This window comes from Prionailurus bengalensis, chromosome E3 (assembly GCF_016509475.1).
Source record: "Prionailurus bengalensis isolate Pbe53 chromosome E3, Fcat_Pben_1.1_paternal_pri, whole genome shotgun sequence".
In the NCBI taxonomy this organism is placed as follows: Eukaryota; Metazoa; Chordata; class Mammalia; order Carnivora; family Felidae; genus Prionailurus; species Prionailurus bengalensis.
Genome location: NC_057357.1, coordinates 18,555,648 through 18,696,935, shown reverse-complemented (window position 1 = coordinate 18,696,935; position 141,288 = coordinate 18,555,648). Strand labels below are relative to the sequence as shown.

Below are 141,288 nucleotides of genomic sequence, written 5' to 3'. Positions count from 1 at the left end.
GAAGACCTCACCAAAGTGATGGAGAGACTACAGACGTTTGGGAGAAGACTGGACCTGGTGAGGGAATGAGTACGCAAACCCTGAGCAGGAAGTGTGTGGAACAGTGTGCGGGAGGGCAGGGTGGCTGCTGGGAAGTGTGGCTGCCAGCGGGAGGGGAGGTGTGGGCAGCAGCCGGCGGGCAGGTAGTACAGGGCCTGGGAGGCTGTGGTCAGGAGTTTGGATTCCTCCTGAAGGTGAGGGAAGCCACCGAGTGGTTTCGTTCCACTCTTTTTTTTTTTTTTTTTTTTTTTTAACGTTTATTTATTTTTGAGACAGAGAGAGACAGAGCATGAACGGGGGAGGGGCAGAGAGAGGGAGACACAGAATCGGAAACAGGCTCCAGGCTCTGAGCCATCAGCCCAGAGCCCGACGTGGGGCTCGAACTCACTGACCGCGAGATCGTGACCTGGCTGAAGTCGGACGCTTAACCAACTGTGCCACCCAGGCGCCCCTCGTTCCACTCTTAAAAGTGGAGAATGGACAGGGTGGGGAATGAGGGTGTGTGGAGGGGAAGGGGGAGGGGGAGCCCACCTCAGGAGGCAGGAACAGTGTGAGCTCTCATACCCCCCAACCCTTGTCTCAAGGGGCCCCTGCTCAGAGCACTATTTCCTCTCTCAGACAAAGCCTCTTAAATCCTGGTGCAAATTCACACCCCAGGGGGGAGAATCTGCCCCTTGACTCCCATCACTGATTTTTCAAAAAGTATTTCCAAATGATAGCAGATCTCTTTCCTGTTAAGAAAAAAATATTCTCTGTGTCCTCATTTACGCCTTGGGTAGATGGTGGTTTCATTTGAACAAAGGGTTTTACCACAAAAGCAAATGTGAACAGTGCTTTTCTGTTCACCCTTCATGGTTCCCGTGAAGAAAGTAAAGTCTTGAGAGAGAAGTGACCTCACTAAGCTGCAGAGAGGGTCCCTCCACTCCCTGCTGTAGAGGCCACTTGTAGGCAAACAGGCTTGGGTGACAGGAGGTAGAAAAGGGCCACAATGATGGGATGCAAGCTGGTGTAGCCACTCCGGAAAAAGTATGGAGGCTCCTCAAAAAATTAAAAATAGAAGTACCCTACGACCCAGCAACTGCACTACTAGGTGTTTATCCACTGTTTCGTGTGCTGTTTCGAAGGGACACTTGCAGCCCCATGTTTATAGCAGCACCATCGACAATAGCCAAAGTATGGAAAGAGCCCAAATGTCCATTGATGGATGAATGGATAAAGATGTGGTGTATATATATATATATACAACGGAGTATCACTCGGCAATCAAAAAAGAATGAAATCTTGCCATTTGCAGCTACGTGGATGGAACTGGAGGGTATTATGCTAAGCGAAATTAGAGAAAGACAAAAATCATATGACTTTGCTCATACGAGGATATTAAAACACAAAACAGATGAACACAAGGGAAGGGAAGCAAAAATAATATAAAAACAGGGAGGCGGACAAAACAGAAGAGACTTTAAAATGGAGAACAAACAGAGGGTTACTGGTGGGAGTGTGGGAGGGGGGATGGGCTACATGGGTAAGGGGCACTAAGGAATCTACTCCTGAAATCATTGTTGCACCATAGGCTAAATAATTTGGATGTAAATTTAAGAACATAAAATTAAAAAAATAATAAAGTAAAAAACTCTTAAAAAAAAAAAAAGAAAAAAGAAAAGGGCCACGGCGACCCCCTGGCTGAATACAGACAGGCCCATGGGTCGGGGGCACCTCCATGCATCAGTTATAGGCTCTAACTGACCAATGGGCTGCTTACAACCAGGCACAGTCACCACCAAAGGGGAGAATTCTATATATCCCCATAAGTCCTCACCTTCCCCCTTCCAAAATAGTCCCCCATCCCCCACACTGCCTCTTCTCAGACAGCCTCTCCTCTGCAACCTTGCTGTGTATTCCATAAGCTTCTATCTCCTTTGTTCTGCCTCAGGTGAATTCTTTCACGGCCCAAGCCCCCAGCCTCCACCAGGTGGTCACTGCACATTTGGGGGCCCCCATCTGATCGGGACACCACACCTTGCCTCCTGTCCCTCGTAACCCACATGCCAGTCCCTACACTAGCCAGCTGTTTGCTCCTGCCACTCTGGCTGCCTAAATGTTCTCCTGTCCTGCTCACCTGCCCATCTTCTACCCTTAAGACATTCAGCCCCTCCCCCTCCCCCCACTACCCCCTGCACGCACCACCCCCTGCACTCCTCCCTAGGGCTTCTATCATAGGGGTCTCCCTCCAGCCCCTCCACTTCAGACAGAATTCCTTTTTCTGGCCTCCAACTGTGTTTGCTACCTCCCCAGCTCAGCTCTGATTACCCTGCGCTGTAATTTATCTGTGTACACAGAAGCCTTCTCCACCAAACCCCAAGCCCATTCTAAGGCGGAAGGCCTGTCTTGTCCAGCTCTGAATTCCAGGCTCCTGCTTCCCATCTGGCACATTACAGGTGCCCCATAAATGACCGTCACATGCCTTGTCTGCGGTGAGAATTCCATTAAATACTCCTCCTTTGTCTTTTCAGGCCAGTGTCTCTCTTCTGGCAGGCTTGAATTTGGGTTTTCTTGTTTCTTATTTCTGAACCTTCTGGTGAAACCCTGTTCGGTAGCATACTGTACCTAAAGACAGAATTGTGGGTTGAGGTCCTCCATTCCAACACTCATTAGCCATGTGAATTTTAAAAAGTCACTAGGGTGCCTGGGTGGCTTGGTTGGTTAAGCATCTGTTTTCGATTCAGGCCATAATCTCACAGTTCGAGCCCCATGTCGGGCTCTGTGCTGACAGATCGGAGCCTGGAGCCTGCTTCGGATTCTGTGTCTCCCTCTCTTTCTCTGCCCCTCCCTCACTTGTGTGGGCTCTCTCTCCCAAACTCTCATAAATACATAAATAAGCGCTAAAAAATAAAAAGTCACTATTTCTTAGAGCCTGTATTTCTGCATTTGGAACATGAGAAGCAAATGGTCTCGAGATCAACCAAAATCCTCAAGGACAGAGTTCTTCAGACTGTGGGTCTTAACTCACTAGTGGACCATGAAATCACTTTAACAGCTCAAAAACAACGTATTTTTTTAAGTTTATTTTCTTTAGTAAGCTCTCTACCCAACGTGGGGCTCGAACCCACAAGCCCTACAACAAGAATCTCATGCTTTCCCACCTGAGCCACCCAGGTGCCCCCAAACCAACATATTTTAGAATGAAATAGAGAAAGTAAGAGCATCGCATGTAACAAGGCTAAATACTATTTCCTGAGGTAGCGTTTCAGTCAAATACTCTATCCTACGCGTAACTGGCTCACAGTATAAAATGTTCTTTTCTATTGTGACCTGCTCTTAAAAAAAAAATCCTTGAGAAAAATAACTCTACCTCTATCAAAGGGTACGATTTTTTATATGTCAACACAGTTCAAAACTGCCAGGCCAGAAATGGGTTGGGACACCTTTAGGGTAATAATTAGAGCAGCTCCTGAGGTCCAGACTCAGGTATGGAAGAATATGTTGATAATCTTTTTATTTTATTTTATTTTTTTGACATGGAATTGACACGTAACATTACATTAGTTTCAGGGATTACCACATGCTGTTTCGACATATGTATATATTGCGAAATGCGTTTCGTAAAGTCAGAAACCTATAGCAACCTGCCAAGAATTCATGCATAGAATGGTGCCTTAGTAAGAGACGTGTCTTTAAATTTTTTTTAATGTTTATTCATTTTTGAGAGAGAGAGACAGAGGGTGAGCAGGGACGGGGAGGGGCAGAGAGAGAGAGAATCCAAAGCAGGCTCCAGGCTCTGAGTAGTCAGCACAGAACCCAATGTGGGGCTCTAACTCGCTGACCACCAGGTCATGACCTGAGCCAAAGTCGGATTCTTAACCGACTGAGTCACCAGGAACCCCAGCAGGAGACATGTCGTAAAGCTTGGTTCATGCCCTGCCTCCATGATCCTCGAACTTCAGTTTGTTCATCTGTGATAGGAGATAATGAGTCTAACCAATTTGTGTCAAGCCCCTGACACAGCTCTGGCACACATAATACTGAGTAAACATTTATTTTTTTCTCTCTTCATTCTCAAAAAATATGGTCTTTCTTTTTCATTTTCAGATAAGGTTGATGAGGGAGCATGGGCTTTCTTTCTCGTTTGCAGTTAGCTTTATTTTTATGGTTTAGCTTAGTTCAGATCCTGGAGAGCTTTGTATATGCATCATACAACTTGACACAAGAATTTTTTTAATGTTTATTTCTTTATTTTTGAGAGAGAGAGAGAGAGAGAGAGAGAGAGAGAGAGAGAGAGAGAACGAGTGGAGGAGGGGCAGAGAGAGAGGGTTCCACAGAATCCAAAGCACGCTCCAGGCTCTGAGCTGTGAGCACAGAGCCCAATGTGGAGCTTGAACCCATGAACTGTGAGATCATTACCTGAGCCGAAGTCAGCCGCTTAACCAGCTGAGCCACCTGGGTGCCTTGGGAACCTGGTTTTAATTTCTGTTTATTGAGCTATGATTACATGGTAGCTTTTTTTTAGCCTTTGTGTGTGGTTGTTGTTTTTTTTGAGATCTGATTGTTAAGTAATCTCTAATCCTACATGGGGCTCAACCTCACAACCCGGAGATCAGAGTCACATGCTGTACAGACTGAGCCAGCCAGGTGCCCCTAACCTCTATCATTTTTGCCTTCAGCCTCCACATCTCTTACCGCAAGGCTTGATCAATTGTAATGCAACTGCAAAAGTTGCTTTGTTTATTTTTTCCTTTGTTTCCTCTATTTGTTTTCCTCCTCACAAAGAGCATTCTCCAGAACATAACACAATATAACATCAAATATTGATATAACAGTATCAAATGGGAATGAGGTGAGGTCATTCCACCAGGACACAGTCATTCTTGCTTTGTGTCAGGAACAATTCAGCTGAAAGTATGAGCCGATTTCATTTCCTTCATATATGACTGAGGCTCCAACAGTCACCTGCTCTTGCACTTGGCACGTTCTACAAGCACAGGAAGACAGACGCAGGTTGGAGTGTTTGAGAGGCGCACAGACGGGGCAGGACTCAGAAGCTGGGTCCCTGGGGAAAGTTATATCACTTCTCTCTGCTTCTGTTCTCATCTGAAAACACACACATACACAAACAAAAAGGCAATAATTTTGCCTACCTCCTCAGGTTGCTGTGGTTGTGATGTACTTAACAGAAGTAAAGTTCCAGAACACTGCCTGATGCAAGGCGAGCTCTGAGGAAGTTCTTCTGTTTCTCATCGTCTAAGGAGAGGCTCCATCCTGGCCAGGTATGTTGTGGAGGAGATAAAGCTTAACATTTTCTTGAGACCACCCATCTCCACCAGAATCAGACTAAGAACCTTCGTACGGGCAGGCCCATTTCGTGTAGGAATTGGGAAAAGATGTGGCAGCCCCTTGGGCCCTCCTTTCTCCTGGGAACATCTGGTGGGCAGCCATGTATCACAGGGTGTGGGGTCAGATGCTGGCTACAGAAAGCCTCAGTATAGAATGGACCTCAGTGACTTTCCAAGTGGCATCATGGCAGAGAAAAGGGACCCATGTGCCATTCACAAGTGGCCATGTGGGAAGTTGCCCCTACACATACTTAGCTTCCTTGAGATCGTTCTGGTCCCCTTACCTTCTTTTTTTACTTATTCATTTTTTAAGTTTATTTATTTATTTTGAGAGAGAGAGAGAGAGGGAAAACAAGTGGGGAGGGGCAGAGAGAGAGAATTCCAAGCAGTCTTCACACTGTCAGTGAGGAGCCTGATGCAGGGCTCAAACTCACGAACTGTGAGATCACGACCTGAGCCAAAGTCAGACGCTCAAGCGACTAAGCCACCCAGGCACCCCAGGTCCCTTGATCTTCTGATGGGGCCTGTGAGCTTTGGCTGCAGAGAAGTGTTAAGGTATACAAGTGGCTAGATTGGACAGGGACGATCTAAGCACAAGTGAAGGAAGGCATCCCAAGCAGGCTCCATGTTGTTGTCATGACGCCCAATACGGGGTTCATGAACCATGAGATCATGACCTGAGCCAAAATCAAGAGTTGGATGCCTAACCAACTGAGCCACCCAGGCACCCTCCAAAAATGTTAAGCTATTTTTTTAAGTGATAAGAGATAGTTAAGAATCAAAACATCTCATTTTGATTCTAGATCATGTCAGATCTTCCTGGTTTTAATAATGTTTACCCTTCTATTGTTTTGTTTAAATTTTAAATTAAAATTTTATTTTAGTAGGTTCCACACCCAGCATGAGGCTTGAACTCACAACCCTGAGATTAAGAGTCACAGGCTCTACCGACTAGGCCAGCCAGATGCCCTGAGTGTTTTTTTTTTTTTTGAAGAATGACTAATTAATTTTTTTTTTAATGTTTTATTTATTTTTGAGACAGAGAGAGACAGAGCATGAACGGGGGAGGGACAGAGAGAGAGGGAGACACAGAATCGGAAGCAGGCTCCAGGCTCTGAGCCATCAGCCCAGAGCCCGACGCGGGGCTCGAACTCACGGACCGCGAGATCGTGACCTGGCTGAAGTCGGACGCTTAACCGACTGCGCCACCCAGGCGCCCCGAAGAATGACTAATTAAAACAGAATATACATAATATTCAGATTTTACTTATTTATTAATTTATTTAGATGTAACATTTTTTATTGTTGTAAATACATGTAAAGAAATTTATTATATTAACCTTTTTTAAAACTTTATATATATTTTGAGAGAGAGAGTGTGTGCACGGGCAAGCAAGCAATTGGGGGAGGGGAGAGAGGGAGGGAGGCAGAGAATCTCAAGTAAGCCCCACCCTCAGTGGGGAGCAGGACTTGGGGCTTGAACCCCCAAAACAGGAGATCATAACCTGAGCCGAATCAAGAGTCAGAAACTCAACTGACTGAGCCACCCAGGCACTCTTCTTTTGTTTTTTTTTTTAAGATTTTATTTTATTTGTTAATTTTTTTGGAGAATTTTGTAATGTTTATTTACTTCTGAGAGACAGAGAAAGACAGAGCACAAGCAGGGGAGGGGTAGAGAGAGAGGGAGACACAGAATCTGAAGCAGGCTCCATGCTCCAAGCTGTCAGCACAGAGCTCAACATGGGGCTCAAACCTATGAACGATATGATTTGAGCCGAAGTCGGACGCTTAACCAACTGAGCCACCCAGGTGTCCCGAGCTCTTTTAAACAAACTTGAATACGTGCCCAGGAAGTCTCCTGAAGTGGATATGGAGGATCCCTCCTTGCCTTGGCCTTTGGTGGTGTGAGTTGTGGCAGCCTGCTCCCAAATGGTCTTAAACTAGGGTTTCCTCACCTTCACAGTATTGACATCTGACCCAGGTAATGCTTGGTGGGGGAGACTTTCCTGCATGCTGTAGGATATTTCACAGCCTCTCTGGTCTCTATTCACTAACCCCATAGATGTTACAACCAAAGATGTCTCCAAACATCGCCAAGTGTCACCTGTGTGAGGTCAAGCTCCGCGTTGGGCTCCATCCTTGGCATGAAGGCTACTTATGTTAAAAAAGAAAAAAGAAAAAGCTAATCAAAGGAAGGTATGAGATGAAAAGTTTAAAAATCTCTCAGGATGTAGAACAAAATGACAACGAAATGGAAAATATGAAAGAAAAGTTAAGAGATGGAGGGCCAATCCATTCCATATTAATCTAACAGAAGTTCCAGAGAGCACCAAGAAAATGGAGGAGAGGAGATAATCAAAGATTCTATTTGACTGAGAAAAAAACATTTCAAGCAGAGAAAACAGGTCTGTAAAGTGGCTCTCACCTGGCTGCACCCTGGATCACCTGAGAGCTCTTAGAAACACACACACCAAGATCCCTGCTTCTCCTCAAGGTGGAGTCACAGGGACCAGTTTTACCTTCCCGCCAGAAACCGCCACCACCACTGCAACAAAACCAGACAAAACACACGATACAACGGTTTTCAAAACAGTGGACACCAAGCAATGAAAGGCAGTAACATGCCTCGCAATCCCAGAGAGAAAGGAAAACAAGTGAGATTTGTCCTTTGAGGACACCAGGGCGAGAGCCATCTCTGCAGGCAGCTGTGCTCAGGGCCTTTTCGCACCAGCCCGACTAGCAATGTGACAAAGTGGAGGGCAGAGTGTTCAGGAAGGGTTTCACTTAGTAGTGGGGAATAATCAGCCCCAAGCTGAGCACTACTATGCACCTGCCTAACAAATCACACAGATTACCAAAGTATCTGGCACTCGGCAAGGTAAAATTCACAACGCTGGCCAAACAACCACAGATTATGCATGATGCAGAATGAGGAGAATCATCAGTCAATTGAAACCAACCCAGCACTTATACAAACGCTAGAGGGAGCAGAAAAGGACATTAAACAGCTATTATAATGGTATTCCATATGTTTTAAAAAGTTAAATAGAGACATGGACATATAAGAAAGAAACGAAAATTCCAATGTCAAGGACACTTGGCTGGCTCAGTCGGTGGAGCACACAACTCTTGCTCTCGGGGTTGTGAGTTTGAGCCCCACGTTGGGTGTCGAGATTACTTAAAAAAGTAAAATCTTAAAAAAATACAGAAAATTACAGTGTCAGAGATGAAAACTACACTGAATGGAATCAACAGTAGATGAGACATCGCAGAAGAAAAGATTAGTGAAGCTGAAGGCATAGCCACAGAAATTATCCAAATGAAACACACAGAGAAAGGAAGTTTTTGTTTTGTTTTGTTTTGTTTTTAATTTGTTTTTTCAACGTTTATTTATTTTTGGGACAGAGACAGAGCATGAACGGGGGAGGGGCAGAGAGAGAGGGAGACACAGAATCAGAAACAGGATCCAGGCTCTGAGCCATCAGCCCAGAGCCCGACGCGGGGCTCGAACTCACGGACCGCGAGATCATGACCTGGCTGAAGTCGGACGCTTAACCAACTGCGCCACCCAGGCGCCCCTTGTTTTGTTGTTTTTAATGTAAATCCGAAGATTTCAGGAGTAGATACCTTAATGACCCTTACCCATTTAGCCCATGTCCCCTCCCACCACCCTTCCAGTAACCCTCTGTTCTCCATATTTAAGAGTCTCATGTTTTGTTCCCCTACCTGTTCTTATGTTATTTTTGCTTCCCTTCCCTTATGTTCATCTGTTCTGGGTCTTAAAGTCCTCATATGAGTGAAGTCATATGATATTTGTCTTTCTCTGACTAATTTCGCTTAGCATAATAACCCTCTAGTTCCATCTATGTAGTTGCAGATGGCAAGATTTCATTCTTTTTGATTGCTGAGGAATAATCCATTGTATATATATACCACATTCATCCATCCATGGACATTTGGTGTCTTTCCATGGTTTGGCTATTGTCGATAGTGCTGCTATAAACATCGGGGTGCATGTGTCCCTTCAAAACAGCATGCCTGTATCCCTTGGATAAATACCTAGTAGTGCAATTGCTGGGTTGTAGGGTAGTTCTATGTTTAGTTTTTTGAGGAACCTTCATACTGTTTCCAGTGTGTCTGCACCAGCTTGCATTCCCACCAGCAATGCAAAAGAGTTCCTCTTTCTCTGCATCCTCGCCATCATCTGTTGTTGCCAGAATTTTTAATGTTAGCCATTCTGACAGGTGTAAGGTGGTATCTCATTGTGTTTTTGATTTGTATTTCCCTGATGATGAGTGATGTGGAGCATTTTGTCATGTGTCTGTTAGCTGTCTGGATGTCTTCTTTGGAGAAGTGTCTATTCATGTCTTTTGCCCATTTCTTCACTGGATTACTTGTTTTTTGGGTGTTGAGTTTGATAAGTTCTTTATAGATTTTGGATACTAACCCTTTATCGGCTTTGTCGTTTGCAAACATCTTCTCCCATTTGTCGGTTGCCTTTTAGTTTTGCTGATTGTTTCCTTCGCCGTGCAGAAGCTTTTTATTTTGATGAGGTCCCAATAGTTCATTTTTGCTTTTGTTTCCTTTGCCTCTGGAGACGTGTTGAATAAGAAGTTGCTGCGGCCAAGATCAAAGAAGTTTTTGCCTGCTTTCTCCTTGAGGATTTTGATGGCTTCCTGTCTTACATTTAGGTCTTTCATCCATTTTGAGTTTGTTTTTGTGTATGGTGTAAGAAAGTGGTCCAGGTTCTTTTTTCTGCGTGTTGCTGTCCAGTTTTCCCAGCACCACTTGCTAGAGAGACTGTCTTTATTCCATTGGATATTCTTTCCTGCTTTGTCAAAGATTAGTTGGCCATACATTTGTGGGTCCATGTCTGGGTTCTCTATTCTGTTCCATTGATCTGAGTGTCTGTTCTTGTGCCAGTACCATACTGTCTTTATGATTACAGCTTTGTAGTATAGCTTGAAGTCCGGGATTGTAATACCTCCTGCTTTGGTTTTCTTTTTCCAGATTGCTTTGGCTATTCGGGGTCTTTTCTGGTTCCATACAAGTTTAGGATTGTTTGTTCTAGCTCTGTGAAGAATGCTGGTGTTATTTTGATAGGGATTGCATTGAATATGTAGATTGCTTTGGGTAGTATCAACATTTTAACAATATTTGTTCTTCCTATTCAGGAGCTTGGAATCTTTTTCCATTTTTTGTGTCTTCTTCAATTTCTTTCATAAGCTTTCTATAATTTTCAGTGTATAGTTTTTTCACCTCTTTGGTTAGACTTATTCCTAGGTATTTTATGGCTTTTGGTGCAATTATAAATGGGATTGTTTCCTTGATTTATTTTTCTGTTGCTTCATTGTTGGTGTATAGGAATGCAACTGATTTCTGTGCATTGACTTTCTATCCTGCAACTTTGCTGAATTCATGAATCAGTTCCAGCAGTTTTTAGGTGGAATCTTTTGGGTTTTCCATATAGAGTATCATATCATGTGTGAAGAGTGAAAGTTTGACTACCTCCTTGCTGATTTGGATGCCTTTTATTCCTTTGTGTTGCCTGATTGCTGAAGCTAGGACTTCCAATACTATGTTAAATAACAGTGGTGAGAGTGGACATCCCTGTCATGTTCCTGACCTTAGAGGGGGAAAGCTCTCAGTTTTTCCCCATTGAGGATGATATTAGTGGTGGGTCTTTCATGTATGGCTTTTATGATCTTCTATCCCTACTTTCTTGACGGTTTTATCAAGAAAAGATGCTGTATTTTTTCAAATGCTTTCTCTGCATCTATTGAGAGGATCATGTGGTTCTTGTCCTTTATTTTATTGATGTGATGCATCACATTAATTGTTTTGTGGATACTGAACCAGCCCTGCATCCCAGGTACAAATCCCACTTGGTTGTGGTGAATAATTCTCTTAATGTATTGTTGGATCTGGTTGGCTAGTATCTTGTTGAGGATTTTTTCATCCATGTTCATCAGGGAAATTGGTCTGTAGCTCTCCTTTTTAGTGGGGTCTTTGGTTTTGGAAGCAAGGTAGTGCTGGCTTCATAGAAAGAGTTTGGAAGTTGTCCTTCCATTTCTATCTTTTTGGAACAGCTTCAAGAGAATAGGTCTTAACTCTTCTTTAAATGTTTGGTAGAATTCCCCTGGAAAGCCATCTGGCCCTGGACTCTTGTGTTTTGGGACATTTTTGATTTCTAATTCCGTTTTTTTTTTTCTGGTCATGAGTCTGTTCAAATTTCTATTTCTTCCTGTTTCAGTTTTGGTAGTGTATATGTTTCTAGGAATTTGTCCATTTCTTCCAGGTTTCCCATTTTATTGGTATATCATTGTTCATAATATTCTCTTATTATTGTTTTTATTTCTGCTGTGTTGGTTGTGATCTCTCCTCTTTCATTCTTGATTTTATTTATTTGGGTCCTTTCCTTTTTCTTTTTGATCCAACTGCTAGTGGTTTATCAATTTTTTTAATTCTTTCAAAGAACTAGCTTCTGGTTTCATTGATTGGTTCTACTGGGTTTTTTGTTTTGGTTTGTTTTTTGTTTTGGTTTCGATAGCATTTATTTCTGCTCTAATCTTTATTATTTCCTGTCTTCTGCTGGTTGTGGTTTTTATTTGCTGTTCTTTTTCCAGCTCCTTAAGGTGCAAGGTTAGGTTGTGTATCTGAGATCTTTCTTCCTTCTTTAGGAAAGCCTGGATATACTTTCTCTTATGACCACCTTTCCTCCATCCCAGAGGTTTTGGGTTGTGGTGTTATCATTTTCATTGGCTTCCATGAAATTTTAATTTCTTCTTTAATTCCTTGCTTAGCCCATTCATCCTTTAGTAGGATATTGTTTAGTCTCCAAGTATTTGTAACCCTTCCACATGCTTTCTTGTGGTTGATTTCGAGTTACATAACGTTGTGGCCTGAAAATATGCACAGTATGATCTCGATATTTTTGTACTTGTTGAGGGCTGATTTGTGTCCCAGCATGTGGTCTATTCTGGAGAACGTTCCATGTGCACTGGAGAAGAATGTATATTCCACTGCTTTAGGATGAAATGTTCTGAATATATCTGTTATATCCATCTGGTCCAGTGTGTCATTCAAAGCTATTGTTTCCTGGTTGATTTTTTGATTAGGTGATCTGTCCATTGCTGTGAGTGGGGTGAGAAGTCTCCTACTATTATGGTATTGCAATCAATGAGGCCCTTTATGTTTGTGATTAATTGATTTATATATTTGTGTGCTCACACATTTGGCACATAAATGTTTACAATTGTTAGGTCTTCTTGGTGGATAGACCCCTTATGTATGATATAATGCCCTTCTTCATCTGTTGATACAGTCTTTATTTTAAAGTCTAGATTGTCTGATATAAGTATGGCTACTCCAGCTTTCTTTTGTTGACCGTTAGCATGATACATGGTTCTCCATCCCCTTAGTTTCAATCTGAAGGTATCTTTAGGTCTAAAGTGGGTCTCTTGTAAGCAGCATATAGATGGATCTTGTTTTCTTAATCCATTCTGTTACCCTGTGTCTTTTGATTGGAGCATTTAGTCCATTGACATTTAGAGTGAGTACTGAAAGATATGAATTTATTGCCATTATGTTGTTTGTGGAGTTGGAGTGTCTGCTGGTGTTCTCTGGTCCTTTCTAGTCCTTGTTGCTTTTGGCCTTTATTTATTTATTTGTGTTTTTTGTTTCATCTTTTCTCCCCTCAGAGAGTCCCCCTTAAAATTTCTTGCAGGGCTGGTTTAGTGGTCACAAACTCCTTTAATTTTTGTTTGTCTGGGAAACTTTTTGTGTCTCCTTCTATTTTGAATGACAGCCTTGCTGGATAAAGAATTCTTGGGTGCATATTTTTCCAATTCAGCACATTGACTATATCCTGCCACTCCTTTCTGGCCTGCCAGGTTTCTGTGGATAGGTCTGCTGCAAACCTGATCTGTCTTCCCTTGTAGGTTAGGGACTCTTTTTCCCTTGCTGCTTTCATGATTCTCTCCTTGTCGGAGTATTTTGTGAATTTGACTCTGATATGCCTTGTTGATGGTCGGTTTTGTTGAATCTAATGGGGGCCTCTGTGCTTCCTGGATTTTTATGTCTGTGTCTTTCCCCAGGTTAGGAAAGTTTCCCGCTATGATTTCCTCACATAACCCTTCTACCCCTATTTCTCTCCCTTCCTCTTCTGAGACCCCTATGATTCTGATGTTGTTCCTTTTTAATGAGTCACTGATTTCTCTAATTCTTAAATCGTGCCCTTTTCCCTTAATCTCCCTCTTTTTTTCTGCTTCATTATTCTCCATAAGTTTGTCCTCTATATCACAGATTCTCTGTTCTGTCTCATCCATCCTTGCTGCTGTGGCCTCCATTCGAGATCACATCTCAGTTATAGCATTTTTTATTTCATCCTGACTAGATTTTACTTCTTTTATCTTCCCAGAAAGGGATTCTAATCTATTTTCAACTCCAGCTAGTATTCTTATTATTATGATTCTAAATTCTGGTTCAGACATCTTGCTTGTTTCTGTGTTGGATAAGTCCTTGGCTGTCGTTTCTTCCTGCTCTTTCTTTTGGGTTGAATTCCTTCGTTTCATCATTTTGAAGGGAGAAAAAGAATGAATGAGGTAAAAAAATAAAATTTTAAAAATACTAAAATTAAAATATATTAAACTTAAAAAATTAAAAACGAAGACACACACACACACACACACACACACACAATCGAATAAATGATCCAAGATCCTAGGTGTGTTTTGGTCAGGGCATTGAAAGGGGCTTGATAGATTAGAGAAAAAAGGGGAAAGGAAAAAAAAAAAGGAAATCATTTGAAAATTTGAAAAAATGAATACACTGGAGTAGACTAAAATGAAATGATGGAAGTAAAATAGAATTAGAAAAAAATACAGAAAATTAAAAAATATAGTAGAAAAATAAAGAAAAATATCTTAGTAAAAATTGAAAATAAATGATTTTTATTTTTTTCTGTATTCAAGAAAAAGAAACGAAAAAGAGAATAAAGAAGAAAGGGAAAAAAAGAAAGAAAATTGAACAGATGCAATGGTGAGCAGACTGAAATAGGACTGAAATTATTCGTTTCTCCTAGTAGTCAAACTATGAAGCACTTTATAGTCCATAAACTAAGCAGGCGGAGATTCTTCTGTTCCTGAAGAGTGAGGTTGGCCCAGTTGGGCGGAACTTAGTGTAATGGCTCCGTTCTCCAGTAGATGGCACTGCTTAGCTTGCTGGGGTGGACAGTTGTGGCGCTTGTAGGTGTATATGCGCATGCACGGGAGTGGTGAAAATGGCGTCACCCAGCCACCCATTCTCTAGTATCAGAACTCTGTTCTCCCTGATCAGCAATCACACACCCGTCCTTTGTATTCGGCTTCCATCCACTCCCCGCTTTTATGCAGTTCGTGACCAAGCCCTAGGCAGCACCACTCTCCTGAGTTTTGTCTCTGATGCGGCTGTTTTTCTGGCCCCTTACTTCTGAGGGTCTCGGGCTTTGACCCGTTCTGCCCTCTGTGGAGGGTCTCACAGAGCAATGGCCTGGTGCCAGCCACACCTAGGAATGTTTGAGAGACCGTGCTGCTGCTGATGCCCAGAGACTGCGGCCGGGTGCCAGCCTGCCCCAGAAAAAGTTCACACGATAGTGTAGCAGCAGCATTTCAGGGACTATGGAAAATCACAACACGTGTCTGGCACCAGGCTTTACCCCCAACGACCCTGCTCCAGTACCAGTGAATGTGGTTGTTCTCCGGGGTCCACTGGGGCCTTGCCTTTGGGGAACCACACAGGTGTCCTCCCAGCAGGGGAACCGCCTCTCCCATGTGGCCTGAAGAACCCCGGACTCCACTCTGCTCTTGGAGATTCGCCCTTCCCACCAGAGCACCGCCACGTATCAGGTGCGGAGTTTCAGCCTCTGCACTCCCCCTGTTTGTAGAGTCTTAATGGAATTTAAACCCTCTCCTTTCTCCTTCTCCTTTTTTAGTTCATTCCCTGTGGCTGTTTACACTTTTCCACTTTTTCTCCAGCTGCTTTTGAGGGGGGTACTTTTCACCTCCTCCCCCCACCCCCACGCCTCCATCCTCTCTCCACACACAAAAGTGGGTCCCTACCCTCCTTGGCTTCTCTACCTTCCAGTTCATCTCTCTGTGCTGCGTGCCTGCTGAATTCTGTGGTTCAGGTTGTGCACATTGTTGTGTTAAGCCTCAGGTCAGTTTTCTAGGTGTGCAGGATGGTTTAGTGTTGGCCTGGCTGTATTTCATGGATGCGAGACACACAAAAAACTTCCATGCTGTTCTGCCATCTTGGCTCCTCCCCACCATAGGTCCGAAAGGAAGTTTTTTTAATGAAAAATGCATCAGTGTACTGTGGGATGACGTCAAGTGGCCTAGTGTGTGAATGATTGGAGTTGAAGGAGAGGAGAGACAGAGAGATGGAAAAATATTTTAAGAACTAATGGCTGAATAATTTCCAAGCTTGATGAAAATTATAAACCTACAGGTACAAGAAGCTCAACAAATCTCACCCACAAGAATCTCCACCGAGGCACTCCATAATCAAATTGCCCAAAGGGGCACCTGGCTGGCTTCATCAGTAAATCACGCATCTCTTGGGCTCGGGGTTGTGAGTTCAAGACCGAAGCCCCACACTGAGTATGGAGATTATTTAAAAACTAAAATCTTTAGGGGCACCTGGGTGGGTGGCTCAGTTGGTTAAGTTCCAACTTTGGCTCAGGTCATGATGTCACAGTTCATGAGTTCAAGCCCCAAGTCCAGCTCCATGCTGATGGTGAGGAATCTGCTTGGGATTGTCTCTCTCCTCCTCTCTCTGCCCTTTCCCTGTGTTCTCTCTCTCTCTCAACAGTAAGTAACCTTTAAAATAAACAAAAGTAAATCTTTAACGGGGTTAAGATGGTTAAGTGTCCAACTCAGTGGTTAAGCATCCAACTCCTGATCTTAGCTCGGATCTTGATCTTGGGGTCATGAGTTCGAGCTTTATGTTGGCTCCGTGGTGGGTGTGAAGCTTACTTAAAATAAATAAATAAGTAAATAAAATTTTAAAAAAAAAGCAAAGCCCAAATTCATAGATCCTGAGAACAGATTGGTGAGTGAAAGGGGTCAAAAGGTCCAAAGTAGAGTCGTAAAATAAATAAGTCCTGAGGATGTAATGTACCGTGTGGTGCCTATGGCTAACAATATTGTAATCTATACTGGAAAGTTGCTAAGATAGTAGATCTTAAAAGTTGTCATCACAAGAAAAGAAAACTGTGACTAGGTGTGAAGACGGATGTTAACTAGACTTCTTGTGGTAATCATTGTGCAATATACACAGATATCAAATCATCACATTATACATTTCAACTAATATAATGTTGTATGTCAATTACATCTCAATTCAAAAAAAGTGAAGGCAAAAAAGAGACATTTTCAGATTTACAAATGCTGAACCAGAAGACCCACACCCAATGAAATTGTAAAATGACATATTTTGAGCAGCAGAAAAATAATCCTAGAAGGAATCTGTATTCACAAAAGGAATGAGGAGCATCAGAAGTAGTAGAAATTGTAGGGGCGCCTGGGTGGCTCAGTCAGTTAGGCGTCCAACTCTTGGTTCCAGCTCAGGTCATGATCTCACGGCTCGTCAGTTTGAGCCCACATCAGGCTCCATGCTCACAGCACAGAGCCTGCCTGAGATTCTCTCTCTCCCTCTCTCTCTCTGCCCCTCCTCTGCTCTTTCTGTCTCTCAAAATAAATAAACTTAGATATAGGGGCACTTGGCTGGCTCAGTCAGTAGACCACGTGACTCTTGATCTCTGGGTTGTGAGACCGAGCCACACGTTGGATATGGAGATTATATAAAAATTTAAAAATTAAAAAAAATAGTAGACATATGGATATATATGTGTATATATATAAACATATATATACATTATACATATATATGTATATATATATATATGTATGACTTATTTTCTTATTATTTAAGTACCTTTCAAAGATGATTGATTTTTTTCAAAAAAAAGAATAGTATACTGTGGAGGTTAAAATACATATAAAAGTTAAATACATCACAATGATAGCATAGAGGCCAGGAGAGGTGAAATGGAAGTCTACAGTTGCAAGGTTTTTATACTATGTATGATGTGGTGTAATGCTTCTCAGAAGCAGACTGAGAGAGGTTAAAGTTGAATGCTATAAACCCTAAAGCAACTACACACACACACTGAAAGAGGTATAGCTCATAAGTCAACAAAGGAGAAAAAAAAAGCATAAAAAAATACCTCCAACAACAGGCATAAGAAGGGACTCCTGGGTGGCTCAGTCAATTAAGCGTCTGACTTCAGCTCAGGTCATGCTCTCAAGTTCATGAGTTCAAGCCCCATGTCTGGCTCTGTGCTGACAGCTCAGAGCCTGAAGCCCACTTAGGGTTCTGTCTCCCTCACTCTACTCCTCCCCAACTCACGCTTGCTAGTGTGTGCACTCTCTCTCTGTCTCTCTCTCTCTCAAAATAAACATAAAATATTTAAATAAATAAATAACCTTAAAGCGGTGCCTGGGTGGCCCCTTCGGTTAAGCATCCAAATTCAGCTCAGGTCATGATGTTGCGGTTCACGAGTTCAAGCCCTGAGTGGGCTCTGTGGTGACAGCTGGAGCCTGCTTCGGATTCTGTCTTTCTCTTTCTCTCTCTCTCTGCTGCTCCTCCTCCTGTGCTCTTCCTTTCTCCCTCTCTCACAAAAATAAAGCATTTAAATAAATAAATAGAAATGAAATCTTAAAAGAAAAAAACTCTTTATGTATATATGTACGTATGTCTCCTGCTGGTTTTCCTCTGGAAGAATGTGACTCATACAACAGGCAGGTTTACTTATGCAACCGAACAAGTCAAGGTTGGGTATTAATTCCCTCAAGGTTTGCTCCATACCCACTCCCTCTACAAACTAACCTGTACCTTCACTCATCTTCATTTTCTTCTTTCTTAAGGTTTCCTGCCCCAACAGCTATGTAAAACATCCTCCCCAATCTCCTGCGAGACCTCATTCCATCAGTTCCCTCCTCTTTCCTGAATCCTCAGCCTCTTCCTCCCTCTGACTCCTTCTTTGTCATATAAACATGCTCATGTCTCCCCTGTCTAGGAAAAAAACCCAATCTCTCTTTCCTTACATCCCCCATAACTGTGACTAGCCTATTTTCTGGCTTTCTGGAGCCAGACATCTTGGAATATTCAAGTCTTGCTGCCTGTATTTCCTCATTTCCCATTCATTCCTTAGCCAACTGCAGCCTGGTTTCAGCTTCCCCCAATCCCCCGAAGCTCTTTTGGGATTATTCGTGACCTTCTGATTGCCAAAGGCAAAGAATCTCAAGTCGTTCTTTTTCTTGCTTAGATGGCAGTAACAGCTCCATGAAATTTCTCTCTTGCCCCTGAGTGCGTTCCCTCCCCGGCCCCTCCCGTCTCTTTTCTCTAACCAATTCCTCTTTGGTATTCTCCAATCCTCTGACGCCAGCCTTCTTCTCATTTTATATGCCCACAGCTTTCCCACGTGACTTCTTCCACATATCCATCACTGGAAGTCCATTGTCTCTGTGCTTGTGACTCCTGAATCTAAGGCTTACCTGAAAGCTGTATCCACGCCTTTATTGCTAAATAGTCCTCTGTGTAATGTTGGGTCTCCATCAGGATGTGCCACAGATATGTCAAAATGCAACAGGTCCTTGGGGCAGCTGTCTGGCTCAGTCAGTTAAGCGTCTGACTCTTGATTTCGGCTCGGGTCATGATCTCAGGTTTGTGAGATCGAGCCTTGCATAAAGCTCTGCACTAGTGGCACGGACCCTGCTTGGGATTCTCTCTCTCTCGCTTCCCTGCTACTGCGCTCTCTTGCTCTCTTTCTCTCTCTTCCTCCCTCTCAAAATAAATAAGTATTATTTAAAAATGCAACAGGTCCAAAAGCTAATTTATTCTCCTGTAGTCCTCATCTTAGAGAGGATCTCTCTCTTCCCAGTTGCCCATACTAGACATGATAGTTTTCTAGACTCTCCTCTTTCATTCATCCTCATGTGTTCTTTTATCAAGTTTTTCTGAGTCTTCAAATCTCTCAAATCTCTCAAATTCCTCCCTCTTTTTTTTTCATCACATCACTGCCTTTGTTCAAACATCCATCATTTCTGATCTAGACCTAGTCTCTTAACTATTATTTCATCCTGCTTCACCATCAATCCATTTTCCCCACTTATACCAGAAAAGATGATTTTTGTATAAATCTTATCAATCCCCTGGGTGAAATCTTGGCTCAGTGGCTTCTTGTAGCCCATAAAATAAAGTTTCAACAGTTTAGCATGACATGCATGGTCCCTGCCTTTCCATGAGACTTCGTCTGTACCCAGTTGAACTTTGCATTTTAACGGTACAATTGTCTTTGTAATGTGTTTATATTTCTGCATAGGCTGTGGCCTGAGCCCAGTACTGTGCCCCTATCACACACGCACATGGGTACGCTCACACACACACACACACACACACCCCTTCCTTCACCAAGTCTTCCCTTTGACTAGAGGAAAAGAAATCTTCAGTGGTCTTTGTATTCCCAAGCACCTAGCAGAGAGCATTTGATAAACGTATGATAAGCTCAATTTAGCAATTTTAGAACTTTATAAGGAAAGGAAAATTTTCTTTACATAAAATCTTTTACAAAAGCCTAATATGTCAACTACACAAAAGCTGGGAATCCCATGACTTCGTCCTCTTCTGCGGCAGCTGCCTGTCAGGTGCCAGCGACTTCACTGGCTCAGGGTGAGACCCACTGGTGCAAAGCTGATCCTGAAGTTGACCAGGTATCTGATGTGTCAGATTCAGCTGCACAAGGGTACAAAGTCCTTACACGTGCTACCACGTGGATGAACCTTGAAAATACACTAAATGGGAGAAGCCAGACACAAAAGACCACACTGCTGTACGATTCCATCTACATGAAATGCCCGGAACAGGGAAATCCATAGAGACAGAAAGTAGATGGGTGGTTACGAGGGGCTGGGGGAGAGGAATGGGGAGCGACTGCTTAATGGGGATGGGATTTCTTTCTGAGCTGATGACGAAATTCTGGCATTAGCGGTGATAGTTGCACAATCTGTGAATGTACTAAAAACGTCAGAAATGGCACGCTTTAAAAGGTCGAATATTGGGGCACCCGGATGGCTCAGTCGGTGAAGTGGCTGACTCTGGATTTCAGCTGAGGTCATGATCTCACAGTTTGTGAGATCGAGCCCCGCTTTGTGCTCCGCACTGAGTGTGGAGGCTGCTTGGGATTCTCTCTGTCTCTGTCTCTCTTCTCTTTGCCCTTCCGCTGCTCATGCTCTCTCTCAAATAAACTTAAATAAATAAATAAATAAATGGGTGAATTTTATGTACTTTATATCTCAAAACAAATTATTCTGACATGATACTCCATCCCATGGAATTCTTTGAGAGAAATAAAGGAATTGTTCTAAAAACTCTCTAGGCATGAGTTTGTTTCTGTAATGTTAATATTTCTTCCTCAAATTACATGTAAACAATTGTTATCTTTGTCTCATTGGGAAGAGATGTGACTCTGGCATTCCCCATGATGTGAATAAATCTTTGGGGAGCAATGAGTGACTTCCCTCACCCCCAACCACCACCACCAAACAGCAAAAACAAAACACTGTGGTAATTTAGAACTGGGCACTAGCGTCCCAAGAATTATTTCCAAAGCAACTTTATATCCTTGCTGAATCTATCCAGCCACTCTGTTGCTTCCCCTGAATGGTAACCAACCCCGACGTTCATGGAAACCCACCATGGACATCTATCCCTCTTGGAATGTCCATTTTTGAGGATGGTATTGGCAGAGTAGAAGCTGTTGAGGAGGTAGCGGCTTCCTAGGGAAAGAAGCCCAATTCTGAGCGAGCTGAGCTAAGCAGGGAGCATCAGTGCTTATGGGCAAAGGTGGGGAGGAACCAGGCTGGAGGAAGAGACAGATTTCTTGACACAAACGTGGGCCAAGCTCGGGAGTCAGGTGGATTCTGAGAAAGCACGAAAGAAAATGGCCCAGGCCACCCAGAGACAGCAAGTGGGTTAATGGCAAGAGAGCCAGGTGACAGCCTTTTGGTGGGGAGACACTATCTCAAGGGAGACATGGTCTAGAGAGTTGGACATCTGGGGTTTGGGCAGTAAGCTAGGCCGCACTCTCAGGCTTGGAACCCCAGTTTGGATAAACTAGTGTCAGGAGCTATCCTTGAAAAAAAAGAGTTGGAGCAAGTCAGAATCTTTCCTCTTCTCGATAAACTATGAAGAAAAGCCCAAGACATTACACCTCTCTCTCACCCTCCCACTCTTCACCAGAAAGACGTCCAACAGATAGCCAGAAAGGAGATTCACACATCCACAGCCAGAGTCAGGAGGCGGGTCCCAGCTGCACACACCCACATACACTCCAGCGTCAGCCATGTCCTTTTATTATTATTTTTATTGAACCCTGTATGTGGGGTTGGTGGTAAGGTAGTTCTCACAGCCCCACTGCAGTGCCTGGCCCAGGGCAAGGCTGCGGTTCAGCAACTGCCACAGTCGCTGGGATAGACGTCCCAGTGCAGGCCGATGGCATTGATGAGGGCACCAGATCGGCCGCTGATGAAGCGTAGCACGGTGTTGGGGTACAAGGGGACAGCATTGAAACTCGTGCCTGTGTCTTTCCCAAAAGGCAGGTACCGGCCCTTGTCAGTCACGAAGACGAGCTTCCTCAGGTAGTACTTGTACTTGCCAGACACCTGGATCACTGACTCCCCGGGGTGCAGGAAAATCTCCTCCAGGTCTCCCTGGGTGCCACCCACATAGTCGCTCCACACCTTGCCATAGCGCACCTGGAGGCTGGGTGGGGGGTGGTGAGGGAGGGAAGACTGAGCAGGGTGACTGGAATTCAGGACTTCCTGGCCTACAAGCCGAGAGACCTGCAAACTGGTGGCAGAGATGACAGGTCCCCTGCCAGTCCCAAGGTGTGTGAGGGATGAGGGAGCCCTTGAGGTCCTACTCTGAAATTCAACTCCTTTTGCCGACAGGCTCAGAGAGGATAAGTAGCTTGGCTGGAGCCCCCCAGACAGTGGTAGATCTTCAGTTTGAAATCTAGGTTCCGGCTGTGCCCCCAACCCCTACGTGAAAGAAGCAGATGGGCCTTTCTGGACGGCTTTCATGAGGGAAGAGACTCTGTTGCTCCAGGATCAGAAGGATACATGTTTTGGGGAGAGGTGTCAGCCAAGATGGAGGATGCCTGAGGGGACCTACACCTCAGGTGGGGCCAAAGTAGCCAGCTTCCCAGCGCCTCAGTGGCTGTGCTACAGATTCGCCTGAGGACATGCACGCTGGGGGCTATAGGGCTGTAGCAGCACCAGCCTCAGACCCCAGCCTCCTGATACCTTTCACATCCCAAGTTGTCCCTGGGACTTGTTGACTGAAACAGATGTGACCCAAAGTGACTGAGAACTTTCCAGTGTGGTAAGATCAGAGAAGATCCCCAAACCACAGACACACAAAGAATCTTACCCTACGATGTAGTATCTGTTGACCCGGACGCGGATGGCGGTGATGGGGCCCTCCAGCTGGTAACCAGAATGGGAGAATCGACGGCCTCCACCACCTCCATACTCTCCATTGAAGGAGGAGGACCTAGCCTGAACTGGAGGGGACAGTAGGCGTCAGAAGGAGAAATCTCAAGACCTCCAGTCCCTCCTCACCACTCCTACACCTCCGACAACTCGACGCCCACCACCCCAAGCCAGCCCCTGCGAGCCTTGGCTACGGGCAGTGCAAGAAGCTGTCTTCCCATAATGCTAGTACTGAGCTCCCGGTCTCTCACTTACTGGCATTGGCTGAGGTTGATGCGCAGACAAGGGCAAGAAGAGCAATGGTCAACATTCTGGGGCTGGAAGGGAAAGAAAGGAGAACGTCAAGGTTCATTCACCCTGTTTCCTTTGGACTTCATTTACCCAGGCTTCCCTGGGTTAGACTTCCAGTTGAGACTCGGCCCTCTTTGTCCCTCAACTCAAACCTAACTGACCCAGTATTGGGCTCAGAAAGGATTGCCCCTAGTCTCTAGTCCTGCTCCTGGCAGGTACGGTGTCCTTAACCCCTCTGTCCTCCCTGGTCTCGAGGTAGCCGACCCCCTTGTTCCATCCTGAGTCAGAAGGTCAGTCCTAAGCCTCTGTCTTGACCAACCCATGTAAGTCCCGATCCCTCCTGGCACAAAGCAGGAAAAGAGTTTCAAAGAAGTGGAGGCCATCTCCAAACCATAGAGATGGTTGAGTTTACCAAACCAGGATTCTGAGCAAAACCTAACTGCAACCTGCCTGTGATACATGGGCCCGGCTTGGGGGATATCCGGGGCAGAGTTTAAATTCCTAGCTTTAACCAGGTCTCCAATCAGAAGGAAAGGAGCATTTTAGGGGTGCGTCTTTGTGTCACCCGGGCAGTAAGGGTGATTATAGACGAGACTGCCAATACCAGAATCGGAGCAGTTGAGAAACTGCACAACGAGTTTGGACCACAGCTCAAGATATCAGATTCCAGATGCCTGGTCTATTTGTCATAATTCTTTCTCCACTAACACAAATCTGGCTGTATCGATACTCCGAGCATTCCAGGTGTCTCCAGTCCTTCCTCTGAGACCCAAATATCTTTGCACCTCCCTCAGATGCCCCAGGTAGCTGCCACACAGGTCTCCCCTGCCGCTCACTCCAGGCAGGCTGCTGTCCACCGCCGTTTGAATTCCCCCCTAACTCAAATCCAGCCATCCCTTTCACCCCTTAGCCCAGGCCTCTGTCACCCCTCACCTGGCAGTTCCAGGTGCAAAGTAACCACCTGGAAACTTCCAGATCTTTTATACCAGGTCCAAGCCCTCTGCCTGCTCTTTATTGTGTGAACCTTACCACCTAAGCAAACATGATCACCCTCTTAGGGTCAGTTGTCAGGCAGGGTCTGGAATATCTTATCCTGCCTCTCCCCTCAAGAGTTACAAGTATCAGGGTGGGGTCCACTCTAGGCCAAGGCCCCGGTCTCAGGATGGGCAGAACAAACTTGAGAAAAGGTCACCAACTGAAGGGCCAGAAACTTTGGGTGGGCAAAGTTTCTAATTGCTTCTGGGTGTAGTCTAAGGTTGCCACCCCCCTATTTGATTGTTCTGCAGGTGCTCCTACTTGCAATCTGTCATCTTTCAGGATAAACATTGTCCTCACTGTCCTGCATTTGAAATCTAGACTGTCTGGGGAAGGGATTATGGCGCCCAACACCCTGTATTTAGGAGCGCCTACTATTTTCCAGACATTTTTTTCCTTCTCTTACCTGTTATTTTTATATGAAAAAAAAAATCCAAACATATAGAAAAATTGAAGGAATTGGACAGGGGTGCCTGGGTGGCTTAGTCTGTTAAGCGTCTCACTTCAGCCTAGGTCATGATCTTGCCGTTCCAGAGTTCAAGCCCCACGTCGGTCTCTGTGCTGACAGTTCAGAGCCTGGAGCCTGTTTCAGATTCTGTGTCTCCCCCTTCTCTCTGCCACTTCCCCATTCACACTCTATCTGTCTCTCTCAAAAATAAACATTAAAAAAGTTTTTTTAAAAAAGAAAAGATTGTACAGTGAACACTCATATACACACCACGTAGATTCTACAATGGTTAATATTTTGCCCTACTGGCCTTCCCCCCTCCCCCCATCTATTCATCCTCAATCTGCCAGACTGTTTACAAAATTTTTCTGAGAAGGGTAACATGTTGCTGCAGGTGGACACTGAACACCTGTCGATGTCCCTCCTGGCAGACAGGCAGTCAGGCCAATAAGCATGTGGGACGCTGAGGAAGTAATGGTAGATGGATCCTCCCTTGAGGGCATTTCTGGGCTCCAGGCCCTTGGGGCTCCTGAGACATGGCTGAATCTTCTGGGGGATAAAGCCCACACGGGGAAACAGCTCCTTCCCATAGGCCTTAGATTCATGTCATAGATTTCTTCTCTTCTGAGGCCCTTCTCTTCCACAGAAGTCTCTAGGATGGACTCCTTGAGTCCTACTTCTTGACTCCTCTAGGATTGGCTCTTTGACCCTCTGAGTCAGTGGGCCCTCCCAAGCAGAGAGATGGATGGAGCCCAGGGAAGAGCTGGAGTCATTAGCCTTGGTGATTAATGACTAGTAGCTGGACACATAGAGTATCCACCCTTCATAGACCATCTAGGACTGAGGACTCCTCCCAGAAAAGCCAGGGAGCTTCAACCTAAGGAGACAGAAATAGGACAGGGCTCTTGGTCTGGAGATTCTGAGAGTAAAGATGGCAGCCAGAGTTGTATTGTTTGATCTCTCTGCTTCAAGTTCAAAACAAGCATGTCCTGGTGAGATAACTTCTCCCTCATTCCAGCTGTTTTGTTCTGTCTGTCTTGTCCTCTCTGGTTTTCTTTCTTTCCTACTTCTCTCTTTCCGTTTGTCTTGATCTTTCCCCATCATCTCCTGCTCTAAGGATTGTTCTTTGTATTCACTGTCTCCATCCCTTTTTCCTTCTGCCTCTTCTCTTTGTCTCTTCTCCTCCAAGCTCTCTCTCTAAATCTTTCCTCTGTCTTCTCTCACTATTGTCTGTCTTTCCTCTTCCTTATGAGGAGTATATCCCACAGGATGGAACCAAACACTGGATACCAAAGATGGCAGCTCAGGGGCATCCAGGTGACTAAGTTGGTTAAGAATTGGACCAATAGTGATCTCACCACTCGTGGGTTCGAAAGCTGCATCGGGCTCTGTGCTGATGGCTCAGAGCCTGGAGCCTGCTTCAGATTCTGTTTCCCCCCCCCCCCCGCCCCTCCCCCGCTCATTCTCTCTCTCTCTCTCTCTCTCTCTCTCTCTCTCTCAAACATAAATAAAAGATTAAGAAAAAAAAGATGGTAGCCCAGAGAGGTCTGCAGTGAATGCCTTAGGAGAATACCCTCATATTTCCATACATGACACATCTGGGACCCTCAGGGGGAGACCACCACACTTGTCATAGGTTCACTCTGATGCACCGGCCCCACCTATGCAGAGAGTCAGAGTCTCCCCGATGCCCATAGACTGGTCCCTGGTTCCCCCCAGCAGGTCCTCCATCCCCTTTCCAGAGTGTAAAGAGAGAACTTTATTCCAGTAGGAGGGGTCTCAGGGCTCATCGCCTGTGGGTCCCAGAGACCAGCTAGACCACTGTGCAGCTAATGTTGGTATGCCATCAGGTCCAGTTCCATTGCTCCCGTTTGAACTTGTCACATTTTACCTATGTGTCCCCTGGGGGCCGACCTTCCCCAGTCCTACAGGCAGTGAAGGTCATCCCTGCCCAGTCCCAAGGCTGCAAAGTCCAAAACCTCCCCAAGCTTTCTGCTATGGCAGGGCAGCTGACACTCATTCTCTCGCTGTCTTCTCTGCCCCTTGGCAAAGCGACTCACTCAGCACATTTATGCAGCATCTGCATGTTGGAGGCACCATTTTAGATGCTGGAAAGACAACCACAGAGGAAGTCAAATCATAGTGCTGGAGCTTTCGCTGCAGGGTGGGGGGTCGGACAATTGAACAACTCGTTCCCATGGGCTAGGCCAGGAGGAAAAGAGGCAGAGTGATCGAGGAGAAGGGCTGGGAAAGCTGTTCCTCTGCCTGGGAGGCCCCTCTCTCCTCGGGTAACATTTGTGAAGACCTCACCGAAGTGATGGACAGACTACAGACATTTGGGAGAAGACTGGACCTGGTGAGGGAATGAGTACGCAAACCCTGAGCAGGAAGTGTGCGGAACAGTGTGCGGGGAGGGCAGGGTGGCTGCTGGGAAGTGTGGCTGCCAGCGGGAGGGGAGGTGTGGGTAGCAGGCGGTGGGCAGGTAGTTCAGGGCCTGGGAGGCTGTGGTCAGGAGTTTGGATTCCTCCTGAAGGTGAGGGGAGCCACCGAGTGGTTTTGTTCCGCTTTTAAAAGTGGAGAATGGACAGGGTGGGGAATGAAGGTGTGTGGAGGGGAAGGGGGAGGGGGAGCCCACCTCAGGAGGCAGGAACAGTGTGAGCTCTCATACCCCCCAACCCTTGTCTCAAGGGGCCCCTGCTCAGAGCACTATTTCCTCTCTCAGACAAAGCCTCTTAAATCCTGGTGCAAATTCACACCCCAGGGGGGAGAATCTGCCCCTTGACTCCCATCACTGATTTTTCAAAAAGTATTTCCAAATGATAGCAGATCTCTTTCCTGTTAAGAAAAAAATATTCTCTGTGTCCTCATTTACGCCTTGGGTAGATGGTGGTTTCATTTGAACAAAGGGTTTTACCACAAAAGCAAATGTGAACAGTGCTTTTCTGTTCACCCTTCATGGTTCCCGTGAAGAAAGTAAAGTCTTGAGAGAGAAGTGACCTCACTAAGCTGCAGAGAGGGTCCCTCCACTCCCTGCTGTAGAGGCCACTTGTAGGCAAACAGGCTTGGGTGACAGGAGGTAGAAAAGGGCCACAATGATGGGATGCAAGCTGGTGTAGCCACTCCGGAAAAAGTATGGAGGCTCCTCAAAAAACTAAAAATAGAAGTACCCTACGACCCAGCAACTGCACTACTAGGTGTTTATCCACTGTTTCGTGTGCTGTTTCGAAGGGACACTTGCAGCCCCATGTTTATAGCAGCACCATCGACAATAGCCAAAGTATGGAAAGAGCCCAAATGTCCATTGATGGATGAATGGATAAAGATGTGGTGTATATATATATATACAACGGAGTATCACTCGGCAATCAAAAAAGAATGAAATCTTGCCATTTGCAGCTACGTGGATGGAACTGGAGGGTATTATGCTAAGCGAAATTAGAGAAAGACAAAAATCATATGACTTTGCTCATACGAGGATATTAAAACACAAAACAGATGAACACAAGGGAAGGGAAGCAAAAATAATATAAAAACAGGGAGGCGGACAAAACAGAAGAGACTTTAAAATGGAGAACAAACAGAGGGTTACTGGTGGGAGTGTGGGAGGGGGGATGGGCTACATGGGTAAGGGGCACTAAGGAATCTACTCCTGAAATCATTGTTGCACCATAGGCTAAATAATTTGGATGTAAATTTAAGAACATAAAATTAAAAAAATAATAAAGTAAAAAACTCTTAAAAAAAAAAAAAGAAAAAAGAAAAGGGCCACGGCGACCCCCTGGCTGAATACAGACAGGCCCATGGGTCGGGGGCACCTCCATGCATCAGTTATAGGCTCTAACTGACCAATGGGCTGCTTACAACCAGGCACAGTCACCACCAAAGGGGAGAATTCTATATATCCCCATAAGTCCTCACCTTCCCCCTTCCAAAATAGTCCCCCATCCCCCACACTGCCTCTTCTCAGACAGCCTCTCCTCTGCAACCTTGCTGTGTATTCCATAAGCTTCTATCTCCTTTGTTCTGCCTCAGGTGAATTCTTTCACGGCCCAAGCCCCCAGCCTCCACCAGGTGGTCACTGCACATTTGGGGGCCCCCATCTGATCGGGACACCACACCTTGCCTCCTGTCCCTCGTAACCCACATGCCAGTCCCTACACTAGCCAGCTGTTTGCTCCTGCCACTCTGGCTGCCTAAATGTTCTCCTGTCCTGCTCACCTGCCCATCTTCTACCCTTAAGACATTCAGCCCCTCCCCCTCCCCCCACTACCCCCTGCACGCACCACCCCCTGCACTCCTCCCTAGGGCTTCTATCATAGGGGTCTCCCTCCAGCCCCTCCACTTCAGACAGAATTCCTTTTTCTGGCCTCCAACTGTGTTTGCTACCTCCCCAGCTCAGCTCTGATTACCCTGCGCTGTAATTTATCTGTGTACACAGAAGCCTTCTCCACCAAACCCCAAGCCCATTCTAAGGCGGAAGGCCTGTCTTGTCCAGCTCTGAATTCCAGGCTCCTGCTTCCCATCTGGCACATTACAGGTGCCCCATAAATGACCGTCACATGCCTTGTCTGCGGTGAGAATTCCATTAAATACTCCTCCTTTGTCTTTTCAGGCCAGTGTCTCTCTTCTGGCAGGCTTGAATTTGGGTTTTCTTGTTTCTTATTTCTGAACCTTCTGGTGAAACCCTGTTCGGTAGCATACTGTACCTAAAGACAGAATTGTGGGTTGAGGTCCTCCATTCCAACACTCATTAGCCATGTGAATTTTAAAAAGTCACTAGGGTGCCTGGGTGGCTTGGTTGGTTAAGCATCTGTTTTCGATTCAGGCCATAATCTCACAGTTCGAGCCCCATGTCGGGCTCTGTGCTGACAGATCGGAGCCTGGAGCCTGCTTCGGATTCTGTGTCTCCCTCTCTTTCTCTGCCCCTCCCTCACTTGTGTGGGCTCTCTCTCCCAAACTCTCATAAATACATAAATAAGTGCTAAAAAATAAAAAGTCACTATTTCTTAGAGCCTGTATTTCTGCATTTGGAACATGAGAAGCAAATGGTCTCGAGATCAACCAAAATCCTCAAGGACAGAGTTCTTCAGACTGTGGGTCTTAACTCACTAGTGGACCATGAAATCACTTTAACAGCTCAAAAACAACGTATTTTTTTAAGTTTATTTTCTTTAGTAAGCTCTCTACCCAACGTGGGGCTCGAACCCACAAGCCCTACAACAAGAATCTCATGCTTTCCCACCTGAGCCACCCAGGTGCCCCCAAACCAACATATTTTAGAATGAAATAGAGAAAGTAAGAGCATCGCATGTAACAAGGCTAAATACTATTTCCTGAGGTAGCGTTTCAGTCAAATACTCTATCCTACGCGTAACTGGCTCACAGTATAAAATGTTCTTTTCTATTGTGAACTGCTCTTAAAAAAAAAATCCTTGAGAAAAATAAACTCTACCTCTATCAAAGGGTACGATTTTTTATATGTCAACACAGTTCAAAACTGCCAGGCCAGAAATGGGTTGGGACACCTTTAGGGTAATAATTAGAGCAGCTCCTGAGACCCAGACTCAAGTATGGAAGAATATGTTGATAATCTTTTTATTTTATTTTATTTTTTGACATGGAATTGACACGTAACATTATATTAGTTTCAGGGATTACAACATGCTGATTCGACATATGTATATATTGCGAAATGTGTTAATCATTTCTCAATGTTTTTTTTTTTTTTAATTTATTTTTGGGACAGAGAGAGACAGAGCATGAACAGGGAGGGGCAGAGAGAGAGGGAGACACAGAATCGGAAACAGGCTCCAGGCTCTGAGCCATCAGCCCAGAGCCTGACGCGGGGCTCGAACTCACGGACCGCGAGATCGTGACCTGGCTGAAGTCGGACGCTTAACCGACTGCGCCACCCAGGCGCCCCTGTTTATCATTTCTTAAAGTCAGAAACCTATAGCAACCTGCCAAGAATTCATGCATAGAATGGTGCCTTAGTAAGAGACATGTCTTTAAATTTTTTTTAATGTTTATTCATTTTTGAGAGAGAGAGACAGAGGGTGAGCAGGGACGGGGAGGGGCAGAGAGAGAGAGAATCCAAAGCAGGCTCCAGGCTCTGAGCAGTCAGCACAGAGCCCGATGTAGGGCTCTAACTCACTGACCACCAGGTCATGACCTCAGCCAAAGTCGGACGCTTAACTGACTGAGCCACCCAGGAACCCCCAGCAAGAGACATGTCGTAAAGCTTGGTTCATGCCCTGCCTCCATGATCCTCGAACTTCAGTTTGTTCATCTGTGATAGGAGATAATGAGTCTAACCAATTTGTGTCAAGCCCCTGACACAGCTCTGGCACACATAATACTGAGTTAACATTTATTTTTTTCTCTCTTCAATTCTCAAAAAATATGGTCTTTCTTTTTCATTTCTTTCAGATAAGGTTGATGAGGGAGCATGGGCTTTCTTTCTCATTTACAGTTAGCTTTATTTTTATGGTTTAGCTTAGTTCAGATCCTGGAGAGCTTTGTATATGCATCATACAACTTGACACAAGAATTTTTTTAATGTTTATTTCTTTATTTTTGAGAGAGAGAGAGAGAGAGAGAGAGAGAACGAGTGGAGGAGGGGCAGAGAGAGAGGGTTCCACAGAATCCAAAGCACGCTCCAGGCTCTGAGCTGTGAGCACAGAGCCCAATGTGGAGCTTGAACCCATGAACTGTGAGATCATTACCTGAGCCGAAGTCAGCCGCTTAACCAGCTGAGCCACCTGGGTGCCTTGGGAACCTGGTTTTAATTTCTGTTTATTGAGCTATGATTACATGGTAGCTTTTTTTTAGCCTTTGTGTGTGGTTGTTGTTTTTTTTGAGATCTGATTGTTAAGTAATCTCTAATCCTACATGGGGCTCAACCTCACAACCCGGAGATCAGAGTCACATGCTGTACAGACTGAGCCAGCCAGGTGCCCCTAACCTCTATCATTTTTGCCTTCAGCCTCCACATCTCTTACCGCAAGGCTTGATCAATTGTAATGCAACTGCAAAAGTTGCTTTGTTTATTTTTTCCTTTGTTTCCTCTATTTGTTTTCCTCCTCACAAAGAGCATTCTCCAGAACATAACACAATATAACATCAAATATTGATATAACAGTATCAAATGGGAATGAGGTGAGGTCATTCCACCAGGACACAGTCATTCTTGCTTTGTGTCAGGAACAATTCAGCTGAAAGTATGAGCCGATTTCATTTCCTTCATATATGACTGAGGCTCCAACAGTCACCTGCTCTTGCACTTGGCACGTTCTACAAGCACAGGAAGACAGACGCAGGTTGGAGTGTTTGAGAGGCGCACAGACGGGGCAGGACTCAGAAGCTGGGTCCCTGGGGAAAGTTATATCACTTCTCTCTGCTTCTGTTCTCATCTGAAAACACACACATACACAAACAAAAAGGCAATAATTTTGCCTACCTCCTCAGGTTGCTGTGGTTGTGATGTACTTAACAGAAGTAAAGTTCCAGAACACTGCCTGATGCAAGGCGAGCTCTGAGGAAGTTCTTCTGTTTCTCATCGTCTAAGGAGAGGCTCCATCCTGGCCAGGTATGTTGTGGAGGAGATAAAGCTTAACATTTTCTTGAGACCACCCATCTCCACCAGAATCAGACTAAGAACCTTCGTACGGGCAGGCCCATTTCGTGTAGGAATTGGGAAAAGATGTGGCAGCCCCTTGGGCCCTCCTTTCTCCTGGGAACATCTGGTGGGCAGCCATGTATCACAGGGTGTGGGGTCAGATGCTGGCTACAGAAAGCCTCAGTATAGAATGGACCTCAGTGACTTTCCAAGTGGCATCATGGCAGAGAAAAGGGACCCATGTGCCATTCACAAGTGGCCATGTGGGAAGTTGCCCCTACACATACTTAGCTTCCTTGAGATCGTTCTGGTCCCCTTACCTTCTTTTTTTACTTATTCATTTTTTAAGTTTATTTATTTATTTTGAGAGAGAGAGAGAGAGGGAAAACAAGTGGGGAGGGGCAGAGAGAGAGAATTCCAAGCAGTCTTCACACTGTCAGTGAGGAGCCTGATGCAGGGCTCAAACTCACGAACTGTGAGATCACGACCTGAGCCAAAGTCAGACGCTCAAGCGACTAAGCCACCCAGGCACCCCAGGTCCCTTGATCTTCTGATGGGGCCTGTGAGCTTTGGCTGCAGAGAAGTGTTAAGGTATACAAGTGGCTAGATTGGACAGGGACGATCTAAGCACAAGTGAAGGAAGGCATCCCAAGCAGGCTCCATGTTGTTGTCATGACGCCCAATACGGGGTTCATGAACCATGAGATCATGACCTGAGCCAAAATCAAGAGTTGGATGCCTAACCAACTGAGCCACCCAGGCACCCTCCAAAAATGTTAAGCTATTTTTTTAAGTGATAAGAGATAGTTAAGAATCAAAACATCTCATTTTGATTCTAGATCATGTCAGATCTTCCTGGTTTTAATAATGTTTACCCTTCTATTGTTTTGTTTAAATTTTAAATTAAAATTTTATTTTAGTAGGTTCCACACCCAGCATGAGGCTTGAACTCACAACCCTGAGATTAAGAGTCACAGGCTCTACCGACTAGGCCAGCCAGATGCCCTGAGTGTTTTTTTTTTTTTTGAAGAATGACTAATTAATTTTTTTTTTAATGTTTTATTTATTTTTGAGACAGAGAGAGACAGAGCATGAACGGGGGAGGGACAGAGAGAGAGGGAGACACAGAATCGGAAGCAGGCTCCAGGCTCTGAGCCATCAGCCCAGAGCCCGACGCGGGGCTCGAACTCACGGACCGCGAGATCGTGACCTGGCTGAAGTCGGACGCTTAACCGACTGTGCCACCCAGGCGCCCCGAAGAATGACTAATTAAAACAGAATATACATAATATTCAGATTTTACTTATTTATTAATTTATTTAGATGTAACATTTTTTATTGTTGTAAATACATGTAAAGAAATTTATTATATTAACCTTTTTTAAAACTTTATATATATTTTGAGAGAGAGAGTGTGTGCACGGGCAAGCAAGCAATTGGGGGAGGGGAGAGAGGGAGGGAGGCAGAGAATCTCAAGTAAGCCCCACCCTCAGTGGGGAGCAGGACTTGGGGCTTGAACCCCCAAAACAGGAGATCATAACCTGAGCCGAATCAAGAGTCAGAAACTCAACTGACTGAGCCACCCAGGCACTCTTCTTCTTCTTTTTTTTTTTTTTTTTAAGATTTTATTTTATTTATTTGTTAATTTTTTTGGAGAATTTTGTAATGTTTATTTACTTCTGAGAGACAGAGAAAGACAGAGCACAAGCAGGGGAGGGGTAGAGAGAGAGGGAGACACAGAATCTGAAGCAGGCTCCATGCTCCAAGCTGTCAGCACAGAGCCCAACATGGGGCTCAAACCTATGAACGATATCATGATTTGAGCCGAAGTCGGACGCTTAACCAACTGAGCCACCCAGGTGCCCCGAGCTCTTTTAAACAAACTTGAATACGTGCCCAGGAAGTCTCCTGAAGTGGGTATGGAGGATCCCTCCTTGCCTTGGCCTTTGGTGGTGTGAGTTGTGGCAGCCTGCTCCCAAATGGTCTTAAACTAGGGTTTCCTCACCTTCACAGTATTGACATCTGACCCAGGTAATGCTTGGTGGGGGAGACTTTCCTGCATGCTGTAGGATATTTCACAGCCTCTCTGGTCTCTATTCACTAACCCCATAGATGTTACAACCAAAGATGTCTCCAAACATCGCCAAGTGTCACCTGTGTGAGGTCAAGCTCCGCGTTGGGCTCCATCCTTGGCATGAAGGCTACTTATGTTAAAAAAGAAAAAAGAAAAAGCTAATCAAAGGAAGGTATGAGATGAAAAGTTTAAAAATCTCTCAGGATGTAGAACAAAATGACAACGAAATGGAAAATATGAAAGAAAAGTTAAGAGATGGAGGGCCAATCCATTCCATATTAATCTAACAGAAGTTCCAGAGAGCACCAAGAAAATGGAGGAGAGGAGATAATCAAAGATTCTATTTGACTGAGAAAAAAACATTTCAAGCAGAGAAAACAGGTCTGTAAAGTGGCTCTCACCTGGCTGCACCCTGGATCACCTGAGAGCTCTTAGAAACACACACACCAAGATCCCTGCTTCTCCTCAAGGTGGAGTCACAGGGACCAGTTTTACCTTCCCGCCAGAAACCGCCACCACCACTGCAACAAAACCAGACAAAACACACGATACAACGGTTTTCAAAACAGTGGACACCAAGCAATGAAAGGCAGTAACATGCCTCGCAATCCCAGAGAGAAAGGAAAACAAGTGAGATTTGTCCTTTGAGGACACCAGGGCGAGAGCCATCTCTGCAGGCAGCTGTGCTCAGGGCCTTTTCGCACCAGCCCGACTAGCAATGTGACAAAGTGGAGGGCAGAGTGTTCAGGAAGGGTTTCACTTAGTAGTGGGGAATAATCAGCCCCAAGCTGAGCACTACTATGCACCTGCCTAACAAATCACACAGATTACCAAAGTATCTGGCACTCGGCAAGGTAAAACTCACAACGCTGGCCAATCAGCCACAGATTATGCATGATGCAGAATGAGGAGAATCATCAGTCAATTGAAACCAACCCAGCACTTATACAAACGCTAGAGGGAGCAGAAAAGGACATTAAACAGCTACTATAATGATATTCCATATGTTTTTAAAAAGTTAAATAGAGACATGGACATATAAGAAAGAAACGAAAATTCCAATGTCAAGGACACTTGGCTGGCTCAGTCTGTAGAGCACACAACTCTTGCTCTTGGGGTTGTGAGTTTGAGCCCCACGTTGGGTGTCGAGATTACTTAAAAAAGTAAAATCTTAAAAAAATACAGAAAATTACAGTGTCAGAGATGAAAACTACACTGAATGGAATCAACAGTAGATGAGACATCGCAGAAGAAAAGATTAGTGAAGCTGAAGGCATAGCCACAGAAATTATCCAAATGAAACACACAGAGAAAGGAAGTTTTTGTTTTGTTTTGTTGTTTTTAATGTACATCCGAAGATTTCAGGAGCAGATACCTTAATGACCCTTACCCATTTAGCCCATGTCCCCTCCCACCACCCTTCCAGTAACCCTCTGTTCTCCATATTTAAGAGTCTCATGTTTTGTTCCCCTACCTGTTCTTATGTTATTTTTGCTTCCCTTCCCTTATGTTCATCTGTTCTGGGTCTTAAAGTCCTCATATGAGTGAAGTCATATGATATTTGTCTTTCTCTGACTAATTTCGCTTAGCATAATAACCCTCTAGTTCCATCTATGTAGTTGCAGATGGCAAGATTTCATTCTTTTTGATTGCTGAGGAATAATCCATTGTATATATATACCACATCCATCCATCCATGGACATTTGGTGTCTTTCCATGGTTTGGCTATTGTCGATAGTGCTGCTATAAACATCAGGGTGCGTGTGTCCCTTCAAAACAGCATCCCTGTATCCCTTGGATAAATACCTAGTAGTGCAATTGCTGGGTTGTAGGGTTCTATTTTTAGTTTTTTGAGGAAAAAAACCTCCATACTGTTTTCCAGTGTGTCTGCACCAGCTTGCATTCCCACCAGCAATGCAAAAGAGTTCCTCTTTCTCTGCATCCTCGCCATCATCTGTTGTTGCCAGAATTTTTAATGTTAGCCATTCTGACAGGTGTAAGGTGGTATCTCATTGTGTTTTTGATTTGTATTTCCCTGATGATGAGTGATGTGGAGCATTTTGTCATGTGTCTGTTAGCCGTCTGGATGTCTTCTTTGGAGAAGTGTCTATTCATGTCTTTTGCCCATTTCTTCACTGGATTACTTGTTTTTTGGGTGTTGAGTTTGATAAGTTCTTTATAGATTTTGGATACTAACCCTTTATCGGCTTTGTCGTTTGCAAACATCTTCTCCCATTTGTCGGTTGCCTTTTAGTTTTGCTGATTGTTTCCTTCGCCGTGCAGAAGCTTTTTATTTTGATGAGGTCCCAATAGTTCATTTTTGCTTTTGTTTCCTTTGCCTCTGGAGACGTGTTGAATAAGAAGTTGCTGCGGCCAAGATCAAAGAAGTTTTTGCCTGCTTTCTCCTCGAGGATTTTGATGGCTTCCTGTCTTACATTTAGGTCTTTCATCCATTTTGAGTTTGTTTTTGTGTATGGTGTAAGAAAGAAAGTGGTCCAGGTTCTTTTTTTCTGTCCAGTTTTCCCAGCACCACTTGCTAGAGAGACTGTCTTTATTCCATTGGATATTCTTTCCTGCTTTGTCAAAGATTAGTTGGCCATACGTTTGTGGGTCCATGTCTGGGTTCTCTATTCTGTTCCATTGATCTGAGTGTCTGTTCTTGTGCCAGTACCATACTGTCTTTATGATTACAGCTTTGTAGTATAGCTTGAAGTCCGGGATTGTAATACCTCCTGCTTTGGTTTTCTTTTTCCAGATTGCTTTGGCTATTCGGGGTCTTTTCTGGTTCCATACAAGTTTAGGATTGTTTGTTCTAGCTCTGTGAAGAATGCTGGTGTTATTTTGATAGGGATTGCATTGAATATGTAGATTGCTTTGGGTAGTATCAACATTTTAACAATATTTGTTCTTCCTATTCAGGAGCTTGGAATCTTTTTCCATTTTTTGTGTCTTCTTCAATTTCTTTCATAAGCTTTCTATAATTTTCAGTGTATAGTTTTTTCACCTCTTTGGTTAGACTTATTCCTAGGTATTTTATGGCTTTTGGTGCAATTATAAATGGGATTGTTTCCTTGATTTATTTTTCTGTTGCTTCATTGTTGGTGTATAGGAATGCAACTGATTTCTGTGCATTGACTTTCTATCCTGCAACTTTGCTGAATTCATGAATCAGTTCCAGCAGTTTTTAGGTGGAATCTTTTGGGTTTTCCATATAGAGTATCATATCATGTGTGAAGAGTGAAAGTTTGACTACCTCCTTGCTGATTTGGATGCCTTTTATTCCTTTGTGTTGCCTGATTGCTGAAGCTAGGACTTCCAATACTATGTTAAATAACAGTGGTGAGAGTGGACATCCCTGTCATGTTCCTGACCTTAGAGGGGGAAAGCTCTCAGTTTTTCCCCATTGAGGATGATATTAGTGGTGGGTCTTTCATGTATGGCTTTTATGATCTTCTATCCCTACTTTCTTGACGGTTTTATCAAGAAAAGATGCTGTATTTTTTCAAATGCTTTCTCTGCATCTATTGAGAGGATCATGTGGTTCTTGTCCTTTATTTTATTGATGTGATGCATCACATTAATTGTTTTGTGGATACTGAACCAGCCCTGCATCCCAGGTACAAATCCCACTTGGTTGTGGTGAATAATTCTCTTAATGTATTGTTGGATCTGGTTGGCTAGTATCTTGTTGAGGATTTTTTCATCCATGTTCATCAGGGAAATTGGTCTGTAGCTCTCCTTTTTAGTGGGGTCTTTGGTTTTGGAAGCAAGGTAGTGCTGGCTTCATAGAAAGAGTTTGGAAGTTGTCCTTCCATTTCTATCTTTTTGGAACAGCTTCAAGAGAATAGGTCTTAACTCTTCTTTAAATGTTTGGTAGAATTCCCCTGGAAAGCCATCTGGCCCTGGACTCTTGTGTTTTGGGACATTTTTGATTTCTAATTCCGTTTTTTTTTTTCTGGTCATGAGTCTGTTCAAATTTCTATTTCTTCCTGTTTCAGTTTTGGTAGTGTATATGTTTCTAGGAATTTGTCCATTTCTTCCAGGTTTCCCATTTTATTGGTATATCATTGTTCATAATATTCTCTTATTATTGTTTTTATTTCTGCTGTGTTGGTTGTGATCTCTCCTCTTTCATTCTTGATTTTATTTATTTGGGTCCTTTCCTTTTTCTTTTTGATCCAACTGCTAGTGGTTTATCAATTTTTTAAATTCTTTCAAAGAACCAGCTTCTGGTTTCATTGATCGGTTCTACTGGGTTTTTTGTTTTGTTTTTTGTTTTAGTTTCAATAGCATTTATTTCTGCTCTAATCTTTATTATTTCCTGTCTTCTTCTGGTTGTGGTTTTTATTTGCTGTTCTTTTTCCAGCTCCTTAAGGTGCAAGGTTAGGTTGTGTATCTGAGATCTTTCTTCCTTCTTTAGGAAAGCCTGGATATACTTTCTCTTATGACCACCTTTCCTCCATCCCAGAGGTTTTGGGTTGTGGTGTTATCATTTTCATTGGCTTCCATGAAATTTTAATTTCTTCTTTAACTTCTTGCTTAGCCCATTCATCCTTTAGTAGGATATTGTTTAGTCTCCAAGTATTTGTTACCCTTCCACATGTTTTCTTGTGGTTGATTTCGAGTTTCATAGAGTTGTGGCCTGAAAATATGCACAGTATGATCTCGATATTTTTGTACTTGTTGAGGGCTGATTTGTGTCCCAGCATGTGGTCTATTCTGGAGAACGTTCCATGTGCACTGGAGAAGAATGTATATTCCACTGCTTTAGGATGAAATGTTCTGAATATATCTGTTATATCCATCTGGTCCAGTGTGTCATTCAAAGCTATTGTTTCCTGGTTGATTTTTTGATTAGGTGATCTGTCCATTGCTGTGAGTGGGGTGAGAAGTCTCCTACTATTATGGTATTGCAATCAATGAGGCCCTTTATGTTTGTGATTAATTGATTTATATATTTGTGTGCTCACACATTTGGCACATAAATGTTTACAATTGTTAGGTCTTCTTGGTGGATAGACCCCTTATGTATGATATAATGCCCTTCTTCATCTGTTGATACAGTCTTTATTTTAAAGTCTAGATTGTCTGATATAAGTATGGCTACTCCAGCTTTCTTTTGTTGACCGTTAGCATGATACATGGTTCTCCATCCCCTTAGTTTCAATCTGAAGGTATCTTTAGGTCTAAAGTGGGTCTCTTGTAAGCAGCATATAGATGGATCTTGTTTTCTTAATCCATTCTGTTACCCTGTGTCTTTTGATTGGAGCATTTAGTCCATTGACATTTAGAGTGAGTACTGAAAGATATGAATTTATTGCCATTATGTTGTTTGTGGAGTTGGAGTGTCTGCTGGTGTTCTCTGGTCCTTTCTAGTCCTTGTTGCTTTTGGCCTTTATTTATTTATTTGTGTTTTTTGTTTCATCTTTTCTCCCCTCAGAGAGTCCCCCTTAAAATTTCTTGCAGGGCTGGTTTAGTGGTCACAAACTCCTTTAATTTTTGTTTGTCTGGGAAACTTTTTGTGTCTCCTTCTATTTTGAATGACAGCCTTGCTGGATAAAGAATTCTTGGGTGCATATTTTTCCAATTCAGCACATTGACTATATCCTGCCACTCCTTTCTGGCCTGCCAGGTTTCTGTGGATAGGTCTGCTGCAAACCTGATCTGTCTTCCCTTGTAGGTTAGGGACTCTTTTTCCCTTGCTGCTTTCATGATTCTCTCCTTGTCGGAGTATTTTGTGAATTTGACTCTGATATGCCTTGTTGATGGTCGGTTTTGTTGAATCTAATGGGGGCCTCTGTGCTTCCTGGATTTTTATGTCTGTGTCTTTCCCCAGGTTAGGAAAGTTTCCCGCTATGATTTCCTCACATAACCCTTCTACCCCTATTTCTCTCCCTTCCTCTTCTGAGACCCCTATGATTCTGATGTTGTTCCTTTTTAATGAGTCACTGATTTCTCTAATTCTTAAATCGTGCCCTTTTCCCTTAATCTCCCTCTTTTTTTCTGCTTCATTATTCTCCATAAGTTTGTCCTCTATATCACGGATTCTCTGTTCTGTCTCATCCATCCTTGCTGCTGTGGCCTCCATTCGAGATCACATCTCAGTTATAGCATTTTTTATTTCATCCTGACTAGATTTTACTTCTTTTATCTTCCCAGAAAGGGATTCTAATCTATTTTCAACTCCAGCTAGTATTCTTATTATTATGATTCTAAATTCTGGTTCAGACATCTTGCTTGTTTCTGTGTTGGATAAGTCCTTGGCTGTCGTTTCTTCCTGCTCTTTCTTTTGGGTTGAATTCCTTCGTTTCATCATTTTGAAGGGAGAAAAAGAATGAATGAGGTAAAAAAATAAAATTTTAAAAATACTAAAATTAAAATATATTAAACTTAAAAAATTAAAAACGAAGACACACACACACACACACACACACACAAAATCGAATAAATGATCCAAGATCCTAGGTGTGTTTTGGTCAGGGCATTGAAAGGGGCTTGATAGATTAGAGAAAAAAGGGGAAAGGAAAAAAAAAAAGGAAATCATTTGAAAATTTGAAAAAATGAATACACTGAGGTAGACTAAAATGAAATGATGGAAGTAAAATAGAATTAGAAAAAAATACAGAAAATTAAAAAATATAGTAGAAAAACAAAGAAAAATATCTTAGTAAAAATTGAAAATAAATGATTTTTATTTTTTTCTGTATTCAAGAAAAAGAAACGAAAAAGAGAATAAAGAAGAAAGGGAAAAAAAGAAAGAAAATTGAACAGATGCAATGGTGAGCAGACTGAAATAGGACTGAAATTATTTCGTTTTCTCCTAGTAGTCAAACTATGAAGCACTTTATAGTCCATAAACTAAGCAGGCGGAGAGTCTTCTGTTCCTGAAGAGCGAGGTTGGCCCAGTTGGGCGGAACTTAGTGTAATGGCTCCATTCTCCAGTAGATGGCACTGCTTAGCTTGCTGGGTGGACAGTTGTGGCGCTTGTAGGTGTATATGCACATGGGCGGGAGTGGTGAAAATGGCGTCACCCAGTCACCCAGTCTCTAGTATCAGAACTCTGTTCTCCCTGATCAGCAATCACACACCCGTCCTTTGTATTCGGCTTCCATCCACTCCCCGCTTTTATGCAGTTCGTGACCAAGCCCCAGGCAGCACCTCCCTCCTGAGTTTTGTCTCTGATGTGGCTGTTTTTCCCGGCCCCTTACTTCTGAGGGACTCGGGCTTTGACCCGTTCTGCCCTCTGTGGAGGGCCTCACCGAACAATGGCCTGGTGCCGGCTGCACTCAGGAACGTTTGAGAGACTGTGCTGCTGCCGATGCCCAGAGACTGTGGCCGGGTGCCAGCCTGCCCCAGAAAAAGTTCACACGATAGTGTAGCAGCAGCATTTCAGGGACTATGGAAAATCACAACACGTGTCTGGCACCAGGCTTTACCCCCAATGATCCTGCTCCAGTACCTGCGAATGTGGTTGTTTTCCCGGGTCCACTGGGGCCTTGCCTTTGGGGAACCACACAGGTGTCCTCCCAGCAGGGGAACCGCCTCTCCCGCGTGGCCTGAAGAACCCCGGACCCCACTCTGCTCCTGGGGATTTGCCCTTCCCACCAGAGCACCGCCAGGTATTAGCTGCGGAGTTTCAGCCTCTGCACTCCCTCTGTTTGTAGAGTCTTAATGGAGTTTAAACCCTCTCCTTTCTCCTTCTCCTTTTTTAGTTCATTCCCTGAGGCTGTTTACACTTTTCCACTTTTTCTCCAGCTGCTTTTGAGGGAGGTACTTTTCACCTCCTCCCCCCACCCCCACGTCTCCATCCTCTCTCCACACACAAAAGTGGGTCCCTACCCTCCTTGGCTTCTCTACCTTCCAGTTCATCTCTCTGTGCTGCGTGCCTGCTGAATTCTGTGGTTCAGGTTGTGCACATTGTTGTGTTAAGCCTCAGGTCAGTTTTCTAGGTGTGCAGGATGGTTTAGTGTTGGCCTGGCTGTATTTCATGGATGCGAGACACACAAAAAACTTCCATGCTGTTCTGCCATCTTGGCTCCTCCCCACCATAGGTCCGAAAGGAAGTTTTTTTAATGAAAAATGCATCAGTGTACTGTGGGATGACGTCAAGTGGCCTAGTGTGTGAATGATTGGAGTTGAAGGAGAGGAGAGACAGAGAGATGGAAAAATATTTTAAGAACTAATGGCTGAATAATTTCCAAGCTTGATGAAAATTATAAACATACAGATACAAGAAGCTCAACAAATCTCACCCACAAGAATCTCCACCGAGGCACTCCCAAAGGGGCACCTGGCTGGCTTCATCAGTAAATCATGCACCTCTTGGGCTTGGGGTTGTGAGTTCAAGACCGAAGCCCCACATTGAGTATGGAGATTATTTAAAAACTAAAATCTTTAGTGGCGCCTGGGTGGGTGGCTCAGTTGGTTAAGTTCCAACTTTGGCTCAGGTCATGATGTCACAGTTCATGAGTTCAAGCCCCAAGTCCAGCTCCATGCTGATGGTGAGGAGCCTGCTTGGGATTGTCTCTCTCTCTCCTCCTCTCTCTGCCCTTTCCCTATGTTCTCTCTCTCTCAACAGTAAGTAACCTTTAAAATAAACAAAAGTAAATCTTTAACGGGGTTAAGATGGTTAAGTGTCCAACTCAGTGGTTAAGCATCCAACTCCTGATCTTAGCTCGGATCTTGATCTTGGGGTCGTGAGTTCAAGTTTTATGTGGGCTCCGTGGTGGGCGTGAAGCTTACTTAAAATAAATAAATAAGTAAATAAAATTTAAAAAAAAAAAGCAAAGCCCAAATTCATAGATCCTAAGAACAGATAGGTGAGTGAAAGGGGTCAAAAGGTCCAAAGTAGAGTCGTAAAATAAATAAGTCCTGAGGATGTAATGTACCGTGTGGTGCCTATGGTTAACAATATTGTAATCTATACTGGAAAGTTGCTAAGATAGTAGATCTTAAAAGTTGTCATCACAAGAAAAGAAAACTGTGACTAGGTGTGAAGACGGATGTTAACTAGACTTCTTGTGGTAATCATTGTGCAATATACACAGATATCAAATCATCACATTATACATTTCAACTAATATAATGTTGTATGTCAATTACATCTCAATTCAAAAAAAGTGAAGGCAAAAAAGAGACATTTTCAGATTTACAAATGCTGAACCAGAAGACCCACACCCAATGAAATTGTAAAATGACATATTTTGAGCAGCAGAAAAATAATCCTAGAAGGAATCTGTATTCACAAAAGGAATGAGGAGCATCAGAAGTAGTAGAAATTGTAGGGGCGCCTGGGTGGCTCAGTCAGTTAGGCGTCCAACTCTTGGTTCCAGCTCAGGTCATGATCTCACGGCTCGTCAGTTTGAGCCCACATCAGGCTCCATGCTCACAGCACAGAGCCTGCCTGAGATTCTCTCTCTCCCTCTCTCTCTCTGCCCCTCCTCTGCTCTTTCTGTCTCTCAAAATAAATAAACTTAGATATAGGGGCACTTGGCTGGCTCAGTCAGTAGACCACGTGACTCTTGATCTCTGGGTTGTGAGACCGAGCCACACGTTGGATATGGAGATTATATAAAAATTTAAAAATTAAAAAAAATAGTAGACATATGGATATATATGTGTATATATATAAACATATATATACATTATACATATATATGTATATATATATATGTATGACTTATTTTCTTATTATTTAAGTACCTTTCAAAGATGATTGATTTTTTTCAAAAAAAAGAATAGTATACTGTGGAGGTTAAAATACATATAAAAGTTAAATACATCACAATGATAGCATAGAGGCCAGGAGAGGTGAAATGGAAGTCTACAGTTGCAAGGTTTTTATACTATGTATGATGTGGTGTAATGCTTCTCAGAAGCAGACTGAGAGAGGTTAAAGTTGAATGCTATAAACCCTAAAGCAACTACACACACACACACTGAAAGAGGTATAGCTCATAAGTCAACAAAGGAGAAAAAAAAAGCATAAAAAAATACCTCCAACAACAGGCATAAGAAGGGACGCCTGGGTGGCTCAGTCAATTAAGCGTCTGACTTCAGCTCAGGTCATGCTCTCAAGTTCATGAGTTCAAGCCCCATGTCTGGCTCTGTGCTGACAGCTCAGAGCCTGAAGCCCACTTAGGGTTCTGTCTCCCTCACTCTACTCCTCCCCAACTCACGCTTGCTAGTGTGTGCACTCTCTCTCTGTCTCTCTCTCTCTCAAAATAAACATAAAATATTTAAATAAATAAATAACCTTAAAGCGGTGCCTGGGTGGCCCCTTCGGTTAAGCATCCAAATTCAGCTCAGGTCATGATGTTGCGGTTCACGAGTTCAAGCCCTGAGTGGGCTCTGTGGTGACAGCTGGAGCCTGCTTCGGATTCTGTCTTTCTCTTTCTCTCTCTCTCTCTGCTGCTCCTCCTCCTGTGCTCTTCCTTTCTCCCTCTCTCACAAAAATAAAGCATTTAAATAAATAAAATGAAATGAAATCTTAAAAGAAAAAAACTCTTTATGTATATATGTACGTATGTCTCCTGCTGGTTTTCCTCTGGAAGAATGTGACTCATACAACAGGCAGGTTTACTTATGCAACCGAACAAGTCAAGGTTGGGTATTAATTCCCTCAAGGTTTGCTCCATACCCACTCCCTCTACAAACTAACCTGTACCTTCACTCATCTTCATTTTCTTCTTTCTTAAGGTTTCCTGCCCCAACAGCTATGTAAAACATCCTCCCCAATCTCCTGCGAGACCTCATTCCATCAGTTCCCTCCTCTTTCCTGAATCCTCAGCCTCTTCCTCCCTCTGACTCCTTCTTCGTCATATAAACATGCTCATGTCTCCCCTGTCTAGGAAAAAAACCCAATCTCTCTTTCCTTACATCCCCCATAACTGTGACTAGCCTATTTTTTGGCTTTCTGGAGCCAGACATCTTGAAATATTCAAGTCTTGCTGCCTGTATTTCCTCATTTCCCATTCATTCCTTAGCCAACTGCAGCCTGGTTTCAGCTTCCCCCAATGCCCCGAAGCTCTTTCAGGATTATTCGTGACCTTCTGATTGCCAAAGGCAAAGAATCTCAAGTCGTTCTTTTTCTTGCTTAGATGGCAGTAACCTGAGCCAAGATCAAGAGTAGATACCCCACCAACTGAGCCACCCACGTGCCCCCCCCCCAGTTTTTTTATTTTTTAATTTTTTGTTATTATTTTAAGTAGGCTTCACATCCAGCATGGAGCCCAAATGTGAGGCTTGAAGTCACAACCCTGAGATCGAGACCTGATCTGAGATCAAGAATCAGATGCTTAACTGACTGAGCCACCCAGGCGTCCGCCCCGCCCCCCAAATTTTTTTTAAGTAAGGGTTACTATTTGGACGCCTGGGTGGCTCAGTCAGTTGAGCATCTGACTCTTGATTTCGGCTCAGGTCATGATCCCAGGGTCATGGGATCGAGCCCTGCGTTCAGGGTCTGCACCGAGCATGGAGTCTGCTTATGCTTCACTCTCTCTCCTGCCCCTTTCCCTAGCTCACGTGCGCTTTCTCTCTCTCTCTAAAATAATTAAAATAAGTAATATAAAAGAGTAACAATTGATAAAGTAAATAAGATATAGGGATATAATATACAGTATAGGGAATATCGTTAATAATATTGTAACAACTTTATATGGTGACAGATGGTGATCATTTCATAATGTATATAAATATTGAATCACTGTGTTGTATACCTGAAACTAATACAATATTGTATGTCAATTATTCTTCCATAAAAAAAAATTTTTAAGCTAACTCTGAGGTGATGGATGTGTTAATGAACTTGATTGTGGGAGTTCTTTCACAAGGTATCAAATCATCACGTCGTACACCTTAAACATTACAATTTTATTTGCCATTTATACTTCAATAAAACTGGAAAAAAATTTTCTAAAGAAAATTAAGTTACTACGAGTGTAAATTTTGATGATAAATTAATTTACAAGGAAGAAAAGGCAAAACTGGGGTTTCCCTTAGGAAAAGTAAATTCTGCCTCTGGACTGCGGCACCCGCTCCTGCCCAGGAGTTTCCAGACTGTCAGCCTGCCTTACAGACGTCACATTGGCCTCACCCGCCTCCACGGTTGAGGAGGCGATCCCTTGCAGTAAATCTCTTCATGTATAGGGGCACCTGGCTAGTTCAGTCACTAGAGCAGGCAACTCTTGATCTTGGGGTGGTGAGTTCAAGCTCCACACTGGGGGTAGAGATGACTTAAAAATAAAATCTTAAGGGCACCTGGGTGGCTCAGTCGCTAAGTGTACAACTTCTGCTCAGGTCACGATCTCGCGGTTCATGAGTTCAAGCCCCAAGTCCCGCTCTGTGCTGACAGCTCAGAGCCTGCAGCCTGATATGGATTCTGTCTCCCTCTTTCTGCCCCACCCCTTTCAAAATAAATAAGTGTTAAAAATGTAAATAAATAAATAAAAATAAAATCTTAAAGGGGACCCTGGGTGGCTCAGTTGGTTAAGCGTCCGACTTCAGCTCACGTCATGATGTTGCGGTTCACAAGTTCAAGCCCTGAGTGGGCTCTGTGCTGACAGCTGGAGCCTGCTTCGGATTCTGTCTTCCTCTCTCTCTCTCTCTCTCTGCCCCTCCTCCTCTTGTGCTCTTTCTCCTTCTCTCACAAAAATAAAGCATTTAAATAAATAAAAATATAAAAAAAAACTCTTTATGTATATATGTACGTATGTCTCCTGCTGGTTTTCCTCTGGAAGAATGTGACTCATACAACAGGCAGGTTTACTTATGCAACCGAACAAGTCAAGGTTGGATATTAATTCCCTCAAGGTTTGCTCCATACCCACTCCCTCTACAAACTAACCTGTACCTTCACTCATCTTCATTTTCTTCTTTCTTAAGGTTTCCTGCCCCAACAGCTACGTAACACATCCTCCCCAATCTCCTGCGAGACCTTGTTCCATCAGTTCCCTCCTCTTTCCTGAATCCTCAGCCTCTTCCTCCCTCTGACTCCTTCTTTGTCATATAAACATGCTCATGTCTCCCCTGTCTAGGAAAAAAACCCAATCTCTCTTTCCTTACATCCCCCATAACTGTGACTAGCCTATTTTCTGGCTTTCTGGAGCCAGACATCTTGGAATATTCAAGTCTTGCTGCCTGTATTTCCTCATTTCCCATTCATTCCTTAGCCAACTGCAGCCTGGTTTCAGCTTCCCCCAATCCCCCGAAGCTCTTTCGGGATTATTCGTGACCTTCTGATTGCCAAAGGCAAAGAATCTCAAGTCGTTCTTTTTCTTGCTTAGATGGCAGTAACAGCTCCATGAAATTTCTCTCTTGCCCCTGAGTGCGTTCCCTCCCCGGCCCCTCCCGTCTCTTTTCTCTAACCAATTCCTCTTTGGTATTCTCCAATCCTCTGACGCCAGCCTTCTTCTCATTTTATATGCCCACAGCTTTCCCACGTGACTTCTTCCACATATCCATCACTGGAAGTCCATTGTCTCTGTGCTTGTGACTCCTGAATCTAAGGCTTACCTGAAAGCTGTATCCACGCCTTTATTGCTAAATAGTCCTCTGTGTAATGTTGGGTCTCCATCAGGATGTGCCACAGATATGTCAAAATGCAACAGGTCCTTGGGGCAGCTGTCTGGCTCAGTTAAGCGTCTGACTCTTGATTTCGGCTCGGGTCATGATCTCAGGTTTGTGAGATCGAGCCTTGCATAAAGCTCTGCACTAGTGGCACGGACCCTGCTTGGATATCTCTCTCTCTGTCTCTTGCTGACCCGCTGCTGCACTCTCTTGCTCTCTTTCTCTCTCTTCCTCCCTCTCAAAATAAATAAGTATTATTTAAAAATGCAACAGGTCCAAAAGCTAATTTATTCTCCTGTAGTCCTCATCTTAGAGAGGATCTCTCTCTTCCCAGTTGCCCATACTAGACATGATAGTTTTCTAGACTCTCCTCTTTCATTCATCCTCATGTGTTCTTTTATCAAGTTTTTCTGAGTCTTCAAATCTCTCAAATCTCTCAAATTCCTCCCTATCTTTTTTTCATCACATCACTGCCTTTGTTCAAACATCCATCATTTCTGATCTAGACCTAGTCTCTTAACTATTATCTCATCCTGCTTCACCATCAATCCATTTTCCCCACTTATACAAGGAAAGATGATTTTCGTATAAATCTTATCAATCCCCTGGGTGAAATCTTGGTTCAGTGGCTTCTTGTAGCCCATAAAATAAAGTTTCAACAGTTTAGCATGACATGCATGGTCCCTGCCTTTCCATGAGACTTCGTCTGTACCCAGTTAAACTTTGCATTTTAACGGTACAATTGTTGTAATGTGTTCATATTTCTGCATAGGCTGTGGCCTGAGCCCAGTACTGTGCCCCTATCACACACGCACATGCGTACGCTCACACACACACACACACACACGCCCCTTCCTTCACCAAGTCTTCCCTTTGACTAGAGGAAAAGAAATCTTCAGTGGTCTTTGTATTCCCAAGCACCTAGCAGAGAGCATTTGATAAACGTATGATTAGCTCAATTTAGCAATTTTAGAACTTTATAAGGAAAGGAAAATTTTCTTTACATAAAATCTTTTACAAAAGCCTAATATGTCAACTACACAAAAGCCGGGAATCCCATGACTTCGTCCTCTTCTGCGGCAGCTGCCTGTCAGGTGCCAGCGACTTCACTGGCTCAGGGTGAGACCCGCTGGTGCAAAGCTGATCCTGAAGTTGACCAGGTATCTGATGTGTCAGATTCAGCCGCACAAGGGGACGAAGTCCTGACACGTGCTACCACGTGGATGAACCTTGAAAATACGCTAAATGGGAGAAGCCAGACACAAAAGACCACACTACTGGACGATTCCATCTACATGAAATGCCCGGAACAGGGAAATCCATAGAGACAGAAAGTAGATGGGTGGTTACGAGGGGCTGGGGGAGAGGAATGGGGAGCGACTGCTTAATGGGGATGGGATTTCTTTCTGAGCTGATGACGAAATTCTGGCATTAGCGGTGATAGTTGCACAATCTGTGAATGTACTAAAAACGTCAGAAATGGCACGCTTTAAAAGGTCGAATATTGTGGCACCCGGATGGCTCAGTCGGTGAAGTGGCTGACTCTGGATTTCAGCTGAGGTCATGATCTCACGGTTTGTGAGATCGAGCCCCACTTTGTGCTCCGCACTGAGTGTGGAGGCTGCTTGGGATTCTCTCTGTCTCTGTCTCTCTTCTCTTTGCCCCTCCGCTGCTCATGCTCTCTCTTAAATAAACTTAAATAAATAAATAAATAAATGGGTGGATTTTATGTACTTTATATCTCAAAACAAATTATTCTGACATGATACTCCATCCCATGGAATTCTTTGAGAGAAATAAAGGAATTGTTCTAAAAACTCTCTAGGCATGAGTTTGTTTCTGTAATGTTAATATTTCTTCCTCAAATTACATGTAAACAATTGTTATCTTTGTCTCATTGGGAAGAGATGTGACTCTGGCATTCCCCATGATGTGAATAAATCTTTGGGGAGCAATGAGTGACTTCCCTCACCCCCAACCACCACCACCAAACAGCAAAAACAAAACACTGTGGTAATTTTAGGACTGGGCACTAGAGTCCCAAGAATTATTTCCAAAGCAACTTTATATCCTTGCTGAATCTATCCAGCCACTCTGTTGCTTCCCCTGAATGGTAACCAACCCCGACGTTCATGGAAACCCACCATGGACATCTATCCCTCTTGGAATGCCCATTTTTGAGGATGGTATTGGCAGAGTAGAAGCTGTTGAGGAGGTAGCGGCTTCCTGGGGAAAGAAGCCCAAATCTGAGCGAGCTGAGCTAAGCAGGGAGCATTAGTGCTTATGGGCAAAGGTGGGGAGGAACCAGGCTGGAGGAAGAGACAGATTTCTTGACACAAACGTGGGCCAAGCTTCGGGAGTCAGGTGGATTCTGAGAAAGCACGAAAGAAAATGGCCCAGGCCACCCAGAGACAGCAAGTGGGTTAATGGCAAGAGAGCCAGGTGACAGCCTTTTGGTGGGGAGACACTATCTCAAGGGAGACATGGTCTAGAGAGTTGGACATCTGGGGTTTGGGCAGTAAGCTAGGCCGCACTCTCAGGCTTGGAACCCCAGTTTGGATAAACTAGTGTCAGGAGCTATCCTTGAAAAAAAAGAGTTGGAGCAAGTCAGAATCTTTCCTCTTCTCAATAAACTATGAAGAAAAGCCCAAGACATTACACCTCTCTCTCTCCCTCCCACTCTTCACCAGAAAGACGTCCAACAGATAGCCAGAAAGGAGATTCACACATCCACAGCCAGAGTCAGGAGGCGGGTCCCAGCTGCACACACCCACATACACTCTAGCGTCAGCCATGTCCTTTTATTATTATTTTTATTGAACCCTGTAGGTGGGGTTGGTGGTAAGGTAGTTCTCACAGCCCCACTGCAGTGCCCGGCCCAGGGCAAGGCTGTGGTTCAGCAACTGCCACAGTCGCTGGGATAGACATCCCAGTGCAGGCCGATGGCATTGATGAGGGCACCAGATCGGCCGCTGATGAAGCGTAGCACGGTGTTGGGGTACAAGGGGACAGCATTGAAACTCGTGCCTGTGTCTTTCCCAAAAGGCAGGTACCGGCCCTTGTCAGTCACGAAGACGAGCTTCCTCAGGTAGTACTTGTACTTGCCAGACACCTGGATCACTGACTCCCCGGGGTGCAGGAAAATCTCCTCCAGGTCTCCCTGGGTGCCACCCACATAGTCGCTCCACACCTTGCCATAGCGCACCTGGAGGCTGGGTGGGGGGTGGTGAGGGAGGGAAGACTGAGTAGGGTGACTGGAATTCAGGACCTCTTGGCCTACAAGCCGAGAGACCTGCAAACTGGTGGCAGAGATGACAGGTCCCCTGCCAGTCCCAAGGTGTGTGAGGGATGAGGGAGCCCTTGATGTCCCACTGTAAACTTCAACTCCTTTTGCCGACAGATAGGCTCAGAGAGGAAAAGTAACTTGGCCGGAGCCCCCCAGACAGTGGTAGATCTTCAGTTTGAAATCTAGGTTCCTGCTGTGCCCCCAACCCCTACGTGAAAGAAGCAGATGGGCCTTTCTGGATGGCTTTCATGAGGGAAGAGACTCTGTTGCTCCAGGATCAGAAGGATACATGTTTTGGGGAGAGGCGTCATCCAAGATGGAGGATGCCCAAGGGGACCTACACCTCAGGTGGGGCCAAAGTAGCCAGCTTCCCAGCGCCTCAGTGGCTGTGCTACAGATTTGCCCAAGACGTGCACGCTGGGGGCTGTAGGGCTGTAGCAGCACCAGCCTCAGACCCCAGCCTCCTGATACCTTTCACATCCCAAGTTATCCCTGGGACTTGTTGACTGAAACAGATGTGACCCAAAGTGACTGAGAACTTTCCAGTGTGGTAAGATCGGAGAGGATCCCCAAACCACAGACACACAAAGAATCTTACCCTACGATGTAGTATCTGTTGACCCGGATACGGATGGCAGTGATGGGACCCTCCAGCTGGTAACCAGAATGGGAGAATCGCTCACCTCCACCGCCTCCATACTCTCCATTGTAGGAGGAGGACCTAGCCTGAACTGGAGGGGACAGTAGGCGTCAGAAGGAGAGATCTCAAGAGCTCCAGTCCCTCCTCACCACTCCTACACCTCCCACAACTCGATGCCCACCACCCCAAGCCAGCCCCTGTGAGCCTTGGCCACTGGCAGAGCAGGAAGCTGTCTTCCCATGACGCTAATACTGGTCTTCTGGCCTCTCACTTACTGGCATTGGCTGAGGCTGATGCACAGACAAGGGCAAGAAGAGCAATGGTCAACATTCTGGGGCTGGAGGGGAAAGAAAGGAGCATGTCAAGGTTCATTCACCCTGTTTTCATTGGACTTCATTTACCCAGGCTTCCCTGGGTTAGATCTCCAACTGAGACTTGGCCCTCTTTGTCCCTCAACTCAGACCTAACTGACCCAGTATTGGGCTCAGAAAGGATTGCCCCTAGTCTCTAGTCCTGCTCCTGGCAGGTACGGTGTCCTTAACCCCTCTGTCCTCCCTGGTCTCGAGGAAGACGGCCCCTTGTTCCATCCTGAGTCAGAAGATCAATTCTAAGCCTCTGTCTGGACCAACCCGTGTAAGTCCTGGTCCCTCCTGGCACAAAGCAGGAAAAGAGTTTCAAAGAAGTGGAGGCCATCTCCAAACCATAGAGATGGTTGAGTTTACCAAACCAGGATTCTGAGCAAAACCTAACTGCAACCTGCCTGTGATACACGGGCCTGGCTTGGGGTATATCCGGGGCAGAGTTTAAATTCCTAGCTTCAGCCAGGTCTCAAATCAGAAGGAAAGGAGCATTTTAGGGGTGCGTCTTTGTGTCACCCGGGCAGTGAGGGTGATTATAGATGAGACCGCCAATACCAGCATCGGAACAGTTGAGAAACTGCACGAGTTTGGACCACAGCTCAAGATATCAGATTCCAGATGCCTGGTCTATTTGTCATAATTCTTTCTCCACTAACACAAATCTGGCTGTATCGATACCCCGAGCATCCCAGGTATCTCCAGTCTTTCCTCTGAGACCCAGATATCTCTGCACCTCCCTCAGACGCCCCAGGTACCTGCCACACAGGTCTCCCCTGCCACTCACTCCAGGCAGTCCAGCTCTGCTTGAATTTCCCCCTAACTCAAATCTTAGCTCAGGCCTCTGTCACCCCTCACCTGGCAGTTCCAGGTGCAAAGTAACCCCCCTGAGACTTCCAGATCTTTTATATCAGGTCCAAGCCCTCCCCCTGCTCTTTATCGTGTGAACTTCACCTCCTGAGCAAACATGATCAGCCTCGTGGGGTCAGTTGTCAGAGTGGTGTCCTCTCTGGGCCAAGGCCCAGGTATCAGGATGGACAGAATAAACTTGAGGAAACAGTCACCAACGGAAGAGCCAGCAGCTTTGGGTGGCCAAAGTTACTAATTTCTTCTGGGTGTAGTCTAAGGTTGTCGCCCCCCTATTTGGGTGTTCTACCTGTGCTCCTACCTGCAATCTGTCATCTTTCAGGAGAAACATTGTCCTCATTGTCCTACATTTGAAATCTAAACTCTCATGGGAAGGGATGATACACCCTATGCCCTGTACTTAGGAGTGTCTACTATTTTCCATACAATTTTTTTCTTCCTCTTTCCTGTTATTTTATATGAAAAAAATCCAAACATAGAGAAAAATTGAAAGAAATGTACAGTGAACACTCATATGCACACCACATAGATTCTACCATGGTTAATATTTTGCCGTACTTGGCTTTTTTTCCCCCATCTATCCATCCTCAATCTGCCAGACTGTTTACAAAACTTTTCTGAGAAGGGTAATGTGTTGCTGCAGGTGGACAACTAACACCTGTCGATCTCCCTCCTGAGAGACAGGCAGTCAGGCCAATAGGCATGTGGGACGCTGAGGAAGTAACGGTACACGGTTCCTCCCTTGGGGGAAGTTCTGGTCTCAAGGCCCTCAGGGCTCCTGGGAGCCATGGCTGAATCTTCTGGGGGATAAAGCCCACACGGGGCAACAGCTCCTTCCCATAGGTTAGCTTGATGTCATAGATTTCTTCTCTTCTGAGGCTCTTCTCTTCCACCCAAGTCTCTAGGATGGACTCCTGAGTCCTACTTCTTGACTCCTCTAGGATTGGCTCTTTGAGTCAGCAGGCCCTCCCAAGCAGAGAGATGGGTGGAGCCCAGGGAAGAGCTGGAGTCATTAGCCTTGGTGATTAATGACTAGTAGCTGGACAAACAGAATATCCACCCCTCATAGACCATCTAGGACTGAGGACTCCTCCCAGGAAAGCCAGGGAGCCCCAACCTAAGGAGCCGGAAATAGGACAGGGCTCTTGGCCTGGAGATTCTGGGAGCAAGGAGGGCAGCCAGGGTTGCATTGTCTGATCTCTGCTTCAAGTTCAAAACAAGCAAGTCCTGGTGAGATTACTTCCTCATTCCAGCTGTTTTGTTCTGTCTCTCTTGTTCTCTCTGGTTTTCTTTCTTTCCTACTTCTCTCTTTCTGTTTGTCTTGATCTTTCCCCATCATCTCCTACTCTAAGGGTTGTTCTTTGTATTCACTGTCTCCATACCTTTTTCCTTTTGCCTCTTCTCTCTGTCTCTTCTCCTCCCCCAAGCTCTCTCTCTAATTCTCTCCTCTGTCTCCTCTTACTACTGTCTTTCGTCTTCCTTATGAGGAGTATATCCCACAGGATGGAACCAAACACTGGATATCAAAGATGGCAGCTCAGGGGCGCCCAGATGGTTCAGGTGGTTGAGCATCTGACTTCATCGGCTGAGTTCATGATCTCACCGCTCGTGTGGTCAAGCCCCGCATCGGGCTTTGTGCTGACAGTTCAGAGCCTGGAGCCTGCTTTGGATTCTGTATCTCCCTTTCTGTTTCTCTGCCATCCCCCACTTGTATGCATGCTGTCTCTCTCAAAAATAAATATTTTTAAAAAACAGAAGTCACTATTTCTTTGAGTCTATATTTCTGCATTTGGAACATGAGAAGTTAAAGGACTCAAGATCAACCAAAATCCTCAAGGACAGTGCTTTTTATTTGTTTTTAAAAAATTTTTTTTAATGTTTATTTATTTTTGAGACAGGGAGAGACAGCATGAATGGGGGAGGGTCAGAGAGAGAGGGAGACACAGAATCCGAAACAGGCTCCAGGCTCCGAGCCATCAGCACAGAGCTCGAACTCACGGACCGTGAGATCATGACCTGAGCCGAAGTCGGATGCCTAACCGACTGAGCCACCCAGGTGCCCCAGGACAGTGCTTTTTAAACTGTAGGTCTTAACTCACTAGTGGACCACAAAATCATTTTAACGACTCAAGACCAACATATTTTTTAAGTTTATTTTTTTTTTTTGGTAATCTCTATACCCAACGTGGGGCTCGAACCTATGACCCCTAGAACAGCCAGGTGCCCCAAGACTAACATTTTTTTTTTAATTTGAAAGAGTTAGTCGGGGAGAGGGGTAGAGGGGAGAGAGAGAATCTTAAGCAAGCTCCATGCTTAGCGCAAAGACAGACTCGGGGCTTAATCCCACAACCCTGAGATCATGACCTGAGCCAAAACCAAATCGGATGCTCAACCGAGCCACCCAGGTGCCCCAAGACCAACACATTTGAAAAGTGAAATAGAGAAAGTAAGAGCATCACATGTAACAAGACTAAATACTATTTCCTAAAATACTGTTTCAGTCAAATACTCTATACTGCATGTACTGACTCACAATATAAAAGTTTCTTCCCTATTCTGAACTGCTGTTAAAAAAAAAAATCCTTGAAAAAAAACCTACCTCTCTCAAAGGGTAAGATTTTTATTTTTTTAATGTTTATTTATTTTTGAAAGAGAGGGAGAGAGAGAGAGAGAGAGAGAGTGTGTGTGTGTGTGTGTGTGTGTGTGTATGAGTGGGGGAGGGGCAGAGAGCGAGGGGGACACAGAATCCGAAGCAGGCTCCAGGCTGTGAACAGTCAGCACAGAGCCCAACACGGGGTTCAAACTCACTGACCACCAGGTCATGATCTGAGCCAAAGTCAGACACTTAACCGACTGAGCCACCCAGGAACCCCAGCTAGAGACTTGTCTTAAAGCTTGGTTCGTGCCCTTCCTCCATGATCCTCGAACTTCAGTTTGTTCATCTGCGATAGGAGATAATGAGTCTAACCAATTTGTGTCAAGCCCCTGGCACAGATCTAGCACACATAAGTACTGAGTAAATGTTTATTTTTTTCTCTCTCTTCAATTCTCACAAAATATGGTCTTTCTTTTTCATTTCTTTCAGATAAAGTTGATGAGGGCAGGCCTTGTCTTTCTCATCTGCAGTTAGCTTTATTTTTATGGTTTAGCTTAGTTCAGATCCTGGAGATCTTTGTCAAATGCATCATACAACTTGACACAAGAATTTTTTTAATGTTTATTTCTTTATTTTTGAGAGAGAGAGAGAGAGAACGAGTGTAGGAGGGGCAGAGAGAGAGGGAGACAGAGAATCAGAAGCAGGCTCCGCTCTATCAGCACAGAGTCTGATTTGGGCTCGAATTCACAAACTGTGAGATCATGACCTGCTCCAAAGTCAGACACTTAACCGACTGAGCAACCCAGGCGCCCCCTTGCAAAAAGAATTTTTTTAAGTTTATGCTTTTTTTTTTTTTTTTTTTTTAGTAATCTCCATACCCATCATGGGGCTTGAACTCCCGACCCTGAGATTAAGAGTCACATGCTTGTCCTACTGGGCCGGCCAAGCACCCCTCAAAGAAAGATATTTGTGTAGGTTGATTTGGACAATTAAAGTTAAAGTCACTTGGAAACCTGTTATATATATATATATATATGTGTGTGTGTGTGTATATATATATATACACATATTGTTGTTTATTTTTAAGACAGACGCGGGGTGGAGTGTTTGAGAGGTGCACAGACAGGGCTGGACTCAGAAGCTGGGTGCCTGGGGCAAGGTATTTCACTTCTCTCTGCTTCTGTTCTCGTCTGAAAACACACACACAAACAAAAAGGCGATAATTTTGCCTACCTCCTCAGGTTGCTGTGGTTATGATATAGTTAATGGACGTAAAGTTCCAGAACACTGCCTGATGCCAAGGAAGTTCTCTGTTTCTCATCGTCTAAGGAGTGGCTCCATCCTGTGGAAATAAGAAAATCATAAAATTCCTAAATACCCCTCATGTTTTTGTTGTAAACCTAAATCACATTTTCCTAGCCTTCCATACATTTGCTAACATCGTGAGGTTTGGTTTTCCGCCCCCGCCCCCCAATTGAATATATTGCAGGCAAACTAAAGGTGTGTGTCCGCCTGAGGCCAGACGTGCTGATTTCAGTACTTCTCAACTCTGGCCTTATCATATCAAGGTTATGAGGATGTCACGTGTCTTCTCTGGTATCATCACCTCATCATGTCTACGCATCTTATAAAAGAGTAAGGGCAAAATGGTCAAGTAACCGGAGACCACTGATACACAGGCCAAGGTAGCTTGAACTGAACATCAAAAGCACCTACTGAGGGCCCTGGGAAAGTGGAAATGAAGTGTCCTGCCCCAGAGGGGCTCACACTCTCCTGAAGGGCAAACCTAATCAAGCTGGTCTTTAGAGTGCAGGGAAGGAGCATAGCTGGATGCATAGGGATTCAGTCAAACCCAGAGGAGGGGACAAGGATCCTGGCTGTGGCCAGGAAGTGTGGTCACAGATGCCAGAATTGCACAGTGAAAAGAGAGAAGCGGGCTGAGGCCTGGCTTTGCCGCTTTCCCCTGGCAAGTTAAAGTCTCTGAATCTCAGTTTCCTCATTGCAAAAGGAAGGATAAGATCCACTTCAAGGGTTGCTTTACAGGATTAAATGAGACATAGCAATGTGCTCAGGGGTGCTTGGCTGGCTCAGTTGGTGAAGCATCTGACTCTTGATCTCTGGGTTTGTGACTTCGAGCCTGATGTTGGGTATAGAGATTACTTAATAAGGAAAGAAAAGAAAAGAGAGAGAAGAGAAGAAAAGAGAAGAGAAGAGGGGTTAGTAAATTGCTAGGCACATAGAAGCGCCTTGGCCAGGAGCAGTAGCTTAGGAGGAATAGAGACATTGGAACAAAGTAGGAAGATCAGCACAGAGGACGAAGTAAGTGGGCTACACCATCTTTCACTGAGGGAAGAAAGTACCAGGGCAGACAGGGCCCACAGGACTGGAGGAAGCCAGTGAGAATCCCCAGGCAAGCCATGAACAGAACCAAGAGTGAGCATGGCCAACCCCACTCTCAGAGGCTGAGAATGAACAAGGCAGAGAGCTCCTGCCTGAAGGCCTCAGCTTTCTGCACAAGAGAGAGAAAGTGTATCCGCGCTGATGGTTAAAGTCGAGGTTGGGCAAAGCTAGTAGGGAAGGGAGAGAGAGAGAGAGAGAGCGTTGCCCAGATCCACATGACAGCATGACTGAGGGACCAGGTGGAGGTGGGGGCACTACATGTGGTCAGTTGTGTGATTTTCTCCAATGTGGCTCACCAACCTGTTAACAGGACAAAAGGAAAGTAGTTGTACTGGTTCCAGGCAGAAGCTTTATGAGGAAGGTGTGTGTGTGGGGGGAGGGGACAAGGCTGGCAAATGCCAGGAAGAGAGTGGTTGGAACAATACAGCACAAAGTCAAGGTTATAGAGGAAGTGGAGTGAGATTGGGTAGGGCTGGTCAGGAGGGGACTCCAGGATGTGGGCTCCAGGAAAAGAAGTATAATGGGATGGACCAGCAAGTGGAGTGGGAGAAGAGGGAGGGAGGCTCAGAGCCCGGGGGAATCTGATGGTTGGTATAGAACAATCTTGAGTGGTAACAAGATTTCAGGTGGGTGAACAGATGTGAAAGGACAGATCCTTTAGGGCCTTTCAAAGATGAGCAACAATGCTAGACCAAGATGGAAGGGGACAGAAGTGCTGAATGCCTACTTTAAGAGGTGCTTTATATAAACTACCTAATATTACCCTCCAACAACCCTTCAAGTTGGGAATTCATGAAAAAATGGAAATCGAATAGATTGCCAAGGGTCTCAACAACTGTGGAGCCAGGAACCTCAGATTTAATCCCAGGGCTGCCTGGTTCCAAAGCCCAGATTCTTTCCACCTTCCCCGATTTCCCCACACAGGTGGCACTTGGGACCTTTCTAATTCATTCTTATCATTTTTTAAAGTTTATTTATTTAAATTATCTCTAATACCCAACGTGGGGCTTGAACTCACGACCCTGAGATCAAGACTTGCATGTTCCTCTGACTGAGCCAGCCAGGCACCCCCAATCTTATCATTTTTCACAGCTCTCAAGGTTGGAATCTCTGACTCTTGGGATCCTGAGCAGCCGGTAGGTGCCACCCAGCAGGCCCTGAGCAGTGATAAAAAGCTCCTGAGCTCAGCCCTGTGTTTATCCCCTGTCTGGCAGCAAGATAGCTCCGGGTGAGGGCTGGGACTCTCAGCAGGGTGGACCCCACTGCAGAGGGGGTGAGGGTGAAGGGAAGAACAACCGGAAGTGCCTGGACCTTTCTGTTGAAACTCTGAAGGTGTTTCTTATGACTGACCTGCTCAGTAAGTCATTCATTCAGCAGCAGGAGGTTGGAGATGGTCATATCTGGGTTCCAATTCAGCTCTGGGACTTGAGTTGTGTGACTTTGGATGACAACAACCAACTTTCTCAGTTGACCCAGAATTAAAGTGTTTTCTGGGATGTGGAACTTCAAGTGCTAAAACCAGGATGGTCCCGGGTGCCTGGCTGGTTCATCAGTAGACCATGTGGCTCTCGATCTTGGGGTCATGAGTTCAAGCCCCACGTTGGGCATAGAGCTTACATTTTAAAATGAATGAATGAATGAATAAAAATAAGGATGGCCCCAGGCACAATGGGAATGGTTGGTCACCCCGGTTGGGCTGCTCAATCCTCCTAAGTCTCAGTTTCCAAGTATAAAATGTGGTCATAGGCCGTCTGCTTCTCTGCTCCTCACCACCTGGTGTTGTGCCTTTCAGAGAACACAAGAGCAGAGAACACGATTTAATTCCGTCTGGCCAGGAGATGTTGGCTGACAGGTTGGCTGTATGCTCCTTCATCCACTGAAGCCGCTGAAGCCTCCTTCTGAAGTGCAAAGCAACTTTTTTTAATGTCTATTTTTGAGAGAGACAGAGTGTGAGCAGGGGAGGGGCAGAGAGAGAGGGAGACACAGAATCTGGAGCAGGCTCCAGGCTCTGAGCTGTCAGCACAGAGCCCAACATGGGGCTCAAACTCACAGAACACAAGATCATGACCTGAGCTGAAGTCAGACACTTAATCCACTGAGCCACCCACGCGCCCCTGCAAAGCAACGTTTTACTGACATTCTGCTTGGAGACCTCAGACTGTAGCTCATGTTGTGACACGGACCCCAAGTCATGAGCTCCTCTACTTGCCCCTCCTCCCCTACCGTTCCTGGCTACTCCCTCTTGTCGCCAGGGAAGCGTGGCAAGATCCGAGCACACCATGCTCCGCAGGCAGGGGTGAGACAAGGGTTGGGTGTGCGTGGATGAAGGCAGCTTGAAACACAAAACCTAGAACTCTGGTCACAGTATCATTGCATAAGAAGAGGTCTTTAGGCTTCAGCCAGGACGGGTGGCGTGAGCATGGAAGGACCACAGCCATCTTCTTGAAGGGTTGTCTTCCCTCATGCCTGTTGACGGTCGATTCTCCTCTTGCCTGAGGTTGGTGGCCTCCACACGTTTCCTAGAAGCCAAGTGCACGGTGGACCCAACACGGTGCAGGAAGAAGTTGTGGAACCGTTGCTGCTGTCGGAGGGTGGGCCCGGAGCAGAGAGTAAGGAGAGGTGGATGAACTCAGCAGTTGTAAATTTGGTCACCCACACTTCCTCAAAAAGGTGAACACAGTGTTGCCATCCGACTGTGAGGTCTGACTCCCAGCTATAGACCCAAGAGAAACTGAAAACATATCCACACAAAAACCTATACATGACTGTTCACAGCAGCATTACTTGCAATAACCAAGAAGCAGAAACAATCCACGTGTCCCTCGACTGATGGATGGATAAAAATGTAGTATAGCCATACACTAAAATATTCAGCTTTTGTACAAAAAAAAGAATGAAGTACTGGGGCGCCTGGGTGGCTCAGCTGGTTGAACGCCTGGCTCATGGCTTCAGCTCGGGTCATGATCTCATGGTTTGTGGGATCGAGGCCCGTGTCTGGCTCTGTGCTGACAGTGTGGAGCCTGCTTGGGATTCTCTCTCTCCTCTCTCTTTGTATCTCCCCCAACAGTCTCTCTCTCAACATAAATAAACATTAAAAAAAAAAAAAAGGAAGAATGAGGTACTGATTCTTAAGCATGGATGAACCCTGAAAACATTATGTGAAGTGAAAGCTGCCAGGCACAAAACGCTGCAGGTTATGTGATTTCATTTATATGAAATGTCCAGAAGAGGCAAATGCATAGACACAGAAAACAGACAGTTGTTGGGGCACCTGGTGGCTCAGTCAGTTGAGCATCCAACGTCAGCTCGGGTCACGATCTGGTGGCTCACGGGTTGGAGACCCACATCCAGCTTTGCGCTGACAGCGTGAAGCCTGCTTTGGATTCTCTGTCTCCCTCTCTCTCTGCCCCTTGCCTGCTCCGTCTCTCTCTTTCTCTTTCTCTCTCTCTTTCAAAAATAAACACTTAGAAATATTTTGAAAAAAGAAAACAGTGTTGCCAAGGTCTGGGGGAGGAGGGAATGGGGAGTGACCACTAATGGGTACAGGGTTTCTTTCTGGGGTGATGAAAATGTCCTGAAATTAGATAGTGGTAATGGTTGTGCAATCTTATGAATATATTAAAACCCACTACTACTGTACTGGGTGAACTTCATAGCATGTGAAGTTCAATAGAAATAATAATAAACGAAGTTTGGCCACTGAGTCCTGTGCATGTAGAAAGTACAGCAATGGAGTGATGCCTTTGGGCTCCTGTTGATACCCTTTGGCATTGGCATGGGGTGTTAGGAGATGGGTGGGTTTGGATGGGGATGAGTCTCCCGCACCCAGGCTACAAGTGGATCCTCCAATTGGATCACCAGTGGTTAACTGCCTATGGAGGTAGTAAAACTCTTGTGATGAATGGGGCTGTGACAGCCAAGTATGTTGTGGAGGGGATGAAGCTTAACATTTTCTTGAGACCACCCATCTCCACCAGAATCAGACTAAGAACCTTCATACGGGCAGGCCCATTTCGTGTAGGAATTGGGAAAAGATGTGGCAGCCCCTTGGGCCCTCCTTTCTCCTGGGAACATCTGGTGGGCAGCCATGTATCACAGGGTGTGGGGTCAGATGCTGGCTACAGAAAGCCTCAGTATAGAATGGACCTCAGTGACTTTCCAAGTGGCATCATGGCAGAGAAAAGGGACCCATGTGCCATTCACAAGTGGCCATGTGGGAAGTCGCCCCTACACATACTTAGCTTCCTTGAGATCGTTCTGGTCCCCTTACCTTCTTTTTTTACTTATTCGTTTTTTAAGTTTATTTATTTATTTTGAGGGAGAGTGAGAGAGAGAGAGAGAGAGGGAGAGGGAAAACAAGTGGTGGAGGGGCAGAGAGAGAGAATTCCAAGCAGTCTCCACACTGTCAGTGAGGAGCCCGATGCGGGGCTCAAACTCACGAACTGTGAGATCACGACCTGAGCCAAAGTCAGATGCTCAAGCGACTAAGCCACCCAGGTACCCCAGGTCCCTTTATCTTCTGATGGGGCCTGTGAGCTTTGGCTGCAGAGAACTGTTAAGGTATACTGGTGGCTAGATTGGACAGGGGGATCTAAGCAGAAGTGAAGGAAGGAATCCCAAGCAGGCTCCGCTTGTTGGCACAAAGCCCAATACGGGGCTCATGAACCATGAGATTATGACCTGAGCCAAAATCAAGAGTTGGATGCCTAACCAACTGAGCCACCCAGGCACCCTCCAAAAATGTTAAGCTATTTTTTAAGTGGTAAGAGATAGTTAAGAATCAAAAACATCCCATTTGGATTCCACATCATGTCGGATCTTCCTGGTTTTAATAATGTTTACCCTTCTAGTGTTTTGTTTTGTTTAAATTTTAAATTTAAATTCTATTTTAGTAGGTTCCACCCCCAGCATAAGGCTTGAACTCACAACCCTGAGATTAAGAGTCACATGCTCTACCGACTGAGCCAGCCAGGTGCCCTTAGTGCTTTGTTTTTTTAAGGGATCACTAATTAAAACAGAACATACATAATTTTCAGATTTTATTTACTTATTTATTTAGACTTAAAATTTTTTATTGTTGTAAATACATGTAACAAAATTTATTATATTAACCTTTTTTTAACTTTATTTATATATTTTGAGAGAGACAGTGTGTGCAAGCAAGTGGGGGAGGGGAGAGGGAGAGGGAGAGAGAGAATCCCAAGCTTGGGGCTTGAACCCATGAACCAGGAGATCATGACCTGAGCCGAATCAAGAGCCAGATGCTTTACCGAATGAGCCACCCAGGTGTTCCCTCAACCTTTTTTTTTTTAAGTTTATTTTTTTAGTAATCTCCACACTCGACGTGGGGCTTGAACTCATGACCCCAAGGTCAAAAGTAACATGCTCTTCCGACTGAGTCAGGCAGGCGCCCCAATCTTAACCATTTTTTGTGTCCATCTCAGTGGTATCAAGTTCAGGTTTTATTTTTTATTTTATTTTATTTTTTAATGCTTATTTATTTTTGAGAGAGAGAGAGTAGGGGAGGGACAGAGAGAGAGAGGGGGGACACAGAATCTGAAACAGGCTCCAGGCTCCGAGCTGTCAGCATAGAGCCCAATGTGGGGCTCAAACCCACAAACCGTGAGATCATGACCTGAGTTGAAGTTGGATGCTCAACCGACGAAGCCACCCAGGCGCCCCAAGTTCCAGTTTTATTTTAAGGCTTATGATCTCATCGGATTATAATCACATCAGGTTTCGGCATATGTCATAAAGCCAGGAGCCTCGGGACTCTCCATTTCCACCTACCCCCATCCCATGCCACATTTTGTGCTCCTTCTGGCCCTTTCCTCAAAACCACCGGAACAGACCAATGTGAGTCAGGCTGCCCTTGTGACCATCTTGTAAGACACTAACATTGCAACATATTTTTGTAGCATTTCTCATGAAATGGCTGTCATTTTGCAAAAGCAAATATTAATACCTGGTAAGGATTGTGTTCAGGTTGCTTGCCAGACCAGGAATTTATACCTATGCTTCTCCGGTCCCTCCCGTATACATGGGTTGTGTGACTTGGGGCACAACGTCGCCCGTGTGCGGGGCCTGCTTGTCATCTGTCAGCGAGCGAGTGGAACTAGACAATCTCCGAAGGGAGCCGAGTGGCTGAACAACACTCCCTCCTCACTCCTTGCTCCCAGGTTCCTCCGAGCCTCACCCCAGGAGAAGGGAGGCCGGAGGGCAAATGTTCAGGGTCTTGGAGACAGAATTCTCCCAAGAGGCCTACTTTGTTGGTGCCCACCTCACAGATGGCTTCCAACCAAAACTGAGGCTAACTGGCCTAAAGACGAAGAGATGCATATTCATGAAAAGTATGGGGAAGGCTGGGTCAAGCAGGAGGGGGCTGGATGGCAGGGGCGGGTTCGGAGGGGTGCAGTGGGCAGGCCAGGGCCAGGGCCACCCCTCGAGATCAGGCAGAGCGAGGGGCCTGGGGCCTGGTTATGGGGTGAGACTGAGTTCAACACAACCACTGCCCATTCCGGCCCCACCTCTCGCCAGGAAACGCCTCCCCACCACATTGACCACATCCCCCCAGGTTGCCTTGGAAACACTCCCCAGGGGCAAGAGGAGTTGGGGCACTGTTGCCCAGCAACAGGTGGTGCCCTCCCTTCCGGCCTCATCTGAGGCAACTGCCTGACACCCTGCACAAGGAGGAGTGCTCTGAAGGGAGAGGCAGGAGCCCTGGGGCCGCCCTGAGTTAAGGTGAGGCGTGGTGAGGGCCCCTGCAGGTGGCGGACCTGGGGGGCAGAGAGAAGCAGGCAGAGTCAAACAAGGGAGGCACGTTTGGCTAGGCCCGGGGCCAGAGCCGGAGAGGAGAGGCGGGGACAGGTGCAGAGGTGGCGCCGGGACCTGGCAGGACAGCAAGCTCAGTGGAACCTGCAGAGAGCAAGACCAAATCCAAGGAGAGTCGTGAGGGCCCAGGAGCACCCAAGGTGCCAGCCAAGCGGTGGGAGGGGGCGCACAGGCAGGGTGGGAGTCGGGAGGGGAGCTTCTCGTTTCTGCACCCACCACTTCCTCTGAGGCCCAAGCAAGACGTGGGGGGAGCCTAGACAGCAGGAAAGAATCTCTGGGGGCCCTTACAGTTTTGTCTGAGGCACCCCGGGGTCTGGGCGGCAGGAGTAGGGGTGGGGGACAGGGCGTCTGGAAGCAGGTTCAGGAGCCAGAGCAGGAGGGCCGGCTGCCGACCAAGGTGGGATCCTGGCTCTCCAACCTTCTGCCTATCTCTCGCCGTTCTGGGCCCTCTTTGTTCCTCTGTCTGCCGGGGTCTGTTTCCCAGGCCGGATGCGGAGCCGCTCGGGCCTCTGTCTCTCCCCTCATTCTTGTTTGGACACACGCTGCCTCTCTCTTCCTATAGGTTGTGCTGACCTTGTCTCATGTGCTTCCTCTCCTGACCCCTGTCTCTTCAGATGCCCTCAACTCCAGAGCAGCCCTCTGGGCATGTGGAGGGACTCCCTGAGTCGGAGCTGGTTACATGGCCCCCGCTGCCCTGTGGGCCCTGCATCCCCATCATGCTGGCCCTGGCCTCCCTCGCCGCCCTCTTCCTCGTAACGACAGCTGTGTTGGCCGAACGCCTCTTCCGCCGCTCTCTGCACCCAGACCCTAGCAACCGTGCACCCACCCTGGTCTGGCGCCCCGGAGGAGAACTGTGGATCGAGCCCAGGGGCACCCCCCGAGAGCGCTCAGAAGACTGGTATGGCTCTGCGGTCCCCTTGCTGATGGATGGGGCCCCAGACCCTCCCATCTCTGGAGGCACCTTGGAGGCCCGAGCCACAGCCCCACCTGCCCCTATAGCCCCACTCTCCCCTCCCAGCTCCTTGGGCCTCCAGAGCCCACCCAGGGCCCCAGTCCGCAGCACCTTCTGGGGGCCCCAGGCCTTGGAGGAGAGGCCCTATGCTCCGGGCCTGGTGAGCTGGGCTGAGCCTGAACAGAGGCCAGAGGCCAGCATGCACCTGGGGAGCCCCCAGACCCGGAGGCAGCGGCTAGGGAGCTCTGATCTGGAGTGGGGCCTCCAACCTCGGGTCACCCTGGAGCAGATCTCTGCTTTCTGGAGGCGTGAAGGTCGGACCAGCGTGGGGTTCTGATTCCCTAGGGCCTGGAGGACTGGCCTCTCCAAGACACTGAGGAAGCCCTTACCTCAGAGGGTCTCTCTGAGGCCTTAAGACCCTGAGGCTCCAGCGTAAGAGCCCAAGTTCATACTTGGGCCCACAGGGAAGAACACCCCTCCCAAGGCCTTTTACATCTGGATTTCAATTCCCTGGATCTGGGGCTGGGCAGGCACCGCATGGACAGAGCCTGTGCTGCAGGGGAAGCCCAGAAGTATCTCTCTGGCTGCCCAGGGTCGCGGCACAGACAATTGGAGGTGGGGCCGACTACGGGCCAGAAGTCGCCAAAATCATGTTCTAGATTAAGAAAGATCTCAAGCTACCAAACAGGTAGGAAATAGGATCGTCACAGAAGCTTCCACCTTCACTGTGCACCTAAGATGCCAACATCGGCGTGCAGGGGTCCTGTGGCTGCCGAACAGACTGAATGTAGATGACCAGGGTCAGTCCTGCTAGCAGGAGAGGACAGGAAGCCAGCCTCCCAGAGCCACGGATCATGCCTCCAGGAAAACACAGACAGAGGTCAAGGCCAGGCAAAGGAGCGTCTTATTACATCCCAACTGTAGCTTTGACCCCCAACTTGCCACAGGAAACTTGGGCAGCCAAATTGGAGAGGCCCCTCCTTGCCTCCAGCTAGGACCTCGAGTCAAGGGAGGTCAGGAGGCAGCCGTCCCATTAAGGTTGAACATGGCAGCCCGCTGACTCTGACCCCTCCGGGGTGAGGGAGGCCCGCCGAAGCGATCGGAGTTTGATCCAATGTGGAAAGGAACACTGTCCCTGGGGAAGAGCAGCTCCCGGTGTGCGGCCTCTGGCCATCCTCCCTCCCAGCTTGCTGGATCAATCCAGACAGATTTGCCCCATGACAGGCTTATTTATAATGCCTTACCCGGTAGAAATGGAGCCCAGAGATGTCCTTGATTCCGCAGCCATCTGTATCAGCTGGCCGCCCCCTGGGAGGGGAGCCAGGAGCTGGGGAGAGGAAAAGGAGCTGCACTCCCGGCACGGGGAGGGAAGGGGGGCCCGATTTCCCAAACTTCAGTCACGAATGTTAGGATTTTTGCCTTATCACTTTACCACCTGTACTATTATTTACTTCATATTTTTCCTTAAGATGATTTCCTATTTGCTGAATAAATTGATTTTAGAAGGAACATTTTTTTGTATCACTTCTGCAAATGGAAAACCAGTTATCACGTGCCATAAATAGAAAGTAAAACATGAAAATAAATACAAGGTTAAACAAAGATATTACGTTCTAAGCAGATATTGTTCCCTCCCTGCTAGTAGCATTCATTGACCCAGGGGTCTGCTCTTTTTTTTTTTTTTTTTTTAATTTCTTAATGTTTATTTATTTTTGAGACAGAGACAGAGACAGAGGGTGAGTGGGGGAGGGACCGAGAGAGAGGGAAACACAGAGTCCAAAGCAGCCTGCAGGCTCTAAGCTGTCAGCACAGAGCTCGATGTGGGGATCGAACTCACAACTGTGAGATCATGACCTGAGCCAAAGTTGGATGCTCCACTGACTGAGCCACCCACGTGCCCCATGTTGTTTCTATGTTAAAAGAAAAGAGAATTGATGGGTCAGCAAGTGTTAAGAAAGTGTTAGACATTCGAGTACCATCCTGAGACATTCCCCCCGGCAGTACTGAGACAGACTGAGAGTTCTGCACGGGGAGCAGCCACCCTGCGCTATTTGATGGCCAGGAACCTCCCAAGTTCACATGCAGGAAATGCTGCTGGGCAGGGAGCTGTAGTCAGCTCTTCCTTCCTGCTCAGGAGGGCCTGGACCTCCCGCTCGCTCTTTGGGTGCCAGAAGTCAAAGTAACACCGGAGCACCGTCTCTGAGCCAGGCCCTGGGGATGGAGGAGTCAGCCCGGCCCCGGCTCGCAAGGAGCTCAGACTCTCTGGTGACAGGAGCAGGGGTGGAAGGAGGTGCCATGAGATAGGGATACATAACTGACACAAGATAGAGATCAGAGCCCCCCTCCCATCTCGGTCACTCAGGAGCTGGATAAGGCTGTCACTTCTCATTGTCGCCATCAGCTGACGGGACTGGGTTGTGGGGACTCTGCCCACAGGAGCAAACATACAGCCCACCAGGGAAACAAAACAGACATACAGTGTTCAGAGCTTAGATGCTGGCCTGCCAAGCGCTCGGCAGAGGCAGGGCTCCGGCTCTCCATCTGGCTTTGCCGCCCACTCGCTCGGAGACTTCAGAAAAGTGATTTTTACGTTGCTGGGACTCACATTCTTTTTCTGTACGAGAAAGTCGAAAGGTGAACAGGATGCCCTACGGGAACTTTTCTAGCTGTGACCTCTAAGGATGCTATAAAATGAAAAAGGGGTGGGGTGCCTGAGTGGCTCAGTCGATTAAGTCCGACTTCGGCTCAGGTCATGATCTCGAGGTTTGTGAGTCACGATCAGGTTCTTGGGTTCGAACCCTGCATCAGGCTCTCTGCTGTCGGCTGAGAACCTGCTTCAGATCCTCTGTCTCCCTCTCTCTGATCCTCCCCCACCCTCTGTCTCTCTGTCTCCCTCTCAAAAACAAATAAACTTAAAAAAAAAAAAATGAGAGAGGGGTGTGTGCCCACACTGCTGAATGTGATCTTCCTGATGTGGAGCCCAGAGTCCCCGTCCATTCCCAAACCCAGACCAGGGGCCACATGTTACTAGCAGCCCCCAAAAATGAACAGATGACTGAGGCGTGGATTAACAGAGGAGTTAGTTTTACCCTTTCTCCTTTCTGTTGTTGTTTTTAAGTTTATTTATTTATTTTTTTTTTGAGAACGAGAGAGCGCTTGTGCACAAGCGGGGGAGGGGCAGAGAGAAGGAGAGACAGAATCCCAAGCAGGCTCTGCGCCATCAGAGCCTGATTTGGGGCTCAAACTCACGACCGGTGGGATAAGGACCCGAGCCGAGATCAAGAGTCTGACGCTTAATTACTGAGCCCCCCAGGAGCCCCACTGCTTTCTCTGTTTTAAACCTCTCTGCCGCTTATTTTTAACACCTGTTAATTACTTTCGCGCATTGAGTCCTTCTTTCAAGTCTTCCGGTGCTTAAAATATACTCACTGTACCGTCCTTTGCTTGATGGTTCCGTTGTCTGGAGCTCGAGGGTACTTACTCTCATCCATGACAGATGGTTTCCTCTTGTGCTTTCTAGTTTGGGGCTGTGAACTCAGAGTCAGCAGGGCCTTACCTATGCTTCAAAGGTATTATGAACCCTGAGCTATGTTATTTGTTCATTTTATCAGGGCTGACGATTCAATTTATCATTTTATGCAGATGGTGATCCAGGTAAGGACAAGCCACTGGTAATGGATTCTCAGGAGAGATTTTCTATTGCCATCAGATCTCGGTGAACCAGATGGTTCTTTTATACTGGCTAAGCTGATGGAAATGGAAAGATTTTTTTTTTTCTAGTCTACTCTTTTGGTTTTTTAAAGTTTACTCATTTATTTTGAGAGGGAGAGCGCAGGTGAGGGAGGGGCGGAGAGAGAAGGAGAGAGAGAGGATCCCGAGCAGGCTCCTCAATGCCAGCGCAGAGCCTGATTCAGGGCTCGAACCCACCAACCGTGGGAGCCAGAGTCACAACCTGAGCCAGAGTTGAACATGCTCAACCGACTGGGCCACCCAACTGCTCCATTTCTAGTCTGTTCTTTCACTGAAGGTGTCTCCCTTTAAGGGGTTGAGCTTTAAATTAAGGTCTCGGTTTTCAATGCCCCAACGAGGCCAGGCCTCATCTCCAATCTCCAGGTGGGTATAAAACCCAATCCCCTGCATTGCCAAGATCTGCACAACCACACAGCCCCCTCACAGCTCTGGTTTTCAATTTCCTCTTTGTGGGCGGGGATTCCCCTTACTAAACGCAGTTATGCATTTTAAAGGATGTTTACTTGATTTTATGCTGAATTTCTAAACGCGTCAAGGTGGGCATGTGTTTGTCAGGTTATACCGTTCACAATGTCACAAAGCCCAGACTATTTCCTCTGTGAACAACTTCAAATCTCTTCCACCATAAAACAACCAACCAATCCAGCCTCTCATTCTCCATCCTTCACCACACGTTGCCTCCCACCTCCCGCACAGTCGAACTTTCAGAAAGAGCTGTCTGTCCTAACTGCCTACATTTTCTCCTCTCCGGAGTGCCTGCGCCCTGCTGCAGGCTCCCACCTGCTTCCAGCACTCTAGAGAGGCCGCTTTCACCAAAATCACGGCCTGCATATTTCAATGAAAGGGCACTGGATACGCTCCCGTCGGCAGCGTTAGACATTTTGATGCTTTCCTTGACACATTTTCTTCGCTTGGCTTCTGTGACTCCACACACAATCTGATCTCCCTTCCCTCCCTCTGGCCATCTTCTCTGGATATTTGTGGTCTGTGTTCTTCAGAGGTCAGCCCTGGACTGCTTTTGATGTCTGACACACTTCCCCTGGGCAATCTGTCTCATACTTGAGAGTCCCTGACTCTCCACCTCCAACAGCGGCAGATACGGTCCATGTTCTGCCATTATTCCCAACTCCTAGTAACAGCGGTGGAGAGACAGAACGATCAACTAAAGGATTATCTTAGAACAACTCCACAGCTAACCCTGGGTACAGAGTCAGTATTCATCCCCAGGATAAAACCAAAAAGAAAGAGGGACACCTGGGTGGCTCAGTTGGTTAAATGTTGGACTTCAGCTCGGGTCATGATCTTGCGGTTTGTGAGTTTGAGCCCCACATCGCGCTCATAGGTGACCAAGTGGACCAGGGGACAGAGGCGGGTAGGGATCATATGCCTGTCTGTAGGACAGCAGCCACTAGGCTCTACTAATCATGTCTGTCTTGATTTTCCAGCAGAAGCTAGAATCCAGATTTTTAGGTGAAAATCAAGCAAAATGTTGGTCACTTTATATAGATATAGATTTAGATGTAGATATAGATATAGACAGATCAGGGTTTCTTGTTCCCCTTCCCCCCACCCAGGTGACACTTGGCGTGTCTGGAGACATTTTTGGCTGTAACATCGAGGGGGATACTACCGGTACCTAGCGGATAGAGACCAAAGAGGCTGCTGAATATCCCACAGCATGCAGGAAAGTCTCCCCCCACCAAGAATTATCTGGGTCAAAAGTCAATACTGTGAAGGTGGGGAACCCCCTGATTTAAGACCATCTGGGAACAGGCTGCCACGCCTCATACCACCAAAGCCAAAAGGAGCAAGGCTGTGGGCCACGTGTGATTCATGACCCATCAGCTGGAGATCACTTTTTAAAATTTTTTTAAATTTCTTCTTTCTATAGAGAAAGAGAGCACATTGGTGGGGAAGAAGGGCAGAGGGAGAGAGGGAGACTCTTGAGCAGGCTCCATGCTCAGTGTGGAGCCCAGCATGGGGCTGGGCTTGAGGTTGTGAGTTCAAGCTTTATGTTGGGCTCCGTGCAGGGCATAAAGCCTACTTAAGAAGAAGAAGAAGAAGAAGAAGAAGAAGAAGAAGAAGAAGAAGAAGAAGGCAAAGCCCAAATTCATAGGTCCAGAGAACAGATTGGTTTTGGCAGAGGTGGGGTGTGGGGGGCAGGCAAAGTGGGTGAAGGGGGTCAAAGATACAAACTCACAGTCACAAAATAAATAAGTCCTGATGATGTAATGTACCACGTGGTGCCTATAGTTAACAATACTGTAATCTATGCTGGAAAGTTGCTAAGAGAGTAGATCTTAAAAGTTCTCATCACAAGAAAAGAAAACTGTGACTAGGTGTGGGGATGGATGTTAACTAGACTTCTTGTGGTAATCATTTTGCAATATACACAGATATCGAATCATCACATTATACACTTCAACTAATATAATGTTCTATGTCCATTACATCTCAATTCAAAAAAAAAGTGAAGGCAAAAAAGAGACATTTTCAGATTTACAAAAGCTGAACCAGAAGACCCACACCCAATGCAATTGTAAAATGACATCCTTTGAGCAGCAGAAAAATAATCCTAGAGGAAATATGGATTGACAAAAGGAATGAGAAGCATCAGAAATAGTAGAAATTGTAGGGGCGCCTGAGTGGCTCAGTTGGTTAGGCGCCCAACTCTTGGTTTCAGCTCAGGTCATGATCTCACAGTTTGTGAGTTCAAGCCCTGCCTCAGGTCCCTGCTCACAGCACAAAGCCTGCCTGGTATTCTCTCTCTCCCTCTCTCTCTCTCTGCCCCTCCTCCACTCTCTCTGTCTCTCAAAATAAATAAACTTAGATGTAGGGGCATCTGGTTGGCTCAGTCAGTAGACCATGAGACTCTGGATCTCTGGGTTGTGAGATCAAGCCCTACATTGGATATAGAGATTACATAAAATTGTTTTTTAATCTTAAAAAAAGTAAATAGTAGACATATGGATACACACACACACACGCACGCACATATATGACTTATTTTCTTATTATTTAAGTGCCTTTCAAGGATAATTGATTTTCTCAACAAAAAGAATAGTATATTGTGGGGGGTTGAATATATATAAAAGTTAAATACACGACAATGATAGCATAAAGGCCAAGAGGGGAGAAATGGAAGTCTACAGTTGTAAGGTTTTTATAATATATATGATGTGGTGTATGCCCATCAAAAGCAGACTGATGAATGTTAAAGATGAATGCTATAAACCCTAAAGCAAACACACACACACACACACACACACACACACACACACAAGCAAAGAGTTATAGCTCAACAAAGGAGGGGGAAAAAACATTTTAAAAAATACCTCCAACAAAAAGCACAAGAAGGGACACCTGGGTGGCTCAGTCGGTTAAGCATCTGACTTCGGGTTGGGTCATGATCTCACAGTTCATGAGTTCAAGCCCTGCGTCGGGCTCTGTGCTAACAGTTCAGAACCTGGAGCCTGCTTTGGATTCTGTGTCTCCCTCTGTCTCTGCCCCACCCCTGCTTGCTCTCGGTCCCTGTCTTTCTTGAAAAGAAACATTAAAAACATGTTTTAAAGGCAGCCAAAGAGGAAAAGGGGAACAAAGAACAAATAAAAAACAAGTAGCAAGACGATAGATTCAATTCTAACCATATCAATGATTACATTAAACATAAATAGTCCAGGCTAGATTGGAAAGGACGCCACTTTACACCCACTAGGGTGGCTAGAACAAAAAAGACAGATAACAAGAAGTGTTGGTGAGGATGTGGAGAAATTGGAACTCTTGTACATTGCTAGTGGGTATGTAAAATAATGGCCCAACAGCTTTGGAAAGCAGTTTGACAAGTGCCTGAAAAAGTTAAACATTGGGGTGCCCAGGTGGCTCGGTTGGTCAAGCGTTGGACACTTGATCTCAGCTCGGGTCTTCATGTCAGGGTCGTGAATTCAGTCCTTCATGCTGGGCATGGAGCCTACTTAAAACAACAACAGCAACAACGACAAAGTTAAACACGATCCAGAAATTCTCTGGGTGTATATACCCAAGAGAAATTGAAAACATAAGTTTACACGCACAAAAAACCTGCCCATGAATCTTCACAGCAGCATTATTCATAGTAGCCAAAAAAGTGGAAGCAAGACATATGTGCATCGATGGTGAATGAATAAACAAAATGTGGTCTACTCACAAAATGAAATACTATTCAGCCACAAAAGGAAATGAACTACTGATGTGTGCTACAATGTGCATGAACCTTGGAAATATGCCAGGTGAAATAAGTCAGACACAAAGGGCCATATACTGTATGATTCTATTTACGTGAAATGTCCAGAAGAGGAAAATCCATAGAGACAGAAAGTAGAATAAAGGTTGCCAGTGGATGACGGAATGGGGAATGGGTATTATATAGTGGAAATTATACAGCGGGGATGGTTCCACAACTCCATAAATATACTAAACACCACTGGATGGAACATTTTGAAAGGGTGAATTTTATGGGATCAAATTACATTCTCAATTTTCAAAAGTTAATACATCAAGAAGACGGGATTAGATCTGTTATTTAAAGTTGTATGGAGCCTCTGAGTGGCTTAGTCATTTGAACGTCCAACTCTTGGTTTGGGCTCACGTCATTGTCTCACGGTTTGTGGGTTTGAGCCTCGCGTTGGGCTCTGCGCTGACAGGGTGGAGCCTGCTTGAAATTCTCTCTCTCCTCCCCCCTCTTTCCCTGTCCCTCCCCTGCTTTCATGTGCGCACACTCTCTCTTTCTCTAAAAATAAGTGAACTTCAGAGGCACCTGGGTGGCTCAGTCGGTTGGGTGACCAACTCTTGATTTCAGCTCGTCATGATTTAATGGTTCATGAGTTTGAGCCCCACACCGGGCTCTGTGCTGACAGTGGGAACCTGCTTGGGATTCTCTCTTTCCCTCTATCTCTCTCTCTGTCCCTCCCATGAGTGCTCCTTCTCTCTCTCAAAGTAAATAAACTTAAAAAAAAAAAAAACTTTACAAAGGGGTACTTGGGTGGCTCAGTCAGGTAAGCATCCGACTTCAGCTCAGGTCATGATCTCTCAGTTCGAGGGTTCGAGCCCCACGTCAGGCTCCGTGTTGACAGCTCACAGCCTGGAGCCTGCTTCGGATTCTGTGTCTCCCTCTCTCTCTGCCCCTCCCCTGCTTATACTTTGTCTCTCCCCCTCTCTCAAAAATAAATAAACATAAACATTTTTTTAAAAATAGCAAAACTAACAAAAATAAAGAAAAGTGTGTACAAGCTAAATTCTTTCTCCTTCACACAAGGAGTCCATAGAGCTTTAAAAACTATAAAGGATCATCTGTACAATTCAAGAGAGCCACCAGAAGAATTAAAAACTTCTTAAAAGTGGTTCTCTCCAGGGAATGGGAGTGCATAGAGACTTTCACTTCTTCATTTTATACCGTGGTAACTGAATTAATTAACAAATGAAAAATAAAGGTGAGGATAAATTAACTGTTGGTTCTCCTTTAATTATTGTATGCAGAGCTTCCCTGAGTTGTTGCCACAGACAGGTCATGGAAAACAGTTTTCTTGCACCTTCTCTGTCTTCCCCCATATACTTTTCATTCATTAGAATTCATTAGATTGGAATTAAAAAAAAATTCAAGTCTTGGTTTAACCCCCCAAATCATCCGTCTATTTGGGTAGTTACTTTACCACAAATACAAAACTGTGTCCAGTACAATCCTTTACCTAAAAAACTGCCAAATCTCAATAAATTCCCCTTCCGGCTCGCAACGTTCGAGAAAACAAAGCAAATCGTGCAAAAACTAAAAATGACATAGTTTGGGTTCTCGGTGAGATTACAGTTAAGGGGCTTTTATTGTTGTTTGTTCATATGGGAAGAACGATTTTTATCCAGCCTTTAGGAAATCAGCATTGTCCTTCACATACCGGTATATTATTCGAACAAAACTGCTCTCCTTTGGCTAAAAAGCAACCAGATATCAAGAAGCAAGTGGCTTGTGGGGTAGCTCTTTGTTGGTACTGTCTAAGGCTTTGGAATCCCTCAGCTGAATTGCTGGGAGAGAGGAAAAGAGGTTACCCGGCAACCCACCAAATAGAGATATGTTTGAGGATCTCTGCTTCTGATCATTTTCCAGGAGCACTATACTGGATTCCAGTGGTCTAAACAGCGCTACATACCTGAAATGAAGAAAGCCCTCATCATCTGGCATAAATCTGAGGTGTACAGGGATCAATGGAGACGTTATTCACAGCCTTACGGTCAGATTCCCTTCAGTACTTTGTAGATTGGTTTTACAAGCTGAGCTACTTAGGGCCTCAGAAAGCAGGTCTTAAAATGTTGCCAAGTAACTGCCAAAATGATCTATTACTCGGGAAGTGATTGGAACAGAGTCCACAGGTACTGAAATATTTATGGAATTTTGCCTACTACATTGTCTTGAAGGGCTGGCGATAAATTAATATATGTGTCCACACCGCATAATGCCACAGTGGGATCTTTTAAAGATCCGAAGTTGAATTGCTTTCAGATACGGTTTGGTTTGCTAATAATGTCCTGCCGTTTTTAAATGCCTTCAGTTTTTAACTGGCCTTGGCACGCTAAAACTCATGCCCACTGAGTTCACTGACTCTGTCAGCCTGGTGTGACCTCTTTGCCTTCCCCGGCCCCGGCCCCCGCTGGACTCGATGCCCCAGTTGGCGGGTGGAGGGCTGGGAACAGGGACGAGGACATGGAAGCAGGGTGGATGGGTTGGTGAGTGAATAACACTTGGGTAACCTCTGGAGTCCACAGGGCCTTATAAAATCGCTGAGAGACCTTGAGCGGTTGGATGGAGATGTGGTCAGGGGAGTAAGCTGGGGAAGTGGGTGGAAGAAGGAACTGTGGCACACCTCTCCTCCGTTTCCATCCTTGAGCAGCTGCACTGTGTATTCATAGCCTCCTTGGCGGGTATCTTTGGAGCCCAGAAAGGAAGATGGAAGCAGAGAAAGGAAAGGTGGTGTGATCGCAGTGCCCTCTGGTGGTCAAGAGGGGACTCGACATGTGGTATTCTTAGGTACAAATATTTTCATTGTCTAGTCTCCACCTCACCCCCCACCCCACCCCCCCCCCCTGCCGCGTCCCCCCCCCTCCCGCACCCCCCTGATAGAATATAAACTCCACAAGGATAGGGATTTTTGTCTGTTTACTCATTGTTGTCCATCCACCGTCTCGAATTGTGCCTGGTACCACAGTAGGTGTTGAATACATATTTATTGAATGAGTGGCTGACGGATTTCAAACCCGGCTCCGCCACTTTATTGATGTACGACCCTGAGCAGCTCTCTTAACTTCATAAATCCTCAGCTTCCTCACGGGTAAAATAGAGACGCTCACCCCCACCCCTCACGAGCACTGAGGGAAAGAGACCCACCTACCCGGGCTGAGCAAGGCGCTCAGGCAATGGGTGTTCCCGCCCACCCACCAGCCAGCGTTGATGGTGCAATATATGCTGACTGCAGCACCCGATTTGATGGGCACACTCGCCATGATGAGCATGGGTCTTACTGGGCATGGGCAGCTTGGGAGAAATCATCCAAACCCAATCCCAGGCTGGCCAGGCAAGAAGGAAGTGTACCCGATAGGGTGATATCAGGTGAGGTGTGAGATTTCTCTCCTCCCAATCCTGCCCCCCCCTCCCAGCTCCTTCCACCCCACCCCCCAACTCCCACAGCCACACCCAACTCTTCCTACTGCCACGAACCCATGGGGCTCCATCTGCCCTCTGAGACTTTGCGCATGCTGTTCCCTCTGACCGCAGTCCCTTCTCTCCACCCACATTGCCACAACCCACATTCAGAGCTCTGAGGGGCTGCATCGGCCTCCTCCTGGGCTCCTTGCAGTCACTGCAGCCCCCTCGAACGCATCTTTGTGCCACGGACTCGGTCTAAACTGCAAATATGCTTATCTCACTTTCCAGCTTCGGTCTGATTGTTCTCGGGACAGAGTCCAAGTCCTCTGACCTACCATCTCGTGGTCTGGACCCAGCCCAGCTCCTAGCCATCTCGCCTCTCTTGATCCCATCTTCAAATCTTCCACCAAACAATCCAAGTCATTTCCCACCTCTGAGCCTTTGCCCTTGCCCTCCCCTCTGCCTGGAAATCCACTCCCTGGCAAGGAAGGCATGTGTTGTTTTTGCCTGCTCAGGATCCATTTCCTTTTCCTCTGGTAATGGAATCCTCTCTCAGCTCTCTGATCTGGAGGTGCCTGTAGGGCTGACCCATTTCTGCCTTCAAGGCAGCCTGAGACTCAGCCTGGTAGATTTCTTTTTTCTGTCTTAATTGGGATTTGGTGGGTGCCGTTGGCCGCCGCCCACTCAGCTTTGTCTTATTCCAGCTTCTCCCAAGTATTTTATCAGCTTAGGTCCCGGAGGCTTTGAGTTTGAGATTCCTGGTACATTTCTCCCTTCTGCCTCTGTCAGGCACTGATTCCCTCCTGGACCCCAAGTGTTTTGCCTTCCCATTCCCAGCGCATCCAGGAATCCTGACTTCCTTATTTTGATACTCAGAAGTGCCCCCCCATCCCCCCAGTTCTATTGGTGTTCAGTTATGCCTCTCCGGGTCTGGGGATCTGAGGCTCAGAGATCTAAATTCTTCCAGAGCCGGGAAGTCTGCCTAGCCGAGCATGACTGTTTTCCCTGGAGAAAGGACAGGAGGACCCAGGGGTGGCAGTGTGTATTAAAGAGAACAGGTGCGGCCCCAGGTGGCACGACTGGGCTGTGTCCTGTGAGAATGGTCCCTTCAGACCAGGGCATCACCAAAGGCAGCAGCTTACCACTTCCGCCCGGCATCTTTGCTAGATTATTCTCCACTCTGTGCTCTCAGCCTGGCCACAGCAGGCGCTCAGTGCATAATTAGTGTGTGAATGATGGTCTTGGCTTGTCTGGGGCTTTCACATCTGAGACGAGCTCATTGTTTTCTTGATCTGCTCCCTTCCCAGCAAGGGGTCTCCAGCACTGACAGGGGGGAAGGGGTAGGTTACCTCCCTCAAGGCAGACTGGGACCCCCCCAGGCTTTCCCTGGGGAAGGGGCTTTGTGGACAAGCTGTTTTTCTCTCCTCCTGGCAAAGGGCAGAGAAGACAGTGGGTTCTAGGAGGGAAGAGGTGGCTCCAGAAGGGAGCCCTTCTGGAAAGTCACCTCAGGAGCCACTTTGCCCTGAGGGACCCCTCATGTCCTTTCCTGCCCGAAGGGTTAGAGAGAGGCGAGCTCCCCAGGCTTGAAGTGAGGGTACAGTAGCCAAACAAGTGAGTGATACCTCAGGTGTGTGAGTGTGTTTGGGAAGCCGGATTTAGATCCTCTGCTTAGACCCCTGAGTCTTGACTTAGCAGGAAAAGTTGATGTCTGAACATGGACTTCCACCTGCCCCATCCCTCCTCCCTCAGGTGACCTCTGCTCTGGCCCCAGCTGCCCACCTTCCTTTCCCAGCTGATGATAGCGCTATGGGACCAGAACCTAAAAGGCCCTCGGCACCCAATGGCGACGCACATCTAGGTTGGAAACCCTGGAAGTGAATGGTCAGGTTCTCACCTCCTCCAAGGAGGTGGTAACAGGAGTCAGAGGAGAGAGGGAACATACTGAATACCCAGTACAACACGGGCATCAACCCAGTGGAATGTTCTAGCTGACTACCAGACCTGATGCCATATACCCTCAAATATAAACTGCCATTGACCTTAAAACACACACGCTATTACTGGAAAAGAGACTTGTCAATTACACTTCGACCAATGTTTTCTTATCATGTAGCAGTTCTTTCTGGTATTTGCTAAAAGAGCTGTCTGGGACTTATTTCAAACATAGATTGTTATCATGTTTTATCTACAAGCTGCATGCTAGGGCCATGATGCATGGCTATGTGATTACTGATGCCTAGCTGATGGTGACCACTAGACGCCATTGGTTAAAGACGCACTTTGACGCGGCAGAAGGTAGTATGTGAAAAAAGGCCTATCTCAGAATCGACGGACTATGGGAATTTCTAAGAGTTACTGAACACTTCTCATGTGTTAATTATCACCCAAAGAAATCCAAAAGGTTGATCATTTATCAGACCCATTTCACAGATGAGCAGAGGTGAAATCAGCCCCTCCACCCCCACATAGGCAGAGCCAGACGTCAGCCCAGGCTAACGCCCGGAGAGTCCTGTACTGCAGACTCGAGGGGCCCAAGAAACTGTGATTCCCCTGCCAGGGGCGCCCTCTTTGGCTTTAGGTCCGGTAGGCGTGGCACACTGGAGTGGCGCCTTCAGCAAATAGCTTGAGGGAGAAATCCAGGGCCGGGGCAGCCTGGGTCAGCATCCCCAGGGAGATGATGTCAATGTGGGGCCCGCAGAACTGAGGCAGGTTGGCCAGGGTGATGCCCCCGCTGGCCTCCACACCCACACTCGGGAAGCGGGCCTTCAGCGCAGCGGCCGTGGCGTGCAGTTCCTGCGGGACACCAACACAAGCCGGGGGGGGGGGGGGGGGGGGGCTGAGAGCGCGGGACGGCAGCCCCTTCCCGGGAAGCAGACCCCACCTTACCTCGGGCTTGAAGTTGTCCAGTAGGACGAGGTCTGCGCCTGCCTCGGCCGCCTCCACAGCCTCCCGCAGACTGCCCACCTCGACCTCCACCTTCAGGGCGAAGTCTGCCACCTGCCGGGCGCCTCGAACCGCCTGTCAGGCAGAGGGGGCAGAGGGGACGGGAGAGTGAGGGCGAGGAGAGGGGCACTTGACATGGGGCACAGTGAGCTGGGCCTGGCGTTGGAAGGGCCCCGAGGGGATAACAAGCTTGGGTTCATGAGAACGTCTGGCATCAGGATGGCTTCTTTTACATGGGGGTGGGGGGGGAGGGACCGCGTGAGGGGTCTAGCAGACCCCCCCCCCAACCCCCCAGGGCGTGGTCGGGGAGTCTCAGGTAGAGGGGAAGGGCTGCGGCGGGGGAGGTGGGAGCGGGGCCGGGCAGGGGCCCGGCCGGACACGCACCTTTCCCACACCACCGGCTGCCAGGACGTGGTTGTCCTTCACCATCACCAACCCTCCCAGGTCGTATCGGTGGGCGGCGGCCCCGCCCACCAGGAGCCCGTACTTCTCCACCAGCCGGAAGCCTGGCGTGGTCTTCCTCGTGCCCGCCACGTGCCCGGCCCAGCCGGCCCCCCGCGCGGCCTCCACTGCCGCGGCCGCGGCGCTGGCCACCCCGCTGCATCGGGCCAGCGTGTTCAAGGCCACCCGCTCCCCCAGCAGCAGGCAGTGGGCGGGGCCCCGGACCTCGGCCACCTGGGCCACGGGCGCCAGCTTGGAGCCCTCGGGGAGGAGCCAGGAGACCTGGCAGTTGACTTGGGCGAAGATGGCATCGAAGAAAGGCCTCCCGGCCAGTACCCCGGCGGACTTGGCCCACAGCGCCGCCTGCGCGGGGGCTGCCCCCGTCACCAAGGCTGCGTGGTTGGGACCTGGGCAGTCTTCTCGGAGCCAGCTGTCTGCCAGGGCGGCCAGAGTGGCGGGGGGCAGCAGCAGCGCCAGGCCTGGGAAGGAAAGACAGAGAACAGGTTATGCTTTGGCCCCCTCTCCCGTAGTCAGGGGTGGTTGTCAAAACATGTAAGGACCAGTGGGGCGCCTGGCTGGCTCGGTCCAGGGAGCCTGTGGCTCTTGATCTCCCCGTTTCCAGTTGGAGCCCAGTGCTAGGTGTAGAGATTACTTAAAAATAAAACCTTAGGGGGGGAAAGAACTTTTAACAACCAGCTACATTGGGGACTAGCCAATCAGGACGAAGATGTGGGGGTCCTGGAAGAGGGGTTTGTGGGCAGGACAAGGTTGTCCCATTAAGGAAATAAAAATACAGGGCACCTAGTTAAATTTCTGACAAACATCAAGTTTGTTTTTAAATTTTTTTTAATTTTTTTACTTTTAATGTTTATTTATTTTTGAGAGAGAGAGAGACAGAGTGTGAGCGGTTGGGGGGGGGGGCACAGAATCCAAAGCAAGCTCCAGGCTCTGAGCTGTCAGTACAGAGCCCGATGCAGGGCTTGAACCCACGAACCGTGAGATCATGGCCTGAGCCGAAGTCGGACACTTAACTGACTGAGCCACCCAGGTGCCCCTGTTTTTAACTTTTAAAAAAAATTTTTGAGAGAGAAAGACAGAGAGTGAGCAGGGGAGGGGCAGAGAGAGGGGGAGTCACAGAATCCAGAGCAGGCTCCAGGCTCTGAGCTGTCAGGAGAGAACCCCATGCAGGGCTCGAACCCACGAACCATGAGATCATGAACCTGAGCCCAAGTTGCGCACTTAACCAACTAAGCCACCCAGGTGCCCCCCTTTTTTTAGTATAAATATATCCTACGTGATATTTAGAACATACTTACACTTGAAATTTATCTGATTATCTGAAATTCAAGTTTAACTGAGTGGCCTGTATTTTATGTGTCAAACCTAGTGCTAGATCAACAGCTATTTATCAACTGAAAGAGAAGGCACCTAAAAGTCACCAGCAGCCTTTCCAGTCTGCCTGGCATAGGAGGATTAGTTGTGAGTGGAAGCTTCCAGCAGAATGTGTGTGCTCCACAGCACCAAGGGTTTTCCAGCTGGAAGCTCGGCTTTTTACAGATGTGGAGATTGGGGAGAGGCAGGTCGGCTGAGGTCACACAGCAAATTGGTGGCAGGGTCAGACCAACCGGGCCCCTCTGCCTTTGCTCTCTTGCTTGTAGACTCCTCCCACGGCTTATGTTTCCACAAACTGTCCTCTCTCTAGAAATGGGGGCGGTACAAGGAGGAAGGTGCAGGGGAAAATTGCGTTTGAGCCCTTGCTCTATGAGGCACAGCTTCAGGAGTGTGGGTGAGTCCTTTCCCTGCAAAAAAAAGAGTTGCGGACAAGGTGGTAGTTCCCGCCAGCGTGTAGCCGCTAACGGGCCCCTCATGTCTGTTGAATGAGTGGGTGACGGCAGAGGCCGAGCTCAGACACGGTGCGACATCGCCATCTGTCGGCCAGGAGGAGACCTGAAGCCTCCTGTGCTCGAGCCAAGGACAGAACTCGTGGCCCCTCTGGGGGAGGGGGGAGAAGGCTGGATAGCACGTTGCAGGGTTTTGTTTTGCTTCCTCATTTTGCTCCAAGTCGAAGACCAGACATTCTGGTTTGCTCTACTCTCAGAATAAGGCCCTTCTTGCCCAGCCTTTCTCCCTCAACGCCAAGCACCCAATCTGCACGCCGCGCCCCCCACCCCCTACCCTCACTCTCAGTGATTGCACCTGACCCTTCTGTCCCACACTCTGCCCCATGTGGCTTCCATTCCTCCCTCAGAACCGTCTGTGCCCTGGCGGGTGCTGGGAGCCGACAGTAAAACCGACAAAGACATGGTTCCCATCTCCACCGTTCACCGTCCAGCCCGCGGACGTAGGACAGAGAGGCGGAAGCTCCCACTCCATCCATACCAGATGCAGTGGTGTTTGCTTTTTAAAGTGAATCTGAATCCATCACCCGGTGAGTATATGGTAAACAAGCTGTGAGACTCCCCTGCAGGGTAATTCTCCTGGGCAACAAAGAAAGGAACCGAGCACACTCACACACACACACACACACACACACACACACACACGACAGGGACACGTTTCCAATGTATTCTAAGTAAAGGAGTCAGATTCTAAAGGCTACATGGTATTTGAGTTCATCCACATGACATTCTGGAAAAGGCAAAAACCACAGCAAGAGAACAGACTGGTGGTTTCCTGGGGGGGGGGGGAGGGGCGGGCCACAAAGGAGCAGCCCCCCTGGGAGGGCGGGGGGGGGGTTGGATAGGACTGAACTATATTTTGTCTCTGACGGTGGCTGCACCACTGATGCGTTTGCCAAGACTCATAGAACTAAGCATAAAACTCTCTGTAATGATACCTCATTAAACCTGACTTGAGGACAATAAAAAAGTACGTCACTCTCCTGCTTAGATCCCCGCTTTCGTTGTGTCAGTTCCAGCTGACCCTTCTCTCCGTTGTTTTCATTGAGTCTTTTTTTTTAATGTTTATTTTTTATTTTGGACAGAGAGAGAGAGAGAGAGAGAGCATGAGCAGGGGAGGGGTAGAGAGAGAGGGAGACACAGAATCCAAAGCAGGCTCCAGGCTCCGAGCCATCAGCACAGAGCCCAACGCGGGACTCGAACTCACAGACCGCGAGATCGTGACCTGAGCCGAAGTCGGACGCTTAACCAACTGAGCCACCCAGGCGCCCCCGTTTTCATTTACTTTTTTGACAAGTCCTTATTGAACACCTGCTCTGCGCCAAGGAGTAATTTCTGGGTGACAGAATGGGCAGCTCTTCCTCTTAGCTTTTGGGCCTCAGCCTATGTTGTTCCAAGCCTGTGCCTCTGCCTGGAAGTCCCTTCCCTTCTTCCCCTCACCCCAAACTCCTCCTCCACCTCTACACCTCTTTCAGGTCTTCTCTGGGGCATCAGTTCCTCGGCAGGGGCGCTCGCACACCTCCTAAATCAGGCCACATGCGCAGTCGACTCCTTGTTCTTCATCCACGCTCTACTGTTGTCTCTCTAGGGACAAAAGTGTGTCCATCCAGAGAGTTCTCTGCTCTGTCTCAAGTGCCTAACACACCAAACCATACAAATGTGCCGCTTTTACAGGTCAAAGATGGTCACGTATTGGCGATTTCATGTTATTTAGCTTCACACTAGGTGTTCAATGATATTCATCCAAGTAGAGAGGCCGCCCAGTTCGAGGAACCAGACTGGGGCCATAAGGCCTGCGTTCCAATACTGCCCCAGCCGCCTCCAGCTGAGTTATCTTGGGCAAGTGACTGAACATCTCCAGGGCCTCAAGGGTGCCTCCTTTGTGACAGGGATAACAAAAATAATCGCCTCACAGGGTTGTATGGAAATTAAGTGGGTTAATATTTGCAAAGCCCTCGGGAACACTGGCACATAGCAGATGTGTTTGCCAAAGGGTGGCTGAACATTTACCAAGGGTCGTGGGAGCAAAGACGAAGAAATGACTAAGTGTCCAGGAGGAAGGGGGAGGTGGTTTTAGTGGCCTTGAAGGATGAGTAATGTTTTCCAGGCAGAGTTACAAGGTAGGGAGGGGGTGGGGAGACATTTCAGGCTGAAAAAGCAGGTGTTCAAGGCTCAAAAGTAAGAAAAGAGAGAAAGTTTGTAAGGGAGGACTTCGGGGAAGAAAAGGGATGGCCAGAGTGAAGAAGGACTGAATTATTTAGCTCAGCAATTTGGACAGAACTTAGGGGCCATCACGGAATTTTAAGCCAGAGAATTACTATTTTTTTTAAGGTTTCATTTTTAAGTAATCTCTACACCCATCATGGGGCCCGAACTCACAACCCTGAGATCAAGAGTCACATGCTCCGAGCGGCACCTGGGTGGCTCAGTCGGTTAAGTGTCTGACTTCAGCTCATGTCATGATCTCACTGTCCGTGAGTTCGAGCCCCTCGCTCTCTGCCCCTCCCCCACTCACACTCTGTCTCTCAAAAATGAAGAAACATTAAAAAAAAATTAAGGACGGGCTAGGTGGCTCAGTCGGTTGAGCGTCTGAGCGGCTCAGGTCATGATCTCGCGGTTGACGAGTTCAAGCCCCACATCGGGCTCTGTGCTGACAGTTCAGAACCTGGAGCCTGCTTTGGATTCGATGTCTCCCTCTCTCTCTGCGCCTCCCCGCTCATGCTCTGTCTCTGTCTCAAAAATAAATATAAACATTAAAAAAAAATTTTTTTTTTAATTAGAGAGTCGCATGCTCTAGCAACTGAGCCAGACAGGTGCCCCAAGCAAGAAAATTATAGAATTATGATTTTGTTCTAGAAGAGTAACTTCATCCACCAACTGGAGACCGGTTGGGAGGCAAAAGGAGGCTGAGGCGATTGGCCAGACAAAAAAAGAGACGAAGCCCTGAACTTGGGCAGGAACCACAGGAATAGCAAACAGGGGCAGACGTGAAAGCTGTAGGAGCCACCGGAGTTAGCAGCTCATGAGATGCAGAAGCCTGGGGTTTCTGCCGTGAGTAGCTGAAAACTGACATAAGGAGAAGTTCAGGGTGGAGGATGGGGACAGCAGAAACCAGCAGCCCGCGTGCCCGCCGTGGGCACCGCACTTCTCTCAGGCTCCGAAACCCACCACAGGGAATTATTACCATTTTACAAGTACAGACGCTGGATGTCAAGGAGCGTCCTGCATCGTGCCCTGGTGCCACAGCGTATAAATAAGCAGCAGAGCTGGGGGGAAAGAGCGGCTTCGGCTTTGCAGATGTTAAGGTTGCGCTGCCAGCAGGAAAACGTGCGTGGCCGTGTCCTGATGGTGGGGCCTGGAGTTCGGAGAGACACTGGGTGAGGAACGGGGATGTTGGAGCCACCAGCAGACATGGGTGATGACTAAGCATAGCGATGCGTAAGATCATCAGGTCAGGTAAGAAGAGGAGGGCTCTGGGAAGCACCAGTATTTAAAAAGAGAAGTGGCACCGGGAGGGAGTGGGCGTCTGGAGCCGAGGGTTTCAAGAAGTAGGATGTGAGCAGAAGCAAATAGAAGGAAGGCTGCAGATGGGCATAAGACTTAGCAGCTGGGAGGCCATTGCCAGAGCAGTCTTAGCACTGGGTATTGGGGGCAGAAGCCACATGGTCATGGTCAAGGAGTACATGGGAGGAGAGGAAGTGGTGGCGGTGGGTGTGACCACTCTACTTGGCAGAAGCTGAGAGAGCAGGGGGCCCTGCTCCCCGGGGAGCTTTTCAGACAGTCTGCTGCTCAGCCCCAGCCCAGACCAACCGAATCAGAATCTTTCTAGGTGGGTCCCAGGCATCCAAGTTTTGGAAGAGCTTCCCCTGTGACTCAGATGCACACAAGGGCTAAGAACCCATGCTCCAAGGCACCTGACTGGATTGGTCAGTAGAACAAGTGAGCCTGGATCTTGGGGTCATGAGTTTGAGCCCCATGTTGGGTGTAGAGATTATTTAAAAAAAAAAAAAAAAGAAAAGGAAAAAAAAGAACCTATGCTCACTTGTGCTCACACAAGTCCACACCTCCTGCCTTCATTTATATGAAATGTCCAGAAAAGGCAAATCAAAGAGACAGACATCAGAATAGTGGTTGTCGGGGGTTGGGAATGAACTCTAAATGGCATAGGGTTGGAAGGATAGCAATGACCTGTGGGCACGGGTGCCTGGGTGGCTCAGTCAGTGAAGCATCTGACTCTTAAGCATCTGACTTGATCTCAGGGTCGTGAGTTCAAGCCCCACATTGGGCTCCGTGCTGGCTGGGGAGCCTACTTAAAAAAAAAAAAAGAGGCAGGCAACACCTTGCACCCCAGTGAACTCTGGGCACTGAAAATCAGGAAGAAAGACAACTAGATACTGGGGGTTCCTGACGGGAGAGCACATCACCACCCAGCAATACTCTTGCCCAAATAGCCAACCCAGAGTAAGATCAGACTTCTAGATGCAACCACCAATTTACAAGAAAACCAGAGGACAAAGGAACGTGTTAAACTCTACCATGGGAATACAGCCAGCAAAATTCAGACCATAGGAAACTCTACCAGAGGACAGTCTAATTTTTCCAACAAATACAGTGCAAGAAAAAGAAAAGGTTAAAAGAATCTTAAAACAGGAGTGCCTGGCCGGCTCAGTCAGTAGAGCATTGATCTCGGGGTCGTGAGCTTGAGCCTTATGTTGGGTGTAGAGATTACTTAAAACTAAAATCTGTAAGGGCACCTGTGTGGCTCAGTCGGTTAAGTGTCTGACTCTTGGTTTGGGCTCAGGTCATGATCTCATGATTTGTGGGATCGAGCCCCTGACAGCGTGGAGCCTGCTTGGGATTCTCTCTCTCCTCTCTCTCTCTGCCCCTCCCCCTGCTCACGTGCTGGCAAACAAAATTCTCTCTCAAAATAAACATTTTTAGGGGTGCCCGGGTGGTTCAGTCAGTTGAGCGTCTGACTTCAGCTCAGGTCATGATCTCACAGCTTGTGAGTTCGAGCCCCACGTCGGGCTCTGTGCTGACAGCTCAGAGCCTGGAGTCTGCTTCGGATTCTGTGTCTCCCTCTCTCTCTGCCCCTAACCCACTCACATTCTGTCTCTGTCTCTCTCAAAAATAAATAAACATTAAGAAAAATTTAAAAAAATAAACATTTTTAAAAACCAAAATAAAATGTAAAAGTTTTTTAAAGAATCTTAAAACACATGCCAATCAATTGCAACTTACGGATCTTATTTGGATCCTAATTCCAACAAAGTGAAACCAAATTAGAGCATTAATGAGACAACAGAAAATTTGGACACCAACTGGATGTTTGATAACATTAAGGACTTTTTTTTTTTTAAGTTTATTTGTTTTCAAAGAGACAGAGAGCACAAGCTGGGGAGAGGGGCAGGGAGAGAGGGACAGAGAATCCCAAGCGGGACTTGACCCCACAAACCACGAGATCATGGCCTGAGCTGAAATCAAGAGTCTGATGCTGAACCAACTGAGCCACCCAGGCGCCCCACATTAAGGATCTTTTTTTTTAACTTCGTTGTAAAGAAAAGTTAGTTGTGATAATTGTATTGTGGTTGCAATAAAAAGAAACATCCTTATGTTTTCTTAGAAAATACACGTCAAGATGTTCATGTATGAAAAGACTGGAGAGCCGGCTTTACTTTAAGGTAACCCTGAAAGGTAGAAAGTAGAAATGGTGTGGCTAGAGCTGGGCTGGCCAAAAGTTGGTGGTTGTTGAGGCTTGCATGATGGGTACATGAGGGTTCATCATCTTTTTCTGTTTATTTTTGTTTGAAAAATCTTTATAATGAAAAAAGTTAGGAAGGTAAGAAGGAAGGAAGGAAAAAAGAAAGAGAGAGGAAGGGAAAAAAGAAAGAGAGAGAAAGGGGAAGAGAGGACCGTCATTTGACATCGGGTCAAGGAAAGTTGTGGGTTGTTTTGTTTTGTTTTGTTTTGTTTTGAAGTGGGCTTCACGCCCAGCACAGACCCCAATGTCCGACTTGATTGAACTCACAAACGTGAGATCAGGACTTGAGCTTGATCGAGAGCTGGATGCTTAACCAACGGAGCCACCCAGGCGCCCCAAGGAAAGTTTTTTTAGGATGGGTAAGGCAGTCCTGCTCAACCTTGGCTGCACAATGGAATCATCTGGGGAGCTCTGCAAAATGCTGATGCCTTGGCTGCCCTCCCCCCACCCCAAGATTCTAACTGCAATGTGGTAACATAATTTCAATTTGTAGTAGAGCTGAGAGCTTCATAAGTGCAGGAAAAGAATCATCTCTACCATGGGTCAGTGCCTACAGGCCTGGCACGTTGTCACAAATCCTACCCCCAGTTCCTCAAGCTCGAGCTCACTCATATTTACAGGTGGAGATCTGAGACTCAGAAATGTAGAGGAAACTACCTACAGAGCAGAGCCAGGAAATGATAAAGCAGGACAATGACCAGGGTGGACCCAGGTCTCCCCTCTCCAGGCCGGGTGCTTTGGGAACCCCACGAAGCCTCCACCAGCAGGGGTTACTCTCTCGGAGCCTTTGAGATCCATCGTTCGGCGTGCGAATCGCTGAGTGAGAATGTTACAGGCTCCGTGTTCCGTTTGTGAAAAATAAACAAATACCTCTGGTTTGCTTCAGCCTCCCCACCCCATGCATTTCCAACAAAAGGGATTCCTGAGGGAAGCAGCTGTTACTGAAAGGAACTTCAGAGAAGGGAGAGCTGTTGTGGCAACGGCCAGAGGAGACCTTGCCTAGAAACTGCCACCCAGAGGGCGGCTGTCACGCCCTGTCCCGCCTTCTATCCTTGCGGTTGTCCTAGGTAAAAGTCCTCTCAAGGTGCCCAGACTTCAAAGATCATAGTTTTATCCTGTGGGATGTAACTTAGATCTCTTCATTGGCTGTCCAGAATTTCATTAAAATTGGCATCTCGGGGCACCTGGGTGGCTCAGTAGGTTAAGCGTCTGACTTTGGCTCAGGTCATGATCTCGTGGTTCCATGACTCCAATTCCCACATCGGGCTCTCTGCTGTCAACGTGGAGGCTGCCTAGGATCCTGTCTCCTTCGCTCTGCCCTTCCCCCGCTCAAGCATGGGCTCTCTCTCGCTCTCAAAAATAAGTAAACATTAAAAAATTGGGGCGCCTGGGTGGCGCAGTCGGTTAAGCGTCCGACTTCAGCCAGGTCACCATCTCGCGGTCCGTGAGTTCGAGCCCCGCGTCAGGCTCTGGGCTGATGGCTCAGAGCCTGGAACCTGTTTCCGATTCTGTGTCTCCCTCTCTCTCTGCCCCTCCCCCGTTCATGCTCTGTCTCTCTCTGTCCCAAAAACAAATAAATGTTGAAAAAAAATAAAATAAAAAAAATATAAAAAAAAAAATTAATGGGAACGCAAGCTGGTGCAGCCACTCTGGAAAACAGTATGGAGGTTCCTCAAAAAACTAAAAATAGAACTACCCTACGACCCAGCAATTGCACTACTAGGCATTTATCCAAGGGATACAGGTGTGCTGTTTTGAAGGGACACATGCACCCCCATGTTTATAGCAGCACCATCGACAACAGCCAAAGGATGGAAAGAGCCCAAATGGCCATCGATGGATGAATGGATAAAGATGATGTGGTATATATATACAACGGAGTATTACTCGGCAATCAAAAAGAATGAAATCTTGCCATTTGCAACTGATCTCACATGATCTCAGTGGATGGAACTGGAGGGTATTGTGCTAAGTGAAATTAGTCAGAGAAAGACAAACATCATATGACTTCACTCATGGGAGGACTTTAAGAGACAAAACAGATGAACATAAGGGAAGGGAAACAAAAATAATATAAAAACAGGGAGGCGGACAGAACAGAAGAGACTCATAAATATGGAGAACAAACTGAGGGTTACTGGAGGGGTTGTGGGAAGGGGGATGGGCTAAATGGGTAAGGGGCACTAAGGAATCTACTCCTGAAACCATTGTTGCACTATATGCTAGCTAATCTGGATGTAAATTTAAAATTAAAAATAAATACATAAGTACATAAATACATAAAATTTAAAAAAATTGGCATCCCTGTTCCTGAGGGGATGCAAAGCATCATGGCATATTTCTTGCCTGCACTTCCTTCCTCCCTCCCTTCCTACTTCCTTCCTTCCTTTCTCCCTCCCTTCCTTCCTTCCTGAAATTTTATTTATCTAAGTGATCTCTACACCCAACATGGGGCTCGAACTCATGACAAGAGTCGTGTACTCTTCCGACTGAGCCAGCCAGGCATCCCTCTTGCACCTTTTTTCTTTACAAATCATGTAAAAAGATACAGATAAAGTGATGACCCTGGCAGAATATATGAAGATTTTTCCCCATGGGCACTTTTGCTGTTCTTGTCTGGACGGTGGACTGATTCTTACTGTGCTTCTGTGTGGCCCTAACTGGATGGTGGCTCCTGGCCGTGAGGGACGAGGCCAAAATGAGAACTTCCACACCTTCCCCTTTCCTTCGGTCGTTTAACTTGCTCCTGTGAACACACCCAAGATGAGTGTAACAAGTGTGTTCTTATTTTTGCGTGTGACGATGTGGACTGTGTCGGCAGCTATGGAGGTGGTATGTGTTCCACCTAAACCCAAGTCAGGGGACTCCTGGGTGGCTCAGTCGGTTAAGCGCCCAACTCTTGATTTCGGCTCAGGTCATGATCTCACGGTTCGTGGGTTCAAGCCCTGGGTCGGGCTCTGTGATGACAGCACAGAGCCTGCTTGACATTCTCTGTCTCTCCTTCTCTCTCTGCCCCTCCCCTGCTCTGTCTCTCTCAAAATAAATAAATACTACAAAAAAAAAAAAAAAAGGATGGGGGTGCCTAGCTGGCTCAGTCGGTGAAGCACACAACTCTTGATCTCGAGGTTGTGAGTTTGAGCCCCATGTTGGGGGTAAAAATTACTTAAATAAAATAAAACAACAGCTAACACTTTCACAGTCCTTCTGAAGCACTGTGCCAAGCATCTTACATGTATATATAGACATATTCAATCCTCATAATGACCCTTTGAGATAGGTCCCATTATTTCCTCCATTTTATAGTTGCGGAAACTGAGGCACTGAAGGGGCAAGTAGCACCCAAAGTTCACAAATTTCACACAGCTGGGAATGGGGAGTCAGGATCATAAACTCAGGCAGGATGGCTCCAGAGTCCCCTCACTTACCCCACCTCACCACACACTGCCATAATCTAGCACAAAATTATATTTTGAAATTGCCATATGTTTATTACGTCAACATTCAGAGCTCTGCAAACCACGCCCATGGCTCCAGGGCTCTTCCCTACTGACCTCGGAACACCCTGGATCAGGGCGTCAGAAACACCAGGGGGGGGGGGGGGGGGGGGGGCGGCGCCTGGGTGGCTCAGTCGGTTAAGTATCAACTCTTGGTTTCGGTTTAGGTCATGATCTCATGGTTCCTGAGATCAAGTCTCGAGTTGGATTCCAGGCTGACAGTGTGGCACCTGCTTGGGATTCTCTCTTTCCTTCTCTCTCTCTCCCCATCCCCAATACACGCGCGCGTGCATGCGTGCGTGCGTGCACGTGAGTGTGCTCTCTCTCTCTCTCTCTCTCTCTCTGTCTCTCAAAATAAAATAACAAAAAAGAAACACCTGGGTTGGAATCTTACTCTGCCACCTACAGGCTGAGCGACCTGAGGCAATCTACTAACTTCTCTGAGGGTCAGTTTCATGCAGAAATCACAGGTTTTCCGGAGGCGAAGATCCGCCCACAAGAACATGCCCCTCGAAGGACCTCCTGCCCCCGTCCCCGGAAGAGGAGGAGAGGAAGCCCAAGAAGCAGCGCCTGGCGCAGAGCCCCAACTCCTACTTCACGGGCGTGAAGTGCCCAGGATGCTACAAAATCACGACCATGTTCAGCCACGTGCAGACCGTGGTGCTGTCTGGGGGCTGCTCCACCGTCCTGTGCCAGCCGACAGAAGGACAAGCAAGGCTCACGGAAGGATGCTCCTTCAGATGGAAGCAGCACTAAAAGCCCCGAGTCAACATGAGTGGGGAACTATCCCAACAAACAGATTTAGGATTAAAAAAAAAAAAAAAAAAAAAAAGGAAAGAAAGAAGAGAAAAGAGAAGAAATCACAGGGCTGCAGGGAGGAGGGGGTGAAGCAACTGACAAAGAGTGCCTGAGCCGATGCCTGGCCATATGGCTCTGAACCCATGTGTGTGACCCTGGCAGCTTCGTTCTTCCATCTATTTATTTGTTGATCCATTTGTCCAACGCCAGATGGAGACAGAGGTTGGTGAGCACAGCAGTTTCTAGATAAAGTTCTTTTCTTATCTCCTTCTCTCCCTAGAAAGAGAAATTACCTCCAAATAGGGCCACATGGGACCGCCCACCGCACAAGTGGGAAACCGATCTACAGAATTTTAGAGTGACCCAAGAGTAGAGAGCTGAACCGCAGGAAGGGGCCAGACCGAGCAGGCCTTGAATGACAGAAAAGAGTTCGGGTTTTGTTCAACGGGCAATGGGAAAAGCACTTAAAACTTTCGATCGGAAGTCACTTTGACGTTTAAATATTTACATTGTGCCTAGAGTTCTCGAAAGATGCAAGATGGGAGGCTGTTGCCACAGCCTGGGCAAGGAACATTGAGCCGGGATGTGTATGTGAGAAGTGTCTCCCCCAAGGCTGTAAGGAAAGAACACAGCACCAGCACCCTGCGCCCAGACTGGCCCGCTCTGGCCCGCCCTGCTCACACTTTGGCCGAGTCTGACTTCTCCATCTTTGCCCACCAGCCTGCCACCTGCTTCTGCCCCAACTCTGTCCTTGCCCTCCCTCTCCCCCGTGTCCCCAGCTTTTGATTCACCCTTTTAATTTGCCTGCTCCCTCCTGGCTTAATTTCCACGGGGCATTGATCCCCGCCAACCCTTCTGACTTGGCCCAGAGGTCCACCAACGTCACCAGAGTGAAGGCACTGAAACAAAGGAAGCCTCCACCAGCCTTCTCCCCCAGAGGGGGGTGGGAACAGAAAAGGAAGAGGTTCAGGTGACACTCTGGTGAAGGCAAGTCATAGGCAGCTGCCTGGATATTGGGGTGCGAGGGAGGATGGGCAAAGATGACCCTTAGGTCAAGTAGGAGGATGGTGAGGTAAGGACAGAAATGGAGCCGACATGGGGCGCCCGGGTGGCTCAGTCGGTTAAGCGCCCAACTTTGGCTCGGGTCACGATCTCGCGGTTTGTGAGTTTGAGCCCCGCGTCGGGTGCTGTGCTGACAGCTCAGAGTCTGGAGCCTGCTTCGGATTCTGTGTCTCCCTCTCTCTCTGCCCCTCCCCTGCTCATGCTCTGTCTCTCTCTCTCTGTCTCTCTCTCTCTCCCCAAAATAAGTAAAAACATTTTAAAAAATTAAAAAAAGAAAGAAATGGAGCCGATGTCGGGGGAGGTCTTTGAGTCTGACACGCCAGGGAGATGTCCAGGTGCAAATGGACCCACAAGGCTTCCAAAGATGGGACCAGGATCTGGGAGGGCTCAGAGCTGGACAGACACACATGGGGAATCAACACCGTCACCGGCATAACGACATCAAGTGATTTCTGTGTAGCTGGCACAATGAGTATTATCTCATTTAATCCGAACCACAACCCAAGCGAAGGCAGTGTTTTCACTTCATCAATGAGGAAACTGAGGCACAGTGAGTGGAAGCGTCCCGGTTCTGTCCGAGGTCACACAGTTAGCATGTGGCAGGGATAGGACTTGAATCCAGGCTCCGACACTGAGGTCATTTCTAAGCCAAAAGCTGGCTTGGACCCCCAAAGCTGGCTCCACAGCCAACCCAGAGGTGCCAGGTGTGTGGGGCCAGCGGATACCTCAGACCAGGGGAGGCAGGTCAGAGCCGGGGAGAAACAGCCCAGGGTGGGGAAAGAGAAAATGCAGGGAGCTCAGGAAGGGCCCTCCTGTCTTCCAGGCACTGGCCAGATACCCTCCAGGAGTCTGTCGTTTGTGAGCTGGGAACTCTCATTGTCATTTTACAGATGAGGCTCTGAGAAGTCAGGTGACCTGCCCAACGTCACACAGCCTGTTCCTGGTGAAGCCCAGATTCAAACAGGAGCCTTTGGACTCCAGAGCCTGGCCCGTACCCTTGTGCACACGGCCTCCTTAGAGACGGCACCCCCACCCCAGGCAGAGTCACTGGGCTCCGGCGCCCTCCCCCACCCGGCTGCACAAAGGACCGGACTTTGCTCCCCTCCTCCCCCGCCAGCTATGCAGGGGCAAAGTCCAGAGCTGCTCGCGAAAGCGGCCTCCTCCAGACCACCCTGACCTTTCCTTTCCGGGGGCTCCGGCCCCTTTCTGCCCCTTTCTTCCCCAGAACTCGTTGGGGAACCATAGAAAGAGAAATGAGGATAAGAAGTAGACTCCTGGAGAGAGAAGAAGAGCTTGGGGTTCAGAGAGGTTGGGGGCAGAGAGTAGTGGGGAGGGAGGAGAATAGGGGGCAGGCGCAGTTGAAGGGGGTAAGAGACTGAGATGTGTTGGGATGGGGAGGGAGGCAGGATAGGGGACACGGCGAGACAGGGACGGGGAAGCCAGGCCCGGGAGCCTCCTCTACCTTCAGGGTCCATGACCGCTTGAAGCTGCAGGACCGGCGGCGTGCACTGCTCAGTTCCCCTTCTCGGAGGCCGGAGGGGGTGGGACTGCCAGAGGAAGAAGGAAGGGGCTGGTCCAGCCAGCCCTTCCCAGATTCTCTGGGGCTCCCTCCCTCCTCCCCTCTGCCAGGACCCCTGGGGCGGCACACACCTTCTCCTTCTTCCACTTTCTGCTGGACTGGAAGAGCTCTTGCCTAACTCAAGTCCTCACCCCGTTCCCTCCACACACCCTGCCTTCCCCAGGCCGTGAGGCTGCTGGTGACAGCCGGAAAGCTTCTTTGATGGGTGCCCTGGAAAAATCGCGGGCTTGGGTCCTAGGTTCAGATCCCAACTCCCCATTAGTTCTAAAATCTGATTTTCTGAATAAGTGTATTTCTCACTTGACCTATTTTTCCCCCCTGAGGCCAGACCCCCACTATATCCAACTTGAACTAGAATAACGCTCTCACCTTGGGCCGCACTCCCTTCAGGCCATCCTCCTGGATGCCCGGTTTACCCAAAAGACAGACAGACCCAAGCTTGCCACAGGTGTACTTGAAATCGTCATGTTTTCATTCACGAATTCATTTATCCCTCCATTCAGTAAACACATATCAGGTAGCTGCTGTGCCGGGCCCTGGACCCTGGAATCACAAAGATGACGCGTGGACTTGGAGGGGCTACACTCTAATGAGTGAGGGACACCGTCACACAGTTACAGCCCGGGTGTCGTGCGGTCACACGAGGTGCCGTGGAAGAAATACCGCGTCTGTTGGGGATGGAAGCGGCAAGGGCGGCTTCACAAAGGCGGTGACATTTGAGCTGAATCTTGACGGTTGAGGAGTTTGGCGCGAAATCAAGATGTGTGCGTCATGGGGCAGGCCGGGGGTGGGCTGGCTTCGTGCAGTCTTGAGTAGGTGGCTCTCTTCAGGACCAGCCCTCCTGGGATGGATCTGGCCCATAGCCCAGCTAGGCTATCCAGAGGCCACAAGCTGGCCAGGCAGGGACTGAGCACCCTGGGAAACTGAGGCACACAGGCACCCATTTGCAGCTCATTGTCCCCGGCAAGGAGATTGTCTTCAAAGTACCCTGGGTTTCCTTTGTCTAAAAGCTCTACCCCGAACCTCCCTAGAGCACAACAGCCACCCACTGTGTAGGATACCCTCGTAGAGTTTGAAAGTTTTCTCTCTACGTTTGGCTGGAGTCTGCTCCTGCAAATATTTTGGGAATCTTAGAATCTTCTGGTTATATTCCTCTCTGGTCTTGCTAACAATCCAGGCTTAATCCGCTTCCTGGCACAGTCACTGAGCTTGGGGCTCAGAGCTGGGGTCTTTCTCATTCCCTCAGCCCAAGGGCTTAGAGGACTCAGAACCGACAGGTGTCACCTCTACTTGTATCCCACCCATCACAGGTTCCGCCTGCCGAACTGAACATGGTCCAGGGTCAGAAATAGGGATGCAGAGGACATTTAGGTGTAAATATCCTTTTTCAGAAATGAAATGTCCTCAGAAGCATGCATGGGGCCCTTTCTCCTGTCTGCAAAAATGAATTGCATTAATAGCTTTCTCAAGACTTTCTCTAAATCCTTTTACCACCTGGAAATGTCATTTTGCATGACACAGCTTTATTTGTAACCATAATCTTGAGTGCACTTTTGAGAACAAAATGGAAACGTATTTGAAAATATAAGACGAGGAGTGTCTGGGTGGCTCAGTCAGTTAGGCGTCCGACTCTGGATCTCGGCTCAGGTCATGATCTCACGGTTCGTGGGATCGAGCCCCACAGCGGGCTGTTGGCTCTGACAGCATGGAGCCTGCTTGGGAGTCTCTCTCTCTCTCCCTTGCTCTCTGCACCTCTCCCACTCATGCACACTCTCTCTCTCCAAATAAAAAAAATTTTAAAAATTTAAAGAAAAAAGAAAATATAAGATGAAGTATAGTACATCATGTGTACGTGTGTGTGTGTGTGAATCCTGTTATTAAGAAACTGGAATGTGCTGGTAATTAACTTGTTACTGTCTGGACAAAATAAATATTTTTAACATTTTGAGCTACACCCTCAAGCACACATCAAGAAAAACACATGGCCTATTCAGGGACCTACAAGGAATGTGATGTGGCTGGAGGGCATAGAGTGTTTGCACCAAGGGCTGACCAGTCAGGGCCAGATGTCGAAGGGGTCTTATCTTTCAAGCTAAGGCTCTGTCTTGACCTCATTAGGAGGGAATCTGAACCCTTGTAGAAGAGTCATGGGGAGCATCATGGGCAGAGTGTAGAAGAGGTTATGGTCAAGAAACCCAAAGAGAAGTCTGGGCAGGACCCAGGCAAGGTGTGTTGGGGCCTGGGGGAAGGAAAGGCTCTAAGGGACCATGGACGCAGAGTCAGGGGGACTTGGTACCCAAGAGGCAAAGACAGGAAGAAGTGGGGTTTGATGATGGGTCTGAGAGGCCCTGGAAGAGTCTAGAACAGACTTAGGTTTGGTGACCTCCCCACTGCTTTCAGAACTGAATCCAGGGGCGCCTGGGTGGCGCAGTTGGTTAAGCATCCGACTTCAGCCAGGTCACGATCTCGCAGTCTGGGAGTTCGAACCCCGCGTCAGGCTCTGGGCTGATGGCTCAGAGCCTGGAGCCTGTTTCCGATTCTGTGTCTCCCTCTCTCTCTGCCCCTCCCCCGTTCATGCTCTGTCTCTCTCTGTCCCAAAAATAAATAAACATTGAAAAAAAAAAAAAAAAAAGAACTGAATCCAAACTCCCTAGTCCTTCACAGTGGGGCTCCAACCCGCCCTTCCCACCTCATGTCCTTGAACCAGACACCCCATCCCCCCAGCGAATACCTTCTTGGTACTATTTTTTTCTAATCGTAACAGTGATAGGTATTTATTACATAAAACTGGGAAAATACAGAAAAGTAGAAACAAAGTAACAATCATTCGTAAACCTCTCACCTGACAGATAACCACAACGAACATTTGGGATATTTCCTTCAAGTTCTTTTTTTTTTTTCCACAAACGTCCATGTTTTTGCATTTTCATTACAAACCTAGATTCGTACGTATTTACAGATTAGTAACTAGCTCTTTGTTCCCCGGTGACCTTATATTATAGACGTTTTATTGCATAGTTTTGGAGCACATGGTGTAATAAGCCATTTACAAACATTTTCGTACTCGATATGTTTGGCCCTTTCATTACCACACTTGATAATTTTCTCTTTTGTTTCTCTCCCCACCCCACCCCGGCCCCCTTTTGGTTTTATAGTATCTGCTGCACCCATTCCAACGTGCGCCATGAAACTAGTCACACGGCCCTTATGGCAACTTTGCGTTTACTGCCCCCTCTGCTGAGGGGGCCTTTCCCCCCTTTTCAGCCTGGCAAACACCTTCCACCCAGCCATGGCGGCATGACTGGCGAGGGCTGCATTCGTCCCAGCTCAGCCTGTCCCCAGTCCAAGCACAGGTGGCACAAGCCACGGTGGCCAAGTGGACCCATGGTCACTTTCTACCCCCATCTTCCGTGGCCACTTTCTGTCCCTTCTCTCTCCTCCCCTCCCCGAACCACTGGGCTGTTCCCCTCCCCTCCAGGTCAGGCCACGGGCAGTCACACACTCAACTTCCCAAGGGCCTTTCTGTGGGTCAACCTGTCTCCTCTCAGCCACTGCACCCTCTGACTCAACAACTTCCTCTTTGCAAATTTCCTCTTTGTCCTGGGGAAATACCAACTATCTCTGGCGCCCTGTGGCCCCTTGGGCTCTGGCCTGGGGTGGGGTCTTCTCCCCGCTCCCAACCATCCCATCCCAGAACCGCAGGGGAAGCTCCCGTGTCTATGGGCCTGTCAGTCTCACGGACTTTTCTCAGAGAAGGGAAGGAGCCCGCCCCCAGTGGAAGAGGAGATACAAACACATTAAACGAGGGCCGCCTGGCTGGCTCAGTCAGTTGAGTGTTCTCGACTCTTGATTTCGGCTCAGGTCACGATCATCTCACGATCTCACCCTCCCCGCGTTTGAGGCCTGCACTGGGCTAGTGCAGGGCCTGCTTGGGATTCTCCCCCTCTCCCTCCGTCTCTGCCTCCTGCACTCTCTCTCTCTCTCTCTCTCTCTCAAATAATTAAAATTTTAAAATCCACATTAAACAGGTAACAGCAACACCCTCCCCCCCCACCTCAGCCCTCCTCTCCCCTGCCTTGGGAGCAAGCCAGCTGGAGTAGGGGGAGGCTCTGGGCACGGGAAACAGGCTGAGCTGAAGAACCACACTCAGGTCACACATGCAGTCTATCAAGCCCCACGCTCTTTATTGGGCTACAGACATGGCTAAATCTTCTGCCGCCTCCACCCCACCTGAACCAAGATGAGGACACAGATGTTCTCAGGGGCTCCTCGGATTGACAGCTCCCATCCCCTCCACACGCCGGCCCTACTCACCGCCACCTACACAAACGCGGCCAAGGCCTGGCCTCTTGCACGCAAGCTGCGCCCATGACAGGACACACGCAGTGCCAGGGTTTCTGGAGGACTACACCCGCCAGGAAACTTTTCTCACCTCTGCCCCTGGGAGGAGAAGGAGCTGCCGCCTCAATCCACAGGTAGGGGGTGGGGAGTGTGGGCCAGGCACCAGCCTAGGATCCGAGAGCACATCTAGGTGACGCCCCCCAGTCCCTGCTCTGATGGCCAGTGGCCGGGCACGGAGCACTGTGCAGTGTCAAAGCAGGTTCGTGGGCTGAGCCGGTAGGACTGTCCTAATCTATGGGGCCAAAAGCACTTTCCAGAGCAATCCTCGGCGAGAGTTTGCTGGGTTGTCCCCATCTTCCTTCCTAGACTCCCGTGTCCCTGGGGAGTCCTCTGAGAAGGCATTGGCCAAGGAAGTTTGGCATTGTGGAGACTCAGCAGCTGATTTCAAGGACAAAAACGTGGAGAAGAGGGTGATGAGGACCAGTTGGGATTGATGAGGAAAGTCTGTTGGTTCCGGGGGTGTGGGTGCCGCCTGGGAGACCTGGGGTTGAGAAGCCGGATGAGAGCTCGGGATGAACATACAGGGTGAGGACCCAGACGATGCTGCGTGACAAGGAAGCTGGAGGTGATGATAGGAGGGAAGGTGGTGAAGGCCGGGAGCCATTCTGACCTGCGCTCCTGTTTTTCACAAGCACTGAGGGGCCTCCACATCTCCTGCCTCTGGCCCCTGGGAAGCAGGGGCCTCCACAGCCTCATCCTTGCTGCCCACCAGCGGCTCCTCCTCCCCGTTTAGGACGGGGGGCGGCCTGGCCTTCAGCTCCTCCAGCTCCAAGGAGCCCGGTTGCGACTTGCGTCTATCGAAGAAAGTGGTGAGTGTGGGCCGCTGGCCAGACGCTTCCCCCTCGGAGACCCCGGGGCCCTTCCCGCCCCCAGACCCGCCTGCTGCTGCTGTCAGGGCCTCCTCGTCAGACACCTGGGCCGGCCCAGCCCAGGCATCTACTACCCCGTTGCGCTTTCCTCCCCTGCTTAGTATCAGGGCCCCTGTCCTCCTCTTCTGCCGCCGGCGCCACAGCAGGAGTAGGGTCACAAGGATCGTGAACACCACCAGGGCCACAACCACAGCCACCAGCAGGGTGCCATTTTTCTTGGGAACTAATGAGGGATGCCTACTGGCTGTGCCTGTAGAAACGGGGGTTGTTTTTGCCGAGGAGGTGGGGAAGCCCCTGGGCCCCTTAGGGCTCGCCCGAAAGCCAGTTGACATGGTGAGAGGGGTTACACTGGCTACATCAGAGGTCTTCAGAGAGCCAGTTGCCATGGTGGCAGAGGGTCCCCTGGCGACATCAGAGGTCTCCGGAGGGCCAGTGGCCATGGTGGCGGAGGGTCCCCAGGTGACATCAGAGGTCTCCGGAGGGCCAGTGGCCATGGTGGCGGAGGGTCCCCAGGTGACATCAGAGGTCTCCGGAGGGCCAGTCGCCATGGTGACGGAGGGTCCCCAGGTGACATCAGAGGTCTCTGGAGAGCCAGTCGCCATGGTGGCGGAGGGCCCCCTGGTGACATCAGAGGTCTCCAGAGAGCCGGTTACCGTGGTTCCATCAGTCATAATGTGAAGTTCCAGAAAGTCTTCTAGTGATTGAGCATTAGTTTCCAGGTTTGATGACTTCTTGGTGGCAACTTCCCCAGAGACCGATGGCTCAGGTACATGGAGGTCACCACCGGCAGTAGTGGAAGCCCCGAGAAAGAACACCTCATTGGCTGTATAGGAAGCTGAAGAAGGTGGGGAGATCTGGGGCCCGGTGCCGTTGCTCTCCTCGCGGCCTCTGGCTGTTGCAGGACTGGGGGTCACTACGCTGAGGTTTGGGGGCTCAGAGAAAGTTGGGGTCAAAGAAGCAGAGGGTCTTGTGGGTGCAGACATCCCCAAAGTGGTCGCGATGTCCACAAGCTTGGAGTTCGTCTCTTGGGTCCAGACGCCCCCAAAGAGGAGGAGAAGCAGGATCATTCCCATGGCCACGGGCGTGAGCAGGAGCAGAGACCTGAGGGAGGGGAAGCTGGAGAAATACCAACACACAAAGCGCTGAGCGGGAGAACCTGGCTGGGCCCTCCTCCCCGTCTGCCCACTTCCCTGCTAACTGCCAGGCCTAACTTGCGGCTTAACGGCTTTTTCCACCCTTGCTTTTACTATTATCAGAAAGAACAAGGGCACAGATGCTGGCCGCTCTGCCATCAGCCCTGATCCTCAGGCTCCCTGAGCCCTGGCTGCTCGTGCTCCAGCGATGGCCAGCCCCCTGGCCCTCCCTGACCCCATTCAGCCCCGGTGGCTCCTGATCTTTTCCTGTCATCTACCAGGCCCTTTTCAAGCCACAGCACATCTCCCGCGGCCGCGAAGTCTCCCGCCCCGCCAGGCCGCGCCCCATACCAGCTCACTTGATGAGGGCACAGGGCTGGGACCAGACCACTCCAACTCCTCCTGAGGCTGGGGCAGGACTGGGCAGATGGGCCCCAGGGGGAAAGGAAGTGGCCCTGGCTCCACCCACCCCACCCCGGCATCCTGCCCCACCCGCCCTGCTCCCACAGCTGCTGTGTGATGACAGCTCCATCACTCGCTCTTGCTGGGGTCTGAGATGATGCCAGGGGCTCTGGGGTCTTGGCTGAGGCAAGTGGGGTCGTGGAGGGTGCCGGGGGGAGGTCTGGAACGGGGACCTCGCTGGGAGCCGGGACGGCGAGGGGTGAGGCTGGCAGAGGGATAAGGGTCAGAGCCGGTGTGATGCGAAGCCGCGCTCTAGAACAGGGGGTGCGGAGGAGGACATGAGAGGGGAGGGTGGCTTCCTTTGCATTTGTGGTTCCCAAGTTGTTAGGCCCAAACCCAGGGTAGCACCCTTTCCTGCCCCCGAGAGCAGGGTAGCACCCTTTCCTGCCCCGAGAGCTCCCCGGAACTACCAGGGTAAGAAGCCTCGGCTCTGGCCGGGGGGGGGGGGGGCCGCGAAAGCCTTTGCAGGCCGCGTGCAGTCCCGATGGGCTCTGGATGACATCTCAAGACTGGTGGCTTGGGGGGCCACCACGCGGGGTCCCAGTTGTGGGGTGCTTAACTAGACCAAGGTGGTTACGAAGCACTCATTCGTCATGATTTTATTTGGGGGGAAAACTAATAAAGATGTGGGAAGCTATATGGAAAACAGTCTGGAAAAACATCTACCGAGGCATTAACCAAGTTTCTTTGGATAGGTATGAGTAGGGGGTCCTTTATTTTCTTCTTTTGATAGTTGCTGTTTTCTGAATTTCCTCTAATTGTTTTCTTTTTCCTCCTCCTCCTTCTTTTTGTGTGTGTATACACGTATTTTTTCACTTCTTCTATTTATTTATTTGTTTATTTCTGTTTCTCTCTTCTAATTTGTAAGCTTTGACTTTCTGCATGAGTGTGATTTTGGCTTTTTGCCTTTCTTTAAAAGAAAAAAAAAAATCATCAAAACCAGAGGTGCCTGGGTGGCTCAGTCGGTTAAACATCCGACCGGCTCAGGTGACGATCTCCCGGTTCACGAGTTGGAACCCCGCATCGGGCTTTGTACTGACAGCTCAGAACCTGGAGCCTGCTTTAGATTCTGCGTCTCTCTCACCTTCTGCCCCTCTCCCACTCGTGCACTCTCTCTCTCTCTCTCTCTCTCTCTCTCTCTCAAAAATAAATATTTTAAAAAATCAAAACCACGTTTTTATTTATTTATTTATTTATTTATTTATTTATTTATTGAGAGAGAGCATGCATGAGCAGGATAGACAGGCAGAGAAAGAGAGAATCCCAAGCCGACTCCACTTTTCAGCACGGAGCCCTACATGGAACTCAATTCGATGACCCTGGGACCTGACCCAAAATCAAGAGTCAGACGCTCAGCTGACGAAGCCACCCAGGTGACCCCAAACTGATTTTTGTGTTGTAGAAGTATATGTATACTTTTGTGTATGTAAAAGTATATGTACGTGATAAGTGATTGAACAGGTCCGTGTGAAGGCCTGGGGTTATATGCCACGAACAAGCTAAGGAGTTCATCTGACACAGATACATGAGACACCTGGGTCCCAGACAGGGGAACCCATCACTCACAGCAGAGCAGGCAGGAGCATAATGTTTGCATCAGTTCCCCTCGCCCCCACGTCCCACAAAGGGTGACACACAGGGGCTTGCCCTGCGGCTAAGGAACTCTGAGCTTGGGGCATTTCCCCCTGTTTGAGCAGGTGGTAAGCAAGCCTGCTCTTCAGGGCAACATTACTGTGTCCCTCAGTCACTCAGCCCAGAGAACATCCCCAAGAAATGGCCCGGATGTAGAGCAGCTGGGACCTGTGTTCTTGGCATGCGAGCAGGAGTGTGCGGGGATGCTCAGCTCCCTGGCGGATTGCCTCTCCTGACAGTCAGGAGAGTGTAAGGAGGAAAAGCTCCAAATAAATCCTGCCACCAGATAAACGTTCAGAGCAAAGTTGTGTGTTACATCTGTGCTTATGCAAGCATATATGCATATATTTCATTATATTACATCTTATTCTACATACTGCTCTGCGCTTAACTGAACAGAAGAAGGAAGGAAAGAAGAGAAAAAAAAAGAAGAAAAAAGCCATTCCATTGTCAGACATTTAGGTTATTTTAACATTTTACTACGGCAAATAGAAAAGTACAAACAATTGGCTGAGAAGTAATTGGAGGTTAAATTTTTTTTAATCGATTTATTTATCTTAGAGAGAGAGGGAGACGGAATCCCAAGCAGACTCTGCACGGTCAGCGCAGAGCCTGACACGGGGGGCTCAAACTCACAAACCGTGAGACCATGACCTGAGCCGAAACCAAGAGTTGGTCGCTTAACCTAGAGAGCCACCCAGGCGCCCAGGTTAAAATTTCTTTCTTTCTTTCTTTCTTTCTTTCTTTCTTTCTTTCTTTCTTTCTTTCTTTCTTTCTTTCTTTCTCTTTCTTCTAAAAAGTCAACCACGGGGCACCTGGGTGGCGCAGTTGGTTAAGCGTCCAACTTCAGCCAGGTCACGATCTCGCGGTCCGGGAGTTCGAGCCCCGCGTCGGGCTCTGGGCTGATGGCTCAGAGCCTGGAGCCTGTTTCCGATTCTGTGTCTCCCTCTCTCTCTGCCCCTCCCCCGTTCATGCTTTGTCTCTCTCTGTCCCAAAAATAAATAAACGTTGAAAAAAAAAATTAAAAATAAATAAAAAAAATAAAAAGTCAACCAAAATATTTGTAAGACTACACAGAGATTCCCAGTTTCCCAGTCTTTAAAACAATTACTGAAGCACAATGCATTTTTGACAAAATGTCATTTCAACCAAATTGCTGCTGACAAAGTTGGACATTCCCCAGGCTCTATGTGGGGCCCCAGTTCCGGGGAGAGAAGAGAGAACCAGGCTGGGCCCGGGCTCTAGCCTGAAGCGCTCAAGAAACAGGGACCTATCTGCACAGACTGTAGACCCTGGGGTGGAGGGAGAGATCATGAAAATGTGAAAAAGACATCACAGAAGGGCATTACTTCGAAAATTCTGGTAGCAGCACTCTGCCAGGTACAGAACCAAAGGTTTTCTGTGCATGGTCCCAGCTGCTCCTCACAGCAAGCCCATTTTACAGGTGAGAAGGCCAAGTACAGAGAGATTAAGTGACCTGTCCTAGAACAGGCCAGGCTCAGTGCCAAGCACTTCACCTTTACATAGTATTTACTCTTCACAACAACCCTGTGAGATACCGGTCATCACCCCTAATTCTGCAGGTGGAGAAACTAAGAAACAGAACAGTTCAGAGACTTGTCAAGGCTCAGGCAACCAGCAAGGGCTAGAGATGAGCTTCAAAACCAGGTTGGTCTAAGGACCCAAGGCCAAGGATAAGGATCTCCCAGGTAGTACCAGGGTCAGAAATTTAATTACTGGGTTACATGCAGAGACACGTTTGTGTATAAATGATTCGAATAATAGAAGACCTGCTAAAATAAGGGCTAGAGTCAGCCTTGGGAAGCGCCTAGGAAAACTTCAGAGAAGCAAGGTCTTCAAAGGCTGAAAGGAATGGGGACTCCGCTCCTTCCTTTATACCCTACATCTAATGTGTCTGTACATCCTGCGATCTCTACCTTCAAAATGGGGCCAGCACCTGAAACCCAGATCTTGGCTCCTAAATACCTCTCTCCTTGGAAAGGAACCAGGGCTCCTAAGAAAATGGCTGATTCCAAAGCCGGGGCAGGGAAAGCACAAGGTAAGCCTGGAATATCTTGTTGCATCAGGAAGTAAGGACATGCTCAAAGAATGATAGGAACGGGTCAAAGGGACAAGGAACTAGCTTGAAGGAGTTTCCCTGGGGCCAAAGCAGAGACACCTCGAGCATCAAAATGAATAAGTGTAGTGATCGATTAATGCACTGAATAAAGAAAGAACCCATGAGTTCATATGGCTCCTGAAACTACCAGAAAGACAGAGGGAAGGGGAAAGGGAGGAAGATGGGAGAGAGGAGGGAGAGTGGTAGGAAAGCTTTTCCAGTAGGAAAAGCTACTGGATCATTGTAGAAGGAATGTAGAGTTTTAAAATGACCAATCTACAGCCACCATATAACTGATTCAAGTAAGAATGAATTGTGGAGTAAAATTGGGGCAGCAGGGGTGGGGTGCATATATGATATTTTTACAGGCTTAAAATATCTCCCCACCAGATACATACACATTACGAAGGAAAATTAGCAACTTCACGGTGGAGAGCTCAAGCAGACATCATCTTAACCGAATGATCGCACTTTTTTTTTTAAGATTTTATTTTCAAGTAATCTCTACACCCAACGCGGGGCTGAAACTCACAACCCCAAGATCAAAAGTCACTGCTTCACTGACTGAGCTAGCTAGGTGCTCCAACCAAGTGATCAAACTTAACATCACCAGTCATGGGGCAAACCAACATTGGGAGGCTCCAGATATGGTGCACTGAGAAAGACACAAAATCACATCTGTGGTAGTCCCAGCAACAATGCAGAACCTGATTGTTAAGAGACATCGGGCAAGGGGTGCCTGGCTGGCTTGGTCAGTTGAGCGTTCAACTCTTGATTTCAGTTCAGGTCATGAGCCCAAGGTCATGAGCCCCACATCCAGCTCCGCTCTGAGCATGGAGTCTGATTGGAATCCTCAATCTCCCTCCCTCTGCCCCCTCCCCTGCTCATGTTCTCTCTCTCTCTCTCTCTCTCTCTCTCTCTCTCTCTTTCTCTCTCTCTCTCTCTCTCTCTCAAATCAAATTGAGGGACATTTTATAAAATAACAGGCCTGTACTCTTCAAAAATGTCAGCATTGGGAAGGACAAAGAAAGCCTGAGACATTCTTCCAGATCTTGAAAGAGTGAAGAGATGTGACAACAAAATGCATTATGGATTGGACCCCGGAATCAGGGGGAAAAGTTGCTATCAAAGACACCATGGGAACAGTTGGCAAATCTGAATGCAGCCTGTAGAGTAGACGGTAATATTGAATTCACATTCACTTTCCTGAACTTGATAAGTACATGCTGGTTACAACAGAGAATGTTCTAGTTTGCAGAAAATACATCGTCGAAGCACATAGGAGTGAAGGTGCACAATGCAGCAACTTCCTCTTAAACGATTACACACATTGGGGCGCCTGGGTGGCTTAGTTGGTTAAGCATCCAACTTCGGCTCAGGTCATGATCTCACAGTTTGTGAGTTTGAGCCCCGCGTTGGACTCTGTGCTGACAGCTCGGAGCCTGGAGCCCGCTTCGGATTCTGTGTCTCCCTCTCTCTCTGCCCCTCCCCAACTTGCGCTCTATGTCTCTCAAAAAAATAAGTAAATGTAAAAAATGAAAATAAAGCAAACAATTTTAATTAAAAAATTTAAAAAAACGATTCCACACAAATAACAGTAATAACAATAAAAGTAATAATGGAGGAGATAAAAATGAAGCGTATGTGTCAAAATGTTCACAGATAGTGGAGAAGCTCCTGGGTTGGTGAGCTGTGGGGATTCGAGGAGAGCCGTGCGCTCCCAGAAGGCACAGAAGCTCCACCCCCTTCCCTCACTGATGCCCTGTGCACAATGGGGCTGTTCCTATATTCTCGTATATTTTAACCTTTTCCTAGGCCATCATTTCCCTCATTTGTTTAGCACCTGCCCTGAGATTTGAGAAGACAACTATGGAATAAAATAGCGAGAAAGAATGTCTTCCAAATCTTAATTCTCTACTCAGTTACTCATAAGAGAAAGAAGTCTTTTTTTTTTTTAATGTTTATTTTATTTTTCACACACACACACACACACACACACAGTGCGAATGGGGGAGGCGGAGGGGAAGGGGAAGAGGGAGACACAGAATCCGAAGCAGGCTCCAGGCTCTGGGCTGTCAACACAGAGCCCAATGCAGGACTTGAACCCACAGGCCGCGAGATCTTGACCTGAGCTGAAGTCAGATGCTTAACCAACTGAGCCACCCAGGCCCCTGAAGAAATCTTTTAATTAGTGGTCATTAACAAAAACGCTGGATGGGGTCATCACACTTCCCCAAGGGCAAGAACAAAAAAACCCAGAGGAGGCTTCTGAGAACTACGAAGTTTTTATGATGTATCCAGATGCCGTACTGAAAATGTATTTCTACCACCCGTCTATTATTTGCTTAGGCATACAGCAGGGGGACATGTTTTTTTGTTTTTAAAGTTTGTTTATTTATTTTGAGACAGAGAAAGAGAGAGAGAGAGAGAGAGAGAGAGAGAGAGAGAGAGAACACTTGGGGCTTGATCTCAGGTACAGTGAGATCATGACCTGAGCCAAAATCAAGAGTCAGATGCCTGGGTGGTTCAGTTAAGTATCTGACTTTTGATTTCAGCTCAGGTCATGATCTCACGTTTCATGAGTTCAAGCCTGCTTGAGGTTCTCTCTCTCCCTCTCTCTCTGCCCCTTCCCTACTCATGCTCTCTCTCTCTTTCTCAAAATAAATAAGGTTAAAGAAAAAAAGACACTTAACCCACTGAGCCACCCAGGTGCCCCTAAAGTTTTTTATTTTTAAGTAATCTCTTCACCTAATGTGGAGATCAAACCTATGACCCCCATATCAAGAGTTGCACACTCCAGCAACTAGGCCGGCTAGGTGCCCCCAAAATTTTGAAAATAAAACAACACAGAAAGATCCAGAGTCTGACTACTCTCCTCATCACCACTACCCCCTGGTCCAAACCTCGCCTACTCTCACCCGGTACATGCACCAGTCTCCTTCCCCGTGACCTCATCCTCCTTTGGATGCTCTCTTTCCAACAGAACAGCCAGAGGGCCCCAGATCACACATCTGATCCTACCCTTCAGCTGCTCCACACCTGAAGACCGTGCCCACCCGCCTCAAGTCCCCAGAATGGCCAACGAGGCCATACGTGATCTGCCCCTCCCCCCTCCCTCCCTCCCTCTCCTGCCCTTATTCCCCCTGCTCCTACCACCAAGGCTTCCATTTGTTTCTGAAAAATGTGAGCCTTGGGGCCTTGGTGCTGTCATGGCCCCACCTGGAAGGCTCTTCACCCAGATATCTAGATGGCTCCTGTTTTCATAGATAGGGGTTTTTGTTTCGTTTGTTTATTTTGTTGCTATGGTTGTTTGGTTGTTGTTGTTGTTGTTTCCTCACAAGTTTTTGCTCAAATAATAGCTTCTGGCTCTGTCTGGCCACCCTAGTCAAATTGTGCCCACCCCCCTGGTCTGCACCCCCCCATTTCCGCCCCCCACACGTTTCTCTCCACAGCACTTCTCACCTTCTCGAATGCTGTATCTTCTACTTCCCTATCTTGTTTCTGGCTGGCTGGCCCTACCAGCATGTGAGCTCTGTGACGGTGCAAGGTGTTTCTGTCTGCTGTCCCCGCAGACCCTGGAAGGTGCCTCGTACACGGTAGGCGCTAGGGTGACGCAAAGTTCTCCAGCCCAGAGAAAGAGAGGGTGTCCTGCAGGGCAGAACGGGGTGAGGTAGGGGTGGGGGCTGCGGGCATTCAAAGGGTCTGGATCTGCGACCACCCCCGCCCAGCCCGCAGACATCCAGGAGGTCATCCCGGGTCATCAGAGGGTTTCAGGCTTCCGAGTGACTCGAGCAACTTGTGTTCTATGAAGATAAGCTCTTCCCTCCCAGCCCCTTCCTCACCAGTGTTTGGGCTTGCGGTTCCGACCTTCTGCAGGGCTGTGAGGGGCCGTTTGCAGCCAGACACCACAGCAGATAGGAGCTGGCACCAGAGAGCCTGCCCCTCCCTGCTCCTAAGCCAGGCGCCAGGGGAGCCACAGAAGAGCGGACGGGACACTGGCACCGAGCTGCATTGCCTCCTCTGTGTGCGGCCTAGGGTCGGTGATTTCATCCCCTCTGCCTCAGTTTCTTCATCTGTAAAATAGGGCTAATAACCATTTACAATTGCACCAACACCCATTAAATACCTAGGAATAAACCCAACCAAAGAGGTGAAAAGCTACACATTGAAAACTATACAGAAAGCTTATGAAAGAAATTGAAGAAGACACGAAACAATGGAAAAAGGTTCCATACAGTTTCTTCATCTGTAAAATAGGGCTAATAACCATTTACAATTGCACCAACACCCATAAAATACCTAGGAATAAACCTAACCAAAGAGGTGAAAAAGCTGCACATTGAAAACTATACAGAAAGCTTATGAAAGAAATTGAAGAAGACATGAAAAAATGGAAAAAGGTTCCATGCTCCTGGACTGGAAAACAAATATTGTTAAAATGTCGATACAACCCAAAGCAATCTACATACTCAATAAGATCCCTATGAAAATAGCACAAGCATTCTTCACAGAGCTAGAACAAACAATCCTAAAATTTATATGGAACCAGGGGCACCTGGGTGGCTCAGGCGGCTAAGTGTCCGACTTCAGCTCAGATCTTGTGGTCTGTGAGTTCAAGCCCCGCATCAGGCTCTGTGCTGGCAGCTCAGAGCCTGGAGCCTGCTTTGGATTCTGTCTCTCTGCTCCTCTTCCGCTTGTGCTCACTCTCTCTGTCTCTTTCAAAAATAAATAAACATTAAAAAATAATAAAACTTGTATGGAACCAGAAAAGACCCTGAATAGCCAAAGCAATCCTGAAAAAGAAAACCAAAGCTGGAGGCATCAGAATCCCGGACTTCAAGCTATATTACAAATCTGTAATCATCAAGGCAGTATGGTGCTGGCACAAGAACAGATACTGAGATCAATGGCACAGAATAGAGAACCCAGAAATTGGACCCAGAAACATACGGCCAACTAATCTCTGACTACGCAGGAAAGAATATCCAATGGAATAAACACAGTCTCTTCAGCAAGTGGGGCTGGGAAAACTGGACAGCGACACATGGAAAAATGAACCTGGACCACTTTCTTACACCAGACACAAAAGTCAACTCAAAATGGATGAAAGACCTAAATGTAAGACAGGAAGCCATCAAAATCCTCGAGGAGAAAGCAGGCAAAAACCTCTTTGATCTTTCCCGCAGCAACTTCTCACTCAACACGTGTCTGGAGGCATGGGAAACAAAAGCAGAAATGAACTATTGGGACCTCATCAAAATAGAAACCTTCTGCACAGCCAATCAGCAAAACTAAAAGGCAACCGACGGAATGGGAGAAGATATTTGCAAATGACGTATCAGATAAAGAGTATCCAAAATCTATAAAGAACTTCCCAAACTCAACGCCCAAAAAACAAATAATCCAGTGAAGAAATGGGCAAAAGACACGGATAGACACTTCTCCAAAGAAGACATGCAGATGGCCAACCGACACGTGAAGAAATGCCCAACATCACTCTTCATCAGGGAAACACAAATTGAAACCACAATGAGATACCACCTCACCCCTGTCAGAATGGCAAACATTAACAACTCAGGCAACAACAGATGTTGACGAGGATGCGGAGAAAGAGGATCTCTTTTGCACTGTTGGTGGGAATGCAAGCTGGGAAAACAGTATGAAGGTTCCTCAAAAAACTAAAAATAGAACCACCCTAAGACCCAGCAATTGTACTGCTAGGGATACGGGTGTGCTGTTTTGAAGGGGCACATGTACCCCAATGTCCATAGAAGTGCTATCGACAACAGCCAAAGTATGGAAAGAGCCCAAATGTCATCAACAGATGACAGAGCTTCCAGCTCAATAGATGAACATTTGACCCACTGGCCCTGTCTCACTTCCCAGGTTTCCTACATCCTTCTCTTTAGGTCCTTTGTAACTGTAACTAAAGTTGTTTTTTGTTACTTTATTTTTTTTTTTAATTTTTAAAAAATGTTTTTTGGTTGTTTTTTTTTGTTTTTGTTTTTTGAGACAGAGAGAGACAGAGCATGAGCAGAAGAGGGGCAGAGAGAGAGAGAGGGAGACACAGAACCCGAAGCAGGCTCCAGGCTCCAAGCTGTCAGCACGGAGCCTGATGCAGGGCTCGAACCCACAGACTGTGAGATCATGACCTGAGCCGAAGTCGGACGCTCAACTGACCGAGCCACCCAGCTGCCCCTGTTTTTTGTTACTTTAAGTAACAGCTGGCCATGGTCATTGGGGGTATCAAGCTCAGAGGCACAGTGGTTCAGGGAGTAGACTCTGGGACCAGATGTCCTGAGTCAGATCCGGGCTCAGCCCCTGACTGAGAGTGTGAGGTTCTGGGCAACAGATGTGGCCTTCCTGTGTCTGAGGCTGCTCAGCCACGAGAAGAGGTTAACAACAGCATCTGGCAGACGGCCTTGTCCTGAGGATTAAATGAGCGCGGACGGAACTCGGAACACTGCCAGCACCTCTAACCTCCATGTACGCGGTGTCCACGTTGGCTGTAACAAATCCTCCGTTGTCACTTTGTGGCTTCCCTGCCTTTAGCTCTCTTCTGCCCAGTTTCTGTTATGCGTACATTTACTTTGATAACGTTCTGGGTAGGGGCGCCGGGGTGGCTCAGTCGGTTGAGCTTCCGACTCTTGATTTTGGCTCAGGTCGTCATCCCAAGGTCGTGGGATTGAGCCCCACGGTGGGCCCCACAGTGGGCTCCACGGTGGAGCCTGCTTCAGAGTCTCTCTCTCCCTCTGCCCCTCTTCCTCCCTCTCTGAAATTAAAAAAAAACAAACTATGGGGCGCCTGGGTGGCGCAGTCGGTTAAGCGTCCGACTTCAGCCAGGTCACGATCTCGCGGTCCGTGAGTTCGAGCCCCGCGTCAGGCTCTGGGCTGATGGCTCAGAGCCTGGAGCTTGTTTCCGGTTCTGTGTCTCCCTCTCTCTCTGCCCCTCCCCCGTTCATGCTCTGTCTCTCTCTGTCCCAAAAATAAATAAATGTTGAAAAAAAAAATTAAAAAAAAACAAACTATAAAGATCTGGGTAGATTATACTTGCATTCTCTTCTTTGCATGGTCTAGAGCTATACTGTCCCATATAGCAGTCACTAGCCACATGGGGCTATCTGCATTTCAATCAATTAAAATTAAATAAGATTTAAAATTCATGTCCTCCATTGCAACTAGCCAGCTACATTTCACATATTCAAAAACCACATGTAGATCATGGTTACCTTACTGGATAGCACCTCAGCAGAATATATGCATCGTCTCAGAATATTTGCATCGTCTCAGTAGAATATTTGCCTCAGCTCAATGACTTGTCCAGAATTTGAGTATAACAGTGAAAAATTATCAGTTGTCTTTCCTTTTAAAGATTACATAATTTTGTTCAGTGCACAACCAACACTTTACTATGATTATCTCCCCTAACTCATACATCTTTTAATTTTTCCCAGAGTTTCTAATTGCTTCTCATAATTCCTTGTTCCAAGAGGCTTCCTTGCCCCCCTGCCCCTCCCTATTGCTACACAGCTTTATCCTAGAACCAGTGGTATTGTGCTCCCAGGTGGGGTCCCCTATTTCCTGCACCCCACATCCTCCTCTTTCTAGGTTTATCCCCTCATTTTTGCTGGAGCATATCCTCAAGTCATTTTCTAATAAAGGGGACTTCTTAAGAAGAAGGTAAACTTTCTGATTAATCTTTCACCTTCATAGGTCTTTATTTCATTCTTACACCTGCTTGATATAGAATGCTAGGCTAGGGGCACCTGGGTGGCTCAGTCGGTTAAGAATGCCAGGCTAAAAATTATTTCCTTAGAACCTAGAAGGATTATCTTCTTTTCTTCTAGGATCTGGATACTTGATTTTGCTGATGAATAGTTTGATGCTAATCCAAGAGTTTTTCTCAAAAACAAAAACAAAAAAAAAAGGAGTGGGGGAGGATTTGAAAATTCAGCCCCTGCGTTAGAAAGCCCTACTCCAGTAAGCAAGGCCCCAATTAGTGTTTTATTAGCTTACTCTGAATGCTGAAAGGACTTTAAAGAAATACCAGATATTCAGAGAAGTGCTGCATGGTGAAAAGAAAGCACCAAAATGAAACAGCCTCAGCAACTATTCTGCCTTCCTCCTTCCTAACAGAACCCCAATCTGTTCAGAAGCCCACTCTCCATGCACATCAGGGGTACTGACCCCTCCTTCAGCTCCCAAAGAAAGTCTGATTCGAGGCTCCTGAATGGCTCAGTTGGTAGACTGTGCAACTCTTGATCTCAAGGTTACAAGTTTGAGCCCCATGTTGGGTGTAGAGATTACTTAAAAAGAAATAAATTAAGATTTTAAATTTTTTAATGTTTATTTTTTTTTGAGAGAGAGAGACAGAGCACGAGTGGGAGAGGGGCAGAGAGAGAGGGAGGCACAGAATCCGAAGCAGACTCCAGGCTCTGAGCTGTTAGCACAGAGCCGACACAGGGCTCGATCTCATAAACCGTAATGAGATCATGGCTTGAGCTGAAGTCAGACACTTAACTGACTGAGCCGCCTAGGTGCTCCTAATTAATATCTAAAAAAAGAAAGTCTGATTAATCTACAGGAACTACCCTCACCTTTGCCCATGATTGGAAAGGGAAATGTGACCCGATTCTAGCCCACTAAACTGAAAGAAGGGAAGCTTCTTGGGAAGTTCTTCCTTCCTTTTTTTTTTTTTTTCGAAACTTTTGTTTAAATGTTTATGTATTTATTTTGAGAGAGAGAGACAGAGACAGAGAAAGAGAGAAAGAGGGGATCCCAGGTAGGCTCCATGCTGTCAGCGCACAGAGCCCAACACGGGGCTTGATCCCACAAATGGTGAGATCATGACCTGAGCTGAAACCAAGAGTCAGATGCTCAACAGATTGAGCCATCCACGTGCTCCAGAAAGCTCCTCCTTACTTTTAAAAGAAAACCAGGTCACTGACTTCTCTCTCCCTCTAGACGTGATTAAGGACACATTCAACAACTCTGAAAGGAACCAACCCTAGGATGATGACAGTGTTGTGAGTGGCAGGGCAGGGAGACAAAGAGCATGGGATCCCTGAGGCATTGTAATAGGTGGGTCAGTGGCCCCTGAATACCACCTGTCCCCTTCTGTGGTCTTCCTAGGAGTTGGATCTTCAGTTTTTTGTAGTTAAGAGCATCATAAGTATATAAACAAAATGAAAAATAACCTTTGAGGAAACAGAAGTTGAAAGAAAGAAAGAAAGAAAGAAAGAAAAAGAAAGAAAGAAAGAAAGGGAAGGAAGGAAGGAAGGAAGGGAGATCTGATATTCTTGGAGAATTTTGAGAAGATATTGCTTCCTTAAAATAAGAACAGGATTCTATGAAAAAGAAATAGAGTACAAGACTGAATTCTTAGAAATTAAAACTGTGAGGGGCGCCTGGGTGGCTCAGTCAGATAAGTGTCCAATTTCGGCTCAGGTCATGATCTCATAGTCTATGAGTTCAACCCCACATCGGGCTCTGCGCTAACAGCTCGGAGCCTGGAGCCTGCTTCGGATTCTGTGTCTCCCTCTCTCTCTGCCTCTCCCCAACTTGCATTCTCACTGTTTCTCTCAAAAATAAAGAAACATAAATTTTTTTAAAAAAAGAAATTAAAACTGTGATACTGAATTATAAAAGTGCTAGAATACAAGATCAAGAAGGGCACCTGACTGAGTCAGTAGAGTATGTGACTCTTGATTTTGGTTGTGAGTTCAAGTTCCATATTGGGTGTAGAGATTACTTAAAAATAAAAACTCCTTGGTGTTATGTCCCGTATTCTTCTGGCCTGTGCCAGTAAGTCCCTTCTTGCTTTTAATACATACATACATACAATACAATCAAGAAACCATCCCAGGGGTGCCTGGGTGGTTTGGTCTGTTGAGCATCCGACTCTTTTTATTTTTATTTTTCATCTTTATTTATTTTTGAGAGAGAAACCGAGTGTGAGCAGGGTAGGAGCAGAGAGAAAGACACAGAATCGGAAGCAGGCTCTAGGCCCCAAGCTGTCAGCACAGAGCCCGACACAGGGCTCGAACTCAAACTGCGAGATCATGACCTGAGCGGAAGCTGGACACTCAACCGACTGAGCCACCCAGGCGCCCTGAGCATCGAGTCTTGATTTCAGCTCAGGTCGTGATCCCAGGGTTGTGGGATCAAGCCCCACATCAGGCTCCACGCTGAATATGGACCCTGCTTAAGATTCTCTCTCTCTCTCTCTCTCTCTCTCTCTCTCTCCCTCTGCCCCTCTCCCTCACACTCTCACTCTCTCTCTCTAAAATGAAAAAAATAATAAAAAAAAGAAACTATCCTAGAAAATAACCCTCCCCAAAAGTAGAAGGTGGAGGAGAAAATATGAGAGACAACATGTAAGGCCACATTATTTCAGGTAAATCTATGTGCTCTAACAAAGAGATCCAGTAAGGTAGCCAAAAGAACAAAGTAGATTATTTATCTTTAATGAAACAAGTCCAAGTTAAGTGGTGGTGGTTGGTGACACAGCTCTGTACCTCGCATCATTCAGGGACCAGACTCCTTCCTAGCATTTTTCTGCCGTCCACTGTTGCAGAGATAAATCTCCTGTCTTGATGAAAAGAGAGTATGGAGGAGGCATGCTTTGCCCACCTTCTTAGACTTATGCCTAGAAGTCTTAAACATCAATTTCAAAATATTCTGTTAGTGAAAACTCAGTTGGATGATCATATGTAACTGCAAGGAAGGCTGGGAAATGTAGTTCAGCCATGTTCCCAATGGGAGAGGGGATGACTGGATTTTGGTAGACAGAGTAGTGCTCGCCACAGAGACACAGTCGATCAATCCAAGAGGTTCAAGCCAACCACACCAGGAAGAGAGAACCAAAAGAAAAAAAAGAAAAAAGGAAAGGGGTAATTATTCGAGAAATAACATAAGATACTCATTTAGCTGAAAAAATGCATCTTCAGACTGAAATGCCCATTCCAATAAAAGACTATTTGGTTAAATTTACTCCTATGTATTTTATTCCTTTTGATTCCATTTATTCTTTTTTTGGGGGGGAGTGGGGGAGAACAAGCGAGGGAGAAGGGCAGAGGAAGAGAAAATCTTAAGCAGGCTCCGCCCTCAGCACGGAGCCTGACACAGGGCTTGATCTCACAACTGTGAGATTATGACCTGAGCTGAGATCAAGAGTCAGATCCTTAACTGACTGAGCCACCCAGGTGCCCCACAATTTATTCTTTTTGCTACAGACTGAAATGCCTGCCCAATAAAAGAAGACTCATGCCCAGACATTTCACAATCCCAAAGATGCCACGTATGACTTACATCTCTCCTAAGGAATAGGAGGCAGTTGAGTCCAAAGCACATAGATGAAATCAGAAATGAAAAAGGAGACATTACAACCGATACTACAGAAGTACAAAAGCTCTTGAGAGACTACTATGAACAATTACATGCCAACAAATTGGAAAACCTAGAGAAAAGGGATAAATTCCTAGAAATATAAAAACTACCAAGATTGAATGGTGAAGAAATAAAAAACCTGAACAGACTGATCACCAGAAGGAGATTGAATCAGTAATCAAAACCCTCCCAGCAAACCAAAGTCCAGGATCAGATGCCTTCACTCCTGAATTCAACCAAGCATTTAAAGAAGAATTAATGCCAATCATTCTCAAGCTCTTCTGAAAAATAGAAGTGGAAAGAATACTTCCAAACTCATTTTACAAGGCCAGAATTACCCCAATACCAAAATCAGACAAGGACACTACAAGAAAAGAAAATTAGAGGCCAATATCCCTGATGAACATAGACAAAAAAATTCACAGCAAAATATTAGCAAACTGAATTCAATAATACAATAAAAGGATCATACACCATCTTCAAGTGGGATTTATTCCTAAAACCCCCTATTTGCAGATGACATGATACTATATGGAGAAAATACCACAGGCACCTGGGTGGTTCAGTCGTTTGGGCATCTGGCTATTGATTTTGTCTCAGGTCATGATCTCATGGCCATGAGATCGAACCTGCATTGGGCTCCATGTCAGGTGTGGAGCCTACTTGGGATTCTCTCTCTCCCCATCTCTCTCTTCCCCTTCCCCACTCACTCTCTCTCTCTCTCTCTCAAAATAAACAAAATTTTTAAATTTTAAAAAAGAAAATACTAAAGACCACCAAAAAGCTGTTAGAACTCATAAATGAATTCAGTAAAGCTGCAGGATACAAAATCAATAACAAAACTCAGTTGTGTTTCTTTTTTTAAGTATTTATTTATTTTGAGAGAAAGAGAGAGCATGTGCATGAGTGGGGGAGGGCAGAGAGAAGAGAGAGAGAGAGAGAGAGAGAGAGAGAGAAAGAATCCCAAGCAGGTTCCACACTGTCAGCTCAGAACCGGACATGGGGCTCAATCCCACAAACTGCAAGATCATGACCTGAGCTGAAATCAAGAGTCTGATGCTCACGGACTGAACCACCCAGACACCCTAAATCAGTTGTACTTCTATACATTAACAATGAATTATCAGAATGAGAAATTAAGAAAACAATCCTACTTACAATTGCATCAAAAAGAATTAAATGCATAGGAATAAATTTAACGAAGCAGGTGAAAGACCTCTACACTGAAAACTATAAGACATTGATGAAGGAAATTGAAGACGACACAAATAAATGAAAAACAGGGGCGCCTGGGTGGCTCAGTCGGTTAAACATCCGACTTTGGCTCAGGTCATGATCTAATGGCTCATGGGTTCGAGCCCCACATCAGGCTCTGTGTTGACAGCTCAGAGCCTGGAGCCTGCTTCAGATTCTGCATCTCCCTCTCCCTGCCCCTCCCCTGCCCACACTCTGTCTCTCTCCCTCTCTCAAAAATAAATAAACATTAAAAAAATTTTTTATGGGGCGCCTGGGTGGCGCAGTCGGTTAAGCGTCCGACTTCAGCCAGGTCACGATCTCGCGGTCCATGGGTTCGAGCCCTGCGTCGGGCTCTGGGCTGATGGCTCAGAGCCTGGAGCCTGTTTCTGATTCTGTGTCTCCCTCTCTCTCTGACCCTCCCCCGTTCATGCTCTGTCTCTCTCTGTCCCAAAAATAAATAAAAAATGTTGAAAAAAAATTTTTTTTAATTTTTAGTAAAAAAAAATAAATGGAAAAACAGTCCATGTTCATGGATTGGAAGAATTAATATTGTTAAAATGTCCATACTACCCAAAGCAATCAACAGATTCAATAATCACATTGAAACAATTTCAGTGGCCTTTTTCACTGAATTAGAACAAAGAATCCTAAAATTTGTATGGAACCACAAAAGACCCCAAATAGCTAAAGCAACCTTGAGATAGAAGAACAAAGCTGAAGGTATTGTGTCATGCTTCCTGATTTCAAACAAAGCTGTAGTAATCAAAATTATATGATATTGGCAGAAAAACAGACACACAGACCAGCTGAACAGAATAGAGAATCTAGAAGTAAACCCACCCACACATGGTCCATTCACTTATGACAAAGAAGCCAGAATATACAAATGAGGAAAGGATAGTCTCTTCAATGAATGGTATTGGGAAAACTGGACGGCCACATTAAAAAGAAAAAATAGGGGCACCCAGGTGGTTCAGTCAGTTGAGCGTCCAACTCTTGACTTCGGCTCAGATCATGATCTCATGGTTTGTGAGATCGAGCCCCACTTCTGGCCCTGTGCTGACAGAATGAAGCCTGCTTGGGATTCTCTCTTTCCATCTCTCTCTGCCCCTTCCCCCACTCATGTGTGTGGGTGCTCTCTCTCTCTTTCTCTCTCTCAAAATAAATAAACATTAAAAAAAGGATTCTCTCCGAGAAAGAAAGAAAATAGACCCTGATCTTATACCATACACAAAAATCAACTCAAGGGGCACCTGGGTTGGCTGAGTCCATTCTGACTTCAGCTCAAGTCATGATCTCAACAGCTTGTGGGTTCGAGCTCTGCGTCGGGCTCTGTGCTGACAGCTCAGAGCCTGGAGCCTGCTTTGGATTCTGTGTCTCCCTTTCTTTCTGCCCCTCCCCTGCTTGCACTCTGTGTGTGTGTGTGTCTCTCTCTCTCTCAAAAATAAACATTTAAGGGGCGCCTGGGTGGCGCAGTCGGTTAAGCGTCCGACTTCAGCCAGGTCACGATCTCGCGGTCCGTGAGTTCGAGCCCCGCGTCGGGCTCTGGGCTGATGGCTCAGAGCCTGGAGCCTGTTTCTGATTCTGTGTCTCCCTCTCTCTCTGCCCCTCCCCCATTCATGCTCTGTCTCTCTCTTTCCCAAAAATAAATAAACGTTGAAAAAAAATTTTTTTAATAATAAAATAAAATAAACATTTAAAAAACTTTTAATTAAAAAAATAATAAAATCAATCCAAATGGATGAAAGATTTGAACATAAGACCCAAAATCGTAAAACTGTTAGAAGAAAATAGAGAGGGTAAGCTCCTTGATGTGGGTCTTGGTGAAGATATTTTGGATTTGACAACAAAAGCAAGCATAAACAAGTGGAACCACATCAAAAAGCAGAACTGGGTAGCTCAGTGAGTTAAGCGTCTGACTTCGGCTCAGATCATGATCTCATGGTTCATAGGTTCAAGCCCTGCATCAGGCTGTCTGTTGTCAGCACGGAGCCTGCTTCGGATATGCTGACCCCTCTCTCTCTCTGACCTGGCCTCTCTCTGTCCCTCCTTCTCTCTCTTGCTCTCAAAAATAAACATTTAAAAAAATTTTTTTTAATGTTTATTTATTTTTGAGAGAGATCGAGAGAGAGACAGAGCATGAGTGCGAGAGGAACAGAGAGAGAGGGAGGCACAGAATCTGAAGCAGGCTACAGGCTCCGAGCTGTCAGCGCAGAGCCCTACATGGGGCTTGAACTCAAGAACCACGAGAGATCATGGCCTGAGCGAAGTCAGAGGCTCAAGAGACTGAGCCACCCAAGCTCCCAAAAATAAACATTTTTAAAATTTTTTAAATTTAAAAAAATAAAGAACTCATACAACTCAATAACAAAAACAATTCAATTAAAAATGAGCAGAGGAGGACCACCTCTCAGTGGTTCAGTCCGTAGAGCAGGCAACTCTTGATCTCAGGATCATGAGTTCGAGCCCCACATTGGGTGTGGAGCCTACTTAAAAAAATGGACAGAGGATCTGAATGGACATTTTCCCAAAGAACACATACAGATGGCCAACAGATTCATAAAAAAGTGTTCAACATCACTAATCATCAAGGAAATACAAGTCAAAACCACAATGAGATATCACCTTGCACCTGTTAGAATGGCTACGATAAAAAACAAAAACAAAAACAAAAACAAGAATTAACAAATGTTTGTAATGATGTGAAGAAAAGAGAACACTTGTGTGCCATTGGTGGAAATGTAAATTGGTGAAGCCACTATGAAAAACAGTACGGAGATTTCTCAAAAACCTAAAAACTGATGAGTTACCGTGTGATTCACCAACTCTACTTCTGGGTATTTATCTGAAGGAAATGACACTAATTTTAAAAGATATCTTCACTGCCATGTTTATTGGAGCATTATTTACAATAGGCAAGACATGGAACCAACCTAAGTGTCTGTCCATCAATGGATGAATGGGGGAAAAAGTGCTATATGTGTAACACACACACACACACACACACACACACAGGAATATTATTTAGCCATAAAAAAGAAGGAAATCTTACCATTTGTGGTCACATGGTTGGACCTTGAGGGCATTATGCTAAGTGAAATAAGTCAGGCAGAGAGAGACAAATACTATACGGTCTCACGTATAGGTGGACTCTAAAACAAAACAAAACAATGAATTCATTGATACAGAGAACAGATGGGTGGTTGCCAGAGGTGGGGACAGGAGGGAGCAGGCAAAATGGGCGCAGGGGGTCAAAAGGTACAGCCTTCCAGTTATAAAATAAGTAAGTCCTAGGATGTAATGTACAGCTTGATGATATAGTTCATAATGCTGTATTGTTTATTTGAAAGTTGGTTAGAGGGGCGCCGGAGTGGCTCAGTTGGTTAAGTGTCTGACTTCAGCTCAGGTCATGATCTCAAGGTTTGTGGGTTCAAGCCCCACATCGGGCTCTGTGCTGACAGCTCGGAGCCTGGAGCCTACTTCGGATTCTGTGTGTGTTTCTCTCTCTGCCCCTCTCCCACTAGCACTCTGTCTCTGTCTCTCTCAAAAATAGAATTAAAACATTAAAAAAAAAAAGTTGGTTAGAGAGTAGATACTGGAAGTTCTCATCATAAGAAAAAATGTTTGTAGCTATGTGTCACAATAGATCTTAAGTGGACATATTGTGGTGGTTTCACAATATATACAAATATTGATTGACATATCATATTGATACAAATTATGCTGTATACCTCAAACTAATATAAAATTGTATGTCACATTTGCTTTAATAAAAAAAAAAGAATATACACGATGAGGTTGAGAAAAAAAACCCAAGCCTAGTAAAAGGCTCATAGAGGGACCAACTTCACATTTGACTGGGAGCTTCCTGGGACTAACCCAGGAAGGGACAATTTACATGATGAGAGGACTTAATCAAAAAGGAGGAAACGCAGTAGTTAGTTCCTCAGAGGAGTCCAGTGTTTTCCTAGTACTCACTTCTAAAATTAGTTTTCGGGGTGCCTGGGTGGCTCAGCTGGTTGAGTATCGGACTCTTGACTTTGACTCAGGTCACAATCTCACGGTTTGTGGGTTTGAGCCCCACATCAGGCTCTGCGCTGACAGCATGGAGCCTGCTTGGGATTTTCTCCCTTTCTTCTGCCCCTCTCCCACTCGCACTCTCTCTCTCTCTCTCTCTTTCTCAAATTAATTAATTAAATTAAAAAAAATAAAAATAGTTTTCATGTGAGAACATACTTCAATTGCCAGTTGATGTCATGGTTGTAATGGCCGATGGACAACGCATCAGTAGTAAGGGCCCGGGTCTTGAAGTCAGACAAACTAGCTCGCAGGCGACTCCACCAGTCAAAACTGTGCACCAGGCACCTTCCCGGGCCTCAGTCTTCCTGCCCTTTAAAATGGAAATAAAGGATCTATGTCACAATATTTGTTCATTTATTTCACAAATATTTGTTGAATACTAACCATGTGTCGGGCATAGGATATAGTAATGAACCAAATAAAGTGCCACTCATGTGTCTTCCTGGAGGTGACCTTCTCCTGAGGTGAGTCAGACTCTAGAAAAATCCATACTGTTAGGTATTATGGAGGAACATAAAGCAGTAAAGGGGTGCTATTCTATAGGAAAGCCTCTTTCTCAGACAGAGAGGTGTCAGGGTGACATCGGGGCAGAGACCTGTGGGCAGTGGGGGCCCCAACCATGTGATCCCTGGGGAAGGGAATTCCAGGGGAGGACAACGCCAAGTCGGAGGCCTTTTTCAAAACTGGGTCATGCTTGGTGTCCTCTGAGGACCCAGGGGAGGCCAGTGTGGCTTGAGCAGGGCATACCACAGATCGAGGGTAGGAGGGGGAGGTCAGAGAGGAAACAGGGCCATATCCTGTGAGGTGATCTCTTTTTCTTTTAAGTTTGTTTACTTGTTTTGAGAAGAGAGAGAGAGAGTACGCGGGCATGAGCAGGGGAGAAGCAGAGAGAATCCCAGGTAGGCTGCGGACCAATGCCAGGCTCAAACTCATGAAATGTGAGATGAAACCAAGAGCCAGCCACTCAACAGACTGAGCCAACAAGCCACCCCCCCCCCCCCCCCCCCCGTGAGGTGATCTTAAGGACTTTTGCTCTGAGTCAAAGGAGACCTGTTGATGGGCTCCATCTTTGAAAAGGCTCCCTCTGGCTGCCGCAGGGTGTGGAGGGGGGCACCATGGGAGCAGGGGGCCAGTGAGGAGGCTCCTGCACTGGCCAGGAGAGAGACCACCAGGTCCAAACCAGGATGATGGGGGGGTGTGGAGATAAGTGGTCAGTTGCCGAACGTCTTTTGAGGTACAAGCAACAGGGTCATTTTTAACATAATGGATATGAGGGTGCATGAGAGACGATCAAGGACAACGCCAGGGTTTTTTGGCCCGACAAACTGTAGGCATGGAATTGCATCTTCTGATATGGGAAGCCTAGGGTGGAGCAGGTTTGGAGGAGAAGATAAAGAGTTTATCTGGGAACAGGTTAAGTTTGAGAAGCCCATTAGACAACCAAGGGGGGGTAGAAAGTTCCAAACCTCATAGAAAAGGCCTACCCTGAAGATGTAAATTTGATGAACACCAGCATTTGCATGGCGTTTAAAGCCATGAGTCTGGACGAGTTCACCTTAAAAGTGAGTGTTGATTAAGAGACAAAGGCCCAGCATTGACATGTGAGATGGGTACTGCTCCAATCACAGAGAGGATCATAGGAGCTCAGAGAGCTCAAGCGATTTGCCTAAGGACACGCAGCTTATAAGGGGTGGAAGCTTTGGGGCTTGTTACCCTAGGCTGGTTGTCATGTGCCTTCCACCCCCAGATCCAGCCTCTGCTCTGCTCCATGCCTTGGAGGTCCTTTTGCCCTCTGGCTTCCACTCGGGTTTGGCTAAAGGTAGGATGGGCTGGAGATCAGAGGGAGAGGCAGAGCGAAGGCAGGATGTTTCTTCCCAGATTCCTTCCTAACCTGAGTCATATCTCTGACACTGGCTTCATCACCAACCCATGTCTAGCATCTGTCAGGTGGACCCCTGTGATATTGGGACTTATTATAAGGAATATATATTTGGTCTCTGTCCCCACATTCTGGCACCACACACACACACGCACACACACACACGCACGCACACGCTGCAATTGGTGATCAGAATTTTACCTCCTCCTCTGTATCTCCAACTTTCATGATTTCCTCCCCTTCCCAGAGAGCCCTGATCATAGTAGCAGCTCTCCATTGTGGCTAAGCCCCGAGTGTTTCCACATTCCTTGTAGGTTCTAACTATCCCCACCTCTACATAGAGTCCTAATATTAAAGCCTCTAGAACTGTGTTGTCCAATATGATAGCCACTAGACACATGTAGGTATTTGAATTCAAATGACTTAAGGGGCGCCTGGGTGGCTCAGCCGGTTAAGCGTCCAACTTTGGCTCAGGTCATGATCTCACAGTCTGTGAGTTCGAGCCCCGCATCAGGCTCTGTGCTGACGGCTCAGAGCCTGGAGCCTGCTTTGGATTCTATGTCTCCTTCTCTCTCTGCCTGCCCCCCACTTGTGCTCTGTCTCTCTCAAAAATAAATAAATGTAAAAAAATTCTGAATTCAAATGACTTAAAATTAAAAACAATTTAGGGGCGCCTGGGTGGCGCAGTCGGTTGAGTGTCCGACTTCAGCCAGGTCACGATCTCGCGGTCCGGGAGTTCGAGCCCCGCGTCAGGCTCTGGGCTGATGGCTCGGAGCCTGGAGCCTGTTTCCGATTCTGTGTCTCCCTCTCTCTCTGCCCCTCCCCCGTTCATGCTCTGTCTCTCTCTGTCCCAAAAATAAAAATAAAACGTTGGAAAAAAAAATTTTTTTTTTAAAAATAAATAAATAAAAACAATTTAGAATGTGCCTCCTCCATTGCACTAGCCACATTCCAAGGTTCAATAGTGAATGTGGCTAGTGGCCACCATTTTGCTGAGCGCAGATAGAGACACTGCAGTCATTACAGAAGGTTCCATTGGATGCCACTGCTCTAAAATCATTGGAATTGGATTCTGTCCCCTGCTGGGACTGACTGGTACATGCCCCACATCTGTCAAAACTAAGGCATTTTTATCCGGTTTACATATTTGCGAATCCAGTTTTAACTGTCATTGACCCTCAACCATTCTAATAGATATTCAAGGCATAATATTTAACCCTCATACACTGCAGAGAGGAACCTATAATGGTGCAGCACCTCAAAATGGTAAAACATGCTTAACCATGTGGTCATAACCGTATATGACCCCAAAATTCCACTCCTAGCCATATGCCCATGAGAACTGAAAACATAAAAACCTATACACATATGAAAACTTGTTCACAAAGCAGCATTATTCATCACTCCAAAAAAGTGGAAACAATCTACGTGGCCATCAACTTATGAATGAATAAACAAAATGTAGCGTTGCCATGCAATGGGACATTATTCAGCTTTAGAAGGGATAAGGGGTACCTGGGTAGCTCAGTCAGTTAAGTGTTCCACGCCTGATCTCTGCTCAGGTCTTGATCTCAGGGTTGTGAGTTCAAACCCTGCGTTGGGCTCCACAATGGGTGTGAAGCCCACTTATAATAAATAAATAAGTAAATAAATAAATAAATAAATAAAACTATGAAAGGAATGAAATGCTGATACCTGCTACAGCATGTATAAACCACGAAAACATCATGGCAAGTGAAAGAAGCCAGGCACAAACGACCACATATTGTATAATTCATTCATTTGAACTGTCCTGAAAAGGCAAATCCATAAAAACAGGAGTAGACTGGTGGTTGCCAGGGGCTGGAGAAGTAGGAGAGAAATGGGGTACAGGGTTTCTTTTTTGCAGGGATGGAAATGCTCTAAAATTATCATGGCAATGGCTGAACAACTCCATGAATGTGGGAAATAATCTTCGAGGATACACCTTAAATGTGTGAATTATATGGTATGTGACTTTAGCTCCATCAAGTAATTATAAGAAAAAGACACAAGGTCTAAAAGCAATGAAATAAAAGCCAGTATCTTATTAGAAAACATGGAGGTATGGGGCCCCTGGCTAATTCAGTCTGTGGAGCGGGCAACTCTTGATCTCAAGGTTATGAGTTCAAGCTCCACATGGGGTGTAGAGATTACTGAAAAAATAAAATCTTAAAAAAAAAGAAAGAAAGAAAGAAACTTGGAGGTAAATACCAGTAGAAATAGCTCAAGAGAGTCTAGAGTAGTTGTACAGGAGGGAGATTTGTGGAGGAGAGTGCAAGGAATTGCTTTTCAAGCGTTGGAAGGCTATTTGAATTCTTAAAATTATATGTATTACGATTTTGATAGAAAAACAAACCATTTTTTAATTTAATTTAATTTAATTCTATTTTATTTTATTTTATTTTATTTTATTTTATTTTATTTTATTTTATTTTTAGAGAGTGAGCGAGCACTTGAGCAGGGTGAGGGGCAGAGGGAGGAGAGAGGGAACTCAAGCAGGCTCCATACTCAGTGCGGAGCCCGACACGGGGCTCGATCCCACAACCCTGGGATCGTGACCTGAGCCGAAATCAAGAGTCAGATGCTCAACCAACTGAGTCACCCAGGTGCCTCAAAAACCATAATTTTAAAATAAAACAAGGCTTAAAAAAAAGGAGGAGTTTGCTGTCTAAAACAGCTCCTTTAAGGAGTTAGTTCAGAAAATAGTATGGAGGTTACTCAAGAAATTAAAAATAGAATTACTATATGATCCAGTAATTCCACTCTTGGGTATTTACCCAAAGAAAATGAAAACACTAATTCAAAAAGACATATGTGCCCCTATGTTTACCGCAGTATGATTGATAATAGTCAAGATATGTAAGTAGCCCAAATGTCTATAGATAGATGAGTGGATAAAGAAGATATGTATATTTACCTTGCTGCCAATGGCAAGGTTTCATTTTTTTTATACTCAGCCACAAAAAAGAATGAAATCTTGCCATTGGTGGCAACATGGATGGATCTGGAGGGTATTATGCTAAGACAAATAAGTCCGAGAAAGACAAATACCATGATTTCTTTCACTCATATGTGGAATTTAAGAAACAAAACAAATGAAGCAAGGAAAAAGAGACAAACAGAAAAACAGACTCTTAACTACAGGGAACAAACAGATGGTTTACTAGAGGGGAGGTGGTTGGGGGATGGGTGAAACAGGTGGGGGGGATTAAGAGTGCACTTACTGCCATGAGCACCAAGTCATGTACAGAATTGTGGAAGCACTGTGTTGTGCACCTGAAACTAATATAACACTGTATGTTCATTATACTTGAATAAAAAAAAGAAGAGCTCAGTTCATATCACATACACACACACGCGCACACACACACCGTGTTTAGAGACGTATGTTACCCAGAACAGTGGTTTTCACATAAATAACCTAGTGTGAGTCAGTAGGCTGCCTTGTTTCCACTGAGGGGCAAAACCATGCTCCATGAGCCTAAGAAAAGGTCAAATAAGTCCTCACGGGACAGGGTAGAAGAACAGGATGTGGGAGGGCTCCATGGGAGAGCCGGAGTGGGTGTTCCAGAGTGGGAAAGAAGCTTGAACACAGCAGAGGCAGAAAGGGGCCAGGGCTGGCTGGGCTGGAGTATGGGATAAAGGGGTATAAAGAAAAACAGTTTGGAAACAGGCTGGGCTCAGAGTTCATGGCATTTGGGCCAGGAAGAGGCTTGTCAAGATCCCTTGTATCCCAAATCTCAGTTTGGCATGATCCCTTGGACCCCAGTCTTCAATTCCCTCCTTGGGGCTGTTGAGACTGTGGGGCTCTATGTAAGTGTGGTCTCCACCTCAAAGCACCCTTCCAAGCCCTTTTCAAAGAATACTATTTTTTTTAAATGTTTAGTTATTTTTGAGAGAGAGAACATGAGCAGAGGAGAGGGACAGAGAGTCCGAAGAGGGCTCCGCGCTGACAGCAGACAGCCCGATGCAGGGCTTGAACCCACAAACTGTGAGATCATAACCTGAGCTGAAGTCAGACGCTTAACCAACTGAGCCACCCAGGCGCCCTCAAAGAATACTTATTGAGCACCTACTATGTGTTCCAGGCATGGCAGTCAGTGCTGGGGACACACAGGCCCCCAGTTTTCATGGAACCTACTGCAGCCATCGACAAGGGTTATGAGGGAGGAACACAAGGACCCATGGGCCACATGACAGGAGCCTCTACTCAAATCTGGAGGTCAAGAAAGTCTTCCTGGGGGTACCTGGCTGTCTCAAGTCGGTGGAGCGTGAGACTCCTGATCTCGGAGTTGTGAGCTTGAGCCCCACCTTGAGTGTAGAGATTACTTAAAAATATATAATAATAAAATAATAATAATAATAATAGAATAAAATAAAATCTTAAGAAAAAAAAAGGAAGGGAGAAAGAAAGGCTTCCTAGAGGAAGAGTTGCCTATGTGTTGCCTGAAGATTAAACAGTAGAAGTTGTCCAGGCAGAGAGAAGAGGGAAGAGATGTCAAGAAAGTGGGAAAAGCTTTAGTAAAGGCCTGGAGGCAACAAAGAGCCTCGGATGTGGAAATTGCTGGAAGGAGCTCAATGTGGCCAGAGTGTGGGGGCTTGGGAAGTGGTGAGAGAAGCAAACACAGACCTGGAGACCCTTGCTGGGAAAGGTGAGAGCAAACCGGCCAGGCGTCCTGTTCTATTATAGGCCCGGGGTCCACACGCAGTCTTTTTTTTTTTTTTTTTTACATTTATTTATTTTTGAGAGAGACCGAGCACAAGTGGGGGAGGGGCAGAGAGAGACAGAGAGACCCACACAGAATCCAAAGCGGGTTCCAGGCTCCGAGCTGTCAGCACAGAGCCCAATGCGGGGCTCGAACTCACAAACTGTGAGATCATGACCCGAGCCGAAGTCAGACCCTTAACCGACTGACCCACCCAGGTGCCCCCACACGCAGTCTTGTCAGCAATGACACCCCATGCAGGATCATGCTGGTGCCTTCCCGCCTACTGCCTGTGCTAGAACTTGCATAGCCCACAATCTTCCTGACGTCCCCACAGGAGTCAAGTTCGTTTGGCACACACTGGTGTTGTTAAGATATAAAATAGTTCTTTTTTTTTTTTTTAACGTTTATTTATTTTTGAGACAGAGAGAGACAGAGCATGAACGGGGGAGGGTCAGAGAGAGAGGGAGACACAGAATCTGAAACAGACTCTGGGCTCCGAGCTGTCAGCACAGAGCCCGATGTGGGGCTTGAACTCACGCACCGCGAGATCGTGATCCGAGCCGAAGTCGGCCGCTTAACCGACTGAGCCACCCAGGCGCCCCGATATGAAATAGTTCTGTAAAGAGCCGCCGGTCCAAGACATCCCTCCAGTATTCCCCATGCCAGTCACTCTGGCTTCTCCTTTAGGAAACTCCGGAAGGCCTCACTTTCCAGGTACTGAAAGGTTTACACCTGGAGAACAATAGTATACCTCATCCCATGATATCATGTAAATAGCATGTGTATCATGTAGGCATCGTGTATATAAAACTTAGCCTAGGGTCACCTGGGTGGCTCAGTTGGTTAAGCGTCCAACTCCTGATTTTAGCTCAGGTCATGATTTCACGGTTCGTGAGTTCGAGTCCTATGTCAGGCTCTATGGAGCCTGCTTGGGCTTCTCATTCTCTCCCTTGATCTCTGCCCTTCCCCACTCAAGCTCTCTCTCAAAATAAATAAATAAACCTTTAAAAATAGTAAATAAAACTTAGCCTCGAGTCTAAGTGCACATCATTAGTGTTTAATAAATTTGGAAGATTGGACATCTCTAGTGGGCTCCAGGTCGATGTCACGTGTCCAGCCTCCTCATGGATCCCAGATTAGCTGGTGGCAATAGGTTCACAGGAAGCTCTGGGACATTGACAGCCAGGCTCTTTCTGCCACCCTGCTCTCCCTAGCCTGCCTCTCGCCCACACTGCTCTTGAAGACAGAGAATAGTGCCCTCTGCTGACCTCCCTGGAGGACTTCGGGTACATTTGTGGAAAACCGGAGTCTGCTCACTGTCTCTACTGCCACTGATATTGGGGCACAAGATGGGATGGGGTTGGGACACAGCATCGTGGAATCAAAAAGCCTGACCGGAGCTTCTGACCAGAATGAAGTAAAAAGTGCCAGGTATACCTGCCTACCTTAAACAAGAAGAAAGAACTTTCGGTCACTGGACAGCCGGCAGTGCAGGTTGGAGAGTCCTAGAGCGCAAGAAGAGGGGACCCAAATAGACTCCAGCAGTCTCCCTGAAGTGAGGAGACAGAGTTCTATAGGGAGGATCCACAGGCCGGAGAGATGAGAGGAGAGAATTCTAGATACCAGCAGAGCTCGGTTGCCACAAGGCTTCATCTGAGTACTGAGCAAACAATCCCCGGGGCTCGCGCACGGCGGAAGTGGCTCATGGTCCCACCAGCCATCGTGAAAAGATCACCAAACGCACAGACATCTAGTAGAGGACTCAGAAGGGCATAGCCTCAGCAGTGGGGCCACGTTAACCCCAGGTCGAAGGCCATTCTGGTCCCACTTAACACGTAAAGGCAAGCCTTGGAAGGCTCCAAGTGTTTCCAAGGCATTCAAACCCTCCAAACTTCTTGGCCAAGTGATAGAACTCTTTCCCAGGACAAAGTTCAAAGTATTTAAAAGAGGAGATTTCCACCTATGGTTGAGTGAGGAGGTCAGCAAGTCCTCTCCCCCAACTCACCTATAAAGCCAGACAAGGTAAACAGTCGCTTCCCTGAGATCCGCCAAAGGCATACCACAATCTGAGAACCCCGCTCAACTTTGAGTTAGAACAGAGGGAGTCGGTGGTGTTCTCAACTGGGGCTGCTCTCTCTCTCTCTCTCTCTCTCTCTTTCTCCATTGGCAGCTCGGGAGGTGCAGAAGTTCTGCCGGGGTGGGGGTGGGCCTTGAGGACCGGCAGTTCCACTGCTGAAAGGGGTTTATTTGATTGGGACACTTGGATGATGTTCATGTCCAGGGATATCGCCAGAGGAAGCGGCCAGCTCGGTGACAAGCTAACATCTATTAGCCTGATGTTGTGGTTGTGGTTGAAGGGAGCCTCTTCCCAGCTAAAGCTGTGTGCATGTGCAGCAGGGAGAGCCCACGTTACCCGTTACCCGTACATTCCTGGCTAAAACCCTGGGGCTGTATGCACAGAGAAGGCCCAGAAGGGCCCAGGGGAAAGCAAAGCTATGGTCAACTTGAAAACAGCCTGAACTTTGTACTCTCCTACCCACCCATAGATCCACTGGCAGAGGACAGAATTCTCACTGGCTCAGCGTGACTGAGTACAACCGCTGTCCAATAATTAGCTGACCATTAAGCTACACAGACAGGGGTATTTCTGGGAATCCAGGCTTAAAAATAAAAGCAAGAATTATTTTAACAATTTTCAATGTTTATTTATTTTTGAGGGGGGGGGAGGGGCAGGGAGAGAGGGAGACACAGAATCCCAAGCAGGCTCCAGACTCCGAGCTGTCCTCAGAGAGCCTGAAGCGGGGCTGGAACTCACCGACCACGAGATTGTGACCTGAGCCTAAGTCGGACGCTTAACTGACTGAACCACCCAGGCACCCCAAAGCAAGAATTATTTTATTTTATTTTTTAAATTTTTTTTAAAATTTTTTTTTCAACGTTTATTTATTTTTGGGACAGAGAGAGACAGAGCATGAACGGGGGAGGGGCAGAGAGAGAGGGAGACACAGAATCAGAAACAGGCTCCAGGCTCTGAGCCATCAGCCCAGAGCCCGACGCGGGGCTCGAACTCACGGACCGCGAGATCGTGACCTGGCTGAAGTCAGACGCTTAACCGACTGCGCCACCCAGGCGCCCCGCAAGAATTATTTTAAATGGGGCAGAGACATCAGTGGATATCCACCATGGGTGAGGCAGATTTCACAGATCAAGCAGAAGCAAATTATTAAACAAAGAAAAACAAACAAAAACCAATGACAACACCGACCTGTAGGGGGCATCAGAATGCAGTCTAAACTCTGGGAAAACAAGTAGAATCCCCCCCCCCCAGTGTCCCCAGATGCATTCAGCATCTTTGAAGATAAAGCCATTTAGCATTTAGCAAAGACTTTGAAAGCAGCTATTATAAATATGATAAATATGGTCAAAGAACTAAAATTAAAAAAAAAAACTCAAAGGAAATTGTGACAAAATAGATCATCTTGGTAAGAGGATAGAAATTATTTATTTTATTATTTTTTTAATGTTCACTTATTTTGACAGAGAGAAAGAAGAAGGCAGTGAGCAGAGGAGGAGCAGAGAGAGAGAATCCCAAGCGGGCTCCATGCTGTCAGCGCAGAGCCCGACATGGGGCTCAAACACATGAACCATGAGCTCATGACCTGGGCTGAAATCAAGAGTCTGTCCTTAACCAACTGAGCCTCCCAGGTGCACCGAAATTATGTTTTTAAATTTATTTTCATGTTTTAAGTTTATTTATTTTATTTGAGAGTGAGAGAAAGTGCGAGTCAGGGATGGCCACAGAGGGAGAGAGAATCGCAAGCAGGCTCTGCAGATCAGTGCAGAGCCCGATGTGGGGCTCGAACCCATGACCCGTGAGGTCGTGACCTGAGCTAAAGTCGGATGCTTAACTGATCGAGTCACCTAGGTGCCCCAGAAATTATGTTTTTTAAAGGAATGAAATTCTGGGGCACTGGGTGGTTCAGTTGGCTAAGCACCCAACTCTTGATTTTGGCTCAGGTCATGATCTCATGGTTCATGAGATCAAGCCCCGCATGGGCTCCACACTGGGAGTGGGGTCTGCTTAAGAGTCTCTCTCTCTTCCCACCCCCCTCCAAAAAAAGGGGGTGGGGAATGAAGTTCTGATACCTACTACAATATGCATGGATGAACCTTCAAAACCTTATGCTAAGTGAAAGAAGCTAGACACAAAAGGAAAAATATTGTATGACTCCATTTCTATGAGGCACCTAGAATATACAAATTCATAGAGACAGAAAAAGCAGAGGCTATCAGGAGCTGGGGGAACGGAGGAATGGTACGTTGTTGTTTAATAGGTACAGTTTCTGTTGAGACAATGTATCATAAAGAACATCTGGAAATGGATAATAGCAGATATACAACACTGTCCACGTACTTAATGCTGCTGGATTATACACTTAAAAATTGTTAGGGGTGCGTGGGTGGCTTCGTGGGTTCAGTGTCTGACTCTTGAGGAGTGCCTGGGTGGCTCAGTTGGTTTGTAGCAGGATTCTCGCACAGACAGCTGCGACACCGAGGCTTTTTAATTTCCAGGAAGCAATTTTATTCCTGCCGGCACCGCTCAGTTGGGTTCGTACACGAAAGAACTGAGCACCGAACGCCACGTGGCATAGTTTTTTATACATTTTCTATTTCTTTGTCTCCCATATATGGTATAACACACACAAACATGCAGTCTCATCAAGTAGTCTCAGTTTACAAGGTCATGAGTGATGGCGTCACGTAGGCGCATAGCCAGGTTACCCTGAAACTTTCTCTCCCTTTTTTCTCCCTCCTTGAGGAGGGGACCCTACCACATTCCCCGCTTTGATGCTCGGACCCCTCCATTTCGGGTCGAAGAGCATCATCTTGGTTTAGAGGTTTGTATTTCCAGAACATCATTACATGAGTGGCCGTCTTTCTTTCAACCATGGCCTCAATGAGACTGGAGACGGACCGTACAACCAAGGGGACGAAGCAGGGTAAGATCCAGCACCCTCCCAAAATTAGGAGGATCATTCCCATGAAGGTTTTGCATCCTCCAAGAGTTGATTTTCACCTTTCCCTGGGGTTTTCACCTTTCCAGGTCTGGATGGGGGACATGAGCAACCTTTCTCGTTCGATCTGTGATCTCCTCCATGACTTTTTCCTCATCATCTGTCTGTGGGCACCAGTTGTTGAGAGAGACACAGAGTATGAGGGGAGGAGGAGGCAGAGAGAGGGAGACACAGAATGCAAAGCAGGCTCCAGGCTCTAAGCTGTCAGCACAGAGCCAGACGCGGGCCTCGAACCCATGAACCGCGAGATCATGACCAGAGCCGAAGTTGGACATTTAACTGACTGAGCCCCCCAGGCGCCCCGTCATTGGTTATAATTTCTACAACTGCTTGCAGTCTAATTATGCGGTTTAGCATGTAAATGGGAGTGCGGTAGCCCCCGGACCCATCCTCTGCCCCGGTGGCAGGGCCATAATATTGGATTATATGCTCAGGAGGCCACTCATCATCTTTCCATTTGCCAATTTGCAAGGTACTTCGCTTTCTTCGAGCCTATCTCCGTACATTTGAACTCTCAGATGTTCTCCTCCTGCAATGGGAGTAGGAAGAAAGATGGACGGATAGTCCCTAGCACACATGACCCTGACCAACCTGAAGGAAGTACCATAGAGGCTCTTTTCCCACATACCCCGTATAGCCCACCTGGGGCCTGCCATTCGATGGCTGCATCAATGTTGTCCCAAGCCTCTCGGAGATGAGACAAGTTAAACAAGGGGTGAGGGTCTGGTTCAATGTGACCGGGGGACCCCCACCGTTGGGTTTCCCAGGTGGTTGAATTATAAAACCTTTGGCCTAGGCATGTTAAGCTTCCAACAGGGATGGTGAACTTTTTCCCCCATCGGGCAAGACAGTTCTTCCCAATGATTGAGGTTTTGAGGAGCCAAACCCCGGTAGTGGAACTGGGGTATTTTGTTCCATTATAAGGCTCGGGGGGATCTAATTCCCTGGCCTCCCATGGCCATTGATCCCCAGGTTGGTTCCCCCACATACATGGCATGAAGAGATCTTTGGGGTCTGGGCTCTAGTCTCTGCCAGGACTAGAAACAAGTTCCTTGCTGGGACTGAAATGGGAGGGGGACTACTTATTTCTTCAGAGAAGGAGTGGAAGACTTGACGGGACGTGGTTGGATGGGTGGTAGTGACCCTCTTGAAATATAGCACAGTCCCTGGGTGTCTGCCACACCTATAGACTCAGACGCCAATTCGGGCGCCCTATTGCCACGTGTAGTCTCCTGGGTTAATGATGGTGAAATTAACAGGGTTACAGGCTTTTGATTGACAACCTGATGTAGCAGCTCCCTCCTGAAGGAGCGCTGTTGTGCCTTTTTTTTTTCCCCAAGTAGCCCATGAGACACAGCTCCAACTGGGGCATAAAAACTCAGGTGTACAGGCACATACACCGTTTTCCTCACACGTGCATTTGTCACTGAGTCGGTATTTTCACTCCTAATCCAAGCCTCCACATGGTATATCAACAGTCCTTGGGCCCTCCATGACAAGTGCCCGCTTTTCTCGTCCAACAGATGCCTCCTGGCCAATACCTATAACTGCACATACATCAAACAATATTGACACCAGACGCTTGGGGTTAGTGATTTGTGTCCAGCTGATCAAGACCCCCCACTTCCTGGTAAGATCGGACTTCTAAGCAGTCTTCATCTGGGGAGCATTGGGGTATTGACACAAAGCAAGTGTATTGACTCCCCCATTGGCAGATGGAATAGGGGGTCTTACTGTGTATGCAGGGCGCCAGGGTCTTTGACTGGCGTGAGAAGTGGGTATGGTATGGTATGGTATGGTAAGGTCCAGGTGACTCCCTGGCCTGACCTGGTTATGCGAATACATGGGTCACACGATGAGAGATCTAGATTCACAAACAGGGTCCAGATTGAAAGCAACAAATACCAACAAAGCATCCTGCCCACAAGAGGAAAGTGAGTGCTGACAGCAACCTCTTGCCACATTTTCAGCCGGCTGGGGCAACCTTCGCCAATCCGATAGCAAGAAGTAGGGCAAAAATTACAATAACAGTGAGAGACAAGGGGTGGCAGTGCATCACGGTAAGAAGACAGACGTAGAGAACAAGGACAGTCTATTTATTTCACCGGACCGGCGATTCCTCAAGCTTCTGCTGTGTGTAGATTGGTCAGCTTCTGGAGTGACTAAAGCAGGGCAGCGGTCCCCCGCTGGAATCCCCGGCGTTGCGGATTGCTTCTTCCGGGTGGTCAGCTTGCACGGCGTGGATGGATCAGTCCCGGGAGTCCGGCTTCACTCTGCCGTGGTGAATCCGGGGACCCACCTCGGCTACTTTTACTGCAGTAGGGGTGGACACAATGACAGTGAACGGGTCCCTCCAAAGGGGTTTGAGTGGCTGGACTTTCCACTCCTTTACCCATACAGCATCTCCTGGCTCAAAGGAGTGACGATCTGTGGTCAGACTCACAGGCCATCGCTCTTTAACCCATCGGTGTAGGGTGCTTAGAGTAGAGCCCAGGGCCCGCACCTGCCGCCTTAGGGTTAGCCTGCCCATTTCCTTTAAATCCCCACTATGCCCTTGATAATTGAGGGAGGGTGCCCATAAAGGATTTCATAAGGGGGAAAGCCCTGTTTGCTTCGTGGGGCTGCGCCTGATTCTTAACGAGGCTGTAGGCAACACCTGGTCCCGGTGCAGGTGGGTTTCTTGGCACAGCGTACTTAATTGTAGCCTCAGGGTTGGGTTCATTCGTTCCACCTTCCCGGAGCTCTGGGGTCGGTATGCCGCGTGTAACTTCCAGGAGATCTTAAGTCCTTTGCCACCAGCTGCACCACCTCAGCCACGAGTGCTGGCCCGTTATCTGAACCCATAGTGACAGGGATCCCAAATCGTGGGATAATTTCCGTTAGAAGAAGCCGGGCCACCCCGTGCGCCTTTCCTGTTCAAGTAGGGAAAGCTTCCTCCCAACCTGAGAAAGTGCACACAAAGACCAACAGGTATTTACAACCCGGATCCCGGGGGAGCTCAGTGAAGTCCACCATCACATTTTCAAATGGGGCTGCCCCGACACTCTGCACCCCAGGAGCGGTCTGGGGTCCCTGATGTGGGTTATTCCGGGTGCGGGTTTCACAATGCTCACAAAGCGCCCGGGCTATGCTGGAGAGTGGAGGGAGGTAGAAATACCGGCTTAACGCTGTTTCAAAGGCTGTCCTGCCAATGTGAGTTTCCTGATGGAACTGTTTAACAAAGGCTGGCGCCAAGGTCTCAGGAATTGCTACTCCGCTGTCTTCAAATTTTCACCATCCGCCTCGGTGGGGGGGGGGGGGGGGGGGGGGGGGGGAGGGGTAGTTTCCATTTTCAGTCTTAAACCAAGTACTTTCATGATGTGAGTAATTAGGGTCCCATTCTGCCAGTGGGTTGGGGAACAGTGCAGCGGTTAAAGCTGCTGATTTTGCTTTGCCTCTCAGTCTGCCTTACGGCTTCCCTGTGCAGCCGCGGTGCCTCCCCTTTGGTGTCCCTGGCGATGCATGACTGCCACACTTTTAGGGGCCCACAGAGCGTCTAAGAGTTCAAGGACTTCCTTACTATATTTTATGTCCTTTCCTCCCGAGTTTGTCAGACCCTTCTCCTTGTATAAGGCCCCAGGTACGTGGAGGGTGGTGAAGGCATATTTAGAGTCTGTGTATATATTAACACGTATCCCTGCTGCCAGTTGGAGGGCTCGGGTTAGACCAATGAGCTCTGCCTTTTGTGCCAAAGTCCCCTTTGGCAGGGGCTCCGCTTCAATGACAGAGTTCAGGGTCACCACGGAATAACCTGCAAGACGCTCTCCCCTCTTTACAAAACTGCTACCATCAGTGAAATATTCAGTGTTGGGGTCTTTGAGGGGCTGATCCCTCAAGTCTGGTCGGCTGGAGAACACCTCATCCATGACTTCAATACAGTCATGGTCTGGCTGGCCTGGCCCAGCAGGAAATAGGGTTGCAGAGTTCAGGGCCCGCAGTACTTCCGGGTTCTCACATCACATTCCCTGATATCTGACCATCCTGGCGTTGGTTAGCCAGTATTGTCCATTGTACTCCATTAACGTCAATACTGAATGTGGCAACCGGACTGTCAATTCCTGTCCCATAGTTAACTTGTCAGCCTCAGGCACTAAGAGGGCTGTGGCTGCCAGCGCCCATAGGCAGGGGGACCAACCTTGGGCCACAGAGTCAAGTCGCTTGGAGAGATATGCCACCGGGTGATGCCATGATCCCAACATCTGAGTTAGGACTCCCACTGCAATACCACTGCGCTCACGGACATATGGAAAGAAAGGCTTGGTCATGTCTGGGAGCCCTAACCCAGGCGCATTAGTAACAGCTCGCTTTATTTCCTCAAAGGCCTTTTGCTGTACTGATTCCCACCTCAGGGGTTCTCTCTCTCCCTGCTTTGTAGTCTTAAAGAGGGGTTTTGCCAGGACTGAAAAGTTAGGTATCCAGATCCTACAGAAACCTGCAGCCCCGAGAAACTCTCGAACCTGGTGTCAGGTTGTCGGGCCGGGATTGAACAAACGGCCTGCTTCCTCTCTGGGCTGAGTTGGTGCTGCCCGTGGGACAGGTGGAAGCCGAGATACTTAACCTTTTCCTGACAGATTTGGGCCTTTCTCCTGGAGAACTTGTAACCGGTTTTCCATGGGAGGGTAAGGAGCTGCTGATTCCCTTCCATGCAGCCCTTTCGGGACCTCCCAGCCGGCACCAAAGTATCCACGTACTGAAGCAGGACACAGCCGTACTGATCCCCTGGGAAGGCTTTTAAGTCAGAGGCCAATGCAGTGCCAAAAATGGCTGGGGAGTTTTTGAACCCCTGAGGCAACCTGATCCAAGTTAATTGGCCCTTGTCACCATTTTTAGGATCCTCCCAGTGGAAGGCAAAGATCAATTAGCTCTGGGGGCCAGACAGATGCAGAAAAAGGCATCCTGAAGGTCCCAACAGGTGAAGCAAGTGGCTTCAGCAGGAATGAGCCCCCAAAGTGTATAGGGGTTTGGGACCACCGGGTGTATGGTGACAGTTACCTGGTTTACTGCTCACAGATCCTGAACCGGCCGGTAGTTGTCTATGTCAGGCTTATGGACAGGCAAGAGGGGCATGTTCCAAGGCCACTGTCATGGCTGGAGGATCCCATACTTTAAAAGTCTCTCCAGGTGGGGCGCCTGGGTGGCTCAGTCGGTTAAACGTCCGACTTCGGCTCAGGTCATGATCTCGCACTCTGTGAGTTCGAGCCCCGTGTCAGGCTCTGTGCTGACAGCTCAGAGCCCGGAGCCTGTTTCAGATTCTGTGTCTCCCTCTCTCTCTGCCCCTCCCCCGTTCATGCTCTGTCTCTGTCTCAAAAATAAATAAACGTTAAAAAAAATTTTTTTTTAATTTTAAAAAATAATAATAAAAGTCTCTCCAGGTGTTTTTGGATCCTGACCTGTGCCTTGCGAGGGATGAAGTATCGTCTCTGGCAGGTGGGCTCTGCCCGGACTTTAATTCCACAACCACTGGAGGTATGTTTTGGACTGACTCCTGGTGCGTTGTCTTCAGCCCACGATCCTGGGACCTTAAAGGGAAGCTCGGGCACCGGCTGTGGTTTTGCCTTGAGACTGCAGAGACGCCACTCCTTCCCTTGGGGAATCGTGAGAGTCAAAATCTTTGCATCTGGTTTCAGTAGGGTCGGAGCAGTCTGTCCCCGAGAGCTGAAAGCTACCTGGGCCTGCAGCTTTTCCCAATAGGTCACGGCCCATTAGAGCCACGGGGCAGTCAGGGAGGTACAGGAATTCATGATGACTTCATGGCCACGTAAATTGCATTGCCGAGGCAACAGGAAGGGACGGCATGTCGGACTGCCTGTGGCCCCCACGATGGTGGCTGTCTCTGTGAGAGGGGGCCCATGGGTCGGGTCACTACTGAGTGTTCTGCTCCAGTATCTACCATACAGTCAATGGGTCGGCCCCCCACATTCATTCGGACCATGGGCTCCTGGGGGCCTAACCAAATAGAGCCCGGTCTGTCCTAGTCCTCCTCGTAGTCCTCTATGGCGGCTATCCTCACAAAATCATCTTTGGGGGCCCCATGAGGCCATGATGCTGGTTGGTACCAGCCCTAGACCACAGGGGCTTTTTTTTTTTCTGCCTGGGGCCTTGCTGAGAATTACCAGGTCGCTGGGGGCACTCACTGTTCCAGTGGCCCTCCTGACAGCAGGAAGCACACTGAATCCACCCTGATTTTGGTCCGGGCCAAGACCCTCCTCCCTGCCGCTCCCCTTTCTGGCCTTGGCCCTTTTCCCTGTGGGGAACTCTTCTGGGGGTGTTTCAACTGCCCCGTCAAGGGGCAGCTAACAAGTCTGCCTGTTTTTTCATCCTTCCGCATTCTTTCTTCCGTGCCGCCTGGTCACGGTTAACAAACAACTGGGTTGCTACTTCTAGCAACTGACAGATATTCATGCCAGTGAAGCCTTCTGGTTTTTGCAGGTTGCGCCGAATGTCCCCCTGGGCCTGACCTACGAAAGCTGCATTAATCATCTGCTGGTTGGCAGGTGCTTCTGCATCGAAGGGCGTGTAGAGACGAAATGCCTCACATAGTCTCTCATAAAACTGGCTCGGGCTTTCCTCGGGTCCCTGGAGCACTTCTGATGTTTTACTCATATTTATGGCCTTCCCCCACCCACCCCCGTCCTGCCTTCTTTTTGCCATTTAGAAGGGCTTCTTGATATCATTCAGTCCTTGCAAACCCTCTACCTATACTTGAGTCATTTGGGTCCCTGGGTCCCTCCCCAGGGAAGTGAGCCCAAGCATAGGCCTGGGGGTCTAGTGTCCCAGCCGGGGCATTCTCCTCTAACCATTTTAGGGCTGCCTGAGTAATTCGGCGACCGTCCTCAGTGTTGAAGAGGGTCAGAAGAAGTTGGTGGCAGTCCTTTCAGGTAGGTTTGTGGGTCTGAATTATGGACTGCATTAGGTCCATCATGGCCTGGGGCTTTGTA

The 141,288-nt window shown here is 47.1% G+C and overlaps 6 protein-coding genes and 1 long non-coding RNA gene across 8 annotated transcripts; 2 read left to right on the top strand and 5 right to left on the bottom strand.

Moving 5' to 3' along the window:
- Nucleotides 1-21,800: 21,800 nt before the first annotated feature.
- LOC122471471 (zymogen granule membrane protein 16-like) lies at nucleotides 21,801-23,278 on the bottom strand. Its single transcript, XM_043560098.1, has 3 exons — nucleotides 23,213-23,278; nucleotides 22,896-23,028; nucleotides 21,801-22,226 (listed from the first exon to the last, which is right to left on the bottom strand). The coding sequence occupies exons 1-3, from the start codon at nucleotides 23,265-23,267 to the stop codon at nucleotides 21,911-21,913; spliced, it is 504 nt and encodes a 167-aa protein (XP_043416033.1). The 5' UTR covers nucleotides 23,268-23,278; the 3' UTR covers nucleotides 21,801-21,910.
- An 8,466-nt stretch (nucleotides 23,279-31,744) lies between these two features.
- LOC122471474 lies at nucleotides 31,745-76,169 on the bottom strand. Its single transcript, XR_006294193.1, has 2 exons — nucleotides 75,842-76,169; nucleotides 31,745-32,311 (listed from the first exon to the last, which is right to left on the bottom strand). It is a non-coding gene; the product is annotated as an uncharacterized LOC122471474 (long non-coding RNA).
- On the bottom strand, nucleotides 50,778-53,079 carry LOC122471470 (zymogen granule membrane protein 16). The gene is made up of 4 exons (XM_043560097.1): nucleotides 53,031-53,079; nucleotides 52,192-52,253; nucleotides 51,875-52,007; nucleotides 50,778-51,202 (listed from the first exon to the last, which is right to left on the bottom strand). The coding sequence occupies exons 2-4, from the start codon at nucleotides 52,244-52,246 to the stop codon at nucleotides 50,887-50,889; spliced, it is 504 nt and encodes a 167-aa protein (XP_043416032.1). The 5' UTR covers nucleotides 52,247-52,253; nucleotides 53,031-53,079; the 3' UTR covers nucleotides 50,778-50,886.
- Nucleotides 64,754-67,427, top strand: CE3H16orf54 (chromosome E3 C16orf54 homolog). 2 transcript variants are annotated; one of them, XM_043560094.1, is made up of 2 exons: nucleotides 64,754-64,876; nucleotides 65,581-67,427. In XM_043560094.1, exon 2 carries the CDS (start codon nucleotides 65,581-65,583, stop codon nucleotides 66,253-66,255), a length of 675 nt encoding a protein of 224 aa, XP_043416029.1. In that variant the 5' UTR covers nucleotides 64,754-64,876; the 3' UTR covers nucleotides 66,256-67,427. The 2 variants fall into 2 exon arrangements, with proteins under 2 accessions (XP_043416029.1, XP_043416030.1); XM_043560095.1 differs by lacking the exon at nucleotides 64,754-64,876 and adding an exon at nucleotides 64,883-65,106.
- Nucleotides 76,170-79,729: 3,560 nt separating the features above from the next.
- QPRT (quinolinate phosphoribosyltransferase) lies at nucleotides 79,730-95,306 on the bottom strand. Its single transcript, XM_043560077.1, has 4 exons — nucleotides 95,191-95,306; nucleotides 80,659-81,194; nucleotides 80,218-80,349; nucleotides 79,730-80,124 (listed from the first exon to the last, which is right to left on the bottom strand). Exons 1-4 carry the CDS (start codon nucleotides 95,201-95,203, stop codon nucleotides 79,906-79,908), a joined length of 900 nt encoding a protein of 299 aa, XP_043416012.1. The 5' UTR covers nucleotides 95,204-95,306; the 3' UTR covers nucleotides 79,730-79,905.
- On the top strand, nucleotides 86,048-92,719 carry LOC122471678 (40S ribosomal protein S27-like). The gene is made up of 2 exons (XM_043560551.1): nucleotides 86,048-86,069; nucleotides 92,320-92,719. The coding sequence occupies exons 1-2, from the start codon at nucleotides 86,048-86,050 to the stop codon at nucleotides 92,622-92,624; spliced, it is 327 nt and encodes a 108-aa protein (XP_043416486.1). The 3' UTR covers nucleotides 92,625-92,719.
- Nucleotides 95,307-99,469: 4,163 nt separating the features above from the next.
- Nucleotides 99,470-102,112, bottom strand: SPN (sialophorin). The gene is made up of 2 exons (XM_043560075.1): nucleotides 102,070-102,112; nucleotides 99,470-101,678 (listed from the first exon to the last, which is right to left on the bottom strand). The coding sequence occupies exon 2, from the start codon at nucleotides 101,648-101,650 to the stop codon at nucleotides 100,334-100,336; it is 1,317 nt and encodes a 438-aa protein (XP_043416010.1). The 5' UTR covers nucleotides 101,651-101,678; nucleotides 102,070-102,112; the 3' UTR covers nucleotides 99,470-100,333.
- Between the last annotated feature and the right edge of the window lie 39,176 nt (nucleotides 102,113-141,288).

What these genes read in the sequence shown, in the direction of transcription:
- LOC122471471 (XM_043560098.1), bottom strand. Translation starts at nt 23,267, where the DNA reads ATGTTGACCATTGCTCTTCTTGCCCTTGTCTGCGCATCAACCTCAGCC. An exon ending in ATCAACCTCAGCCAATGCCA is followed by an intron (nt 23,029 to 23,212) that starts GTAAGTGAGAGA and finishes TGTCCCCTCCAG; the next exon opens with TTCAGGCTAGGTCCTCCTCC. An exon ending in AACAGATACTACATCGTAGG is followed by an intron (nt 22,227 to 22,895) that starts GTAAGATTCTTT and finishes CCCCCCACCCAG; the next exon opens with CCTCCAGGTGCGCTATGGCA.
- LOC122471470 (XM_043560097.1), bottom strand. Translation starts at nt 52,246, where the DNA reads ATGTTGACCATTGCTCTTCTTGCCCTTGTCTGTGCATCAGCCTCAGCC. An exon ending in ATCAGCCTCAGCCAATGCCA is followed by an intron (nt 52,008 to 52,191) that starts GTAAGTGAGAGG and finishes TGTCCCCTCCAG; the next exon opens with TTCAGGCTAGGTCCTCCTCC. An exon ending in AACAGATACTACATCGTAGG is followed by an intron (nt 51,203 to 51,874) that starts GTAAGATTCTTT and finishes CCCCCCACCCAG; the next exon opens with CCTCCAGGTGCGCTATGGCA.
- CE3H16orf54 (XM_043560094.1), top strand. Translation starts at nt 65,581, where the DNA reads ATGCCCTCAACTCCAGAGCAGCCCTCTGGGCATGTGGAGGGACTCCCT.
- LOC122471678 (XM_043560551.1), top strand. Translation starts at nt 86,048, where the DNA reads ATGCGTAAGATCATCAGGTCAG. An exon ending in GCGTAAGATCATCAGGTCAG is followed by an intron (nt 86,070 to 92,319) that starts GTAAGAAGAGGA and finishes TCTGAGGGTCAG; the next exon opens with TTTCATGCAGAAATCACAGG.
- QPRT (XM_043560077.1), bottom strand. An exon ending in CAGCCGGTGGTGTGGGAAAG is followed by an intron (nt 80,350 to 80,658) that starts GTGCGTGTCCGG and finishes TCTGCCTGACAG; the next exon opens with GCGGTTCGAGGCGCCCGGCA. An exon ending in TGGACAACTTCAAGCCCGAG is followed by an intron (nt 80,125 to 80,217) that starts GTAAGGTGGGGT and finishes GGTGTCCCGCAG; the next exon opens with GAACTGCACGCCACGGCCGC.
- SPN (XM_043560075.1), bottom strand. Translation starts at nt 101,650, where the DNA reads ATGGGAATGATCCTGCTTCTCCTCCTCTTTGGGGGCGTCTGGACCCAA.